This window comes from Polyodon spathula, chromosome 23 (genome assembly GCF_017654505.1).
Source record: "Polyodon spathula isolate WHYD16114869_AA chromosome 23, ASM1765450v1, whole genome shotgun sequence".
NCBI classification, from domain to species: Eukaryota; Metazoa; Chordata; class Actinopteri; order Acipenseriformes; family Polyodontidae; genus Polyodon; species Polyodon spathula.
In genome coordinates this window covers 21396266-21540444 of record NC_054556.1, presented here as the reverse complement: position 1 = coordinate 21540444, position 144179 = coordinate 21396266, and the positions used below count along the sequence as shown (strand labels likewise).

General features: G+C 36.5%; 1 protein-coding gene and 1 pseudogene across 3 annotated transcripts; one reads left to right on the top strand and one right to left on the bottom strand.

The window, feature by feature from the left end:
• The first annotated feature begins 6165 nt into the window (after positions 1 to 6165).
• On the top strand, positions 6166 to 13895 carry LOC121298438 (annotated as a pseudogene).
• A 16794-nt stretch (positions 13896 to 30689) lies between these two features.
• Positions 30690 to 123037, bottom strand: LOC121298214 (TOX high mobility group box family member 2-like). Of its 3 annotated transcripts, XM_041225182.1 has the most exons (10): positions 122872 to 123037; positions 82635 to 82730; positions 73983 to 74042; positions 64689 to 64922; positions 48576 to 48818; positions 42924 to 43151; positions 36477 to 36557; positions 32134 to 32526; positions 31808 to 31944; positions 30690 to 31652 (listed from the first exon to the last, which is right to left on the bottom strand). In XM_041225182.1, the coding sequence occupies exons 1-10, from the start codon at positions 122968 to 122970 to the stop codon at positions 31616 to 31618; spliced, it is 1608 nt and encodes a 535-aa protein (XP_041081116.1). In that variant the 5' UTR covers positions 122971 to 123037; the 3' UTR covers positions 30690 to 31615. The 3 variants fall into 3 exon arrangements, with proteins under 3 accessions (XP_041081116.1, XP_041081117.1, XP_041081118.1); XM_041225183.1 differs by lacking the exon at positions 82635 to 82730; XM_041225184.1 differs by lacking the exon at positions 48576 to 48818 and having other exon boundaries at positions 122872 to 123036.
• Between the last annotated feature and the right edge of the window lie 21142 nt (positions 123038 to 144179).

Here is a 144179-nt window from a genome sequence, read left to right as displayed (position 1 = left end):
ACAGTCAAAGGGACATACAATGAAAAGTTTCTGGAGCATATTCAGCTCTTGAACCAATACAAGCATCTTAAAACCAGTACAGCATCCCTTTTTACATTTTAACAAGCCTGTCATTGCATATACCTTTTGATAAACCATTTCAACGGAAAGTGTATTGGATTATGATATGTGTCCTGTCATGTAAGTCACCTTCAGTGCTGCTGACGAATTAGAAACTTCCAACCAGCTAATACAGTCATTTATCAGCTTTGCAGGGAAGAATTTTTTTTTATCTGCTTTCAAGGGCTATTTTTTAAATATTTTCAAAACCACTTAGCTGTTATTGGTGCATTATTGTATTTTGTAATAGGTCCTTAAGTGCCTTTTCACTATATCTGTTTGTTTGTTGGGTGGGGGAATTAATAAAGCACAGCCGAACCCAGTTCTAGGTGGTCCAGGTTTGAGTGGACAAGTAGAGTTGACTATAACTGTTGCCACCCATATTCCCTCTGATATATATGCACCCATAGTTTGTAGAAAATTAGAAAAACAAATGATAAATGTGTTGTCTGCCTATTACCGGTGGTGATTGTTCTTAGATGACTAAGGTTTTAAAGATGGACAGTCCAGTGATGACCAAAGCCACAGGGCTTGTATTTTCTGTGGACTAATCATGTATTACAATGGTGTATAAAGCTAATTTGAAACAAAAAAGGTTCACTACCATTCATTACAAAAGTGGCATAAATTCAGTCCAAACTCACCAGTGGGTCAGTGTTTTGGAATGGCCACTATATTAAAGAATCCTCATATAGACTTGGCTTTTACTCCCCAAAACTGCACAACAAGAAATGTATGTAGTCCACACTCACATATACAACCCTATACAATTTTGACTTCAGTGACGGTTGAACGTGTTTGAGGCATATCTGATTATTTCATTTTCTCCTGTTCCAACCCTTGTCTTTTTCAGGGAATGCAAAAAAAAAAGATACAATGTCAAAAATACACAGCTGAAAGGACTGTGCTTTAGCATAAGTAGGCTTGCATTTAGATGTACTGTAGTTGGTTTTGTTGGCACATTACCATATTCTCAACCTTTTAATTCAGAACGATATGATTCTCACAATATCACTTACCAAAAGAGACGGCACATGGACTGTAATATAGTACATACTTTTAAATCAGGTACGTATTGTAGCAGTATGTAAAATTCCCAGTGTAGCATAAGATTAAACAAACAAACAACCAAAAAAACAGTTTCCAGTATTAACAATATCCAAAGTCAATATTTAAAATTGTAGAATAGAGTGCTTGATAAGGCCCTAATGTCACAGTTCACTTGCAAATGAAAATGCACAAAAGCAACTAAAGAGCACAGATTTTTAAAAAAAAATAATACATCACAGTATCTAAAACTGTTTAATGATTAACTGTTACATTACCGCTTGGCTACAGTTTCGTCTGATTTGAGATTCAGAGAAAAACAAAACAAAATGTGGGCTTTGACGGATATGCAAATAAATTATAACATTGAAGAGGTGGGCTTTGTATCAGAAAACTTATGACAGACTTGTAAATCGTGTGTGATGGGTAAGTGTGTTAATTTGTTATATATATATATATATATATATATATATATATATATATATATATATATATATATATATAATAATGGGGTTGATTTTATTCTTAATACATGGGTGGTAAAACGCGACTGACGTGTATCTGTAACAGATATCAGAGTGCTGACTGTATACAGTATAAAACTTTAATTAAAGATGAAAAATTGTTGAAGAAGATGCAATCACCCTACGGGAAACTCTGGTTCTTACCTTTTTTTTGAAGCCGTCTGAAGTGTAATTAAAAAGCTCAAAAAGCAGTTTGAACCTGACTTTGTGTTCTGAAGCATGAAATAATAACAGAATGAAAAAGAACCTAAAAGACCGACCACTCGCTTCAAAGAAGAACGATTTCCCATTGAACTGTTAAACGCAGTTCCTAATGAAATGCTTGATTAGGTTCAGTCATCACCTACATCAAAATAGTTCAAGTTCATTTACAGAAACATGAAATGTTTGTATATTCTAATTTAAAACAAAGTGTGCCTTACAAGGTTGATTGTATATAAAAGTGTAATAAACATTGATTGTCTGTGTTATCCAGTTTATGGATCCAGGCTTTTAGCATTCTCATCCCTGATCTCTGAACTTAATAATTGACACAATTACAATTAACCCATACACCATTATTTGAACTATATTTGGGCATATGAATCTTGCACTGATGGAATCAAAATGTTCATATATCACAATTGACTCAGAGTGACAGAGTGACTATACAGAATGTTACATCTGACCCCACACCCTATTACAACTGACCCTGGCTATGGGGTCAATTGTGATATCGGACACCTTAGATTTCAAGCCCTCTTGCCATATGTATATCAATCAGATCTTAAAAAGGATAACTATGGGGATTGGTAGAGGACAGGGGTAAGTTGTTTGTATCAAAGTCTGGTCAATAGCTCAAATCATTTGTGTGTAATGGAGATAAAGGTAAAAAAAAATATTACAACTATCCCCGGTCTCCCCTACCTTTAACTTTTTTAAGACTTAAACTTTTTAAAATTAAGTCATATTGGCCATTTTACAGTGATACCTTGTACTATGTTATACTTTTTGGTCATAGGATTATAAGTAAAAACAAGGGGAATACGATTGTTGGTATTCTGTGTTTTGGTTTTGTACAAAGCATCCTTTCTGTTTTTTGTTGATACACTTAACTGCGCTTCTCTTAGTATCTGGAAACCCACAGTTTTTGAAAAATGTACACATGTCATTTGTTTTATTCAAAAAATAAAGTCATAGTAATTGGGAGTATGAGAATTTATAGAAATGATTCTACCTTTTTAAGTGCCTAAAATGACATTTTCTTTTTTTCTGTCAGAGGTTTTGCAGTCCCTTTTGACCTTTCCAAACTAAGATAGGAGCTCGGTCTCCAGTAACCATGGAAATATAGCTTTGATTGGGTGAACATGGTTCTCAGTGATAGCCCACAAACACAATTTCCATGGTTACTTGTTTATTCTTTCAGATTTACAATCCCACTGAAGAAATTTCAGCATAATATGAAGGGCAAAACAACTGTTTAAGATGATAGAGGCTTTACATTGAAAAACATATTAAAAAATAGGCTTGCCATTGCATTCAATTCTCACATGATAGAAAACGAGTGACAGTTGACAACATTTATCCAAGTTTACCTTCCATTCATCATCAGAACCCTGACCTTTTTAGATTGCTGGCACACAAGTCATTCTGTCACTGTAAAATAAACATGCATCCTCCTTCTCCAAACTGCAACAGCACAAGGTTATGAATGTCATTCATTAGCTCTGCTGCAGGTCAGGAAACAAAACAGTATTGTAAAAGGAAAAAAAAAAAAAAAAAAACAGGACCGCCTTTTTCACTTTCAGCATTACAGTAAATACAAATCTAATATTTGCAACTGCTGGGATCCACCACACCTTTAAATTACACATGTTGAAAGAGCAGGATGGACCCCACAGCACAAGTTGCAAAGATACAACACTAGAGGGCACCACATGATTTTAATACACTTTGGAAAGATGTTAAACAAACCAAACTACAGAAAATAAAGGTTATTCAATTCTCTTAATTCTACAAAATCAGGTATCTCCTTCCAGTGAGACCAGCCTGGAGATTGTAAAGTAAATAAAAGCAGTATCCATTGCCAGCGTGGTCTTCACATCTTCCAAGAACAGATTTTATATTTGGAGAAATGTTTTCCCAATAAATAGCTTTCATACAGTCATTGACCAAAAACTAAACTAAAACTAAAACTAAAAAATATAATAATAATAATAATAATAATAATAATAATATAATAATAATAATAATAATAATAATAATAATAATAATAATAATAATAATGAAATTGAATGGATTGGTATAGAAGGTTTAAATAAAGATGTAAGCAAAGTTATCACATATAGAAAGATCAGCAATGACATTCCTACTGTTATTCATTCTGTCAACATGCTGGGAAAGTGATATATTTTCTTTCTTTCCTTGAGAATAGTCTCATTGAAGTTTTATTGTAGCTCAGTGTTCCTTTTGCAGAACATGGCTCCCCTAAAATGATTCCTTCAATAAAAAAGTGTATTCTCAATACGGATATCTAATTGAAATATTAATTTCCCAACACATATAACGGATCAAATATAATTATGCTGTCTCTAATCAATTATCTCATGAATTAACATCAGGCTGTCTTATTCTAGGATTGTTCCTAGAGCCCCAGGACAGGGTAAGGACATAATTGAATTTTTAATGTAATTGTGGCACTGTCACTGAATGATATTTGTAAACCCATATCAAAGACAGATGAATAAACCAGCCTTTGACAACCACTATCGTTTGATATTCTAACCAAGAGCATTCACATTTATATATAGAATGTTTAAAATATTAATTTGCATCACATTGGCTATGAAGATTGCACAGATGCTATTTATGATTGCTATTTCTCTTTCAAGATGAAATTGAAATGTATTTGTGGTATAACTGCATTAAGAGATGTGGTGCCCATTTGCACTGCTTTATAGAGCCAATATGTATGTTCGATAGTTGTATTGAAAGCAATCAAAAACCTTTAACTCATATTCTTTACAGTCAGTACATTCAGTTTGCTTGATAGAGGATTAGGACTGAATGTACTGACTATACATTGACTGTGAAAGTAAGTGAAACCTCTGCTAGCTTTATAAACAGGTTATTTCTGTCCCATCAGCCATGTGCATACATTGGGACCTCATGAATCCTGCTGTGTTTTGCTTTGGGTGAAAAACCCTTGATGCATTCTTGATTGTGCAACACATATCACAGAAAAAAACCTAAATAAACTAACAATCTCCACAGCACAGAAGGGATATTGTGATATAGTTACAACGTGTTTTTTGTTAGTGTGACAGGATATCCGCTTGACACACAGCTTCTCATACAAACAACAGACTGACGTTACTCTAACACACAGCACTGTCATCACTCTCCCCCCACGTACACAGTGCAGATGCTGCATGAACAACTTTAAACCACATACAGCTATTGTTCACCACAAAGAACATTGAAAGCAAAGCCAAACCAGGACCATAAGCCAGAACTACACCATATTTGGAAAGCAACCTTTAGAACAGGAAAAAGTCAGGTTAAGGACTTATCTTTGAAACATAATACAAGGTTAAGATAATTGTTGATATCCAATACTTTTCTGCTATTAATTAAACCATCTCTGTGTCTTTTTTTTAGGTGTTCGTATCAAAAGACCTTGTCCTCCAAACTTAAATGATATTCACAAAAAGGAATTGTTCCCTCCGAGGTATTAAGTCATATGACTGTTACATTGTATTTTCTGAATTATTTCCCTAATATAAGAAATTGGAGTTGACGAGATGTAGTTTTTTTTGCTCTGTGTGTGTGTATTGCTGTATGCTCTTCTGACGAGGCAGTGCTATCTGTGTGCTGCACATTTATATAATTCTGCAATGAGTACAGAAGCTGCTCCAGTGTGAAGCTCTCTTAAGAACGAAGAGAAGTGTATGAGCTGATACAACCTTGAAGTTACTCATTTACAGTATCTACTCTTATTACAGAAATACTATATAGATATAGGACATAGCTTTCCTTTGTATGCTGGTGGTCTTTTTCAGTGCCTGTTTGAAGGTGATTTTTGAGATCTCTTGAAGGAATTGCTTGAGAAGCAACAGGATGTCGAAGCTGAAATCCAGAAGATCATCTTCCTGGTCTTCGCCATGTAAATCGTGAAGCCTTTCTTTCCTGTGTGCAATGTACCCAATAGTGCAACCAAACTCATCGCCTGTCTCTGTCTGAGTAAGTTGTTATCTGTAGGGATCTGTACCTGCTGTGAATATTTTTTTTGTGGCAGCGTTTAAAAACGCTGTGTATTTGTTATTGTCTGTTTGTTATTTCTGCAAGGGGTGTGGTGCTAAGAACTCCCTAGCTAAGTTATAATGAAGAAATCCAACATTTAGCATCATTATGTCTTGTTGTCAATAAAGAAACGTCATCTGATGACACTATAGCACCACTAGAAAAATTTAGATTTGGGTGCTTTTGTTTAATATTTAAACAGGGGTAACCCCTCATTCTCACACTTGTGAATGGCATCAGTGTGAAAGCTGCAGCAGAAGTCCAGGATTTTTTTACTGCAGTGAAGCTCCTCGCTCAAGCCATCATGATTGGCTTTGGCTTCGTGCAGGTCTCCCAAGGTAAACCATTGTTTCACCATGCAACGGACTGATCATGCACTTGAACCTCACATACTACATCCACTGCAGACTTTTAATTAACTCTGAAGCTGTTTGTCTCTCCTCTTGTAACAGTAACAACGAGGTTTCTTCTTTGGGAAAAAAGCAGGAGTCAGCACAAGACTATGGTCCATTGTATTTTACTCTACTTTGATCACAGGTGGCCTTGTAGTAGTTCTTAAATAAATAACAGACATACTATTGCTGTCATTGAAATGGAATGTGAGTCTCACACGCACACACACACACACACACACACACACACACACACACACACACACACACACACACACACACCTGCACATACTAATTTGTGCCTCAGTTCCAGAGAATATATCTGAATAGCATGGCGATATATAAATACCTTCTTTGTTTCAAGTGCTGCCACGGAACAAAACAGTTTTTTCCTTTATATCCTGGCATATAGTGTGATGTAGGATCAAACCAACTGGAAACAACTTAAAGAACATCTCTCTCTCTCTCTCTCTCTCTCTCTCTCTCTCTCTCTCTCTCTCTCTCTCTCTCTCTCTCTCTCTCTCTCTCTCTCTCTCTCTGATACAGCCCCCCTCTGTTATAATTGCATGTCAGATTCTGTTGATCCGAGCTCCATTAAAACATGAACTTCTGGGCGGCAATCAAAACAGTTGGTTCCCAATGGCACTGTAACAGCGAGTGGTTGAGTGTATTACACAGTAGAGTGGATTAAAGCACCAGCTTACAACAGGAAGGCAATATAATGAGAGGGAAGGAGAGCCTGTAGACGTGGAAGATGCATGTATGAGAATTACATGGGGGAACATTCTTCTAGCAATACCACCCGCAATCAATCTGAGAAGCTCATCAGACCCAAATTCCTTCCTCCTCAAATGTCTTTCATTTGTAATAAAATTCATTAAGTGAGCAGTTGTTTAAGGTTCAGCTGTTTTAAAGTTCTAACAAGTATCATTTTGCTCTATGGAAGGAAAGAAGCACAGAGAAAGCAAAGATTATTTACAAGTCCGGAATCCATAAACATGACTGAATCTTCATCAATTGATGAATCACCTGAATCGGGAGTTTTAAATGATTTATGGTGGATAATGATGAATATAGTAATAGTGTATGAGACAACTGAGGAGCAATGGCAGGTTACAGAGGAGATATTTGCACTGGAATGGCAAAGTAAACAAAAGTGGCGAATAATATGACCACATGAACAGCTTGGTGGTTCTGAGTTTGAAATGACTTTCATCTCATGACCGTGTCTATTTCACGCAATAATAACTCAATCAATTCAATTGAAGCTTTGTGAAGACTAGCTCTCTCAGGTTCAACTCTGAATGCTTGAACCTTCTCTTTTCCACTAGATACTCTGCAAAGTATGTATTCAACTTGCAAGCATCCTAATTTGAATACAAATCTACAAGCCTGACTGCTTTGTAACATATGATCAGTTTTAGTTTAATTAGCAGACTAGTAGCACAGATTTGTCCAGAACAATATTAGCAACAAGGCTTCTGTTCCATGCAATGCCATCAAACTCACATTGGGAAGTAATATAATTAGATGAATTTGTCATTTTAGGTGGGAGGCTACAGGGTTTGTAAATGAGAATTTTTGGGGGTTAGATATCTATTTGTGCTTTTGTACATAGAGTACTTTTTAAATAACCTACATTTACTATATAAGGTACCAAGGTTGCCTCGCCCTGTTGATGTCTGTGTTTGGAACACTGAGTCCTGAAGTATATCTAATAGCTATATCAGATACACTGCATTCTAGGAGTGAATACAACTGCTACATGACAGCGCTGTTTACAATAAATATATTATTAACGCAGAACATGTTTTGGCACAGCTATCTGCAACACTGATTGCTGTTATTTCTAGAAAAGTGCTTTTACCAGCCAATCTAACAGCTGGATTGCTGAAACATTGGCAGCTGATTCATAAACTGCATATGCACTGATAACACTATATAACACAATTTTTGTTCCTGGGTAGTAAGTGTTATTTCCTAATTGCTTATGCCTCAAAATTATAGAAAATGGCTATTATTCCCCACAGACTTTGCTTTTGTGACCAGGACAGTGATATTTCAAAATATCACTATTTCCAATGGGAAAACGGGCAAATGTGTGTCTTTTCGTTCAAATAAAGTCAGAAAAAAACAACATATGAATCCAAATCCACTTTAGTATAAATACATGTTAATTTGGATTCATATGTTGTTTTTTTCTGACTTTATGTGAACGAAACGACACAAAAGCTCTCGTTTTCTCACTGGAAATAGTGATATTTCAAAATATCACTGTCCTGGTCACAAAAGCAAAGTTTGTGGGGAATAATAGCCATTTTCTATACTTTTGAGGCATAAGCAATTAGGAAATAACACTTACTACCCAGGAACAAAAAAATAAAATAAATTGTTACACGGTGTAATAAAGCACAGACATGACCGGAATTTTCATATACTGTATATTATATCTTCTGTTTTTATAAACAATGCCTGTACCTGCCTCTCCTAGGCAAAGTAGAGCCTAATGCCTTCATCAGTGTTCCCACTTTAGAGTCTTTAATTTAAACTAAAACAACTGTTTAATTTTACAAAATTGGAACCAAGCAACTGAGTAATATAATTCAAGGTCTCTTGAGCAATTTCAAGTTGTTCGTCTCCCATTTTGTATCATCAACGCTGAATTTTCCTCTTTCAAAGTTTGAAAATACCATGTTCCCATTAGATCTGTACAGCCTCATTATTTATTTGAAATATGTATGCATTGTTGTTCCATTTGATCTCGTTAGAAGGTGTGTAATAAATATCAAAGAAGGACAAATGCAAACCCATTTGTCCTTGATAAATGTTTTTCTTGCTTCACAATTGCAAAGCTAGGTCAAGGATGGTTGATACCAGGGAACAGTACAGGAGCTGTACGTGGTGGTTTTTGCAAGCCCTTCAATAATAATAACAGGCAAGCCTTTTGTGCAAGAATTCTTTTCTAAGTTCGTTGTTATACATTGCTATGAATGAATGACCCTTCTCCACAGAGCACATCTTGTTCTATCTGTTTTGATTGCTTTGTGAGAATCAATCGCACTTGATAGATGAAACAGAGACTCTTTTATTACACAATAATGTATACTTTACAACTCCCAATTGTTTTGCTGGTGTTTTTTTTTTTAATGGTAATACATTAACCATAGAGGAAGCATGAGTTTTGAAAGTTGGTTCAAATAAAAAATAAAGTGGCTAAAGTGATAAAGTTTAACATATCTTATTTTCCTGAACTAGCTACCCTCAGCTAAGGTAACACGAGGTGATATTAACAAACCAACTGTCACTGTGTCTCTTGCATTATTTGTAACAGTATGATCATTGGATAGTTGCACCTGGGTAAAAACGCACTCAAATTAACAACCACTACAAAAACAAAAAAAATCTTTAAAAAAATAAAACAAACATGCAGCTAACAGCAGTAGGAAATTACTAGTTCAGTAAGTAACAGAAGAATCAGACAAAAATAATGGTGTTTATCGGCATACCCCATCTATACTTAGAGCATCCAAATCATCTCAGTGCACTTATCAGATGGGTTCCCATAGCAACCGAGCACAGAGCTTGTCAGAAGCAGAGGGCTATGTTGTATCCGTAAGCAGAAAATTGTCGATCAGCAGCTCAGATCCTGTTTTGACTGAATGATATTGTGCAAAATATTAGATTTGGAAATAGAAGAGCATTTACATCAGAAACAATCACAACTGTACACATCTATCAGGACATGCCAAGGGAGATTGCTTTTTTCTTTGTGTGATTGCACTTTCTTCCCTTAAAGGTTTCCTTTTGTGTTTGTGTGCACACAGAATCACATTCAAAACACTAAAAAGCAAAGGATTCTAAGTGTTTTTTTTTCTTCTTTCTCTTGAATAAGACAGTGAGGTAAATTACATCTGCTAGCACTAGATTGTGTCCTACTGCAGGCTGAGTTCTGGTGTTCCACAAGGATATTTAGTTAAATTGTGATTTAACATAAAACTGGTGTAACATTCATAGTAAATTACAGGTTGGAGTCGTCGGCTTTAAAAATCGACACCAAGATCTTCTGCAAGCCATGACTTTTCATTCAGAGAAAAATAAATGCTGTTACATTGTCTTTTACAAAGGAAAGAAAGAGCTGTTTTTATGTCTTGCTGGAATCTGTAGGGCTAACATCCTGCCTGCCAGCTGCAGGAATCCATTCCTGTCCCAGCAGTTTTCTAATGGGCCATATTTTGAATCAAGTGCAAAGGGAAAGGCAATTTTGTCTAAGTAATAAAACAATTGTAACAATATAAAATAGCAAGACACATCTTAGTTGCATGAAAGTGCAGTTACAAGCAATTCCTCAATTAAAAAATTGCCATTAACACTTTACTTGATTGGTAATGTTTATTACTGTAAAAAGTCTGCTATTACTATGTTAACAGATGTATGTTATGATGCATTTTAATGGTAACTTCAGATTTTATCAACTGTAAAAAGTAACTGTTGTCTTTAAAATGTCTTTCAACAAATTTAAGCTCAGTTCACTGACATTGACTAACCTGTAGCTAACTTTTTTAACATGTTGTTTTTTGCTAGTTTTGTAACCTTAACTGGTGTAACATTTTCTAGTGTAAGATAAAATTAATAAATTACAGGGTGGTGTAGTTGACTTTAAGAATCAATGCCTAATAATCCTCAATGGTAAATAACCCAGTGGCACCACCTTCATAATAGTTCTGTACTTGAGGGCAGTACAGCAGCAGTCCAATCCGCTGATAGAATGGTCACGCATGGCAGTGCAAGAGTACCTGTGTGAAACATTTCTAATGGCACCCCAATGTCTTTCACCTCTGTAAGAGGGCTGCCCTTGTAGTTTCTTTCAGTGGGTTTCATGCTGTTCTGGTGGAGGCTGCTCAGAGTTCTCTCTTTCTTCCTGTAGGAGATGTTTCTTACCTGCAGCTTGAGACTGTGTTTCAAGGGGTGGCTCACATTGTCCTCGCTTTGTACAGTGGACTGTTTGCCTATGGAGGCTGGTAAACCATTTTAATTCAGCAAAAAGCAACGACTCCATGCAATCATCTTGAAAGCAATTAGTTAAGGTAGGATTGATGTTTGCTTGTGCTCCAGTCCTGTTGTATTAGAGTAGAATAACTGGATTATATTGGAAACTACCAGCACCTGTTGCAAGTAAGTCAAGCTGGATGAACAAAGATATCTATAGATACAGATATTTCAAGATAAAGCAAAATAAAATTACTAAGAAATATACAACTATCTTTATTAAACTTCTCTTAATTGTTTTTAGGAATTCTTTAAACTACATAACAGAAGAAATGATCAATCTTGAATGTTTTTTCTTTTTTTTTCTTTTTTACTTTACTGTAAACACAGTGTTCAGTACCAGTTTAACCCCATATTACCCAATGTTGTTATCAGTCAACGTTTCCTTTTGGGCTTGGTGAAAAATGCTATTGTTGTCAGAACCGTTAGAACTTTAACACATTCACTGCAGATTGACAATAGTACAACACACTGTCTTGTATTTATTTTTTATTTTTTCAGAAACCTGCCCCTGGCTATCCTGATTTCCATGCCTGTAGTTCAGGGGTCTATGTACTGACCAACCTGGCTTACTTCACCACCATATCTCCTCAGGAGTCTGAGGCAATGGTCGTGGTAAGGCTTCAAAAGCACAAAACATGAGTTTCTACATTGTGAAAACAAACACCCACATGCAGATGTAAATGGTATACCTTCTTAAAAGTAAGATATTTTTAGCCCGGATTAAATAGAAAAGGGTAAGGACCTTTACCAAGGACTTCCTGCCTCTGCTTAGTACTAGGTGCAGATGTGTCCTGGTTATCTTCCTACACTGCTCAGGTTAATATGCCTGCTCACTGCCTGCACTCTTGTCTGTATTTATTCCATGCCATCCTCTGACACTTTTCATTTTTCCCCTATCAGTCAGTGGTCTTCTGAAATCACATGCTGTATTGCACTGTTGTTTTGTCCAATAGTTATTGCAGTCTAGGCTACACCTGCTAGGATTAGTCTGTTCACAGTCTCACGTCCCTTTCAAAAGGCTTACTGCTCAGACCTCATATACTTCCCAGTTGATCATGTGATACATCACATTGGTCACCTCCTTGGCGTAATATTACCTTGTGATAATCAAGCTTTATTGCTAAATAAAGCGTATACTTGTTTTATTGAGGGAGTTGTAGGCTTGCACGCATCTGTATGTTAATGAAGGTTGTGGTGTTTATTTGCATGTAAGTGTTTGGTCAATACCATTTAGGGGTGGTCTTGTGGCTCATTGTAGTATTTGTGGGCTTGTCTTGCTTTGGTGTTGTAAATGGATGCCTCTTTACATCTGCTCAGTGAGAAAGTGTTAGTATAAAGTGTTAGTATATGTATACTCATATACTCAACTTCAACTCATCACACTTTATTTAAAGATGGGTTTGATAATCATGAGACCTTGTCTGTTTATAAAGGTGGAAGTTTGGTGCATATTTGTGATTCAAAACACATTCTAGCCTTGCCTTCACAAATACGTTTGATAAATACCATCAGAATACATTATGAAACCAGTTTATTTCCCATTAGCAAAACCAGCAATGGCAACACAGTGGAATTGGAACAATATTAGTCTAAATTACCTTGCCAATGAAAACATTAAGGAAGGCCAGAAAGAAATACTGCCCATTGTTTTTATCAGACTGCAGGTCCATCACTTTGTCATTTTCTTCCTTGTTATTTTAAACATTTGACAGGCGATTACTGAAGTGGCACTATTACCAAGTATTACAACATACTTTAGTTTTGTGTCATTGTTTTTTGGTGGGTTATTTTTCGCTGGTGATCGAGAGAGTCACTTGCCCGCTGCATTGGGACTGTTTCAAAAAGATCTCTTCACCCCAGTGCCATTACTCATCTTTATGTAAGTAAGACTGTACTGGCTCTGTAAAGAAGCTTATCTAAGACAGTATGTTGGGAATGGCCATCGCTGGCATGCTGTGGCTGCGCTGGAGGGAGCCCACATTGAGACGGCCAGTCAGGGTAATGGAAAAGTGCTGGCTTATACAAACTAAAGATGAGAAGAAAAAAAAAGTGCTGTAAAGGATTTTAAAAATAGTGGATCATTAGACTAAAGTGTACCAGGGATGTGGTCTGTTAACTGCCCTGTTTGTTCCCAGATGAACTTTATGCTCCTTGTGCTGTTTTTGCTTGGCTGCATCTTCATGATTGTTGTGTCATTCTGGGCTGCTCTCGTCGAGTGTCTGATTGGAGGAGGGATCATTTTAACTAGGATTCCCTTTTACTTCCTGGGTTACAAGTGGAAGAAACCTCAATCTCTGGAAAAGGCCATCTGTAAGTATCAAATTCATTAGGGAAGTGTATCGTCTTGTAGTGTGTTGTCTTGTCTGCTTCAAATTTTAAAATCTTTTTAAAATAAACGAAGGATCGATGCAAACCTTATCTTTCCCATGTCACAGCTAAGTCTACAATCTTCTGTCAAAAGCTGTATATGTCTTTTCCTGAGGAGAAGACATCAGCCAACTAGAGAATATCAGACAAGGAAAAATAGACTGAAATTATGTTGAGTGTCTTAAATATTCTGATGATTGACTTTATTACAAATAATGCTGTAGTGTGTTATCTGTAGTACTGAATCTGTATTGAATCTGAAATGTGCCTATATTGCAGAAGTATTCATTTTGAAGACACACTATGTCTCTATTTCCTTAGATACCTAGAGAACTTCTTCTCCAGCGGCAAGCATACGTACATACTCATTTTGTCATAGCCATTTTGTTTTTTGGTGCCTTCAGAAGTTGACGTGATTCAGAACTTCTTTACTGCTTATTATTGTATTGTATGTTAAATAAAGAGAAACTGAACAAACCACACAGACCCAGTAACCCTTCTTGGGCCTAAAATGAATTAGGCCAGTTGAGCCTTCACTCTAGGCTCTTCTTTGCTCCTTTTAGACTTCAAATCATCATATCTTTCAGTGTCCCCGCAATAATTTTACAAATAAATTATAGATGCTTAATATATTATGTTAATAAGCCAAAGCAAGTCTTAATAAACAGCAGTGTTGTATTTCTGATGAGATTCAATCAAACTTACCATTAGGTAAAATCTCACATACATAATGACTGATCTAGACATCCTGTTCCATACACATTGTTAAGCTGACAGGACATATTGACTCACTTGGTAATAAGGTAATATTGAAAATGTTTATACTATAATGACTTGGTCTCATGTTATATGTTCTGGTGCTGTAACAGTTTTATTGAACTAAATTGGTTTATTATATTCTAAAGCAGCCATAGCGATCTTAGTGCCATCTTGGAACCTATCATTGCTCAGTCCTTGATAACCTAAATTGGTTACCATGATGTGGCAGGCATGAATTGTTATTGGCTTATGACTGTGGGTCACTCTGGTAGATTTGCTCTGTATCTACTTGTTATTGTCTTCTATTATGCTTCCTTGGATCAAATCTCAGCTTTAATTAATATATTGTTCTCTAAAACCACATCTGTTATATTATTATTATTATTTATTATTATTATTATTATTATTATTATTATTATTATTATTATTAATTAGTCATTTAGCAGACACTTTTATCCAAAGTGACTTACAGAGACTAGGGGGTGAACTATACTTCATCAGCAACTGCTGCTGCAGAGACACTTACAACAGGACCTCGTTTTTACGTCTCATCCAAAGGATGTGGTCTGATAACTGTACATTAATACCTCTTTTCAATATTCAACCCAATTCAGGTGCACTTAAGTACTCCCGGTTAGCACAGGGGTGCTTTAAAAAGACTCCAGGATGTGATGACTGAAAGAGAAAACTACACACAACGCAATTCGAACTAAAATAATTCCTGAATTGCTCTTTCAGGGAAGAACAGCTTATATGAAACAGTTCATAAAGCAACATGATTTAAAAAGATCTGCAAAAGCCTAATATAGATATCATAGGCTTTGCGACGGGTCTTTGCAAACTGCCCTTGAAATAACAGCCGCTCTAGGCTGCATTGCTACTGCCTGGATCTTCACAGTTGAAGTGCGTGTTAAGCCGCTATTTTACAGCTTGCTAGACCTCTCCCGTAGCTTTTCAATACATTTCATTAGGGACTTGAACTATTCACTGAGCTATGTAGGAATGGCACACAAGCACATGCTGCACAGCCAAGTGGATGCAGTTGTTTTACGACCCTATGCTACGCTTCAGCTGTTTGGCACCACCAAGAAGAGTAGGAGCTGAGGAGACTGTGCAGGGTCATGCCATCTAAAGCTCTTAACAGTGCTCGCTTCTGTGCCTTCCAAAGTGATCTAAAATCCATTGCTCTTTTCTTTTTTCTCCCAAGCGCAGGTGTCATCGTTCGAATCACTCTTACCAAAAAAGCTCCCACTGGGTGGCATCAGTTCTGTACATAAAGTTCAGTATACACATTCCTTTCAAGCTGCTCTTCAGCTTGAGATTCCATCTGTTCTCATGCCTCCTAGTCTGCAATATCAGCCTGCTCTGGAAAACCTGAAACAGTGAACAAGATAATGCAGCTGAGCAAATCGATATCGTTACAGAGCAAGGCTATTGTACTGCAGTAGCAAGTAGGGAATCTGGGTGAAGGGTCCTTTTTTCTGACATGCCTGGGATTCAACCTTGATGTGCTGTCAAAGGGTCCAGCCTGTTATCTTTACTTAAGAAAGCAAAGGGGGAAATACACATCGGGCGTGACCACCAGAACCTGCATGTGATATCTGAAACACTCACAAGGAGAACAAAGGGCTGTTATCATGATTGTACTTTTGGCATCCCCTGGTGCTGGTCTCCAAATATACCACCCTGACCTGAATATTGTGGCTGCTAGAGGTTCCTCACTTTTTAGAGACAGTTCCTCACTTTTTAGAGCTCCAGAAGAAATCATATCTACTAGCCTTCATATTGAATACAGTACACTGTTGGGCATTCTGTTTAAAAATGTTTTTTGGCTGTTTACTGTATTCATGTGTTCATACCACCTTTATTCTTATCTGCATTTCTATAAGTTTATTATTCTTGGAGTCCAGCATATTGCTCACATGACTACGTTATCTAAAACAAACAATAATATAATTTGTCAGAAAGATACAATAAACTCAACAACTTCCAACACCAAAAATGAAAAAGGTTTACATTATGAAAATGTTTGCGAATTCAAGCTCTCTAAAAAAAAAAAAAACACATGCTAAAAGTGTCCAACAGGTAGCGCTGTTGTATAACTCCAGAGAAGAGCGTGAAGTACATAGCAGTCACCACTTCTAAGTGAGCTTTATTGTTTTCCCAGCACAATCTGAATTTAATTTAAATGAGAGTACTGCTTTATCCAACCGCTGTGAGAAGTTCAGAGAATCTATTTTGCATTAGCATGCAAACCAATAATATTTAGAATATATTTGAATACAGAGGATAGAATGTGCATACTTTCCAGTGCAAATAAAAACAAAAACAGGTTTCAAGGGCCTTTATAGGATTGGCTACTCTAGAGCTATCTTGATCCATGCCTCAAATGTCTAGTTTACAGAAAATGGCAAATTTTCTAATTGACCTAGATATCCCTGACATTTAAATCTTTCCTGAGTTTTTCTTCTATCTTTACATACACACTGTTCATAAACTAAAACGACCAGCATGCACTCAGTGATCCTCTCCATCCTGCAGTGACCCCTACTGGCCAGCAACAAATGAGGCCAGGTGGAGAAAGCCAAGTTAAATTTGTCCTCCAAGATTCAGCAGCTGGCAACATTTCACGACACAGCTTCCACTTGTATCAAAAAAATAAAGTGTTCTTCTCCAGCGCTGAGAGATAGGGCTCTTTATTTATATGTAAACAGCAGCTGCTGTTGTGACACATACAGAAGTCTCATTCAAATGTTTGCTAAATGTTTGCTAAAGTCTGATTCAATGTTTACTAAATCTGTTCTGCTTCTCAGCCGATTCACGATCCTGTATATGTGAACAAAAATACCAAAAAGAGTTGTAATATGTTGAGATATTATAAAATTGCATGTAACATGTGAAGCAGCAATGGTAATTATTTTAATTTTTGTTAAGACTTTAAGATGGTTCTTTGATCATTACAAGTAGTTTCTGCATTTTCTCTGTATATTTGAAGTTTATGGGTGAGGTTATTAAATATGCCAATTTGAATTGTATTTTTGCTCAGCTTGCTTACTGGAAACATTTCATCAGTTCTGTACTGCAGTCATGAATTTTATAGTAGACACATATTACTGAAAGAAACTGCTGTGATTTAAATTTTGAGTGATGTCAGAAAATAATTCAGTCTCCTAAAATGTTCTGAAGGCTTGCTTTAGAAGAACATTAGAAGCAATTTGATGTGAAAACAATGCAGTGGATGTGATAGGGTTTATGGAGCTGAACATGAAACTATCAGATGATATCATTGTCAAATGAATAGAATAATTGATTCTCTTATTGAAACTTGCATGCAAACATTTCTATCCTGTTTGTTTATATGTCTGTGTTTTAAAAAAAAAAAAAAAAAAATATATATATATATATATATATATATATATATATATATATATATATATATTATATATATATGTATATGTGTGTTGTGTGTGTGTGTACATAATTATAAATGTACATGTAATGATTTTAAATTTAACATTCAGAATTCTGAGCAGATTTAATCTGAATTTTTTTAAATATATTTCTTTTTTTATTTTTTAACATTTAGTTTTTTCCCCCCATTTGATATAATAACATAAACACAATGTAAGTAAAAATTGTAAACCAAATATGTAAACATTCATTGGTTGATATGATTTTTTAAATATCACAAAACTAGACAGATAGACTGATATTGAAATGTATGACTCCTGTGAACGAACACAGAAAATGTCAAATAAAATAGACACGCACAGATACAAATAAAATTGATGTCAATATATGTGGAATTAGTTGCAACATTAAGTAGGAAAGATAGTATTCAAATAGGTCATTTCAAATTGGGTAAACAAACGATAATACGGCACACACACACACACACACACACACACACGTGCACACACACACACACATGCATGCACACACATACATATATATTGCTGAAAGGGGAAGTGTGTTTGAAAACAAACTGTGGAGGCTTTTGATGTGAGGGCAACTACACTTCGTTATTTTGATTTAAATCTATTAATGTGTTTGTGATCTCATTTACAGCGTAGTTAATGATGGAATGATCTACTATTGTTTTCCATTTAAACCTTCGGGCCTCATGGCACTGAATCTATTTATCCATTTGTTTTCTTTATCCTTCTATATTGTATATGTTCAATTTGTATTTGTGTTATGTTCATTTTTTGAAACTATATATATATATATATATATATATATATATATATATATATATATATATATATATATATATATATATATATATATATATATATATAGCACACACACACACACACACACACACACACACACACACAGTGACAGCTTCATTACTGAGGAAACATTGACTGAAAGTGATTTCTCTGGAAAGATGTTTTTCTCACACAATAAGTGTAAGAGCTAGCTATTTGCCCTTAAGCTTAGTTTTGATAGCCCATGAAACCCCTTTCTTTGGCTGTCATTGCAACTCGCATTTCTGCTAATCTTGCTAGGTTACAAAAATTATAAATGGTTAAGGTGAAAAGTAATTATGAAATTGCTTTAGGGAATGTGGTTAACAACCAAAATTACATTTTCACACTTGCATCTAACCCACATTATTACAGTTTGTCAAGGCACCCAAAGCTCAGCATTAGCTAAAACACAAAAGACACCTTTCAGGCAATATACTAACGGCATTCTTTAATTTGTTTTCCTTCAAGCTCTATACAGCGATCAAATAAATGGTCTGGTTAAAATAAAATACAAAGTAGTCCCCACACTGTAGTCACAGTACAGAATAACGTCTTGTATACTGAAGATTTAAATACATCTACGTTTATAAGCTCACATTTCACAATATCTTCTGAAAATATTCATTCGTCTTCTTCATCGTCTAATTTATAAAATGTACATATTCAAATTATGCAACTGAAGCAGGTGAAGAGCTGATACGTAGTGTGGCAGGAACATGCTTATTGTAAAAATGACATAAGCATCTCTTTAAAGTGCTCTGTGAATAAAAATGATGTTGCTACATGGCAAAATCCGTTTGCCAAGGTGTGTGTTGTTGTGAAGCTGCTGCACTGCTAGGTGCATTGTTAGTCAAGACGAAGCTGGGATCTGAAACCACCCATCTGAGCAGTATACTGCTAGATGCATTGTTAGGGTGAAGAAGAAGCTGGGATCTGAAACCACCTATCTGAGCAGTACACTACTAGGTGCATTGTTCGGGTCAAGACGAAGCTGGGATCTGAAACCACCCAAATGAGCAGTATTTTCACAACAACACATACCTTAAAGTGTGTTATTGCGACCATCAAATGGCCCAAACTAGACGAAAGCAGAGTCGAGCAAGAAAACAAAAGTGCTCCGTTCACCCAAACCATTTAATGATAGTGATTAGTCACTTTACATTAAGGGCCTTTGACAGAAATCGAACGATTCTTGGTGTTAGACCTGTGTGGGCGCTATGTAAAAGGAATGGAGTACCCTTCTAAATGGCACGACAATTTATTCCTTAGAGTAGGTGGAAGTTGGTCATTTAAGAAGGGGGCTGAGCTACAGCACCCAACCTCAATGACTCAATGATGTTAACCTAGCGGTCATGATCGAGGGTATAAATAAGGGGTGTAGTGTAAGTGATCCCTTCCTTGGTAAATGGTTAGTGTTTTAACCTACAAGGGGTCTGTGTTGCCGTATTGTGAACCGTGAGTTTTGTCTTGTGTGTGTTAGTGTTTTGTTAACTGTTGTCTGTTTGTTAATAGACTACGAGTAGCACGATCCGGAGCTGGAGCGAAAGCCAGCATAAACCAAGACATCTCATTATCCCATGCATTTCACAGAGAACTAACACACCCCTAGCATTTATTCACTGTCACTAGGAACTGTGTTTGTGTTTTGTGTTTAGTGTTGGTGTGTAAAAACTGGACTTTTGGGTTACGGGTCAAACCCGGGGATTTACAAATGCCGAGTGATTCAAGCCACTGTATCACTCCATCATTATTATTTACAGGTGTTCACCGTAAGGCTCTGGACATTGCTAATTATATTAAACACCGTTGCACCTGGAAATCATTGTCTGTCTGTTTTGTATCTGCTCTGCACTACACACATCTGTAATCACTACCACTTTGCCATAATGCCACATTTACTAAGCGGCAGTCATTTGGTCAGAATTGCAGGAGGAAAACTGAGATGGCTGTGCATGGTACTTCCCAAAGTGTCACGCCCTATTTACTAACTAATTAGAAGCAAAAGTACCGGTCGGAAAAATTCTAATTCTCATACAAATTGTGGATGGCAACAGGACTGAATTTGCGCACGGTATTTATTGTATTGACAGCAGCTGATGCAGCTTACTTACTGGCGGAGAGATACAAATATAAGAGCGAGATAAAAGAAAATACAACAATGTGGAGCCTGCAACGCATCAGCATGGTTTGTTTTGTATTGTGTTACATGTAGGATTGACTTAATAAAAAGCCTGCTTAGGTATTCATTTGATTTTACTACTATGCTGTTTAAGCCTATTGTACATATCTATATTTTTAAATAATGTAATGTGTACAGAGAACACATTAATGCTATTGTAATATGCCCTCATAATATATATACTTATATATATATATATATATATATATTATATATTATATATAGATATATATATCTGTATATATATGATATATATATATATATATATATATATATATATATATATATATATATATATATATATATATATAGGTACTAATCTATATTATATTTAATTATTGATAACTAAAATACAGATAAATACAGATTGTGTTCTGTTCAATGTAACACATCTGTTTTGCTTTTTTCCACCTTATACCTTTCAATCCCACCTGTTCTTTGATTGAATCCTGGAATGATGTAAACACTGTAATTTGCATCATTAACATATAGGTTTTTCATTTAAATACTGAATAGTTTTCCCGCCACTTTCATGTAAATTACACCCATCCCACCTGTCGGAAAACAGCACAGAAGGGTTTAATTTTATGATGGAAACAACGTTCGGCATAAGAGTCAATTTAAACCGGATGGAGACAACGAGTTTTGGACTGTCAGAAGGCACTGTTGATATTCAGAGATAATGTTACAAGAGTCATCAAGATTTTTTGTTAGAACTTAACTTCCCAACTTTGTTAAAGTCACAAAGAACCTACAGAAAAATGTAAATTGTAACTATGTTTAGTTACAGATGTAGTAACTATGTTTAATTACAGCTGATGAATCTTGTAACATTGTGTCAAACAGCTTAAATGTGCTTCTAACACTGTTAGCAAAGGTATTTAAAGGTCGATTTTTTTTGGTAGTATTATGTCATAGTCACATAATTCTATTACATGCATCATTTTCATCCCAAATGGAACTTCAGAACTGAGTGTTTTGAGTTTTTTTTTTTTTTTTTTTTTATGAATAAAGGTAAGTATAAATGTAAGGTATCCATACACTTAAAGGTCGAGCGGGTATTTCTTCACCAGAAGTCGTATTGGTGTAAATAATAATAATAATAATAATAATAATAATAATAATAATAATAATAATAATAATAATAATTTATTCGGCCAACACTTTTTTCAATTAATGTTCATTTTGTTTAGTAAAACAAAAAATATTAATAGCCTAATAAATACAAGCTCATTATCTGTGTTTAACATGCTGCTTTCATTAATTCAATGCAAATGAGGTGGTGCTGTTATTCTTCCCCTTTCATTTTGCAGCCTCTAAATCCTTGTTTTCTGCACGGAAATGGTAATAGTAAATAGGATGGGGACAGAACTGTGCATGTTAATCATGTTTTGCATACTGTAAACGCTTGATAAATGAGCATCTTTTTTCATGACATGTAAGTACACAATTGTGTTGGAAAAGGTTCAGGAATAAGGTTAGGGTTATATCTTGTAATTAATAACATTGTAATTACATGCATTTACTAAGTAACTATGTAAACCTAAATGTGATGTGCATGTGCAAAATGGCTATAGTTTTCCACCACAAAGATAGCTGCATTTTGCAGTTGCTTGGTGATATTATTGTGCAGTGTTTGAAAAGCATGCTGAGGTCATGTGTGTAATAAGCTATACATCCCTAAAAGTAATTTATAATCATTGTTAATGTTTTTTCTCAAAGCTTTTTTGCTCTCTCCCTCTCTTTCTCTCTCCTACTCATTGTGGAGCCCTCCAGCCCCTGGCTGTTTCTGTAGTCTGGGTACTGGCTCAGGTTTCAAGAGCACACAGTTTTATTTAGTAACGTTTTTAAGAACTGAAGTGCAGCATATTGAGTCTAGTGCTCTCTAAAACTAGTATCACAGCATCGTGGGTTGCTTTAGAGAGACAGAAGCAATCAAAAGCATAAATGTTGAAAGGACTATTGTACAGTAAAAAAAAATAATAATAAAAAAATAACAACTATATGAGGAAGTAGTTATTTACTGTTGTTAAATGAATGCACTGTACATCCCCTGTCAATTTACCATAAAGTCAGTTTACCATAAAGTTCAAAGTTTAGCCATAGTTAAATTAATTTCTGATTTGAAATGCCTGATTGTAGCTGAAACCATGCATTTTATTGGTTAGCCCAAATTAACATTATTAATTGCTGCATACAAAAAAGCAAAATCAATCTTGAGTGATATTATACAGCATTTCCCTGTTTAATAATCTAAACATAGTAAGGGGGTTGTTCAGATTTTTTTTTTTTTAAATACTAAGACAGTTTAGACTAGAATGATGTCCATAAGTGTTATGAGCCCTAACCATGGTTCTCTTTTGTGGGGTTAGTTAAGGCAATCTATATCCTATTGTGACCCAAAAGATTTATGTTCAAATTGAGTTTCATTCCTCTTTGAACTATTGATAATTGAGAGTCGCAGAAATCAAAGTAATTTTAGGAAGCAGTAATAACTGATAGAAAACAATGTACATTATAATGCACACATGATCACATAATAATATCTTGAAAATTGCTGATTCAAAAGGTATCAAAATATTGGTCATGGTCATGTTTGTTGCCTGTGAATGTGCTGGTAGGGCATTGTAAGGGATTGGGTCTATAAAAAGGAAATATATTCTTACTTTTTAAAATCTGATTGAGCCAACTCAGAGCGGCGTCTGTATTGTTATAATGCAAAAATTATAAAAACTAAAATATTTGGGCAAACACACATTTATTATAAAAAATGGAATACAAAAGTATAAAAGACATTTGAAATTATGACATAATTCTTTTTTTTTTAATAAAGGAAACTTTGAAGGTTTTAAAAACATGATTGTTAAAATCCATTCTCAACCAACATGCATGATACACAAAATGTTAATTTAGGAGAGAGAAGTTTCCATCACAAACATTGTCAGACGTTTGATGTTGTGGCCTCAGATACCGATGAGAAAAAACGATACTTTGGTAACCCGAACATGAAACCTTTTTTCTTGTCAAAACCACCTACAGATTTCCTGTTCTGCTCCTGCCGCAGAGCTAAATTTGCAACTGACAAAGTTACTTTTCAAAGCACTGTGCAGATAACACTTTGCCTATGGCTTGAATCACCAGTGACCCCAGTGTACAAAAGTGGGCCGTAGGTTGACCTTCACACTTCACGTGAATGTAACCTAGTAACCAGCAACAGAAGGTTGCATAACCACAAGCCAGCAAGAGTAGGGACACAAATAAATAGATTACTGTAAATGCGTAGATTGTTGCACGTTACACCACAAGTTGTGACTGTGAAACTCTTCAAGTGTGTGCATACGCACACAGTTTGGGTTGCAACATTGAGCTTAGCAGTTAGAACCAGCTAGTTAGCCCTCAAGTTGTTCATTCTTGGTATTAAGGTGGTGCAAAGTGCCTTAGTTTCAATGAATCTTTCTCAGAATGCAAGGATGGCTTACCCATAAATGAAAGAAGCCTAATATCTTTAGTTGTTAAGTTAACTCTCTTTAATTTAATGTATAGCATAGCCAAAGCCCTTTAATTTTGCATTTTCTTATATGTAACATTGATCAAATAGAAAAGTATAAGAGTGTAAAGGATGCTTGACCGTAGCTGGAGAAGGAACAAATGCTAAGGCATCTAAGGTGTACACATTTTATATCAATTTCTTTTTAGTGTAAACGGAAATTAAATAAGGTTCAAACAGTTCTCACGGTGAGCTAGTCAGTCAGTTTTATGACGTGGTTCACATTTTCTTTTAAAATATTTTTGTAGCAAATAAGTTAGAAAGCAACATGTGTTATAAAACCTTTTGTCCGATGGGTGTAAGTGCATGTATAATCTAGGGCTCATTCACTCTTAACCCACAGCTCTTAAACATCAAGAACAGATCCTTCTTGTGAGGAGTTTACAGTCAAAGCAAACCCTTATTATTGTGTGCATTCTGAAGACTGTTAATGCATTATTAACATTGTAGAACCAGAATTCAGTCTGACTTGTTGTTCAGTCACTTCAAAGGTAAATACCTCAAGCTTGCAAATTCTTTACGGTGATCTGTCTGTCAACACTGTCTGTCAAGCCTCACCTCCAATTGCTTCTCAAACCTTCTAGTACAAAACTTTAAGGGTCTTTATAGGTTATAATGATGGGGATTTTCGTGTGATGTGTGTCAAATTGTGGAAGCACATTTGGCATTCCAATTGTTAAATAATGATCTGTTTGCTGATTTTTATACAGAAACAGACACCAGCTACTCATGAATAAAACAAGTCAAAAAGAAGAGTCAGTACATTTCACTCCATGTGCAAATAAAAAATACTTGACTCTAACATAATGCATTAGTGTGAAAGAGACACAGTGCAAAGTAATCATAGCTACCACAAAAATGAAGCTGCATCACTCTGTGCACAGCCTGACCCAGGGAAAATAGGCCACAGGTTTACTTAAAGATATGCAATTCCCAATTTTGCATGCACACCAGTTAATGCAGGTTTTGATCTGGAGCTATTTCACAAGGTCAACATTATTAAATAGGCCAGTTCCAACAACACATCATAACCCCATAACCTCACACAACATAACACAACCATAGAAAAGCACAGAGAAAGAACACTCGGTGATAAACAAATGCAAATCCAACATCTGTTGGATTAAACAAACGTAAATAATATTGGGAGGATTTTTCATCTTCTCAAAAACAATATGTGTAGTTTAAATGCCCAATTACCGTTCCCATATAATTGCCTGCAGTTATATCTCATAAATAGTCATAATTGTTAATAAAAATAAATTAAATTATGATTGAGAAATGATAATAAAATGAAATAATACAAAAAGACGTGTCTTATCTTTTAAGAATCAGCCTTGCATATGCCAGGACGCTGTCAATGCACAGCCTGGAATTTCTGGAATCTAAATGGCTCCATTGCTATACAGATATAGTAAGAGGAGTGGGGTAGCTATATTGTAACACAATTAACAGCTGGTGGAATTGGTTTAAGGGAACACAAAATAAGTAATAGGAGTTCTTATCAGATTTGTCTAGAAACCAAAGATCTATAGCTCTAAGAAAAATAACAAAAAAAATAACCAACTCAACAAAATATATTATGAATATTGGAGATTAGCATACCTGTAACTTAGTGAACTGGAATTGAGAACTCATACAATTATTCCAGAGGGCTGCCTTCATCAAACTACAAAGTTCATTGTTCTCCCATGGCCCTTACTTCTGATAATCTCTGTTTAAAGGCAGTTAGGCAAGCATTATAGTACGATGACTTTAACCAAAATATTTCTAAATTATTAGGCTTGATCAGAATGTGCCTGGCTAAAATAGCTAAAAATAAGATCAAAATTTTCAGACTGTTTGAAAATCAGTGGAAAAAATAGAAGTGGAAAAAATGTCAAAGCGAAACTCATTATTAGCGCACATAATTTATTGCAAATCGTTTCATGTTTTGGCCCCTGCATAATTTACATTATGTAACCATAGTTTGGTAAAATAGGTCATTAATCTAACTAAATGAGAAAGCTGGCAGCTTAAAGTATGTGTCATCATAGGATTTTTCTTTAATGGTTTGCATACTTTATAAATCTATACTTTTTTTTTTTTTTTTTTAAGGATACATGCAAGTAAAATATGACTTTTTTTTTTTGGTTTAAATGTCTAATTAGTGTCTAAATAAATAAGGGGTCATCCATTTTATTTCATAGATCTGCATTCCCTTATGAAAAAAAAAAAAAAAATCAAATCTGTATATATAGTTTCCAGTGCCTGAATCTAATAACGGGTTGGGACACCAGTTCCCCCTGATTACAGAATTGGTGTGGCGTGGTGTGGCATAGGCTCCACAATGTGCTGGACTGTGTGTCTCGAGGGATATTGATCCATTCAATATTTGATGCAATTGGTGCAGAGAAATGGAAAATGTATTGTTCAAGTTCATCCCAAACAAGCTCCAATGGATTGAGATCCGGGAGTTATAATGGCCATGGAAGATGCCTGAAGTCTCTAGTCTCTGTCAGAGTTCCCTTACAATTTTGAAAATAGCCATAACCATCACAGTACAAATTGTCAATTTGACCTATTTACGTCTAACAGTTGTAATGTGTTTAGTATCTAGCAAGTAGGGTTGACGTATTAAATACGAAATAGGGACATGGAGAAGTCCAAAAACTGATTAGTATCTGTGGCACTGATTAAAAAGGAGTGATGGTGTCTAATATTGAACTTCACATTAAAATGGAACAAAACCTGCTATTTTAGACTTGATAATATAGACGGCTCAATTACTTGGGTTTCTTGGCTGTGCTTGATGTTGACACAGGTGATTAGTTGAAAGTGTTTTCAGTTACCGTTGCTTCCTAATTGAAGCAGAATGAAGATGCGGCAGGATTTTAAAGTGGTAATTCTAGCTGCTTTCATGGTTAATAATGCGCCAGAATCAAGCTTTTGAAATATAGCTGATCTTAATATTGATCTAATATTACACAACCTCAACTCACAGCGCAATCTTCATCCATCATCTAGCAGCACCACTCTAAATGACATCAATACCTGTCACTACGGTATACCTAGAGTAAATATACGGCTCTTGCACACTCTAGTTAATTACCATGCAATTCATTGTATACTAAAAGACAAGTATATTCAAAATAAAAGTATAGAACATACCTACAAATACAATAAAAACACAGGTTGTTTCCCAATTTGGCTTATTTATGGCATGTTGGCAGTAAACGACACTTCACAGTGGAAGTTCACTTCAATTAGAAATATTTACATCTCCTCAAGCAGGTGAAGAGCCAACACAGCAAAGAGGGTACCAGTAATAATGTTAATGAAGCTTGTAAGAGCTAAGAAAATGGATGTTAAAGCATTGGTGAAAGGTTCTTTTACTTTGCTCTTTCTGAGGCAAAACCGCTGTGGCTGGAGCTATTGGAATCACACGATGCAGAAATAGACACAAAAGGAATTAACTAGATGGGAGACCAGTTAAGTATGTCTGAGCTTTTGGCAGGTCTATTCTGACAATGCCACCACACCTTAAAACCATCCGGAACCATTGGACCTTGGTCTGTGGGGGTAGACACTATTAATATTGAATTAAGTACAGAGCTATTTAGATCTACCACCATAAGAATCAGCTGGAAGGTAAAAAATGTGACAGTTGAATGGCTTTAAATACCTTTTAGATGATGTAGGGACCATTACTAACAAAAGGATTTATTTTAATAAACACATTATTTCCACTTTTTGTTACTGTAGCTGTGAATATATTTTTTCAATGGCACAGCTATCTTTGAAGGTACAGACCTAAAAAAAAAAAAACACTAGTTATCTGGTCCTTATTAAAAGCTGATATGAGGATAGCAGTGTTAAACTTAAAATGTAATCTCAAGTTGAACTGTTAATATTAAATATGGTTGACAGATATCCACACACATCACACACATATATATATATATATATATATATATATATATATATATATATATATATATATAATATATATATATATATATATATATATATATTTCAATTTAAACTATATACCAAAAAGTATCAATAGTGTATAAGTAGTTTTTTTTTACCAGTACATGAACTATGTGTTTGCTTTTCCAAGCAGAGCCACTGAGTATTTAATCTTACATTACTGAACTACTGCTTCCTTAAATGAAAGGAGATAGGAACTGAACTGCGATCACACATTTGAAATAAAGATACCATGCCCAGGGACCTGGAATTAATGAACATTCTGTCAGAGCCTGGATGTTCTCAGATTAATAGGTTTCTTGTGCATCATGCAAGTGTGTTAATAATGCAGTAATCATGGGACATTTGAGACCTGGTGTGTGCTGCTGTTTTCTTTAGTCCTGATCTGATGCGACTGAACACAATTGCCACCTGGTAACTGGTCCAGATTATCTAGTAAAGTTCTGCTGGTCTTAGACCAATTCCTAGTGGGTCAGTGCCCTAGTTAGAATGGAAAGGGTTTAAAAAAATATTCCTTCAACCATGTGTCATTCATGCTATTTTACTTCAGAGAAATGCTATTATATTTATATAGTATTGAATTGCAAATATATTTATAAATGCATTTCCTTGTAAACCAATGGAGAAACATCAGGTATGTTGCTATTGTAGCACACTGTACCTGTGTGTAGTACAAAAGGTGTCTAAAAAACTACTTTTACAGAATGCCAGCAAACTGAAAATGCAACAGCATGTGCATATTTTTTTCTTTTGGAAAACTGAATTTGTTTCTGATAATTGTGCTTACATGACTTTTGAAATGAAAATGCTTTTTTTGTGTGTGCATGTAACTGCATGTAAACAAGGTAGAGTACACAGAAAAGTAAACTATGGAAGCATACACAGCTGTCACCAAGGAATCAAAAAATTCAGGACACCGCTGCAATAAATACTGAACAACAATTAAACTCAGCTTTTCTGTTTGTTTCTATGTCAACCTTTTAAAATATGTGTCAACAGGAAGCAGGTGCCAGCAATCAGTCTATTCCTTAATCTTCAAGTTCCTCTGTAAATCTTTAATTGATTACCTTCTGGAAGCGATCCAGGCATCTATTGATGGGACCCAGTTGAATTTAAATTGTTTCCCAGAATAAGCATGCCTGATTAATTGCACCTGGTAATTTTAGTAAAAGGAAAAGTGTGACATGTTGTAGGGGGCTGTGTGGTCCAGTGATTAAAGCAAAGGTCTTGTAACCAGGAGGTCCCTGGTTCAAATCCTGCCACACTCAATGACTCATTGTGTGACCCTGAGCTAGTCACTTAACCTCCTTGTGCTCCACCTTTCAGGTGAGATGTTGTTGTAAGTGACTCTGTAGCTGATGCATAGTTCACACACTGTCTCTGTAAGTCACCTTAGATAAAGGTGTCTGCTAAATAAATCATGGCAAAGGGTTTTTGCCCATGACTGTAATAGCTGAAGGTCTTCCTGTTTTTCCAAGGTCATAAAAGAATCAATACAGACATGTTTTTTTCACAGAACATTACTTAGCTTGAAAACTGTCAAACTTAAGTCTTTTATTGCTTTTAGTTCATCATTAAAATAAATGCTGCCATAAAATGTATCTGGTGACGCCATCTTTGTTTAAAACTGGGTCTGTGGTTGTCTAGTCTGTTGCTATGGAAATGTCATGTTGGCTTCCCAAGGGCATTCCAATCAGAATATACATCAAACGTGATAAATAACCAATCTCCCCTCAATCAGTAACAATAAAAAAGCAAACAAACACGTGAATTCCACTTTAAACATTTTATTACAGACAAATGAAAAAAAAGAAGCATTGTGACACAAAATGAATGTGGCGATGCTGTTAGAAAGCACCGTAGCACAAGAAATGTAAAAAATAAAACAAACAATAACAAAATGCACCTTCTGAAAAATCAAACGAAAAAACTAAAACATGTTACTTCATATCGTTCATAAATAGATAGAAACCAGTCATTAAAATTAAATAGAAGATGGGCAAGCGGCAGTAAAATGAATAGTATAATGCCATACAACACAGATATAAAATTGTCCTTGTCACTGGCTTTACAAATAAAAGAAGTACATTTGGCAGGTTTATACACAAATAATATAGCCTCCCCCTTAATCAATTTCTAAAAATTTAAAAGTGTGCTACAGTGAATATAAAATGAATGCCCTAAAAAGTAAAATGTATTTATTAATTTATTTTTTTAAAATGTTTTCACAAAAAAGAAAGATGAATTCAACACAATTCTAAAACACTTAGTAAAACTACTTGAAAACTATAAACCCACTGTTATGTTTATCTTTAGTAACATTTCACATTTATCATTTTCACCTGTACAAGCCGTGCTGGGGACAGAAGTCTGTTAGGCTGGGATAGTAACTATAGTAACGATAGTAAGTCATGATGTCAGACAGACAACGTGACAAAGAATTCCTTCAAACTGTTAATCTTATTTCAGCCTTTACTGGGAGAAGCGCAGTTTTAACACGATATTTACTGTGTGAAACCCTCCATTACAATGACATTCTTCTGACTTACAAAACATAAAATTCAAAAGCGAAATGGTAAATCCGAGTTATTAAGACAAATGGATTTCTGGATTTCAATCCCCAATTTCATCCCTAAAAGTGATATTTACAATCACACTGTGACAGATCAACCAACCTTGACAGGTCTGTTATGATACATAAAAAGTTTGCTTATTTAATTTTTTTTTTTTTTTTCTCTGCACAGACTTAGTGCTCTCAGCAACTTTACACAATGTACTTCTATGGATCCAGCCTAATTTAGCCAACTAGACCAAGGCCTGTCTTGAATCTACAAGCATTTACTTCCCTATAGGAATAGTCCATGACAAAGCTGGTGGCAAGCAAAAAAATAAACATTAAAATAAAATAACAACCAAAAAACAAGTTTCTGTCTTCATATATTAAAGCTGAATGACCCAAAAAAGTAGGCCCATGGTTTAAAAATAACAGGAGTGCTCTCACAGGCTTCAGTTGAGGCCTGTGAATCTAAGTGCTTGGCAAGAGGCTTACTAGTAGTCTTTAGGACTTGCTTGAAATCCTTCTAAAAAAAAAATATATAATACGGGGGTTCCCAGATGTCCCTTTTTGTCAACGTGTCCCAGCTTCAAGTGAGGTAGAGTGGCTTATCCCTTGGTAACATGCTGTTGGAAGAAAGGAAAGAGAAAAGTACGCATAAAAAACAAAACAAAAAAAATAGGTTGTGTGTTTTATTAAACCATAAGCCAACCGTGTTAATTCCAACAAGAGAAAGTCAATCCCTTGCACACCCAATCAGCTGCATGCTGCTTGTGTTTACCTGCAGTGGTTGACCCCACACTCCCGATTGCAGAACTCGCTGTCCCATTCCTGGTTCTGTCCCCCAGCAGGGTTGGATGATCCTGGAGACTGGGAGCCAACGTTGTTCTGATACTCTGACTGAATGTGAGGAAAACCCTGGGAGGAAAAAGACTTCAGTCAGGAACAAACCATTGGGTTGGAAGCATGCTGAAGCCGAACATTCAGCAATGTGCTGCCATGCATCTGCCCTGGTAGACTGTCATGTTTGTCACTATTTTACCACACTAAACATTTAAGCATAAAGCTGTCATCCAGAAGAATAAAAGGTAACAGGAAGCAACCAACCTCCTGGCCTGGAGGGGGAGAATGGAGTGAAGCCTGTAGCCCCATCTGATGGGAGATGATTGGCTGTGACTGGACCTGCTGCATGCGGATTGGCTGGTTGAGGATGGAGCTCTGGTGCAGGGAGAGCTGCTGGTGCAGGGGTGGGCTGATCTGAAATGTGGTGGGTGGCGAGGCACTAATGCTGGGCAACATCTGCGACTGGTTCAGTGGCCTGGAGAGGCTGTGGCGCTGGGGGCCCGCGTAGCTCTGAAGGTCAGACAGGGGGAAAGAGCCAGGGCCCAGGTAGCTCGAGGAGGCCTGTGGTGGCACGCTGTACAGTGGCTGTTTTGGTGGCATCATGTGTGAAGGCTGGCTTGTTTGGGGGCTTTTTGCCTCCACCTGGTCATTATAACTCTGTGGGAACAGACACAAGAAAACAGGCTGTAGTGTGGATCTGACTGGAATCAAAGAAGTAATGGCTGAGCAGCCCCCCCCCCCACCCTCATGGAAAAGACATGTGATATATTTAGGATTCATATGCATTTCTATAATGCATGAAGCTGTCATATATGGTTCATATATCAACTAAGAAGTGGCCAACTATTTATATCACTCACATACTGTATATAAAATAAATTATGAATATCATATGATTTTATATCCAGAATATGGCTGAAATATGAGTTGAAAGAAGGACTCAATATAGCCTTGTTGGTCAAAGCTGATGACAAGTACACATATTCCAGTTGTCTTTAACAGCTATCCTTTAAGCCAGCAAATGCTGCTAAACAAGGAGTTAGCAGTGACATGCAGCTCAGGAGAGATCCTTTTCATTTGAAAAGTTTCATTTGCATGTTTATTTTGCAGTTCACCCTTATTTTCTTCCCATGCTTGTACAGTGCATTAGCCACCGCTTTTAATACTATTTACCATGGTATATTGCAGTAAGAAACAGCTCTGGAAGTCTTGCTATACTGTAGCAATAGGTGAATACCACATACGTGGACTTGGCATTAAATATGGAAACGAGGTTAAGAATGTAGTGCAATCTGAATCTACTGTACTGTGCTTGCTTAGCTGAACTGTCAGTGACATGAGGCAGATGGCAAAAGATCATTATTTTATCCATCACACAATGGCGCTATCTTCGTTAATGGGTTGCTAAAAGTAACACATCACAAGCAGAGATACGGCACAGGTATTGAAGCTGTTATATGTGAGATGTCACACACATTACAAAGCATGGTCTGGATTAGACATGTAGCACTGGTAGGCAGGGACCATATGCTAGACTTAATTATTTCATTAATATATTTTCCAGTGTCATGCCATTGGGAGCGCCTATATTTTAAATACAGGTGTGCAGTATTTATTACCTGTCACAACTGCTAAAATGATCTATCAGTGTTGGTTATTCGGTAATGGCCCTCATTTGTATGAATTGCACAAAGCCACCTCTATGATCGATGGATAGCTGGGCAGATGGATAAATGTATGAGTGCATATTTGCGGGTTCAAGAGGGAAATTATTTGGGATGAAAATAAATTGTATGCCAAAAGAAATCACTGTGACAATAACTTGAAAAGATGAATGTAACCTAGCAGTGTAAACAAAATGGTTTTCAACCCTTACATTTTCTTTGGTGAGGGAATAGCGTTAACACACATATAGCAAACATATCTTTGCAAGTGTGCACATACACACACACATTGTATAATTCTAAGACATGCATTCACATTTGCATTCATGTTACATACAGGTTGCAGGTTTTATACAATGTATGCAGTACACTCCATGGTGGGATGACATACAAGGGGTGTGTGCTGCACAATAGGTGCAACCCAAGGCAGCTCAATCCAAGTACTTTACAAACAGGGTGCATGTTATTTTCGCAAATGGTTCTCCTAACATGTATTTTTGTAATATACGTTATATAGCTGCATCTATCAGTTGGACGTTTCAGTTACACAATGGGTTTCTCAAATGTAAAGATTATATGGACTGTCTTCAATCCAGTAATGAAATAGTGACTGGGTTTAGGGGTATCCTTCAACGCATTTCCTCTAGTTTTTAAATCCTTTTTTGTTGAAAGGAAAAATCTCTGTTAATGTTACTGAATCCGAAACAAGAGACTTCTAATTAGTGCTTGATTTTTTGGAGCATTTTACAGCACTGGCGCATCCTCTTAAATTTCATTAACTAGCCAGTTTATCCCACCAAGGTAACTGACATGTTTTTTCTTCCTTTCAAGCAATCACACTTGTGTGTCTTACAATCTCCTTTGCTTCGCAAGAGTTCAGCTGATTTGAATGCTTGTCACCTCGGTTTTATTAAAAGAAAGAAAAATGGTTTTCCCCATAACATCTGTTTTTCAGAAATTTTAATTAATTGTGCCGAGTCCTAAAGGTCTACCTATTTCACAGTTCTCTCTCTTTACTCCACAAGACTCAATGCCCGACGATTTGCAGAAACATCAATCATCCATTAAAATTACAGATTTGACAGAATATTTAATTACACAAAATGACAGATGAGATTCATGCCTAATAAATCCTGCCATGGGAACGGTCTGATGAATAAACCATTCTGTCTGCAATCATGCCTCTTGTTTTTGGGATGTAGTAAATTTAAGTGAGCTATGTTGTGCCGTAAAACATTTTGGCTTATTAAAACACAGGATGACTGACGGCAAGAAAAATAGAATGCTTAAAAATATTACAGTCATAAAAAAAGAGGGCTGTTTGTCTGCAGGTGTGATTAACTTGACTTGCCAAGATATTTTTTCTATTTTTGACGGGGAACAATGTAAGATTTTTTATTATTTAACTGTTATGTTAAATGAACAAAGTGTGGTTTCTGGAATACAGACTCAAAATTGTAGAAAGGCAAACCAATAAGAACAAAGCATGCTTAAAATACAGATTAAATCTTGATCAAATAGTCTCTGCAGTTTTAACTACAGTTATTGCAACAGTACAAACAGTGTGCATTTGAAACATCAGCTGCATTCTGAACATGTCATGTTTTCTGCACATTAACTTCTTTGAACTTTTCTTAAAACCAAGCGTTTGATGAAATGAAAATGCTGATGAAAAGGTTGATCAAACCAACACTTTAGGTGTGTTGTACAGGTTTGTGTCCCTTATGAAATAAACAACACTGTATCTAACACAGCCTACTGTATTAAATAATAAAAAAACAAAACAATAACGACTGTGAGAGGTAAACAACATATAATCAAGTTATTTCCTAGAACACAGTGAAAATGTAACCCCACAACAATTGTATACCGGGAAACAGTGATACAAGCCTTTGTCTCGTTGGCACTAGAAACTGCCGTCTCGTGTCTCCGTTTAATATTTATGTTTGAGTAAAACCTAAACAATGAATCCAGAAATGGACGATTGAAAATATTGTTCCCCCCAGTCCTGGTTTAGTAGAGCCAAGACCTGTTCTTGCCAACAGTCTGTTATACCTCTTTCTGTGCTCTGCCACATTTACTGGTGAAACATCATATTAAAGCTGACCTGCTAGATTTCAACTCAGCTGAATAAATAGGAAAATAGTTTTTGTTATTCCACCTATGACAGAGGAAAAAGCAACTTCATATTTTGTGAAATGGAAAGGATATGACTATAAATCATATTCTTGTAACTTGGGGAACAACCTACCAAATAGGTCAATACTGTATAAAGTCTATGTTGCTATCTTCATGTTCTTATCCTTAGCTGCAAAAAGAATAGGAATAAGAATAGGGTTCATTTAAAACAGACAGGGCTTTCACTAGTATGTGTCTATCAATATACCTCTATAGCACTTTGTTTTTGAACCCATGTAAATTTGTAACAAGCCGAGCTGCAATACAGTGTATTTCTACTCCAATGTACCCCGTAAATGCCTAGCAGCACTGCTAGTATTATGTCTACAATTTAACTGGCTTGTACTAGTTGTATTGGGGACCATTCTAATACAAAGTGTTATTGGTGGTATACTTTGTACTATCTTAGCATATAGCAATACTGCTGGTGACACAACTTATAAATTCAGCTATGAGCCAAATTATTACCTTGATACTCTGTAATCAAACACACCACATCAGCAAGTAACCCCCAGTTGTTAACAGTACTATCTTTTTTTTTTCCTCATGTGAAAGTAGCCTAAAATCTACCACATACAGGTTAATGTCTATTTGTTACCAAGTATTCTCTTCTCCCTGGCCAGGAGATTCTGATTCTATATGGTCTTGTTGAAGCATATTTCTTATTGGGCTGGACCTCCCCCTGAGATCGGTTGGAATTCTTGATTCAATTTATCATAGCCATATCCTCACTGGCCCTTGTATATCAAAGACATAGCCCGTTACCTTGGAAACCAGGCTGGCTCTGTACGCGGCAAGTGCCTTCAGGTACTCCTTCTTGGCGGCCTCTGTTTTTCTCTTGTATGCCTGTGAAATAGAAGGAAGCAGTAATGGTAAATATCGAGTCACAGCCATTGTAGTCTGGACTAAACTGGGGAGCTGGCAGATATTCTGCAAGTACAAATGCTTGTCTAATCATATTCTCTACATTAGGTTTTTAAATAACTTTAACAAAAACAAAGGAAAAGGACATTTGAAATCTGAATGATAATCATATAGCAATTATATAAGTGACATGAGTGGCAATCATTAAGTAATGTAAGCATTTAGGACAGGAGTCACATAACTAACTAGAAACATCAGAGATTTTGTAAAGGACCATTCTCAATTTTCAGATAGTAATCCCAATGGAGCATGAGTCAGTATACATTTGCTCATTATCCAGTTTGCAATGTATAAGACTTTGTTACTGGTCAGCTGTCCACTTCTAATTAGGACCATCCAGTTAATCATTTTATTTTTTTATTTTAAAAAAAGCAAAAATAGAAAATTAACTAAAACTATCCCTTGCAAATGATAAATAAAGATTAAATGCATTCATGTTTTTATGCAGGTCAAATACATTATTGAATACAATACTACACCTGCCCTTTAATTGAAACCATATCGTTTAACATTCTCTGCACACAACCATAAAACCCTCAGTGAAAACGCCTTGACTGAAGAGAATGGTGAATGTATCGATATCTTCAGTGTCTGGGGGACTCTAGAAGATTTGTTATCTTTGTCATGTCCTTTTGCCATTTAATTTCTCTAGTGCCAACTTAAAACAAAGTATTAATATTTTCAAATCAAACTTGTGACCTTAAATCTCTCCACTTAAATATTGATAGAAGTGTGCTGCTTTTTAATGAACTCCAAAGAACTCCCAGCAGTTTTAATTTCAAATTCATTTAACACAGCTAATGATTCATGGAACGACAGATATTTTTTAATAAATGACCATGCCTAAGGATGTCTAATTATTCCAAAGTTATTAGATTCATTAGCAATTGGAGACGTCGGAGTCTAGGGGTCTGGATGTATTAAAAATAACTGTGCTGTAAGGAGCATATGTTGTGGTCATAATCCTGACATCGGGTGTCCCAGCTGAATTAGCTGGTAATTGTACCTTAATGAAATGTTCTTGTTTGATAACCAGTTAATTAAAGTAGACAATAACTCTAAACCCTGCTGACATGCGCTGAACAATTACACAGGCTTGTGAAAAATGACAGAGGGGTGCTGGGTTACAGGTGCTCTTGAAGGAAGTATGTTCGAAGAATTAGAACGGTCCTGCCCTTAGGGGCTCCAAGATACGATAATAATGAGAGAGAATAGGGGATTATGTGTGACTAGAAAATGGAGCTCTTTAAATGCTGCATTTTTGCTCCCTTTCACTGACAAAGGGTGTCTAATCTAACAGTATAATACGCAGTAGGCCTGATACTGATGTGATATAGCCACCTGACCTCTTGTAAAATGGTTATTGTATTGATTGTATTGTAAAGCACACTATAGCGTATTCTTTGTATTATATATAGACCTTGATTGACCCTGTCGTGACATGGTGGTTCCTTGTGTACTAGACAGACAGGCTTATCTCCATTACCTCTTTTCCGAGCTGTGGCTAAGCCGCATCAAGCTAGTCTGACGTGCTCAGGAGGAGCCTGGCTGTGTTGCCACTACAGAGCCCGAGTCGTGCTACTGAAGTCACGTGCAATGAATGTGTCACACATAGATGATGCGGTCGTAGGCGCTGTATTTGAGTTGAAAATGGCAGGTCCAGTGTTTGTGTTTTTCTTTGATTTTGTGCTTCCAGTGTAGCGACTAATACAACGTAATGGTGGAAATCATTATCCCCGCCCCTGGCCCTGCTCGGCAAACACACAGGATGCCTTCATGTACCCCTATATTCTGACACTCTCAATAACATGGCCTTAGCAAGTTTTAACACACATGAATAAGAGGTTGTCTATATAGAAGTACAACTTTACGGTGGCGTACATATCCTCAGTCTATTGTCTGCGGGGAGTAATTCAATTCACTGCATTTATGCATGGCTTTTTAAAGACTTAATTCACTTGAGTTATCTTAATTAATAAGATATCATTGTAGAATACTTTCACACTGATTCCTGACAAAATTGTCCTCAGGCTATATAGATATGATGCCTCTGGGCAAATATGTTTCAATGCAACTCTAGACAAGAACTCTGTTGCTAACACTTCAGAATAAGCTCACACCAAGAAGATAAAGACAAATATAGACAGGCAGATTTAAGCTACAGCATTACAGTATGCTATAATGTACCATTAAATATAAGATTGACATCCTTCTAAATTATTTAAATAAAAATCTTAATTCTGTTGACATTCCCATAGTTTTCAAAGCCTTCTTTTTTATCGGGTTAAATGCAAAATAGTGATGTAGTTTCAGGCAGTTCGTGCTCTGTGTAATTGTCGTGCTGTGAATGCTGAGGGAAACATGTCAGAGCTGTGGTCTGCTCTGTAAGTACATCTTTATTCTCAGCTCTGGATAGGAATTACAAAAGAGCAGTGAAAAAGTACCCTATATTAAACAAAATAGTTTCCAACATATTTAGAAACTATGACAACTGGAATAAAACAGCTAAGTTTGAAATAAGTATAGTAATCCCTTGCCAACCGCTGGGGTTACGTTCTTGAAAACCCCCGTGGTTGGCAAAACCGCGGTTGGTAAATACTAGAGTGTATGGGAAATAGGGGGTTAGGCTCTCCACGGCCGCGGTTACACTTATCAAAGCCTGTCTAAGTTGCATTTTCCTTCACTAAATACAAATGAAAAACACAGTAACATAAAAACAATTACGCTAAGTTAACACGGAGCAATGAGACCGCATGCGCATACTACTATGACTAGTAAACGAGACTAAGTGAGAGATGATGCTACTGGCGTGATGGCAGCATGGAAGAATACACAAGATGCTGCGGAAGCAAATGTAGATGCGTCATATGTTTCCGTGCAAAAACGCTTATACACAAATCTATATGCTACTGTTGGCAAATTGGTATACAAGAGGAAAACCGTGTGTACTTGAATTCTGCAGTTGGCAAATTCATGGTTGGCGAGGGATTACTGTAATTCAATAGAGTTCAAAACACTTGGAAACCTGGAGTTTGGAAACAATAGCTACGTACGATAGCTGTGTATTTGTATTTTAAAATAAATCATTTAGCAGAGAGTTTATCTTTGAACTGCACATGTTTTTTTCTTCCTCTTTTAAAGTACACTAAAATTAGGAACTTGAGTAAAATGGATTATTTTAAAGCACAGTGTAGATGCATTCTGACCAAATGAGCTTGACATATTTTCACTCTTAGAAGCAAATCCATATCGAAAATTAAGCTCAAGAATATAAAGACATTTTTGTAGGTTATATTTTATTAACTGCCATTAAAATTAAGTTATCCTCCCTAAAGAACTATGACCATCCCTTTTGAGCAGGACAGTGGAGTAGCTCCCTGAGCTCCTCCTGTAGAGATGATGAATCTCCACTTTCTGTACAAAAAGAATAGGCACTCTTCCAATAATATTGTCACAGTAAGATATAGGGGTTTAGATCATTTTCATTCTTAGACATGCATGATATTAGCGTGTAGCTATTAGTGCCAATTTTAGCTAATTAACAGTTGCAGATATTATTGGTTCAATAGTGAATTCTAGACAGAAAAAAACTGACAGTAAGTTCAAACTTTATGAAGTGCTACCGTTACAGGTATTGAGAATGTGTGCAGAGGGTACCTACCAGAGGCTAAAAAAACAAACCAAACTCAGAGAAAGAGAGGATGACAATGAACGACCTAAACAACAGTTGAATTAAATACCATTGTCTTTAAAATATACAGTTTTTATACCATAGGATACGTGATCTTCTATTTTATAAAGCTGGAGTGAGAAGAGTTAACAGAGGACAGGTTTTAAGGTCTGAATTCCTTCAGTACGATGTTGGTGCTGCTCATCTCAATAGGACATCCGTCACTAATCATTTCCATTTCATACCACTTGAAGAAACGAGCTACAGACCTCTTTAAGTAAATATGACAAAGTCTGCATGACCCATCAAGCCAGCCCCGGAAGAATATCATTAATTATGAAGATCTACATGGGAAATTAACTGTTCTCTTTAGCCCTGGAATGAATGAATGAATAAGAATATTAGCTGACCTGAGCACTCCTGGGCAGTCCATTTTTTCTGTTCTTTTTTTTGTTTAAGCTTGAGTTTAGAATCAGTTTAGTGATGCGCTTTTCCTCTCAAGCAGTTTTAGAGAAAATGTGCTTGTATCTTCTTTAGAACTACAGCTCCCATCATGTACCAGCCACTTTATTATTGACTATTAGTATTGCTTAATTCAATAGCCTGGAATTTGTGGCTAATTTGAAGACTGGTCAATTATGTGGATTCTCCCTTTTTCAAAATAAAAAATGTAGCATTGGGTGATGTAAGATAGAAATATATTTTTATGCCATATTGTAAAGCACCTAACTGGATATTCTATATATATTATTGTATGCATTATGTAATTTAACATTAAACTTTTCAATTTTTTAATGGATTTGGATTTAATTGGTCGTCATTCCAAAGCCCTTTTTTTATAGGGAAAAATTTATTCAGATTAATTCCAATTAAAAGAGAGAAATCTTGATTAAGATGGAAATAAAATACAGTATGTTACTGCTGTAACAGAGCTTCCTGGCAGTTTAGTGGTTAAGACATAAAAACAATAACAGCACTTCCTGAACAGGTGTCCTTGAGACGAATCCAAGGACATGGAGATTGCTAATCTTGTATTCCTCAGCATGATCAAATCACCAGGCAACAGATAGAAATAAAGAGACAGGAAATGAAGAATTCACATGCAAGGGTGTCAGGAACAAAATGAAGATTCATTGTGAGGAGCAAAATTAACTGCAAAACACACAGCCGAGACCGAGCAATACAGCCAATTGGAAAAGCTCACTTTGAAAAATTAAGCCCAGGATTCAGTTTTGTATTTATTTATTTATTTATATTTTATTTACAGTATTATTAGTGGTGGGAAACAATCGAATAACAGTATAGAAACAAGAGAAAATGTACTCGGTGTGTCTTTTTATAACCCTTAAACAACTACAAATCTTAAGCTTGTTTATTTTCAATATGGAATTCAACTGTTTTTTTCCGCTCTCCTTTCTGAAGGAAGTATTTTAACAACTTAAACCACTTTTAACGTGTCATCAGTATGCAAAACTTTGTCCATCTAGCGTGCCGAATTAAAAAACAGTTGTAGTTAAGCATTATTTACAGCGGTTTTGCAAGCACCAGTGTTCACTGGTGAAACAGGCAATTCTAGTGGTTAGATATTTACATAATAATTAGGTATCTATCTGGTATAACATGACTCAGATTCATAGTTGGGGCCTTGGGCTTGCACAGCTTGATGGAATCAATTGGGTAAAAGAAGCGCAAGGGAATTGCCCCAGTGCTCAGTAGCTATGCAAGGATACATAACCAACACCTGCACTAGTAGCTCGTAGCATATCCATTCTGCACACAACAGCTAGCAAGTTACACATGCAAAGGTCGACTCTAGCATTAGAACTACACAATTACTGGTAGTGTCAGCTGGGGATTTCAATCTCAGGCAACTAATACGAAGAGGAGGAGGAGCAGCTGAGATGATACAGTATTTCTTTACAACCCCACCCCCCCCAAAAAACAACCCTATTAATGCATATCATTGTGCCTGGTAGATATAATGCAACACCCTCTGAATTCTGTTATTGGCGATGCTGTTGTTTGGTTCTGTAACAATCAGAGCAGTGCAGGATCTATACAACTGATTCCCTACAAGGTTATTAAGATAGGAAGAGGCCACCACTGCAAGCTCAGAACACATACCTGACTGATAAGTAGTGACCCTAATAATTGACTAAATACATGTTGATTTTAGTAAAAATGTATTCAGTATGGGGGAGGAGGTAGGGATATTATCTGCATTCAAATACGTTTCTCAAGGGTCTGAAACTTACTTGTTACACCTATTCAACCTGTATGGATCCAGTAAAAAAGAAAAATTACTTGTATGTTCTTTGGCAAAAAAATCAAAATAAAACTTGATGTGCTTGGCTAGCTGTCTTTTCAGGCACGGTCGTCGTGGTCTCTTCCTATAGGAATGGGCCCCAAGTGACTGTTACTGTATTAAAATAAATAAAACGAATTGTGTGTGCCTTTTCCAAATCCACTTGGCAGTTCTGCACGATATTCAAGAAGGTCTTGAAAAGGTCACACACGCAAATCTCATGTTTCGAGGTTTGAGGTGTGTTTGGGAGCGTGACAACTAAAGAGTTGTATTCCATTTATCTTTCCCAGACATCAAAAAAATAGTTTCTTACCTGCTTTTGTTCCTCCCCTAGGGTGTCCCACATGGAGGCCACTATTTTGGAGACGTCCCCGAAGGTTGCATTAGGGTTCTGGCCCTTGATGGCTGCCTGGGTGTCCCTGAAGAAGAGAGCGTAGGCCGAGACCGGCTTCTGTGGCTCGTTGGGGTCCTTCTTCTTCTTCTTTTTCTGGGGCTTTGGTTTCTTCGCCATGTCTGAGGAGGGTCTCTTCTCGCCAGTCACCTACAAAAAAGGAAAGGAAATAGTGTTTTTATCAGAAAGAAACTTAAGGTAAAAACTATAGATCCTAAATCAAGAAGACAAACATTTTGGATAATTCACTAGTTTATCTGTTATTATTATTATTTTTTTTATTAATGTTTTGAGGTTCTGGATAAAAGTAAATAAACAGACAGCTCATCATAATGATGTTTTATTTTATTATAATTGTGTACTTCATGATTATGTTCTTTAAAAAAATAAAACAGGAAATGTCAGTTAGTTTATTGAACAGCTGGGTGATTTATAAAGTTACTGGTAAATGTATAAAGAAAATAAAGCAGCAGGAAGGTTTGATTAGATTAAAAAGTTACATTATGTTTCTGCTCATATTAAAGTGTGACAAAATATAAACATGTCTCCAAATATAAACACAAAATATTGTATAACTGTTTAGTGTCTTATGCATGGATACACAATCAGAAGAAATGCACATATTTCAGGATTTATTTACCATAATATTAATCAATCCTATCATTACTATTATGACAATTATTTTTTTATTATTTACCAAGTTTATTCATTTTATATCAATAAACAATTAAGATAAAATCAAAAAGTTGGATCAATATAAAACAGAAAATTACACCGAAAATTGATATCTGGAAAGAAAACAGTTTGATCTGTGTAAATGTGAGTGAATTGTAGCTGGCAGCTGCCTCAGGGAGATTATTCCACAAGGAAGCCAGCTAGGCATTGAAACAACAGTGAGGCTGTGCTAATGCTCAACTATTAGTTCCTCTGATGGCGGATTCAGGATGTGGGGAGATAATTGACTGTTGAGCAACGGGAACGCTGGGTTTGAGAAGTCTGATGGAGTCTGACCAGCGGTTTATATTCACTCCATTTAACACTTCGGAGGCTGTGATCCTTGATGGACTCAATCCACTGTGGGGTTCAACTTTACACAGGCAGTGACACTTTCATAAGAGCTTAACCCTATGTCCCTCGGGAACAGTGGCAACACAATGGGACTCAATGGAGGTCTCCGTGCAACCACATTTCACTTGTTTACATCAAATAAACAAGGAAATCAGATACAGTAAACCCTGAATAAACTCAAAGGAGCCAAACATTTGTGCCTGCTTAAGACTGGGACCTGCCTATTGAAGGTGTCGATGGCTGGCAAGACAATAGACAACACATGGTTGGCCACCATGAACTGTCCACTGTTATAATCCCAGCTTGCCGATGACAGTCACTGATGGTCCCGTTGATACCATGTTTTTCGATTATGTGAGGTCTTGTCATGTCTTCTACAAGGACAAAACTGAACTAAAACAGGAGCACTGTAAACAACTTAATGACGGTAACCCCAATTGTGCACTGGAGGTCGCGCAGGATCAGTGTTCTATATTAGACAGCCCCTTGCCTGAGTGCCATCGATGGGTAGACAGGGGCTTCCTTCAGCTTAATAAACATTCATTTTGTGTTCTGCACAACAAAGCACGGAGGGAACTTAAGACTCTGACCCTGAGCAGTGTATGCATTCAGTTTGTGCTTTTCACGTGAAGTTATTTTAAATATTAAACACAATATAATGTTAAGAACAAGACCCTTTTTTTTCTTGGACTTGATTAGATGGATGGAAATCAAATGAGGACGACAGCAATTTAATGTAATCTAATGCCTTTTATCTGCCCCGCCACTCCTCCCTAGGGAGCCCAATGTGAAAGGATATTGTATCTCACTGGGCTTGTGCTGTGAAGTGGGATTTCAACAAATACATCTCTTAAAGCTACAACAAAACGCATTTGCCATGCTCTATCATACATGGTCTTTATAAGGCTTACAGAATAAAAAAAATGCATACATTTATTTTTTATTGCATTTTGTCTTAGTATGGAAATTGTATCAGTAGTTTAAATACAATTAGGTATGGACTTGATTTAACTAATCAACATTAATTCCTCACTACAAGCATATTTAAAACAAGATTCAATATAGATTTTGTATGATTTGTATTGCTTGGCAGACATTATTTTGAATGTGGTTGTTCTTTCAGTCAGGACCATAAGACAGTCATATTGTACAGTGCTGTTCTGTACAAATGTACTATTGTAGACTGTGAGGTGCAGTGCATGTTTTTTTTAGTGAATTGTATGCAGGGGTGAGTTTTGTTATTTCTTATTGGGCGATGCTGATCTAAACTAGCACGCAATCCATTCCCAGAAAAATAAAATCAAATATTTACTGTAAAATCGACTGCTTAATGCAATTTGGATTTTGCTCACTTTTACTTTCCATTAAAATCAGTGCTACATGAGTTGCTATGCGCTTTTAAATCTGTTTCAATTCTCAAGTCCCACTAGATTATAAAAAGAAAAAAAACATTCCATTATTTAAGAGGGTAAAAGAAAATACCCTGTAGTTCAGGTACATCCCAGAGGTGAGCCTGTCAAAGCGCACACATGTAGAAAGAAGGCTGTTTGGCCAATTTCCAAATTAGCTCCAAAAAAAACCTTGTGTCTTAGATTTTTAATGTGCATTCACATCTATTAGCTGTACAACAGAACTAATGGCTGACAGCATGCCATGAATATTTTGGAAAAAAAAATTACATAAATCCTGTAACACAAAGAGTGTTGAGACAGACAGCATTGCTTCTTCTACCCATAGTGACAACCCAGTACGAAGGTTACAAAGTATCTTAAATTTTAAGGCTGTGCATCACTATTGGGAGTGACAGCCTTTCCAGTTTGTGTGCTTAATTGTGATTCCCCATGTCTCTCACCAAAAAACACCTCATCTGTAACATGGTTTAATGGGGCATACAGCTGGCATCTCCTTTACAGCGTCACTCATCAAAAATAGATATTGTTTTGCCCTCATACTTACAATGCATTCTCTTTCCACCAAGACACCAATTTGCAGTTTACAATGCCACGCCAACTCATGCAAAGTTCTGAAGCCACCGGGATTCACTCTGACAGCCATGCACCACATTACCATTAAGCAGAAGGTAAACCTCCTCTTTATAGGGGAAAATAACATTGTTGACAGAAAACGTCACACTGCGTACAATGCAATGCAGCAGCTTTTACCACAAAAAAGGATTTTGATAATACAAATTGGCCTACACTATAGATTGAAAGCGACTTGCGATTATGTCTTTAAGAGGAGTGGCTGAGAAGAGAATAATATCTTAGGCTTTAAAATGATTTTTCACCTTGAAGCATAACGACATTCTGACAAACTCTGTTTGTCAGTCGTCTTTTTGTGTTCAAGTCTTTGCAAGCAGGTGAAGATCGTTTATCCTGTCTCAACACGGTGATGATTTCACTGGGGTTCCTGCCTGTGGAACCCCTCCTGGCCCCATTCCTATCCATTGTCCAACTGCACAGAGAACATGTGCATTTTTGAGTAATTGTAAAGCTAAGTTGTATAAACATACATTCTCAATATAAAATATTTAAAGACAGGGTGGTTTGTTTTCTAGCATAATGGATTGAGTTTTCAAGCCTAATTGTATTAATTAACATAAAAATGTATTTAAATTAACGATCAATGCGAATGCGTCCTTCTCATACTGATGATTATTATTTTACGTAATTAAAGTTCATGTTGAAACACTTCTACATTATATGTTAAAAAACAAAACAAACAAACAAAAAATAAAAAACAAACAACCTACTGCACTGATTCTGGTCAAACTGAAAATAACAAAGTCTGGAAAATAGCTTTATTCACTGTAAAACAGTAAGTGGCTAATGAGAGGTAAGGATGCTTTCCTATGACCTTTCATTTAATACAGCTGAACAACAAGAAAAACAGCAGTTTCAAAAAAACAGCTCTGACACAGACTGAACACTAGGTGTCAGTATACACATAGCACTATCCAGTGTTTAAGGGAAGGAATAGAGGCTTTAGCTCACCGCATTGCAGGTACTTAAATAAGGATCCTTTACAATCAGCTAGGACCAGATGTGGAGGTGGAATATTTTGCAAACTGATCATTATTATGTAATGCTATGGCGAGATTTATACAAAATTTAAATCATACAGGACATAACATACATTAGAGCAAATTCACTGTTTTGTACACTGAAGTTCATTTCTTATTTTGGGCAATGCTTAGAAACAGATTGCCTTCATAAAACGCAAGCCTGACCGATGGGAGGGACTTTAATTAGTTGACAAGCAGTCACAGCATGCAAACAGAAGGTAATAATGTAGCTAAATGTGCAATTAGGTTGTTATTTACATGCGATGGCAAAGCTTATTTATGTCTCTCATACAAAGGCTGCCGTTTATATAACTCATGGAGACATTTACAACAGTGGTGAATGATTTTAAGACGGTGTTAACTTCATAATGATGTATTCATTATTTCTTTAGGTGGTCTTATTATTTTGAAGACTTCCTTGGTTGGTGAATTATAATACAAACCAGGATCAGGCAATTTTATTCTGTTTAAAAAAGGATGGTGCTTATATCAAGTTTAAGAGGGTTTAAATATTTAAAATCCTATTTAAAACTGCTTGAATTAAAAGCCCATGATATTAGCATCTTTATTTGCTAAATTATTATTAATATTTTGCCATTTAAAAGCACTGTGTTCACAGCAGTTACAGAGAAATAAAATGTACTCATGATAGCTGAACTGACAAAACAATCATACAGTAACCCGTAGCTTCTATTCCCAGTTATGCCATATATTCCTTTCTCACCTCGCTATGTAATAAAATAGTTATTAATAAATAAATATTAACTGTTTTTTATATTGTCAACAATTGTATGTTATTTGAAAGGTAACAGTTATAACTATAAAACAAGCACAAACTCGACTTTTTCAAGTAAACACAAATCCTAAGGCATTTAAAACAAATGGCTTGATTTCAAAGCAATGCACACAATCAAGCCCATTGTGTTTGGATTGGGTGAACACATTGTTTTAAAAAAACAAGTTCAAAATGTCCCTATCACAAAAGAGAATACATTTTTAGATCTGTTTTCGATATTTTGCAGAGAGCAGATGGATTTGCACTTTTTAATATTCACAATTGCACATTGTGAATATTAAAAAAAAAAGCAAAAATCTGAATGCATAGCCTCTGATCAACAGATTTAATGTATTTTTACTGGCCTATTTGCAGATATATAAGTACAAATATACATATACATATATATCTGTATGTCCATTAAAGAATCAATACAGATTGTGGTCTTTAAAATATGGTACACCTTACAGTTTACGATAGCAATAGTACTCTCCTCAGTGGGCATTCAATACAATAGACCTTTTGTTATGCAATGTTGCTATTGCCTTGGGTCGCTAAACTATCCTACTGCTGCAGGTAGAATTGCTTAGTTTTGCTCTGAGAGTGTCTAATTATCTTGCTACAGTATTTTCCCATCGTCAAATATAAGTGAAGGTTCCACCAGTACCTTGGAATGGGAATCTGCTTCCTCTTCCTGGGCGGAGCTGGAAGGGGAGGGCGTGGCCGATTTACTTCCTGGAGGTGAGGGGGAACCGTGGCCAACAGAATTTCGCATGCCAACCTGAGAGTTCAGCTGGGATTGGCACAGAGCGGTCATGTGATGTGACAGTGTCCTAGGTGATCTGTTTATCAGAGGGATGTGGTGACTGGAGTCATAATGAGAGCCGCATTGGTGAGCCATCTCCTGGATCTGGGTGAGAAAAGAAGACGCACTTTTTAAATTTTTTATTCCCAAATAGTTTTTTTGTTTTTTGTTTTATCTCCTTTCCTCACCCTGTCACCAGGAGGGTGGGCAGACAGAGTTGAAGACTCCCCTACAAATCCAGTCCCTTAGAATTTGGCACAGTTTCCCCACCTCTTACCAAGTACAGCTAATTAATATTCCCCCTCATAACTGGCCACCATGAACTCCACACCACACAAGAGAGTCATCACAGAATGTGTGACATAGAGCTGGAGGACAACAGGGGACCTTCAAGCACCACCATGCAAGAATATCTCCTCATTATGTTCATTGTAAATCAGCAAAACAGTCTTTTTCTGACACAAGCAACAACATATAGAGATGTTATTCTACCAGGGAAAAGGGGACTGGGGATGAAACAAAATCTATATTGTCAACAAACACTTGCATGTTTTCGTTCTCAATTTAAGAAGTATTTTACACTGAGATCTCTAGTCTGGCTCACTCACAAGAGTTTTATACCTGAAGAGATAACTATACAGTACGTAGTATTTGATATTCAATTGATTCTTGGCTTGTGTACAGCTGCATATCACATTCCCACTAAAATTGGTAGGCTATCTGCTCGGTCATGGAATTTTTGGTGGAACTGTTGGCTACATTTGTGGACGAACAACCTGGTAACGTCTGTGACTAAAGTGAGGCTCTAACATGAGATTCTAAATTCAAAAAGCCTGCTCACAATCATCACATCCACGAAAGCAAGCCTAACCTGCCTCTTCAGCATGTATCACAAGGTTTGTCTGTCCCAGACTCATTACTCTAGTGAAACATTAATAAGTAAAAACTCTAATTAAATTAACATTGTGCTAACAAGATCAAGTCAGAAAGGTCCCAGCAGATCAGATCTTAATAAACAGTAGTAAAACATCTGTAATGCAGCCCTGCCAGTAAAACCATTTTAATTGGCCCCAGTGGGTTGCCTGGGTAAAATATAGTATATCATATGTAAGCTGAATGCTGTTTTTATTCCTAGTACACCTAGAGTTTAGTCTTTTTTCTAAGGTTGAGAACAAAGGTTTTTTTTTTTCACAAAGGCATTCCTTCTGCATTTCAAATCGCCAATCATGGAAAAAACAAAACAAATAAAAAGAAACAAAGAACCAGTAAGCTAAAATAAAATAAAAAAAATTAAAATGATGACAGCATTTACATATTAGTGAAAAATAAAACTGCTCAAACCATTTTGAAGGGGCTGAAGAACATTTCCATACAATCTTCCATTTTGTGTGGAGTTTGGCCTTTAAGAGACTCCCCAGCCCAAGAAGCATTGAAAAACCAATTAATCAAAATGGGCTATCATTGCAAGAGCTAGGCTATTTCCATAGCAACAGCCTCAGGGTGGAACATTCGCCCTTTATTATGAGCTCACTATGTTTTTCATAAACAACACAAATAGAGAAGAGAGAGAAACTGCTTTAAAAATAGGAGACCAGGTAGAACTGAAAAGGGACATTTTTCAAATAATTAGCTGTTTTCAGGGATTTCAGGGTAGCTGGTCTTTCTGACTGAAAGAAATCGGGAATGGAAGAATAACTTATTGTCCTTATTGTGAGGTCATTGTCCACGAAGACTGTTCCCTTTCTTCTGCTGTTAAGCAGTGCCTCACATTCCTTACCACTTTCTATAATATATGCATGTCACACATTCTTTGAAATGGTTTTCAATTAGCCTATTTATTTTGTATTTAGCGTCACATTTTTTTATTCAGAGGCATTACTTTTATAAAAGTATAAGCTATTTTCCTCTATTTAGTTGTTCTAATGTCGCCAGCTAAAATATAATAGGACATAAACTCACAAAAGCTATCAGACATTCCTTAGATGGGATGCATACATTTATATACATGTGGTAGTTGTTTTATATTTAAGAATACCATGTGTTTTGCTGTTAAATAAAGGGAAGTAATGTTAAAACTGTACAATGCATTAGTAAGACCTCATCTAGAATATTGTGTTCAGTTCTGGTCACCTTGCTGCAAAAAGGATATTGCTGCTCTAGAAAGAGTGCAAAGAAGAGCGGTCAGAATTATTCAGGGTTTAAAAGGCATGTCATATGCAGACAGGGTAAAATTATTGAATCTATTCAGTCTTGGACAAAGACAACAACGTGGCAAACCTGATTCAAGCATTCAGATTCTAAAAGGTATTGACAATGTTGACCCAAGGGACTTTTTGACCTAAAAAAAAGAAACAAGGACCAGGTTTCACAAATGGAGACTAGACAAAGGGGCATTTAGAACAGAAAATAGGAGGCACTTTTTTACACAGAGAATTGTGAGGGTCTGGAACCAACTCCCCTGTAATGTTTGTGAAGCTAACACCCTGGGAGCTACTAACAACCAAACAAGCAAGATGGGCCGAATGGCCTCCTCTCGTTTGTAAACTTTCTTATGCTTTCCATTAAACATACAAATGGCATTGTGGCTTTTCTGAGATGAGAAGAATCAGGTACCTAAAGAAAAAAAGAATACAAAAAGCAAACCCTCGTTCTGAAAGGGTATGTGCTAATTGTTTAATGTTGTCATCATGGGACTGGAAGCGCTTGTCTGGGCAACTTGGTTTAGTTGTGCTGCTAAAGCTACACTTTCATGCACCATGACGTCACAAAGGTGTATATTGAAGAAAGCTTATTCTCAACCTCCTGCAATGCCAGCATCTGTTACTCAGATTATATTTCATTTTATAATACTTATACAAAAGTTTTTTTTGTTAAATGAATTCCCATAATATATTACAAAATACAAACGTTTTAAAAATGTGTCAATAGGAGCGGTTAATAGAGCTGTCTATCACTCTGTGCTATAGCTATAGCTATATCACTATAGCTGTTCTGTAATTTCTATTAAATTTATTAAAGCTTTACGGTTTGGCCACACAATAAGCATGGTATGAAGATTGCAGTAGTTGTGAAGCAGTATTGTCATATGTAGCCTGTGCACCATACTTCATTCAGTTAATATACAGTACGTCATTGATCAGTTTTAATTAACAAGGTCCGATAAAACTGGAGAAACAGCGGAACTAGCCAAAACATTATTGTCCTTGGTTTGTGATTTTTTTTCTTTCTTTTAAATAAAAAAAAAAACAGGTCTAACATATTGAAGCCGTCTCTTTTCTATACAGTTCTAGGGCTCTTGCACGTCTGACTTCCATTTCTAGGGTTCCACGTTTTTCACCTCAGTTACAATAGCTTGGAGCACTTCACACACTGCTACTGACAGCTTTACAATGATGGTTATAATGCTTTGCTATGATGGATAGATTATTTTCCAGTTACTAACATTAAAATAATGGTCACATCACTCTGAACTATTCCATTGATATTTAATAGCAAAAAAGACTAATAATAATATTGTACAGCCAGATTGAGGAAACAAAAATTGCTCCAATCACAGCTTTTCTCATCAGTATTTACACAATGCACATGCAAAATATGATCACCGCTATTGATAAGTCTGCCCTCCCATACACCTGTTACCACATTTGCAATTCAAATGAGCTAGACCCTTTCAAGTAAAACATGTAGATTTGCCACATGCCAGCCTGATCCAGTTGCATACCAGTATATTCACTAAATGCATTCAAAACATCTTTTTTTGTCTGAACCAGTTTCCACAGTCCACAGAAGCGCAATAAAACAGAGGTATTTACTTTTCTAACTGTAGACATCTTGTTGAGAGTAACAGCTTACTCACACAGGTTCATAGTTGCTATTGTAAGATCACAGAGCGTTTAATTGAAACAAATGACTATAATAATAGAACATTATCCCTGCAGGCTCCCAGGCATGACAGCTTTAATTATTGCTGTGTGTAGGACTCAGAATGTTGATCCCTCAAAGGAACAGCAAACATGTTTTAGGTAGACATACAGTGCCTCCTCCAGAGAAAAATCCTGAACTCAGCTTCTTCAGCCCTTGTAACTGATAAAGAAAACCTTCTGATAGGAGAATATGTTGCTATTCCAAAAAAGACAGTGTGATTAAATATATAACAGTCTGACTCTACAACCACTGTATATTCACATGAACTATGTGTAAAACTGAGATTTGAGACATCTTTCAAATTACTACATTTGAATGCTACATCAACTTCCCCCCAAGTGTAAAGACCCATTTGGAACGTATATGTCGATTACTTTAAGACATTTATATTGAAAATATGTTGTATTTTAACATGGCTTGTGATATTGTAAAACAATTGCTCTTACAAGTGAATTACAGGTGAGAATTTGAGGCCTATAAGTATTGACACGCTCTATGAATTCCAGTGTTATGTTCCTATTGCATTTTAACACCAGGGTGAAAACATCATAAAATCCACCAATGTAATTTGCAATAATTCCCCCAGGAGACCAGGAGCACAAGAACGTGAATAGTAATGCATTATTCTTATTAAAACGCTGCAACAACGCTCTGCCACCAAGCAGCACCACTTAATTAGCGGGCCCTTGAATGGTCAGGTCAGGCTGTATCTCACACACAATGGTTGTGTAAGCTGGTATGTTGATGATTTTATGTGTCAGTGTGTGTTGAGTTTGGCAGATCTTGATGTGGTTTTTAGTATCTGTTTATGATTGTAATAAGACAGGATTTGTTGAATAAGATTTTGACCTACAAACAGTCCCTTTGACCGAAAACATAATCTGTACATACAACACAGCTTTATATCCTGGACAACTTGTTTTTTTTCCACATAACTTTATTGTCATACCGCTTCCTGTTATGTAGCAGTCAATTAAGTTCAGAGTGGGTCATTCATTACCTTACACTCACTGATTTAAAGCTGTAGTTTCCCACAAGTTCATTTACAATGTGAACTGGAACTGAATTTCACTGTGTCTGCTTAGTACATTTGTCCTACGTTGAGCTATCAGAACCCTTGTTCAATTGACAGTTCAGTTTGTTTACATTTTAAAGTGTAAGGCAAGGGCCTTTAGTTGTTATGCGCCTTACCTTTGGAGCTACATCCCGAATCAATTAAATCCAATTAAAGTAAATATGTGTTTGTGTTATCTTGTTTTTGAGCTGGACTGATTGACCAATGGCCTTTTGTTTATACTGTAAAGGGTCCTGGGATGCTCTGCATGAAGAATGCTACATAAAAGCAAATTGTATTGTATTGCATTGTATTGTAAAACATAGTTTAAGTTTTGTCCTGATGGGGCATTAAATACGACCCAACCTCACTCATCATACCCTTACTTCCCATCCTGTACAGTATTTGGCTGACTGCCACCTTTTATAACCAATAGTTAATTTCATAATTGATCGAATTGTTGACTGGCAAATCAATCATTTCCCAGTTTACACCACATTCTCACATGTCTCGAATGGAGAAAATCAGAGAGAGTATTTCCCTGCAAGGATAGGGGTTTAACCCTATCTCTGCCAAAACACACACCATATACACCAATGTCAGGGGACTCCTCACTCTGTCACACACAGAGAGTAAATATATCTGCTTTGATTTCAATATAACAATATAAATATTGTTACAGCAAACAAGTGTGAAACTAAAGGCAAATCCCTCAACAGCTACACAAGACATACAGTAGGTAAATGCTAACTGGTTACAAAGGATAGCCACAGCAACCAGGCCTTTCCCTTTTGTGTTGTAAACATTATTGTGAGGAAGCTGTGTGTAGACATCCAGAGGACTAATCTAATCAAAACACGGAATGTGAAATATATACACTCATGTATTAAATATTATACACCCTACTTTGTATTAATTAGCACGGATCAGCTAAAGTTTTAGCATTTTTTGTATTATTCACCGTTAAGAATAGCCAGTTATCCAGATTTAATTGTTTATTCTCTGCTTCTAATCCCTGGCAACCAGCAAATACAGTGTTCAAATCTCTTCGGCCATGTTGTTTTAAATTATTCATTAGTCTTAACAACAGTTGCCAAAGGTAATTTAAATGAGCATGTCATGAATATTCATTAAAAGTAATGAATACTGATTTGTTTTTAATGTTCATGCCTTAAATATTCCAATTCGCTGCCTTCTATTTATACTAACCTATTAACCTTCACAGAAATAAAGCAAGATGGTTTTCGCCTTTGTAAATGGGAAAATATGTCCCATCGTTCATTTACAATAAAAAGGTGTCCCATTATTCTCTGAAGTCGAAAATGCCATTGCCAAGCATACAGTTTATTCCTGTTAGATCAAAAATCCCATTTAAAAAATAACACTTTACCTACACCATATTTCTGATTTATATGGAACCAGTACAATTTTCCTTAATGCCTATTTTGTTCAAGGGCAGGTGTGCAATTAAAATCTAGTAGTGCTTAAGGCAACAGAAGATGGATTTGGCAGCTTGTTTTTGACATTAAGATTATTCTGTTCTAGTAAATACTTCTTTGTGAGTTAATATTTCATTATACTGACAAGTACAGTAGCCAACTGTGGTGGGACCAGAGTAAGGGCGGATATGTAATAAGCTAGATTAATGGATCCTGTTTTAAATACCATTCCACACAACTGTGACAATTACTATATTCACACAATTACTGTTTGAGATTCAGCTTTTATTAGGGAGCTCCCTTAAATCCCTTGTTTAGAAAGATGCAGGGTATTAATGCTTGTGACAGGGTAGCTGTCTGCCATGTGGGTGCGTGCATTCACTGCTGAGTGACAGACAGGAGAGCGAGATGGTTGATACGCTCCCTAGCAGACAAACAGGAATTATTTACATATCGACACATTGAACATCTCACGTGACATGACCAGCAATGGCAGCGCACGGAGCACATACAACACAGTGTACGAAAACTTTGGCAGTAATCTTCTCTGTTCAATAATAAAGTAACATTGCTTGACAATAAACATTTTGCAAGATTCCTGCATTGTGACAGCTAATCAGCGGATACGCCTGATATTCGTTTCTTGTACAAAATCATTTCTGTCGTGATCTTTTGGCAGGTTATTTCAAAAACTATTTTAGATCAAGATAGCATATCAATTTTCATATTTCAAGACTCATATCTGCATCCCTGTGTTTCTTATTACTGTTATTATCACTGATTTCCTTCTTTAAAGCGCTACACCATATGCTGCTTAGGCTATTATAGTAGATATGATGTAAGGCTTGTCTACCATGACATGAACAAACACATCTGTCAGCAGGGAATGTTATTCTTAAACAATAAAGGTCTTCTACCCACAACTACTCTCAGTAGGTGACAAGAATTAACTCATTTGTACACTTTCAAAGTATTCCTTTGACCTTTTTTTCTGTATATATATTATATATATATATATATATATATATATATATATATATATAGTAATAAAGTCAGTCAGGGCTACTATGTAATCCTTATATCCTGTACTTTCACCTTCCTTCCTGTAGAGGGGTCAGTCTGACTACAGGGGAGTCCATGGGTCATGGGTTTCGCGTCCAGCTTATATGGCCTAATTGTTTTGACAGGTGACAAGACTACAGGCTTTCCATTTAAACAGACTAAAATCAATCAGCTGGCCAAGCTTAGTAAAACCTGCTTGATAAAACACTGAAGACATATGTGCAGAATTAGTCCGACTACAGGGGAGTCAGAAAGAAAACTCCATTGCCCAGAAGGCCATGGGTTTCGTGTCCAGCTTATATGGCCTAATTGTTTTGACAATGTGTTTGCAATGGTGGTGAATGTGAGACGTTTAAAACGGGTCAGGGTGAACCCATCTGGGAGGGGTATAGAAGGAGAGAGAGAGAGAGAGAGAGAGGAGAGAGAGAGGGAGAGAGAGAGAGAGAGAGAGAGAGAGAGAGAGAGAGAGAGAGAGAGAGAGAGAGAGAGAGAGAGTTTTGAGTTTTAAAATCCCTTTATTATATCCAAGCCACCTCTGCCACTTTCTTCAACAGCAGTATTTTGCCAGGTGATTCCTCCTCCTCTGGCACTGAGGAGGAGAGTAGCACTGTGGGGAATAGGGGCTTCTGCTCTGGAACCAAGCGCTCTGATAAGAGACTAGGATTGGGATATAGCTGGAATAAGAGAGGCCTGTAAATCACTCAGGATCTTTTCTACAAACCGCACTGATTTGATCTGTAGTGATATAGCTAACTCCCTACAGGCTCTCCATTTAAACAGACTAAAATCAATCAGCTGGCCAAGCTTAGTAAAACCTGCTTGATAAAACACTGAAGACATACGTGCAGAATTAAAACTTTCACATTTAATAATGGGATTAAAAAACTGAGGCTGTTCAAAAACCCATTTAGTGCACAGCGACTCTTCTGATCTAGTGTTTTTTAAAATCCTCCATGCGTTAAGCAGGTTTTTATAAAAACTAACCAGCCCACTATCATTGAGCTGTTCCACACACAGGGTTCAGACATACCAGCCTATGCCAAAGCATAGATGCCACCAGATTGTTAATAACGAGGACCTTCCCCCTAAATGAGTCGTGAAAGGAGCCACTGACAGCCCTGCAGCCTCCTTTCACTTTATCCAGCAATCCCTCCCAGTTCTGTTGAATGAATGCTTCTTTCCCAAAAAACACTCCCAATATCTTAACCCCAGTGTTTTCCCAGGTCAGCGCTGGGAGCAGTGATGGGGGAGTTACTCCCTCCCAGCTACCAGACAGAAAAGCTGCACTTTTTGCCCAATTGACCCGAGCTGAGGTGGCCTTTTCATAATTCTTAATGCAGGATTTCAGCACAGTGACGTCCCTGTCATTAGTAATGAAAACATTAGGGTCATCAGCATACACAGATAGCCTGATGGGGGCGCTGTTGGGTGCAGCTGGCAAAGCCAGCCTGGCTAGCTTCTCCCTCAGGCGACAGTGAGCTCCTGGAAGGTCAGCGGGGTGTCCAGCCTGTGCCACTCCTCCTCACTCAGACTGGGGAGCCCCTGATGCAGTCGCTCCATCTCTCCCAGGTCACAGTTCTCAGCCTTAAAGAGACCACTGTAGAAATCCACTGCCGCATGCCTGAGCTCCACAGGGCAGTTAACATCTCCACCCAGTATGAGGACGTGACCAGTGTCACATTGTCCTAAAACCTGACTCAACTTTAAAAAAAATAAAATTCGCTCCCCCCCCCCCAACACAATAAAACGAAAAAAAAAACACCATTTTCTCCATTGGTAAAAATAGATTGCTCAACAATAAAATGAATAAAGACATAAAAGTATAAATAATCCAGGTAAAATTAGCCATTAAAATTGATTAGAAGATCTCAACATTTTCCTCACTGAACTCATGCTTTTTCAGTCTGAATCTTTTTTTTTTTTTTGATTGAATTCAGCTAAAGTTGCTTTTCTGAGTACAACATTTGCAGAGTATAGAAAACGTTTCTGGTCTGGAAAAAATGATTTTACCTCTACTCACCTCTTACCCTTTGTTCTATCAAGAAAAGTTCTGATTTCTTTAATAGTATATAATTGGCCCTTACTGGTTTGGCTGGCCGAAGTGTCAGAGAACTGTGAGGTATCGGAGAAACTTCCATCATCCTCTTCACCCTCCTCATACAGCGACATCACCTCCTCGTCCGCCGATTCCTCTGCCTCTGCCACCACTGGCTCCTCCGCCACCGCCGACTCCCCGGGCCGAGAGGAGCCACCCGGGACAGGATCCCCATCAGAGCCGGCTTGAACTCCGGCACCGCGGACTTCCTCCTCACAGCCAAGTACCGCCATTGGGGCCGACAGAGATTCACCTCCGCTAACCCCACCCGATATCTGAACCTGAGAAGCGGGATCAATGGGCCGGGAATCACCATCCACACCCTCCTCCGTCCGACTACTCTGTTCCACTGCAGCGCAGGGCTCAGACCCTCCGCCACTGCCGTGAGAAACCATAGGTCCCCAAATTCCCCCACCCACCGCACAGGCAGCACCAGAGGACGCCTTCCCCTCTTTCAGCCGCTGTTTCTTCCCCACCACCTTGAACTCACTCTCCTGGTCAGCATTAGCTGATGTTGTAGCAGCCTCTGGCTCGGCTGTAGACTCGCTGCTGGCAGGCTGTTGCTGGGCTGAGTCGTCTGGTTCCAGTCGCTCTGTCTCTTCCACCTGTGATCACTGAACCACTTCGGCCCCCTCTCCGGTAGCATTACTATTACCACTCGGACCTGCTTCTGCATTTGACCGTGGGCATGAGTGTTTGAGATGCCCCTGTTCCCCACAACGAAAACATTTCATTACGTCTGTGCTTGCAAACACTTCATAGTCCCTACCTTCAATATTAAAACGCCACGCAACATTTAAAACAAAATCAGGGTCGTTCAGAAGCACAAAAACCTGCCTTCTGAAAGACGTTACATGTTTAATTTCTGGTGCCTTGCAACTGAGTGGAATTTGTTTAAAAGGCAACATTATTTTGCCGTATTGAGAAAGCTCTCTTGCAACTAATGTGTTATCAATAAACGGGGGGATATTTGAAAGAATAACTTTAGTCAAAGGTGTAGATAGGGGCATGACTGAAAAAAATGAACCATTTATAACAAACCCTTCTTCCACAAGTTTACTGACCAGAATTTCTTGACTCAGGAAAACAACTATTGCTTTGTTCATTCGTGAGGCAGATTTAATATTTCCAAACCCGACTGACTTTCCCACCGCCAACACCACATCCTCCATGGAGACATCGGGGTCAGGTATACACCTGAACCTATAAAATGTCCCTATAAAACTGTGACCCAGAAACTGAGATTTATTTGCACACTTTTATTTTAAACCCCAAAATAATCAAAAACAAACAAAACAAAATAAACACAGTCGGGCTCTCCACACGGTAGCAGCCCAGAATGAACTAACTCTGGGGTTTATATGCTCCAGAGAAACCGGTATAGGCAGCTGGCTCTAATTTATACTATATATTTTTTAGACACTTGCAGTGTTGTCAGTGGATTGACAATCCAGTACAGAGAGGGGTTTATCGAGTGATAAGCAGAAAAAAAGCCTTTGGCAAAATGTAGTATACAATCCTCTATCATCATAACATTGTCCCTGGGAACCACACATCTTGTCTCCGGCTTGTATTTGAATTTTCCTGGGATTTAATCTTGTTGGGATCTAACACACAGTGCCAGGAACACAGATATAATATAGATTGGAGAGGTTTCCCAGTACAGTTCATACAAGGATATATCAATCCTTACTTAAAAAAAAAAAAAAAAAAAATACTGCAGATCTACACAGCCACATGAAATGGTTGCTGCTAACAGCAATGGATCTGTGTTCTGCTAACCCATGAAAAAAAATTCTAGTTTCCTATAACATATACAGTAAATACTACAGTACATTACAGGATATACATTTTATGAATGATACTACTATTTTTTGGATTTGAAAGCTATTAATGGGTTGCTACAGTACCTGATAATGTTACTAATGGTACTATGAATGGCGTTATATCACAAATAAAATAAAGATATTATTACATATTATTTTGAGGGGTTGTCCTTTTTTTGTTATCTACCTCAAACAATACAAACACTATCGATGCTATACATTTGCCAAAGTTATTTCATAAGAATCACCCTGTAACTACATAAATCTTACAAAATATACAAAATGCAGCCATAAAAAACATGAAAGTCATGAAGTCTATTGGTAAACACGGGATGGATCGTTGACTGCCATCACCGTAAAATACTTACAACAATACACACTTTCTCTCCAATCACGCAACGTTTTGATCTCATCAGCTTACATGTTATTGCCTTCCACCGACTGCCGTACATGATTAAAAAATGTTTTTCTCCAATACCTCCTTTTATTAGGCTAATCTTAAAACTAATTGACGGTATTAAAGAAGAAGATGGATTCTAGAAAAGGAATGAAAAGTCCCTTTGGCATAATGAAATCGAAAACAACTTCCATTTCTTTAAAATATTTTCTCAATATCCAGCTACACATTTTTATACCATATTGTGGGAGAAAAAAGGCCCCCTTTCCCTAGAGATAATAAAAGAATTGAATTTTTCCTTATCGGTCATCTATTTTTCCAGAGAAAGCTATTACACGCTGCCTCTGGTTGCTAAGCAACAAGAAATATTAATAGCAGCTTTTATTAGCCTGGCTTTACCAGAGGAGTACTAAAATGAGAAAGTGGAAAACATGAATGTGTTACATAAATCTTTAGACCATTCAAGGTTTGTGCAAGTCTCTGTTTGTGTTATGATTTATAGCGATGCCGGTTCATTTATGAGAAAAGGGGGTGTGAAATAAGAAAATGGAACATTACCCTGAAGGACTATTTGAAAATAAATAATTGCAAAGGTGAAAAGAAAGCTGTTTAAAAAACAGAGTTCTCTTTCGGAGAGAGATTTTACTGGCCTATTACACAAAGTAAAAAAAAAACACTCTTGTATTAGCAAAATATATTCATTTGTTATGAAGTCCCCCCCCAATATAAAATTCCCCCTCCTTCATCAAGCATCAGAACAATTATAATTTTAACATCAGTTTTAGCTTTTAACAAACAAATATGCTGCGTTTTTGTCATTTTCCACAATCCTTAACTCAATTTCAAATAAAATGTTTAAATCTACAACCACATGGGCTATAAATCACAGCCTTCTCTTAACAGCACTACATTAGCAACTGTGTATTTCTGTGCAGTTACATCGCTGATGTAGAGGAGGGACTGCACTAGAAATAATGAAATCCGGCACAAGAAAGGCCGACATGGATTCTACCTCTTACAGCCCCCATGCTTGTGAGGTTATTTATTTTAAAATCAGAATGGGGTATTTAGCTTGAGCTGTTATTAATTTACTATGTCATATGTAGGCTGTCCCTTTATATAACAGATCTGTAATCTTAATGTAATCTTGTGCAGTCTGGGTGAAAGGATGGAGAAGCCAAGATGAGCAATTTAAATAACAGGTTTGTACATATGTAAGCTTAATGTCTTTGCAGCTCTTTTAATATAGGTATTTTCTGTTTGCCATCATGTATCTTCTTTACAGAAGAGAGCATATATGGATAGCTTCCTCCAGTATTGTTCTTAATATTTAACTGTAGAACAACCGCGTAACACACTCTGCCAGTACAAATAGTGTTGCCGGGTACCAGATAGGGTTACGATTATAAGTTAAGGTTAAAGCATGTGCTTTAATCAATTTAAAATATTCTTCTTGATTGTGCATATGCAATATCAAATGCCTTCAAACCCCCAGGGATATGTCACGACATTTAGGAATGTAGCATAGGGAACAGAAGAAAGACTGATGAACAGGTTCCATGGCAAGCTGTGTACATTAGAGCAGTCAGGTATCATGTTTATCCCAGAAGAGATGAAAACCACAAAACAGTAAGTGCAACAGGCCCTAATGGATTCGAAATGGCCTTCTATTAGGAACAGGCTGGTAATTATGTGTTTCAATTTAAATAGTCACATGTCTGAAAAATAAAGGCAATTTCCTTTGCATTAGTGGAGTCCTTGCGGAGCTGAAGGGACACATTTTCTGCCTGTTTTTTTTTTTTTTTTTAATTTATATAACTAAGCAGGTCGAAAAACACGGCAAACAGGAAACTATACGACAATTTTGTGAAAACGGTGGCCTTTTAATAATTAGTTTTAATGTAAATACTCTGCTAATGCATTTAATTGTGTGCTTTTAGTTTTGATCCAGGCAGGACATTTCCAAAACACATCTGTTTGCAACAGAATTGTTTTTTTAATCTTCCTTAATGGATGCCTACTGTACATCCTGAGTTTTTTTTAATGTATTTTTTTTCCATCACTAACTGTTTGAGAGACATTTTACCAACACAAAATCCACTGTTCTTCCAGTGATAAACATTTACCTCAACCAAAAGTTGTGCACCAACAATTGTGATTCACTGATTTGAGATTTATACTATAACATTATATTCGCATGGATGTCTACACCCCATTTACAAGGGAAACTGTGCTGATGCTACTGGAACAAACAATTGGTTTTTACATGTTCAAATATTCTTTCAAAATGTAAACAAATATTTATTTCGTTTGGAATTAGCTGGAAAACAATAGTATAATTTGTACTACAGTAAAGTAAATCTTTCAGCAGTAAAATACACTCCCCCATCAAATGAACTATGAAAGAAAGGATAGAATTTGTTATTTATATCATACCTCATTGATGAACTGCTTTCCTCTGCATGATATATTTTTGATTTTTGTTTGGAGTATCAGCCCCGGTTTTTTTTCTTAACCTGTATAAGCGAGGCAGTACAGAGCTTCCTGGCTTTTATTTCCTGATCTTTAATTTACACAGCTCGCCCAGACCCTGGGAAAGGTTACCTCTACAATGAATGAATTTTGTAATGAAAAAGAAAACCGATGTAATGTTTTTATAGCTGCACATGTATGGAAATGCACTGCCAATAATACTCAATGTTGGTCAAACAAAGTCAGAGTACACTGGCTCTACTGTCTTTTCAAATTAAAATTTAGCCTTGGTCTGAATCAATTCTACTGCTGGATAGTCAAACATGGAATTGAACTGTGCCTACACGGACTAAGTCAATAAAGATGAGCCCCTGACTCAACCCACTCACCTCCAAGAAAAGACACAAATCTATACTTAAAGTTTCCCTTAAAATTGATATTTTCTTTCATCACTTTGAGCCTTCCCAGGCTCTTTCACTTGCAGGGCATGTACGAAGTACCAGCCTGATAAAAACAAAGCTCATCGCAGCAGTGTCCTGGGCGCAGGGCAGATGGCACCTAATGGATTGTTGTTTTTTTTTAATGTTAAATATTATGCATAACTATGGCAAAACGTTTTGCATCACCCTATAGAATTAACTAATTTTGCTTCATAAAATCGAATTAAACCTGCTTAATAATGTCATGTTAACATATTGAATTACGGTGTTGTAGTTTTCCATATGCTTAACAGAAAACTGATAAAAATTTAACAATGTGACATTTCGATATCTGACATGAAATGCTGTACTATTACGGCTTCTGGGAGACTTTTCCAATATCATTTTATAGTTTGTTTGATTACATAATCAAAATTATGTTGATATAGATTTTTCTTATGTCTCAATTCTAAAATTCGAGATGATGCCAAACTTTTGGCCCTACTCTGTGTTTCGACTTCAATAAATATAAAGGATTAAACTTGGTGCAGGGTTCTGCTGTGTATCTGGGGAAGTTTACAGAAAAACACACATATCACTCTCTTACTGTATTAGGGCCAGGTCTAAACAGATTTGTTTTTGGTATTCTTACATTGCTTTGAAATAACTGAAAAAGTGATTGCTTCCTCAGACTGGTAATGAAAAAGACAAATGTAATGCAGGAACAAAACAAGTAATCTGTATATAGTAAGAATACTACAATAAGGTCACATATAAAGACATGGAACAATTATTGCACACCTCAATTATGTTTTTAGCAAAGGCTGAAAACATAATTCTCCAAGTGGATTCATGGCCTTTGTAAAGGTTACCGTAATTTAATATGCATAATACGTTCTTTTTACAGATTTGGGAGTTTCTGCATGTTGTATGTAGGATCGTTGCATACGAGTTGTGCAGCATACTAATATTCTACAGCTATGGCAAAAAGCTTTGCATCACCTAGAATTTTAGGATTGAGACATCAATATGTTAACGTAACGTTATTCAGCAGGTTTCATTCGACTTTATAAAGCAAAATTAATTAAGTCTATCAGGTGATGCAAAACTTTAGGTCATTGCTGTACTTATTATACTATGGTGTTTTTGACAGGTTAGCATATTTGAAACAGCTCAGTCACGTGAGTGAGATCAGGAATGGATGAGATAAGGCTTCATGTATATGCGAAAAGGGTTACAGGCACTACACTGTATGTGTACATAAACAGAAAACAGATTGTGACTTACAGAGGGCATTTGGTTGGAGAGCAGATGTCCGTCCTGCCCCAGCCCCATCATGATGGCTGGCAACTCTGGGTAGGAGTAGGGGTTCAGCAAGCCGTTGGGTGGGAGGGAGTGACACAGGGAGTGGTAGCCAGACTCAGGGTCCATCAAGTGGAGCAGAGAGTGCTCTGGAAGGTTGGGAGGGGTTATAGGAGGGATTTCATAGTCTTCATCACCTCCTCCCTGGCCAGAGTAGTTCTAAGACACAGAGAAGACAGCAATTCTCAATTACACCACTACTGGCAGATGCAATAAACAGATGCAAAGTACAGAGAACAGTGCTTCCTTATTCAATATCTGAAATATTAAAAAAAGTGTATTCATGAAAGACACTTTTCTCATAAAGTATGGTATAGTTAGTCTTCAACGTGTCCTCTGACTGCTTATTTTCCTCCATTTTTTCTCATAAATAATAACTTAATTTATTTAAACTTCACTGGAACACATTTTTTTTAACTGCTTTTATTACACCTAAAAGTAACCGAATCAGCTTTTAAAGGTTTTCAGAGATACAACTGTTTGAGAAATTAAAAAAAAAAAAAAATGTTGATTAGAGAAAGAAAGAAAGAAAGAAGTATGACAGGATAAATATCATGAGGAATTTGTATACAGTTTTTCTTTTGCACCCCAAGATAAAGGTGTGTAGAGAAATATGATTTTGCACTCTCAAAATGCATACTGGAGGTATTCAATGGGGAATGAAAAGCAATTTTGTCAGAAGCAATCTGACTTGACTCCGTTCATAATGACTGAGTCAAATTAATCATCACAAATAATATTCTGGTGTCAGCCATTCAAGAGGTTTTTAATAGAATTTTTATGATTCATGTCTTGCGATATATATCAAACAGTCAGTTCTGCAACATTTCAGAAATCAATTCAATATCATCTTCGTGTAGCCTGTCATCTTCTTCACCAGAACAGCCATTTATCTTGCAAAAAATAAAACACCTTTAACAAATAAACTGCAAAAAAGGTCTTTCAATTTGTTCATTTTTAATAGTGCCAACAGAATGCATTTGCACAGAGCTGTACCATCTTCACATTTCATTTTGTTAGTTCTTAAACCTTCCCCTTACCTTTTTATGGCATCTGCAATCATACTCATTACTACAAATACTAACAAATACATGAATACATATGTCTATGGCAGGCTCTTTATCCATGATCTGCTCCTGCTGCTGTTTCTCTCAAAGGTAATTTATTGATCCTCTTATTTTGACTAAATGGTTAATAATATGGTCTATGAGAGATCAATGGAATTGAGATCTGCTGCTATTTAGATTAGCATTGTAATGACACCCTGTAGAAAGTTAGTGAGCTCCAAATCAATTGCATACATTTAAATTGTAGCCTATGTGATACCCTTTATCATACTTTAACCCATGCTGTTTCAACACCAAATATGCTGCAAGTTTATACAAATCTTTTGACTTCCCAAGCACCCTCACTAACTATGTAATATAGTTGATAAAATTATCACAAGGTTAAAAAAATATATTTTTAAATCTTTAATTTAAAATGAAAAATGAAACACTCCTTTAAAATTCAGTTTCGAAAAAAAAACAAAAAAAAAAAACCCAGGAGTTGAAACTCGATTGGCTGTAGTTTGATTTACTGTGCCTCAGCATTGTCAGAGGTAGGGGAGATTCATTTTCGGGATTGTTCTTTGAAGACAGATGTTTTTGTAAACCTTCAAGGATACTGTTATTGTTTGGTCTAATAGACGATAACACGAACATTTCCTGAGATTCAATTTCCCTCATAATTGTTGGAAGGAAACTAATTTGTCTGTTGTAAACATTTGGAGTATTGTGTGAAGTGGCTCCTTGTCCATCTCCATTGGGAATGGAGCTACTACACAGAGCTTACAATACAATTGCATTATTACATTTATTATTTTCCTTGCAGTCTGTTAATGTGAGCCAGGATTTGACTTGTTACGATAGAAGCTTGTGCTAGATCATGATTTGTCTAAATTAATGACATGGCCAAGACCCTGTGTTAATTGCGATTTCACAGGCTGTGTGGAAATCGTGAAATTAGCCCAATATCACGATTTTTACAATATTCTTAAGAAATAAAAATGTATTATTTCATAATTATTATTTGTATTTCATACAAAAAAAAATCACATTAACGAAACTGTACAGCTCTGCTGTGTGCCTGCGTGTCCTATTCACCATGCATATAGTGCTGTGTAGTGATTATGCCATGTGACTACATGCAATCTAGGCAGGAAATTAAAATACTACACACTGTAAACAAGAAAAAAGGCTAAAATTAGATCATTAGATCACGTATCCAGCAGGAGTTTACACAGCAATGGAGGTAACCTCTTCTATACGTCCTGCAACGTTACTGTAGATCACTACCGAATCGTCTGTTGACAGGCATTTAGATTCAAATATTCACTAAAAGAGAAAGGCGGAACCCCAAAGCAGTATGCGACTGCTTTACTTGCAAAGAAACAAAAAAAAGGTGACTTCCATGTTCCAAAACCCAAAGCACGAAAGATATAAAAATTTGACCTTACAGAAGTGTTTGTTTGTACAAATATCCCTCTTGAAAAATTGGACAACCAAAAGAGCCACGAGTATCACAAGCAGGGGATTATGGGATTGGTAAAACAGTCTGGTTGCTTGTCAGTGGTCACTGACGAGTCGTCTGATGCCCAGGATCAGTATAGGTTACATATTGTATTTGTTTTGTAAGCCCTAAAAGGTGAACATGCATCTGACGTACTAGAACTGAAAGCTGTCCTTGCAGATACACTTCACCTACAGGCTGATAATTACAACATCGTTTCACAAGCTATTGCAAAGTGCTTGATGTTGATTTTGATTATGTCAGTGCATTTATCTCTATATTTGATGTTTAAAAAAAAAAAAATCTTTACACATAATTTATAAAATATTCCGCGAAATACGATACTTTACCCATGACACTGTTGTGAATTTTAAAGAAAGTTTCCGTGATTTTTAACAGGGCTTTATATATGGCTGCCAAAATAACAGATTCTCACACCAAATCTTAGTACCTAAAAAATTGCTAAAACAACTGTACTTTCACTACGTTAAACTAAAATTAAATTCTGCATCAGCATAGTGTTGTAGGAAACTAAAAGACTAACCTTCACATAGTTTATTATAGCACTGGAGACAAGTGAGTGGGCAGTTGCCTATGTACAGTATGCAATAAAGTACTGTTGGCAAAGCTTATTAAGCAAGACCTAGTGGTATTGGCATTATTTGCGAGTAAAATAACAACATTTATATAGCCTGAATGCTCTCTTTATATGTTATACTGTATGCGTTTTATTACAATGCAACTGCTGCTATCTTCCAGGATGCCCTTGAAGATGAGATGTAAATCTCAAGGACTTTCTCTGGTTAAATATTTCTAAATAAGTAAATAATTCATATGCTTCATTGCACGATGCTATTATAAGAACAAAGCAAGTACATTCCAGTTAACACTGTCTTTTCAATAAATAGTTTTTCTCTTTAGTTAAGAGGAGAAAAAATATATATGACCCTTTCTAGTCAAAAGCTACTGCTATGGCTTCACTGCATGTTCTTGAACTTCATCTCCTGTGGACTGACCTCAGCTTGTGTTTACTGCACAAAAATACAGATGTGACGAGCAGCATTCTAAAGAACGGGTTCTTGAATGACCAAGACTCATGGTAAATTTTGTACAAGTGAAGGTTTGTACAAGAAAACATTTTGGAGGCAAGATACAGTTGGAGAAATTCAGACCAAGCAACCTGAATTGGAATGCCAGCATAATCAGCATAATGCTCAGTTGGAACTCTGTGACTGCAGGCATTGACTTAGTGAAATGGACTTGTGCAGCTCGAGATATATTTTCTCTTTAAGATTCAGTTTTTGTGTGAAACATCACAATATCATACAGTAGACATTTTGTCTGTCGCTAAAAACATAAAATATAATATCAAACACATATACATCTTGGGGTTTGCTAAGACAATTAAAAGCGTCTTTCAGTTCGCTATTAAAGAATGATTTGCTGGAACAGACAAATTATTATTGGACAACAGCAGTGTCCACCATTTTAAAGCTAGCGTAGATAATCAGCTTCCACTCTACCACTCACTTCCCGTTTGGCACTAGTGCTAGCGATAGAAGATGATTGCTTTAAATATCAAATTCAGATTGATACCAGTCTCTCGGGCAACAACACTAGAACAGCATGCACTACATTTTCTTGTTCAGTAACAAGATTTCATTAAAGGAATACTGAATACTAAATAACCCTATATATATATATATATATATATATATATATATATATATATATATATATATATATATATATATGATATATCATCTCGATAGGGAGTTTTTGTTAAATTTTTTCTATTGCAGATCATGAACAAACTCTCTGTTTCAGGAGGGAAGAAATTGCTGGTTCTCACGCCTAAGTGCAGCCCTAATAATTATTTTTACCGGCTTCGTTACAATCCAAAATATAAGACAGTCCCAAAGATAAAATATGCTGTTGAGTTTAAATATTATGCAAATACGAAGCTATAAGCTATTAATTTTAAAATAAAAGTATTCACATTTTATACAAATGACTACAGCATGTATGTATTACGTGTAAAAATCTAATAGTGGTAAACTGAACTTTATGTTGTACTGTAATGCATTATGCACTTTATAATACCAGGAAATGCAATAACCAGAAAGCAGTACCATATTTGAAATGTGTTTGAAATAGAATCCTAGCTGCACTAATGTAGCCAAGTGAGACGAGTTCAAGTAGCTGTCTTAACAGCATCTGAGTTTAAAGAGTTGCTGTAGAGCCGCACAGAAAGAAAACACTGCAGAAAACCCATGCATTCAAATATCCGTTTAAGGGAGAGCAACTCATTTGTTTTGTAACTAATACGCACTTATCTGTCTCTCTGAGCAGTTGACATATTATGATTTATAGTCACACCCTGACTTGAATCTAAGTCAAAGTTAGTTATCTGTAATTTCCACACTCAATGTTATGGATGATTCAAACATGAGTTTATCTTACATGGCTTCTGGTCCTTCATCTGTTTTCATTTGCTTGACGTTTGCCACAAAGAATAGAAGCTCCCATAATTTATCTTACAGGCCAGACATAAAGCATTAAAGATCTCATGTTAATTATGAGGATGGGGGCAAATATTGACCAATAAGCTCAGACTCTTCCTCCCACACGAGCACAGGGCAGGACTTCATTGGACATGCTTGCTTAACAAGCCCTTTCTGTCAACTGTATTAATACATTATTTATCTATCCTAGTAGGGTATTGTGGATCTCGTGTGAGGATTGAATGTGAGGTCTCATACGCGAACTCATCTGCAGAAATACAGTAGACCACCACTTTTCATAAACATTTTTAGTCTTTCATGTCCAAGGTTGTGTTTTTATGGTTCATGACATGACAAAGCCATACACAATAAATGTCAGTCTTTATTATTTCCGGGGATTCTGTCCATCGCTACAATACTCTCTAGCATAAACATTTTAATTTTGATATCGGAGACATTTTTTTCTCCTTTTTTGCAACAAGAAATCTGAAAAGTCCCAACATTTGTAAATAATTACACCGTGTAACAAATTATTATTTTTTTTTTTGTTCCTGGATAGTAAGTGTTATTTCCTAATTGCTTATGCCTCAAAAGTATAGAAAATGGCTATTATTCCCCACAAACTTTGCTTTTGTGACCAGGACAGTGATATTTCAAAATATCACTATTTCCAATGGGCAAACGGGCAAATGTGTGTCTTTTCGTTCACATAAAGTCAGAAAAAAACAACATATGAATCCAAATTAACATGTATTTATACTAAAGTAATACAAAAATGACTACAAAAGATTTAGAAGCGAGTAGTTTTTTGAGATTTACGATTATACTGTAAATATAATTTGTGGGGAATAATAGCATTTTCTATACTTTTGAGGCATAAGCAATTAGGAAATAACACTTACTACCCATGAACAAAAATTGTGTTACATAGTGTTATAAAACCACTGCAGACTATAAGACTCTGCTTAAAAAAATCTGGTATCTATTGAAATGCTCACTCCTAAGCACGCCATTAATTACATCAAAAGACTGAATAAACACATTGGCAAGGTCCCAGGAAGACTGGCTAAGTATCTGAATCCGAAGAACTTAATAAATTGACAAGGTCAATGTCGACATCCTTTTCAGAGTATAAATAAAGCTTAAGCAATAAAAAAAATACTAAGGTTTTATACAGTAGTGGCCAAAATGCTATAGAGTATACATAATACAATTTCAATAACAATATATAAATAATAACATTTAAATAACAATTTGGAAAAAAAAAAAAAAAAAAAAAAAAAAAAAAAGTATATGAACAAAAGGGTACGAGACTGAATAAACTTGGGGGTTAATAACCCTGTTGGTGAGACCAGCTTCCCAGGTCTGAACCGGGGTGGAACCCCTGATACATTGATATCCAGGGTAACACACGAGTAACATTTGTACCAAAGGAAGTCCTACAGTAGAATGCCGGTTCAACAGATTTCAGTTCAGTTCTGGTGTCAGTTTTTTCAAAACACATTTGTAAAAAATCTTCTACAAACAAGTCCATCTTACGGTTCAGTCCAAGGGATCTGCCTCTGTGTCGCTTTATAAATATTAGATGGATTTCAAAACTGCATCATCAGCCACCAGTCAAAATGTCACACACTTTACCCATTCCCATTTTCCTAAAAGCTTTTTACTTCCAACAAGAGCTTTTCTTCCAGCAGATAAAACAACAATAGCCCTGTGACAGGCTGGCGAGTGTATAGAGGCCCAGAGACAGACTGCAGTTCAAAAAAAATAATGTTTTTATTACAAAAATACAAAATAAAAAGGCACAAGGGCAAAAATAAAGATTTTCAGGCTGGGCAATGCCTTCACTGGATTAAAAAAAACACCAACACCAACACCAACACCAACACCAACACCAACACCAACACCAACACGCTTCCTCAGCTCCCTCCTCCTAATGGGAAACAGAGGCCTCCTTTTATGTCAGGTGGCTGGGCGCTGATTGATCGTTAATTAAGTTAATCATCTAATCAACTAATCAACCCCAGCCACCTGAACATAACAAACCCAGGCAGGTAGGGGAAATTAACCCCATCCCTGCCACAAGCCCCTCTGAACAACATCCCACTGTGATCTGTCTATCTCGCTCAGCCACTGTACACACTTCACTCATCTCCAAGGTCAAAAGGTCACCTTCATTTGATCAGATACCAGCTCAGATTAAAATCAGGGTCTTTGTGAGATGTCATATTTCATTACACATTTGACTCATTTCTGGGGTCAAAGGGTGACTGATTTGATTGGATGACAGAAACGATATCATTTGTGTTTAACCACAGATGCTGTGAGTTCTGAGTGGTGTACTAATGTATTTTGTAAAGACACAGCTGTCCTTTGTGACTAATTTGAAATGGCACCACTGCAGTGCCACACAAGCCCTCTATTGTACACCATACTGGGTTACAAGGAAGCTTTATCAAATAATAAATACAACCTTCCCAGCCGAATGACACTTGGGTTCAACTTAAAAAAAGGATGTGCCTGCAGTACAACTGCCTGTGCTTACTGGTCATTATTGCTGCACACTGGAGTGGAACAAAATGCAGTCAAAATGTTTGAAAGATTTTGTAATGTTTTTAATGAATTTTATGTCTGACCTGAACTTTGACATATAATGCAAATCAATAAGTATTATTCTAAGTTATTACTGAATTCTAACATTTTTGAGATAAAGCAAGGTCTTTTTTTGTTGCTTTTGGTCACGCATAACTATACAAAACATGCCTGGACTGCATTATTTAGAGTGATATTACCCTCTCCAATGTGTCAGGACTTAAACTTCATCTATCACTGATGCAGCAGAAATAAAAAATAAAAAAACACACACTAACAACAACTTTCCCCCCACATGTTCAAACTGAGGTACACTTAATTCAACCTTGTTTGTACTTATTTAGTAATTATTTCCCTGTGAAGTGTAGTAAACAAGTCTATTGGTATCCTACTTTGGCAGTTGTCTTGTCAGTCTGGCAGCACAAGGGTAATCACGAGTAGCTTTACAACTTTATCAGTGTGTAATTAAAAGGATGATTTATTATGCACATTTTAAGATGCCAATGACCATTGATTTAGGTGATACCCATATTGCTCTCCATTCAAGTACAGCAGAGGGATGCATTTCCATATGTTCACGTGTTGCAGTGGCACCTAGTCTCAAGTCAGTCTTTGCACTAATAAACTAGCCTTTTTTGCTTCAAGTATACACTTCCTTTGTGATCTCAGATCGGTTTACATATTAAGCAAGTGCTGACACTTAAATAAATCACATCGGTTGTCACTCAGGCCAGCTCCTCTTCCTCATTTGTACCGTTTCACTTTAACGCATACCTTGAGTCATACCTCGCATACATTCAGTCACTATGACGTGACAGAGCAAGATGCTTTTGAACTCCCTAGATCAGAAACAGGGGCATTATAGGCTTATAACCATCGGAATGGACAGAGAGACATAGGATTCTTTATAAATACACTAACATTCACTCCTATCCAGGCTGAACAAACACATTGGCAAGGTTTCAAATTTTGCCTAAATGTTCTAATATATGTATATATATATATATATATATATATATATATATATATATATATATATATATATATTATATATATATATGCGGCCGGTTTTTGTCCATATAGCACTTGTGTTTAGACAGTAGTAAAATAGTAGTCTTTTCCAATTAATAGTCATACATGGTCATACACATGTAATTTATGAAAATGTGATGGATGGCTTCTTATGGTCTATTTTCCTAACTGGATAAAAACATTCCAGTTATTTTTAATCATCTAAATGTGACACATCCTAAAGTTTTAACCTTTAAGCAAATTAAATGTAAACTAACACCCCTGTTTCTGTTGCAGGTCAGTTTCAGTCATGATAGGCAAGACAGCGGATATGATAATTACATCTGATAATTATATGTATAATTACAAATTACTACTGTCTCAAAAGAAATGACGTTGTGGACTTTTGTATCCTCACAGAATAATTTCAACACCTTGTATACTAACCTGACCTGTAGCACTGGTTTATACTATGTAATACAGCAAATGATTTGGTGTTACTATTCCACAACACTGTTAACGAAACTGTTCTAAAAGACTGTTTGGAAGGTATATCACTCACCTGATTGGGAGAAAGAAACTCCTGGTTATTTTCATTCAAGTACATGTTGTCACCATCAAACTGAAAATAGAAAAAAAAAAAACAGAAATGACACTCAGTGGATACAGTAAAAAAAAAAAAAAAAAGAAAAAAAAAAAACTAAGCATGAACCCAATTACTTTAGCCTCATCATTTCAACCTCAAATGCTCTTATAGATGTCAGTAATTACAGTTCATTAGAATGAGATCTAATTAGGTTGGTCAGGTCAGATAATGAACATTAGTTTTCCCAACAGGGGCGCGCTATGGTACCATGTCTTTCACATGAGCAGGCGCTACGGCTAGCTAAGCTGGAGCATTAATCATGCCAGGGTCTGCTTTACAGCCCCTGAAGGTGGAATCAGGCAAGAGGACTGAGCAGTTATAACACTTTCACACACTGACAAACAGAACAGCAGTGACTAAACTTACAGCCTGGGGTGAGAAAACATGAGGGACAATCAGTTTTGGTGTATGTGTGACAGAGAGTGCAGCATGTAGGTGTTTGAGGGCCGCTGTGACATTCTGGGCTCAATTCTAGTGAGGCTTCCCAATTCCAGAAGCCCCTGCATGTTTTAGTCTGCACAACATAATTTACTGTATAAACAAGTGCACCAAATAAGTATCGTTCAAAGAAAACAACAATGTAAAGTCTAAATATGTGAACTAAACTAAAGCGACCACACTACAATGCACTTCACTGCCACAGGACACAGAAATGTGAGGTATTTCTTGGGATAATTACGCTCAAGCTGTAATACTGAACTTGAAATGTTTAATACTCCTGGGTGACAGCGGAACGGGTGCAGTTTGATTCCATTTACTATTGAAGTGATTCATTGCGATAGGCGGTTTTGTAATGTGGACAAACAACGGGAGGAGATCAACATAATTCAATTCAAAGAAGCTAGCTTGTGAGCTAGGCAGCACATCAGAATAATTCATGCCATTCACCTATGGTGGTCTTGGGTTGGAAGCAATGCAGCCCCAAATAATGTGAACCTTACAAAACCTCCACATAATGTAGCTCAGTTGCCAGTATTGACTCTGATTGAGAAAGCACAGAGTAACTGCTGAGGTCCCTCAAGGACACTAAGATCACAAGCACCTAAATAGAAAGCATTGGCACGATTTGGACAATAGGCAAGGGGTTGAAATTGTTTCATAGAAAAGGACAGTGACAGTAGCCTCTAGTGGTGTGCAGGAGTTATTACAAGTCAGGGTTCATTTTAATGAGAAACGCTTTGATTAATATATTCACTTCAGAAGCGGTTTACTTTGTTTGTGCTTTCATTCTTATAGGCATGTTGGTTCCTAGGAATTTACTGCACAATATCCTAACTGGGATGGGCTCTAATTGGTTCACTCTAGGAGAATACAAGTTAATACACAAGGAATAAGCAGTGAAAATAAAGTATGTACATGCAAATTAATATGCAAAATGTAAGCTATAAATACATCTGATTTGTATACATCTAAATGAAGAGTTGTATTCCTTTTTAATTTTTACGATCTATATACTAATATAATATACTATATACTTGAGGAAACTCCTAAAGATGCACCAGTTAAAACATCGCTCTAGAACATTGCTGGGACATTTACAGAACATATCTCTAACAAAGTGAGAAAGGTATTTGTGCCCCTTTTCCATTGTACAACCAAACTGTGCAACCAAACACATGGTGTTCAAAAATGAATAGACCAATGGTACAGCTGTATCTTGTATCACTATGTTTTGTAAATATATTTAGGAATTTCTTTATAATCCACACATTTTACTGAGTGCATTGACTTACTAAAGTTCAATTACTTATACTGAAGGGGAAAAAATAAGGTTTCAAAAACATGATTTGCCAAAGATATTCTGTTTAAGGACAGTTGATGTTTTTTCTAGTTGTTTTTTGTTTGGGTGCTTAAAAAAAAAAAAAAAAGAAGCAATGAGAGCCGTAGTTGTACATATGGTACACCTGTACAGAATTTTGTTTGAATATATTTTTGTAAATAACTTCAGAATTGTTTTATTTTCTGCTTTTTTCTTCTTCTTTATATTAATATAATAAAGGTCAAGGATGAGAAATTTGGTAGAATTCTGTGTTTTTGAGTGTGTGAGTTAAGTGTACTGTACCCACGGTTTATGTCCATTTGTTTAAAATCATCAGAAATTCCCTCACGGTCGGATTTGCCAGTGGAGAAGGGGTATCAGACGGTCTAAGGATGAACAGCATACACTGTGAAATAGCCTCATTTGCATAGGGAATTTAGAAAACAGCTTTATTCACACATTGCATGCATCTGTTAAGCGTTCTAATTAAGGCACACCAGTAGCTCCAATCTTTTAAACAGATGAAAAGGGGTGTAGTTGGCTACATCACACTAATGCCTGATTGTAATTCATTTTTATTTTCACATGAACAAAACAAACAAAAAAAAGTTTTAACACTATTTTGTCGACAGGCTATAAAAAATATACCTTCTAACGCTTTTGCTTTTACAAAAAACTTTGAAATAACCCTACCCAACACGTTAAGACACTTCTGAATACACTGTCATTCCGTTACTGTTTAACTGTATTAAACTGCATTTCTTTATTCTCTGTGTCAGCCGAGGTCTCAGTAGATCATTTTGTAAAGAGTTGGGCTTGTGTTTGTTAAATGCTATTTTGTTCTCAGCAACCTCTGTTTTGCAAAACCCGTATGTCAAAGAAAAGATTGAGATAAATATTTAACAGTAACACATCGCTCAAACCTTTTTACAGCCATTACATCAACACAGTTACACTAATTGGATCTGTAGGTCTACCAGTTGCTTCTGCAAAAGAGACATATTCATATAATTATTGGTGCCACCTTGAGACTTGCTGTCCGTCAGTGACTCAGCCAATTAGAAGCCTCTCACTTCCAGGCATGCAGTGTGGTCATGTCCACAGTAGTGATTTACACTAAATGATGCAACCCGAATGAAAACCAGAAGCTACAGCATTGCAAGTCGTGTCCCCCATGTGATCTATCACTAAAAATTTCAAGGGTGACGCCTTAATTAAAATTAACACAATTCCCTATTGTAGTAAAATAAGTGCAAAGGGAAATTCGTGAAATGTACAGTGTAAAGAGCTAACAGCCTTTTTATGTAGTGAGAAGTCTTTGTTAAGTGTGTGTTGCTGTCACTTGAGTCCAGGAGCTGCTCTTCAGTTGCCTACCATAGATATATATTACCTAAGCTAGATCAGCCAAGGTTCTTTATAGAAGTAAGTCAGTTCCATCGGACACAATCTATGATGAGGGCTTTCTGACTTCCCAACACACAGACAGGTTAGAGAAATGAGATACTAAAGGATTGAAGACCTACTGTACTGTACCTTTCAGAAGAGTGGAACGTGAAAGATCTAACAATAATCAGGCATGTCAAATCCCTGCTCGGCTGTTCAAAAGATTTAAAGGATTTGGGTTTGAGAGCTAGAAACAGAACACATGAGCATTAACCATTTAGAGCCCGGGGTTCTTCATCTCTGAACGACCAAGGTATTTTTTTGTCCTATATTTATAAAGCATGTTTATTGTTTTACACACCTACAGTGCAGGTCTGTTTAAAAATATAGACTTGGCTAACCAAAATGCACTCTGTTAAACATGGGAAAGTCTTGTTCTTCAGTTCCTTCAGTCACAGATATGCACTGGACATGCAGTATTTGCATTTAGCCTCATCTTAATAAAACACTGTTTTTAACTGAAAGTCAAACACCCGATAAATGCACTTTTGGTATCTACTATAGAAAGCAAGCACATATTAAACCGAAATAACTATAATGCAAGTCGATGTAAATTAAAAGTATGAATAAAAACTGCAGAGAGGAACACAGGGGGGCAGTTGACATGTTTAATAGGAATCATATCTAATTTTAATAGGAATCATATCTATATTCTGTGAAAATAGAAAAAGAAAGAAAAGCATTGCAGTGATAAAAAAGAGCCGTTTGTTCGCAACTGACGCACATTTGACATCAGAGCACACTTGGTTTTTGCAAAAATAAAAGCAGAGAGCTAAAGATATAAATAAACTCCGTTTGCATAAAGCTGAAGCCACGACAAGGGTGGTTTCACTGTGGCATGCTCACATTGAGATTCTAGTTTCAGATACACAAACAGCTCACTCCCAGCACTGTAACACCATACACTACTGAAGCCTAGCCTTTAAGCTTTCCTTTGAAGCATAAACCATGCATCGAGTTCCTGCTCAGGAAAAATTGGAATTGCTGTGGTGATGGAACATCACTGGGGAGATAATCAGGGGCTAACAAACAAACAAACAAACAAACAAACAAATACAATTGACTTACTTTGCATGAACTTTTCTGGTGAAAAAAAAAAATGTTTATGCAAAACGTAATGGACACTTTTACTCACAAAAAACAATTTATTTATAGAACTATGTCTGTAAATGTTTTTAAGCTTAGCGAATAAACTCCAAAACATGTTTAAAACTTGCAAACTTTTAAATAAAAATTCTAATTAAAGTGAAGAATATTGCACATTGCTGATAAAAGCTGATACAAAATATATGTGATGCCTTCTTTTGATGTTCTTACAAAATCATTAATAATATTCATAAGTACATTTTTTATTAGTTGCGGGTGATTAGAAAGATTTCGGTAAAGTGTTAGTTTCAGATCAAACTATCCTCAGTAAGAATGTTTCAGACCACGTCACATCAGACTGCATCAAACAAGACATTTATTTTAGCACCACCTGACACAGTATAACCTGCCTGTCACAAAATGGCCTCTTGACAGGCCACCACTATATCCTGGCTCCGAATTCCATGAAATTGATTAAAATCTCCTTAACTTTGTGTTTTTTAATAGTGGTCAGTGTTAAGCTGGAAACGATCCTATGCATATCTAAGGAACACAGACGAACACAGTCTACAGGTTCATGTTTAATAAAGTAGCTTTTGTTGTGTTTTTTTTTTTTTTACCTTTCAGATTCAAAGTCACTGGTAGTTCTATTCCATCTTTATATGTGGGCAGACACCTGTTGCTACTTTTGAGGTAAGAAAGTGTGAAGAAGTTGTTCAACGGAAGAGGAAAGAATGAGAGACCACACCAACTCAAAAAGCAAAGACATTTAATACAGTACTACTTTTATAAATGAAAGAATTTAGCAGGGGTAAACCTTTTTCAACTTTTTATCGACCCACATGGGTTACTGTTTTTAATGAGAAGTACTTACTCAGAGTTGCTGTTGAGTTGAGCATTAGTGACTGAGAAGGCTGTAGATAACGGTTTACAGCCTACAAACATATTAGGAGATCCTTGGTTTCGAACACAGGTGCTTTAGAGAAGCAAGAAACAGGCCTGGCAACCCCAATCACATTTACCCCCCTATCCCCACCTCCTACCCAGGCCTGTGCACTATTACCATTCCCAGTATTCTGTATTCACAGCAACAGTATCTTTTATCCACGTTCCTTTTAAGCATCCCTGGCACGCAAGCAGCCTTTTTCTATTCCAAATCTAATTGCACATTCCTCACAGAGAAGGGCTCATTAGGTCTTAATTACACACATGTTGTTTTCTACAAACATCTCCATTTGGATTGCTCTGCATTGTAATTGTTCAGAGGGGACTTCAGTTTGAGATTACACACATTGTTGTGATGGCAGAAGCTGGCAAGAACTAGGTCATGCCTTGTGATAAACAAGCCACATTTTTGCAATAATATACCCACAGAGTGGAAGCAATACTAACTACTAAGCGAATCTGGGACTCATGCAATATTTAAGGGGTGTCTTAAGGGGTGTCTTTCAGAGCCATTTCCTTGCCAGCTTTGCATTTGTTGGCATAAAAAGTAAAAATAAAAACCACAGATAAAATGACTGGGCACGGTTTAAAAGGACAGTCACGTGGCTCGATCTCCACAACACATAGTTACCTATGGGTTGTGCCAAATCTTTTTCCTCACTTCAGTGCGCCGTAAACAAGAGGGGAATAAGGCTCCAACCTTCAAGAAGGTGCCAATTTTCTTCTGAGATAGTGGTTTGAACGTTTAGCCTTGTTGCAGGGCAGCCCAAAAGCAGTACAGGGTCTGCAGTATATTACAACAGACATAAATACACAACTTGCAGTGTGAGGGTTAAGGTGATTTCTGTACTATCATTTCTACATCATCTTTTTGGGAGCCAATATACTGTTTCCATTAATTCCCTTTGATTGAACTGACACAGAATCCCAATACTCTTTTTATAAAATATTGTGCTTTTTTATGTTTTTTTATTTTTTATTCTGCACTCTCAGCCTATTAACATAGCATGACAAATGTCTTTAGTAAACTGGAGAGCTAGCAACAATATTCTTTTTGTCTGGCTCAGATTTTGCCTGTAATGTATGCATTAGATATATGAATTAATTATTTCCTTATGACTTTAAAAGCTACTACCTCTGTTTTATAAAAAATAATCTCATGTAGCAGAAGTAATAGTCACTCCTCAGTGGTTCTATGAAAAATGGTAATCATGAAATATTTATGTCATATAAATAGATGGCAGTTTTTTTTCCCTTGTTTCTTTATTTCTTCAGTTTTGACCTGAAATAATCAAAGCTCTTCATCATACAAGAACAGTGCATTTCTAAGCTGTTAGAACTGAGGTTTTAAAGGTGCATTTTGCAGTTTGAGCTGTTCACTGGAAAAACATGCTAACACCCCCATAGACCACAATAGAATAGTTGTTGAGCAGTTCCTATGTTAAAGTATGTCAGTCTGGAGATCATCAAAAAAAAAAAAAAAAAGTGAATTTAATGACTGGTTTCTACTAGTTTATTGTTGCTGAACTATTTGTATGTCATTTGTCATTTTCTGTGCTCCTAAAAGCATATCACTTCCTTGTCACCCCCTGTATGATAGAGTCTATTCTTTCTAAATAATAATAATACTGATCAGAATTAAGTTTAAAAAGAAATAGTAGCAGTGATGTGTGAAGAATGCAGCAATAGCTAATATTGAAAATGCTGTAAAAATTACAGCACAAAACAGTGTGAATGGGCTGAGGTGACTCCCCCATATTAAGTCACACCTTCTGCGCAAACTGCCAGCCACAAGGTACAAGAACGTGCCTCTAAACCATACTGAGAAGACACTTCCTATTAAATATCAGGCTGGGCACCCAGCATATTTGCATGTCTCAAACTACTTTGTCAGGTTTGCTGGGAAGAAAATATGTGGAAAACTGCAAATAGACATAGGCACAGTCTATTTATAATTAACCCCCTTGATTCCTATACGGCAGCCATTCAAGCAGCAACTGTGAACACCTTTGCAAAGCTGCATGATTCGAGTGAGGTTATTCTGGCAGGAGAGCGGATGCAGAAAATAACTCACTTTTAACTGAATATGGTAAACACAGATAAAGCGATAAGAGCCAGAGAGAATGTAATAGGGCTACGAGTTACTGTGCATTGCCTCTGCTCACCACAGCATCTGATAACAGCAATGGAAAAAAAGGTCTGGTTTCCTCTAGCATATAATTGGTTATCTTAATGCAATCTACAGTTCTCTTTCTTTCTTCACAGAATAAAAAAAAGTATGCAGTTCAGTTATATGAAACCGTGTCAAATATAAATCATTACAGTAAAGGTAGCAGACATGTTTATTGTTATCTTTTTTTAGAAAGCTTTGTGTTTCTGGTATGTGATTATAAAACAGTTCAACAGCTGTGTAACATTACAGCCAAAAAACAAGCTAAAAATGAAAGAAGATACAGAGGTGTCGTGTTTTTGTAGCTTGCAATTATACAAAATAAACAACTTTTCAACAGGTTGTCAGGTAAATAATTGTGTTAAACAGTACTGTTTGTTTCCATTTTACTTTTCAATTCGCAATTCAATGAAATCTTGGGTTTGAAGTTATAAACAATAATGAAAAAGCAGGTTCTGGCTGGAGTTTTACTGTCTACAGTAATTTTACAAACCCATGTTGGATTTCACTGTATATTCGGGGAAATATATTGATCTGTTCTGAAGTGACAGTTGAAGCCTCTCTAGAATATTCCCCTGAATTTAACTAAAAAAAAAGGTTCAATGGGAGGGCATATTCTAGCTGGTATGTCAGTGTAATCTTGCTGAAGCAACTTAAATAATACAACTAAAAATGTCGAAAAAGGTATAAAATCAGTTCTGTGTGGGACTCAACCCTAGAAAGTAATTCATAAAACAATGTCTTCAATGGTTCTTACCCAAGCCCTTACCTTGTCCCTTGCTGTCTAGCCCTTGTTTGTTTTTACATGACAGATCTAGAGATACGTGCTTAAAGATATTACAGATAATAAACCAAGCAACCAGACAGGAGGTGGGATTTCCAGAACCTATGTGATGTCACCAGTGTTGGTTTATGTGGGTAAGAAGATATTAAAAAATGAAACAATTAACATTAGACTCTTGGTGGGAAGTTGCCTGGAGCAGCATTGTTAAGGGGAACTCTATCTAAGATTGAGATCAGCATTTAGATTGGGGGTAGAGCTGGAGTGCACTAAGCTTGGCAGTCTCAGGCTAGTTCACAACCACAAAACCACCAGTATAGCACAATCCAGTGGTGCTTTAAGGCTCCATGGCCAATAGGCATGGAAACTTAACTACTTTCTCACCCTGGTAGAGGGCAGTCTTTTCCCGCCAGGGTTGGGGCACATTGGCAGCGTGCCGTGGAGGAGCCTAACACCGCGCTCACCTGTGCTGTATCTGTTCTGTGGAAAGAGAAAAAGAAAGAGAGGGCTTCAGTCTCCAGTTCTTACGGGCGCTTGGTTTTCATGAACACCAAATGTGTCGCCAGAGATCAAGAAAAAAATATGAGACTGGGGTCTTGACTTAATAGTCAGAGGATTCCATGCTTGTACGATCCGATAATGCCTAATCATAAAGAATATCCTTCTGAGTTTTCAGCTAATGTCTAAGGAGTAAGTTGACCGATTCTTGTATCTGCCTGTCCAAAGTCTGTCTTGGCCTTTGCTTATATTATACACCAGCAAGTTCATCTCAGCTAATCAAATATCTGATTCGTGAATATATTTATATACTTATTTACTTACATTCTAAAAAACATTTCACACTGGTGGTTACAGTAAAATTATGTTACAGAATTTTCTCCTCTAATTTAACCGAAACATGATTTATATTATGTTAATACTGTCTACAACTGATCCATTCATCACCTTCTGTATAAGATCTTATGAAATACTTTTGGAAACAGCTGGTGCGGTGTGGTCCTCTTGACCACTGAAAGCTACTAAAATGTGTGTCTTCTTTGAAAGTCCAATAGAATAAGCTTTTAAACTAAAGTGCATGGAACGAGACAGCTGAAATACACTAGGGTAGATATTCAAATACAAGAAACATCTTGCACTTGTTTTTGAAGAGTGTGCTATATAGGGGGTCCCATTCGAGGTGAGAAAGTTTCACCTATCCAATAAATTCTCTCTACTGCTTGGTTCTAGTCAGTCACATGCTTGTGGTAATTAGCACTAATGACATGGCGTATTTTGGTTCTTCCAGGAAATGCATAAGAACAACAACCAATACCCATAAAACACCACGATTGCATCAAGAAAGCAGGTGATAATGCAAGGATGATACAAGGATAAGGAGACATGCCTTGCGCAAAACATCCTTGCATTGATTTTTACATTCAATTTTCCGAAGTTCCTAGCGTGGTTTACTACACCACACAGGCTCTCATTCAAAAGTGTTGATTCATTGTAGAATATCCATTTAAAACTCACTACAATCTTCACACTAGGTTTGCCACAGTAAGTGGTACATGGGAACCATGATACATTAGCCTGACTAGGTAAACAAGCTCTCCACAGCACTATATTTAATAGCCCTTGCACTTAGTGCTGGCACTGACAGTAAGACACCCCTGGGGTGCTGACACTCTGGCTGTGGACTGGCCATTTTCTGCATGTGATCCGTCACTGGTATTTTGTTACTTTCACGGGTTAACCAAAATGGCTCCTTTATCATTTCAGAAAATAATGCCCCCTTTATTATAATGTAGAACACTCGTCTCTTCTTACTGTTAAATAGAAATGAAGCCTTTCTTTGTTTGAATGGCTTTTGACACTGTCACTTAGCCTCTCAAAGTGTACAATGTATAGGAAGAGTAGATAACTCTTAAAAGCAGCTGGCTACAGTTTCTAAATGGTTCAGGCTTATAACGTTTAGCTATAATTCTGATAATTTCTTAAGATATTTAATACATACCAACTGTCCCTTTTTAGGAGATACTGTCCTTCATTTGGACATTCTGTTGCTTAAGTAGAGAGAAAGGAGCTCTCAAGCACACATATTTCTATGATCATAAAATAAAGAAAGCTTTAAACACGTTTTCCAACAAAAGCGCCACAGCAGTCTGTTGACAGCGCTGCTCACTTATGCTGTGCTTGTACATACTCAACATTTTATTTATTTTTTCCTGAAGGGCTTCTGCGTTACGATCAACCAATTCAATATCTGCACTTTCTCTGCGGTAGCCCAATCATAAGTTAGCTGGATGGGACATAAACTGTGTCTGTTTCATTTAGAGCTACTGACCGTAAGTTTAACCAGTAGGAGAGTCTATCATAGCCAAGTTTTATACAGCTGTCCAATCATACGCAAGCTGAGGCCGTTCACGACATTCTGCATTAAAATTTAAGGCGAGTGAGTAGCCAATGGGAAAGTGAAAGATCTGACAGCTGTCTAATCATTTGTGATCAGAGGCGGGTGTTAATATGCTGGGTTAGCACTGAATTTCATTGACTGTTATTGAGAAAAATAATACATTTCAGTATTTAGAATTTAATTTTCTATCTCTATATTTTTTTATTTCACTAGACAAGGGAAACACTGTAGTATATTTAGTTACGAATCCACTCCTTTTCTGAATAATTGTACTGGAGATGAATGATCTTTAAAACAGAGTAGTGTTGACAAATTTGTCAAATTGAAACAAAGCGAGACGCTATCTTATTTTAGTTTATTCACAGTTATCTGTGTAAACATGCTATTTTAAAATATTTGTATTGCATATTTTATGTAAATTAAATGACTTGGCTTTATCAGTGAGCCAAGAATACCTCCCACTAAACCTCTTAAAAAAAAAGAATATTTATATATACACACACACTGTGTATGGCTCGAGAAGGCAGTGCAAAAGTCAGCGTGTCCGCAAACAGCCAAGTAAGATCAATTTTTGCCAGTGCCAAAATTACTTTGAGGACCACTGTACTAGCAGGATCTCCTCAGGCGTTGCAGGATTGCCGCTCAGCTAACACATGTAAGACACCTGTAATTCCATCCAGCACTGTCTGCCAGCCCTTCTCACTATCACTCAGGCTTAGACCAATACACAACACTTGCCATTTAATAACTCAATGCAAACACACTCACACATATCCACAACGGGAATCTGCACCTCAATAACAATTCTAAAGAGAATGTCTGCTTGGGTTATATGCAGGGCACATACATTGTAAGAGGTGAATGCTCTACAAAAGCAACACGTAACCCAAGCTGCTCAGTCATTGCGTGTTATACACAAAGTGGGGGTTATATTACCATAAAGGTTACCGGGGGAGATGGACCAAACATTTTGAGGTCATTATACAGTACATCTGTGGTGCAAGCTATTGGAGAGCAGTGGGAACAGCCAGGCATCCTACTACTGTAGGTGTTTCTAAATGTGCTCCTCTGTGACAGCTCCCTATGGAGACAATTGTTTATTTTCTCCCTGGTAGTTATATATTTTCAAAAGCTAAAAAATGTACAGCTATGGCCAAAAGTTTTGCATTACCCTATAGAATGAACTCATTTTGCTCCATGAAGTCGAACAAAAGCTGCAGAATAATGTTAACATATTGAATTACATACCACTTTGGAGTTTTCCATATACGTAACGAAAAACTGACAAAAATGGAACATGAAATACTATTGTACCACTATTATGGCTTCCAGTTGACTTTTGCAATATCATTTTGTAATGTATTTGATTACACAATGTTAAATAAAAGATCTAGATTATGTTCATATAGTTTACAAAAAAATAAAAAATTCTCAATCCTAAAATTCTCAGAGATGGTTAACCTTAGACCATACCTGTACAATCCCCAGCTCCAGTTGTTTTTACAGGTAAAGACAGATTTGCTTACAGCTAGGTCAGGGGGCCACCCTGCTTCACAGGACCCGTTTCAAACCAAATGTTGAATTCAATTCAAAGCCTCACAACACTAACACAGTTTGTGTGTTAGAATAAGCCTCTGATATGTCCCCAGATGTAAATGTATTCCCTTTGCTGCTGTAACGAATGATATTTTGGAGCTGTCACTCGATTTAAAAGGGCTTTGGGTTCATTTACAAAGAAGCTGCAGGGCCTAATCAAGGCCCAAAGGCTGCTTGTTGGGAAGCAGTTCAGCTTTCCTCCTGCTTTCACTCTGATGTCAGCTTGCTCTTCGGCTTCTGGGTGCGAGGCAGAGTAATTGTACTGCCTGAATTCAGTTATAGCTTAAAATAAGCTAGTAGTTTTTATGTTACTTGTCTTAATACAATACAATCTTTTACTGTGTGCTTTGATCCGAAAAGAACATTTAGTTTATTTCTTAAAGAATACATAACAGTAATCCTGTTTATTACAGACTCACAGATAATTGCTCTACACTTGCATGATATCCCTCTCTGTTTCCCTTCCTGATATTCCACGTGTCTTTCTCTTATCACATGCAGTATCGGAATCTTTTATTTTTATAAATCTGTTTCATTTTGTTTTCTTACTGTCTGTCTATCAATGATATCAATCTGTCATCTCGTGCGCAATTTAAAATTAATGTTGTTGTTCACCAACATCAGAAGCACTATGGCTGTGAATAAGATGGCCGAATCACAAGTCGGAAAGTGACAGCTAAGCTTTTAGAGCAATTTACCCCCCCCCCCCCCCTTTATTTAATTCCAGGCGGCTGTGAAACCCGTCCTCTGTTAGTTGAAACAATAAAGGATATTGAATTCTGCTTACAGACAAAAGCAGTTTGCAGGCAAGGTTTTACCTGTCTTGCTGCCCATGTGTTATGCAGCTCTACAGTGGAGATGGGTGTTCTAACATGCCAGAAGGAGGTAGGCTGTCAAGGGATCTGGTAGTATTTGAAAGATCTCATAACACCAGTGTTTGGCACAGCAGAAATGATTTCCCACAAAAAGTACACTGGCTGATCAATACATCAAGTATACAGCCCCACAGTGGCAGCCATTGGCAGCTACATCATGCACTGTGCTGAGCACGCCTTTAGGATTAGCAGAGGGGAACATGGACATTGAAATAGAGACAGTAACACAAACACCCTCCCTGGCTGTCACTAACACACACACACACACACACACACACAGACGTTCTGAGCTACAGTACGGGAGGCACTGCTATCTCACAGAGTGGGGAATTAGAACAGTGTGAGCAATAATAGCTTAACATGGCTACAATTCACCGCTCATATTAATGAGGTTGCATGGAAACTACCAATTTACTCAGAAAGTGCAGCTGTGATGAAATTGCAGAAATCTTCGCTTGATGAGTGGATCTTGTGATGCCGTAAGATCCACTCTGAATCCATAACCTTACGCACACAAGCATACATGTTCATTGGCTTAAAACAACAGTATCTTGCAGCTGTAACAGCAATACAGCATTTAAAGGGTGTTCCTGCCTGGCTGTAACATGGGATTTCTAAGCAGATATTTTGTGTTGTATGACACTGTAATTTATTATTGTTGTTGACTTGAACATCAACAAAGACTGAAGCTATGGAAAATGTGTAAACAGAGGACAGAATTATCTACAATGGACTAGTGATTTATGAGGCTGCATACCTTCCCGGTTGCTAAAAGTAGCCTGTGTATCAATGCATGATAACCCCCCCACACACCCCCAAACACACACTCTCCCACACACCATTCTTTGAGTGGATGCCCGTAGCATTACATCCTAAGATGAAGTAAGCGTGCCCAATATAAATTGTCAATGACAATTCCACTGTGGAGCCAGCCCATAAACAGTCATCCACTAAACAGCACTGGAGAAACGAGTACAGCCCAGGCAGCATGGTATTGACAGCTGAAGCAGGAACACTGTGACTGAACAGACAACAACCCTTACTTAATGAAGCCTCTCCTGTGCTCTGCTTAATACATAAGGCTGCGGATTCAAGTAATACATAAAGAGCAGTTGTTCTTGATTTACTATGAGTGAGTGCATTTACTACGAAGGAGTATGATCTGAGTAGGAGATGTAGTGCTTTGCCTGGGAGGTATCTCCTGCAAAGAACTATTCATCACCTCTAAATATAGTCCTTACAGACTCAGCCAGTTGCCCAGAGAATCTACCATTTGTTGGCCTGTCTAATGAGTAAGTGCATTACATAACATGAACACTGAGATTGTAAAGCCCCAGTAAGCATCCCCGTTTTTAACTGTATAAACAGGAACTGGTGAGAGTGCTCAGTTGCATTGCAAACCACTTTAACTGATTCATATTTTCACTTGCGTAACTCTCAGAAGAAGTATAAAAGCCTTTGTAAAGACAGCTCTTTAATACATTTACACAAAGCAGCCAGGTTCAAAACACAACAGGAGTGAGATGTCAGGGATCAGTGTGAGCTTGCTGGTATATTTTACAAAGACACGTGAATAAGGACTTGCCCATGCATTTTAAGTTTCTGTGACGGAATGGAGTTTGGAATGGCCATATCATGAAAAAAAAAAAAGAAGAAGAAGAAGAAGAAGAAGAAGAAGAAGAAGAAGAAGAAGAAGAAGAAGAAGAAGAAGAAGAAGAAGAAGAATCAGTTATACCTAATTGTTATATTACATATTATTTAGCTTGGTGTAAAGTATCTTGAAACCAAACTTAAAACTGCTATCATGGATTCGATTAAGTGAAATTGTGAACCTTCATTGTTATTTCGTGTTTTTTTTTTTTTTTTAACCAAAGAATGGAGCCCACCACTCACCCAACCCACAATGTTACTCTTTTCTTTCTTCTCTTCAACACACAGTGCCACTTTCAGATTGAAAAGAAACACTACCGGTAATGTATTGTTTGCTTTAGTGTCTGTTGGGGGAGCCCCACTGAAAACAAACAACCAGTCTGCACACATTATCTTTGTAAAGCACACAATTAGAATTTCCTGTGGCTATAAGCTTGCTGTCAGTTCTGATCTTGTGTGTAAAGTACCATTGATAGCCTTAAACTTTAAAGAGCCAGTAGCGCTTGCCTGAGTAGAGCAGGAATAACCCTAACCTTACTTTCACACTACATTTCTTATTTACTTACACTAACCCACTGCAGTTGTGCTGTAACTTGACTGCGGGTGTTGTACAAGCAATTTATAGTTATTTGTAGAAGAAAAAAAAAATCAGCTGCACACCAAGAGAGCATGCGAAAACAAAACCTGAGTATCAAACAAACCACAAAGCTATGTGGACAATGTACCAAATGATAGAAATACCTCTATTTTGTCAGTTTATTAAAAGTACACCAGACATAATTTGGTTCATTACGCGTAGATTTAAAAGCATAATGTACAGCCCAAATACTGGTCTTTAAAAATTATAAGGGGAGCTCATCTCAAATCACTTTACAAAGCAGGTGAATGGCAAGATGCAGTGGCAGCAGTAGACCAGTACGTCAGCCATTCTCCAAAATACTAAATTAGAATTTTGTGCTGTGGACCAATATCTACTCAATGCCAAGATGAAACCGCTAGAACTGCCTTCTAAGAACTATGTTCATTCCAGGGTTTTCTGTGAGGCCGTTTCCACTGACATTTTCAGCTGACTTTTGGGGATTCTAAAACCTCACTCAGGGAGCATCTGTGTGAGTTTAAAAGGGCTACCTTGTTTTAAATATCTTCAAAGCAATACGTTTTATGTTTTCATCACGGGGATGGGCCTCTTCCATATTCCAGATGACACGATTTCATGGAAATACATCTCCATCACTTTTTTTTTTTTTTTTTAATTGCCTTCCCACGTGTGTGATAGCCGGGGTCAGTGGCAGTCTTGTTTCACACTTAAAGAGAAGCGGGAGTGCCTGCACAGCGCAGCTCGATGCCAGCTCCCTAATGAGTCTGTCAGGGTCAGTTAAAGCCTGGGCCTCCATTTCCGAATACTGCCTGTAGACAGTTCTTATTAGCTGGGTAATGGCATGCCACAGGGGCAGATTAACCAGGCATTGTATAAATCCCTCTATCATCTTTTCATTTATCTGCTTTGATGTAATAAAAGCTGCTTTCCTGTAGCTGGTAATAGTGATATCATCACAGGAGGCAGGGGTAAATGAAATTAACACAAGGCTCTAGATAAGGGTTAGGAAAGGCCAGTCACTCAAACACTGGGAGAGCTCATCTTAGTCAGCTAGTCAGCTTCAATTACAGCACAGTATACAGAGGAAAGAGTTTTTACAATATTTCTTAGATTTCAGAAGGGTCAGAATGTTACTGTGTTGGGCTCTATTAGTTATTTTCTTCTTTGGGTTAGCATTATTGAAAACATACGAAATAACTACTAGTGCTTATTAATCTTAATCAAACATATTAAGTGTGTGTTGATTGTGCTTTGCACACAGGTTCAGTGATCTCTATTATGTAGTACACTACACAGGGAACCAACTATTGCTAGCAGGGGCCAACAAAACACATATTAACATCATGTAATATAGAGAGTAAGTAAAAATATAGAGAGTGAGTATGGAACAAACAGATAGCGTAGTGCCGAGAGGAATGTGGAATTCTCTTCATAGAATATTCTATTACTTTGTCTTAGCTGAAACAAATAAACAAACTAATTCAACACTGCATTGACAGACTGACAGATAGAAACCAGCACTTGTGGATTTTGAGATTCCTTTTGCATGTAGCATGTATTTTAAATCAACGACTGTGGCAAGGGCATTGTCTCCTCAAGGCATTAATCATGCTGACCTTAGAGCAATGTGGGCTGCACTGGCTTGGTAAATACATAAAAAAAACACCAGCAAAGTGGAGAGAGGAAAGAGTTAAATCTCTTATCTCTGGCCTCCAGAAGTCGAAGCCACAGTCCACTGACTTCCTGCTGGCTTGCCCAAAACCCTATTTTTACTCTCCTCTCTAGAACACCACTGGCAGCTTTTTCCTTGTCACTGACACATTTCCTGCCATTTTAACTTTGACATTTATGTTCTGGGCTAGTTCTATAGCATTTCAAACAGCTCCCTTTCTCTGTAAACCTCAGTTAAACTGATCTCACCAAGACACACAGCTTTGCCCCAGCCCCTCTTTCTTGTTTTATAAAACGCCCAGCTTTAGAGCATTCGGGAGCTTGTTTTAATGTATCAAAAAGATACCACAGGCTTAATCCAGGGTTAAGTTCATATTATGTCAAAATCTTTGCACAACTTCATAATTGTAATGTAGCACTTTGAAAGGCGCGTGGCAGAGACATGAATCATGAGTTGTTTGTGTGTAACAAACGCAGCCAGAAAGCCTGGTAGGTTTCATGTGCAAGGTTAATATCAATCAGGAATACTATTTTGAAGTGAAGTTTAATAGAGCAGCAAAATCTAGTGAATGGGCTGTTTCTACTTTTTATGTTAACTGTGTTTCAGTAAGTGTTTCCATTCTAACTGAAACTCAGATGAGAAAAGAAATAGGTGCTAAATTTCACTTTGATTCTCTGACACCCGACCAATAGCACCGCATTCTCACACTGACCACATTCCATTTGCCTTTCAATGCAATAAACAACACATAAGCACACAAACTTCTACCTAATAACTCAGTGCTAAATCGGCTTGCATAAACACCCTTCATCAGGACTTTGGCAAACTGAAACAGATACAGTTGCCATGTTTTACAGCTTCCTGTGCTGATTACTATGGGCTCAGCATATAAAACGTTTGCTGGAGTTTTATTGACTGCATTTCTAAACCCCCATTAGAAAAAGGTTTCATTACGATTAAGTGAGTTTGAAAATGTGCCCCTTAATGTCTCAATAGTTTTTTGTGTACATTCAAACTTTAATATCACCTACAGTACAGTACCTGTGTGTGTTCATTGATGGTTTAATCGGGGCGAATGGGTTAAGTTGATATTACCCCTATAAAAGTTTCCTATAGTAACAGCATAGCAAAGTGTAATAAAGCACTGGGAGGCATGGTAAAGCATGATTAAAAAAAACATGGCAAACCAGGGTAAACTATGGTAAATTTATAGTATAACCATGGGAAAAGCATGGTAAAACTACAATGCAAAAATACCATAGCAAACTTTTATGAGGGTAATTCAAAAGGAAATCAAGTTTAAGTCTTGCATTTCAGTATTTACCATTCAGGCAATAAATGTTGCCAAAGTTAAAATGCCTTTGGAAATGGGAAAATCCACCTGCATGCCTTAGGAAGACATGGGTCCCTATTTTAAAGTAAACACAAAGACAATGTCCACTGTATAATAGCAAGAAACAACTTATTTGCAGGAAGGAGAAGTTCATTTTTATACTGTTAACATTTATTTCTATCAGAAAATGTTAGGCCATTAAGGGCACAATAATTTTATGCTGATCTGTTGTTTTTGCTGGTGGTTGTTATTGAAATGCAAGTAGGGCATATAGTTTTTGCACTATGTGATTCAACACAAGATAAACAGCTGGTGGTTTCCCAGGTGAGAAAATTACAGTACAAGCCAGCAATATGAAGCCATTTTATAAAGACTTTAAACAAGAACATGAAATTATCTTAAAAAAAGAATAAATAATGTAATGCTTAAGATACAAGATACAGCGGGCCAAAATTGACAGCATACATCATAGCATATCTTTTAATCCTTAGGTCTCAGTACCAACACCTACACTCACTATATGTGGACAAAGTACTGTAACTGATGGTGGCTATACAAAGCTTCATGACGTTTTGGAGAGCAGTCCTGAAGATTAATCGGTCATAAGCCATAACTGGACACAGAGTTTTCAAGAAATTAACACAAGAAAGATTTCTAGTAAAAACATTGGTCTGTTTACATTTTTTTTCAGCTGCCTTTAAATACTACTGTTAGAATTGAGTGTTCAAAGTTCTGGACATGACCTACACGATCCACTTCATAAAAGTTAGAAACAATGCACTCAATGGATCTCTCTCTCTCTCTCTCTCTCTCTCTCTCTCTCTCTCTCTCTCTCTCTCTCTCTCTCTCTCTCTCTCTCTCTCTCTCTATATATATATATATATATATATAAAATGACCAGCATGTCCTCTGATCTTTAAATGTGACAGTTTCATACTGTACAGGAAACTTGCTTTTAATATTTATTGCCACCTCAATTTTATCCACCCAATATGCAATTGTATTGGTATGCAATACAACTTTTTTTAAAAAACTGTCTTGTACAACTAACATTTCACAATAATTGGATACAATAGAGTCAATTATCTGATCTTTGATCAATCGCACTGTCTAATCAACCGAACGCAGCTGTAATCACGTGATGAATTACATGTGGTGTATTACACAGAGCTTCTGCAGCTATGCCAAAAACAGGACCAGCAGACTGAGACAAATGTAAGTTACATAATTATTCAGACCACCTAAACCTTAGAAGGAGCACTGCTGCATTTAAATAGTTGCTATTAAGCAAATGAAAACAGTGACCTCGTTCTTGATTTTTCTTCTATTTCATCAGCAAGGGCTCGAGATCCTATCTATGTTACTGAGAAGTTTTATTTCATTAATTTCAATTGCATGTTATTACAATGCTTTAACAGCAAGTATCAAAGTACAGACACATTTCACTGAATTCTTGAAGTTTAAGGATTCCTAAAGTTCTGTAATGTGTCAGAGTTATGCTGTATTGCATTCTTTGATGATTTTCAAAGTTTGGTATATGGTACGCTTAATTACAGTATTTCATTACCTTAACTGTAGGTGTTGAAGTTTTACTGAATTTTATTAAGTTAATGATTTGTAAAGCTTTGTAATGTTGTATGCTTAATGTGATGGACTAGGTTACTAGCTATATATCATCAGTAGGTACTCGTGTACTAAGTACTTGCGTGTGTTAACTTTATTCTATACATTATTAAAGGTACAATAACTGTTATTAATACCTGTTCGATTATCCATACAAATCGATTATGCAAACTAGCTTGGATAATTGACTCTACTGTATTTTGTGGCCGAAACACATGTGAAAACATGTTTAATAACAATGATATCAAGGTACACAAATGAATGGTGCAGTTTCACATTTTTTAATTACAGCATGACAGGATTTCTTTGGAAAACAGCTAGTGTTTGGGTGGCTGTTACTGAAATGCATTATTGTGGCTGACAGTATTTTGAAAATGAACCAATTCCTCACTATGTTGCACAAAGGCAGTGTGTGAATCCGACTAAATAAGCAAATGCTCAAGCAAATGTTTCTTCCCTACTTTTTAATACAAAGAAAACTACTGACCCCGAGTGTTGCAAGTCCACATCTGGAATTAGCATTTGAAGAACCCAATACTCCAATGTAATATTGAAAAGAATCAGCCCTGCTATTCACATGTGGGTTTTATTTGTTAAAAAATATCTCACCGAGAAACCACCTGGTGTGATTTATAATATACTGACAAGGTCCTTTTATGTCTGGCAAAAAAAATACTGGGCCTGGGTCTGTAATAGACTGACAGACTATACCTGAACTGCAGTGAATAGCATAGAGCATATACTCATAAAACATGCAGATTGCTTATGACCTCTGTGTGGTAACCGCTGCATTTTATCAAAGTGAAATAACGTTGTCTTAATCTGTTGTGATTTTTTTTGCAAACAGTCCATGTGGTTCCTCATATCTCATAACTTGGATCGAGTGAGATATATGAAAACATAAGATTTAAAGATATCTGCTTAGCCACTAGCAGCTATGTTTAGAATAGTGGCAGTAGGGCTGATTCAGACAATAAATGTTCAGACAGGAAAACAATTGTATAATCCTTACTGAATGATCTTCAATGACAATGAGTCTACGCTAACCGCTAAGGGGTTTTGGCAGCAACTAATATAAGCCATTGGTAGAATGGTACCACACTGGTAACATTTTACCAATGGTATCACAATGGTGGGAATCAATATTTAAGAAATAGAACCTAATTAGAGGGCATAACCATCTGGTAGCTGACCCTTCGAGAAGGTAAGAGCCTGAACTGTACAGACAAGGCAATGTCTTGTAAGGATATCTACTGTATACTGGATCTTATAAGGATATGTGCTGCATACTGGATTCCTAATAAACAAATTGCCCATTTTATGAATTCGTAAATACTAGAAAGACTAATTAAATTGTTTGAGAAAACAGACATTAACACTGAAAAGGTGTATCTCCAAAAAAAAAAAAAAAAAAAAAAGAACTGTTGGCGATGCACATTTAATTATAAATATACAGTACCTACATCTTCTTTCCAAATGTATGGGTCCCATATCATTTATTTATTCTGTCTCTCTGACATTTATGTACGAACAATACTATAGCTACATATTCTATGATCAGCGGTACATAACAAACAGTATTCACTGTACTTGGTGCTCATTTAGATTCAGTGCGTGCTGCATGATCTACTGTTAGTTCTAGGAGTCCTGTGGAGTGATGCAGACATAACTGGGGCATCTGGACCAGGCCTGCCCTCCTCATGAGACCGAAGTTCATTGCTCACATCAACACAAGGATTGCACCAGCCTTAAAAGCACCTCTGTTCTTTATACGCTGGAAATGATCTATCCATACCGCTGCAGCGTACGACTATGATGAATTCCAAATGTGGTTCAAAGTCTGGTTTCTTGATTTTGCCTAGCAGTTTCTTCAAATGAACACAATCTAATTGCCTTCCCTAGCTGCTTGGAATCCATTTGTGTTCATTAAAGTGTGGCAATCGGCAAAAAAAAAAAAAAAAAAAAAAAAAAAAAAAAATTTAAAATCGTTCACAGGTCCTTGCTTCATTTTCCTCGTAATTAAATCAGTTAAAATAAAAACATGTAAACTCACAAATGATTCTGAGAAATTAGCATTTTTAATCACAGCAGATTAGATTAATAACTCAATCAATGTGTGACAGTTAGAAAGCCCGTTGCATGTTGTCACGGCTCTTTAGTTCTGCAATTTCAACCAATATCCTATTATGTAAATGAGGCAAGGACAGTCCCAGGCGGGGTTTATCCTTTGATAAACCACCAGCCAACATCATTAACTGATAATCCTCAATTAAAGCACTGTTCACCTTAAAACGCCTAAAGCATATTTAGAGTTTCCTTTGAGACTCAGTTCAGTACTGGGGAATGCTAGCACTGGTTATTGCATTTTGTGTCCCCATAGCTGCTGAGTTTGAATGCGTCAATAAGCTTTTCATTTTACATACGTTGGCAGAAGGTCAGTTCCAGCTTCCTATAAGTCTACCGTGTTTCTTAGGTTGAATAAATGCTCATAATATGAATGTCCATGTTGAAATATTGTTGCTTAGAGATTGGGAATTCACACACTGCTAACCTGCATAAAACTCCTCAGCATGCAAACCAGTAGTGAGATAACAGTGGTTATACAGAATCACCTACTACCAAATGCTCAATGTTAACATATATATCAGTACCTTTTGTCTAATGGTAATGTGTTAAACGGGAACCCATGTGTATTTTTCAAGTGTTCTGTAAGAGAACCCTGAAACTTTACAGTACCACAATGATAAAGATTTCAGATACAGATCTAACTACCATGAGAGGCTATTTCTTTTTTCTTTCTAAAAGCTCAAGGGGCTTTCCCCTTACCCTGCGTCTTCTCAAGGCTAGATAGCGTCTGTGACTAAGAAATACAGCCATAGGGTACATTAACATCTTACACAGATATACATTAATAACCTTTATTGAATACATAGATCTAGAAGTGACACAAGTTTAGACAAGTCTTAAACAGTGTCTACATTGAAAGACTTATTTTCACAAAATGTTTGTTGAATAATTGAGTTTCAGGACTTTGTATCTTGCTGTAGTAATCTGTCACAAGTGTAAAAGTGTTCATAGCTGAGTGGATATGCAGAAAGCAATAGATTAAATGAAACACCATCTGATGTTTACTCAGTTTTACAGCAGGGTAAGGTGAAGTGATATGCCCTTGATGTCAGTGAGTCAGGAAGTATTGGTACAGGTGCAGTCATTATAGGGCCAGGATCTCCTGTTTCCCAGTCCTCGAGCCCAACCACTAGACCACACCCTCGTAAAAAGGTTTGTGCTTCTTACAAAGGCTCGCAATAATATCAGTAACACATTGCTGGCGATCGATCCATTAAAAGTTGGTATAGTAGGCCCAAAGGCTGTAAATCTGGGTTTAATCTTTCTTTATAAACAGTTGTTTACTGTTTAAACTGTCATATACATTCTCCAAAAAAAATGGTTTATAGTCATCTCTGTATTTTACTTTTGAATTTATTTAAATTTATACACTGATTTTTCACACACAGTATTAATTGACAGCAGTTTACGATGCATCAAGATTGAACATTTTTAAGAAATGTGAAAAACAATGCAAAATCCTAATGAATCAGGACATTTTTTGTTAAGCCTTTAGTAAATGACCGTGCTGTTTAGGATATGTTTCTATTCTGTTTACCACTTATATGTTTAAGTAGAAAAAAGTTTTTGTTTTTCAGGTTTAGGGAGTGCAGTGATATATCCCCAGAGTGGTCAAATACCACGCTCGTGTGACTCACAAGCCAATGGACACAAATGCCAGGCAGGGACTTGTGGCTTTCATTATGCAATAGCTGCCCAGATCCCCACAATGCTACCAGATTAAAAAACAGGTCAAATCTTATGAGCGATTGAACAATGTAACATATATTACAAACATCTATGTTACATTGTTCATTTACTAAAAAAAATACAACATGTGGATATTATCCAATATTTAACAGCAGTTTTATTTCCTCCAGTGATCTACTGAATCGTAATAAAGGCAGCTGTTTGCAGTGCTTGGAGCAATCCATAAGTGTGTAGCAAGTATAAGATTAAAAGGTCTTATTAGAGGATAAAAACACAATTATGAGTAGAGGGTATAACAATAAAGAACATTTTAGCAAGCAGTCAATACAGGGCTCTGTGCACCCCAGTGAACATGCATGAGAGTTTACTGTAGCACACTGCAGCAGGAATGGTTTTTATCAGTTAACTATCTCCCTTAAGAATCATTGCTATTTCTTCAAAGGACTAATGGCTTCATGTAAATTCATTCTGAGAAATATTGTCTTAATGCGGTATGAAAAAGTTAACGGATTGATTTTCTTCTGAAGCATGAAAGGAGCTGGTGAAGTTCCAATGCTTTTCTTCTACTGAGATTTGTTTTTAGACTGTAGCTCTCCTACATTTGAAGTGCATTTTGTTTGCTGTGCTGTATTCGTACTGCCAAACTGACATTCTGTGTCAATAAGCAAGGGAAAGAAAATACTGTAACAAAATAAATAAAGGCTAACAGAAGCCAAAGGCTATACAGGAGAGTGGGAGGCCCTGATATTGATGTGATACAGCCATCGGTTTCGTAATTTAACTATACTGTATACTATAAAAAGTATACAAGGATGTGATACAAGATACAAGCAGATTTTTACCCACTCAAGATTACACTGTCCAGTAAACCCAAGGCCGGTGAGACCTCTCATACAGCACTCTACACAATATTATGTACATATATTATAAACGTCATTGCATTACAGACAGGTTAATCCAGAAAGTGGCTGCCAGCTGGACTGCTGTCATAATGGAGCTGCACTACCTATTTATCCAGATAGGCCATCACATTATCTTCCTTTTGGTGAAAAATAAATGTCACCAAATGAAGCTCAAGAGGTCATTAATAATATATTTCTAATAGGCAGTTAGCATGTTCAGGGTTAAATCATTTCCTAGTCATTCCTTGCCAAGAGGAAAAGGGTTCTGCCACCCAGTCCTCACAGCATGTCCTGCCCTTGTTCTGGAAAGGAAGTGACTGAGGGGCCGGGACAAGGTGCATGGGGTCTTCAGCTATTAAAAAAAAAAAAAAAGCAAAGACAAGAAAAAAAAAAAAAAAAAAAAACTTTTGCACAGGAGTAATGGAGAGTATATTTGCTTTTACATCACCTGTTTGGTCACATTGGCTGAAGGTTATGGTAGCCAAAATGTATCAGGGTAACCACATTTCTAGTGCAGTGCGTTTGTAATGGTCTTTCTTACATTTGGAATTTAGGATTTACTATCAGTGATGCAGTATAGCTTTGAACTAGTGGAAATACTTGACTTCAGCAATTAGGTGTACCCTGTAAAGACACACACGACTATTTTACACACTTTAAGTTATTATACCGTGTGTACTTCACCCTGTGTGTATCCTGTGTTGGGAATGGTTTTGCAAAGTGCTTTCAAAGTTGATTTTCAATACAGTGAGGCACCTCTGGGTTTATGGTAAGGTTTAAGAGCCAAGCAGTTATGAACTAGAATTATAGCAAAGTGTATTACAGCTTTGCATCAGAGCTATCATTAAAAGGAATTATAATCTTGAGCAGTACAAGATGTTGCCCCCTTAAATGAGTGCAACGGCAATTAAATAAACACAATAAATATTCAAAGCTAATGCCTGTGGCTCATTATTTGCTCAATCCTCAGGGAAGCTGACAAAGAAACCATCACGGTTTCACATCTTCAAAAATAAACCTATAAGAAGAGAGATGTATTATTACAGAATGCGCTGTGGGTGGATTAAAGGGTTGGATGCAGGGGACCTATTTTCCATCAGTAAGGGTGGCACATTTTGCACTTTAATCAATGTATTACCACACACATTTGAGAGTACAGCCTCCTTTTGAAAAAGGGCATTTGTTTAGTTAAACTGCTTATTACAAACATTAAATAATAAACACTAATTATTAGAACTGATTTTATTTCGTATGATGGTACAGATTTAATACTGATAATAAACTTCTCAAACCTATAATTACTGGGGTCAACGTAACTGATCCGAGCAGCTGCAGCATTTTACAAAAGAAAAATAGACACTAACATGCAGCACTGGTGATGTAGACTTGGTTAGGCTGCTCTGTCCACTGGAAAGAAATTGAGACTTAAAAACTGTGGAAAAAATCATTTTAGAGCACAGGGAGTGGCTCACAGCTAGTGGTGTTAACAGTTAAAACACAAATATTATATTCATATTGTTTTTACTTTAACACATTAGAGCGTTAGTCATGATGGTTTTCTGGTTAGTTCCAAACATTCCAAACATATCAATAAAGTTTCCACATTAAAATAGGTTTAAAAAGTATGTAGATTCAAATGACATTGTCATCATATTTGTTACTCTCCCCTTTTTTTATGATGATTAGAATCATTATGTAATTCTTATACAGTTCAGTTATTATTGCCAGCCATATAAGTAACACAAGCTAGTTCAGCCAATGTGCCTTTATGTTAGCTAGCAGGACCACCATCTACTGCTATCAACAGAAATGGAAACTCAATCCACTGCTGGTGGTCACTAGATGATGCTGGCAGCTACTAACATAAACACACTCTGGCTGATCTAACTGAACTGTACTGCAGCCAACTGCAACCGAAGAGAAGCTTCTGCATTCAGGCCAAAGCTCAATGAAAAACGTATTTAACCATTGCAATCAGAACCACTCACAGGAAGAGTGCAAACACCATGTACATGTAGGGGGCAGCAGTGTAGACATTATGAAAATGTAACTTGAAGCGGCTTCGTCTGAAATTTGAACTGTCAGGAAATGAAACAGAATCTAATGCCCTTAATCACAACCAGAGCCTGTTGAATGCTGAGCTGATCCAGGAAAGTTGAAGTTCAGGGGCAGGCAAGGGTTACACTTTGACATCTCTGTCATTAACTTCTGATGGGCCAGCTGTCTTTGCCCTTGCCAAACAAACAGCGCCATTAACTGAACTGCTGTTTGTTTTGGTGTTTGATAATAAACCTTGAGCAAATACGGTCATATCTCCATGACACAAAGCATCTACACATTTTACATTATATTGGTGCTTTGCAATATGGCTTGGTTAATGATATACTTTACTGAATCAAGTGTTGAATTTAATTAAAAAAAAAAAAAAAAAAAAAAAAAAAGACATTAGAATGACAAACATAAAACAACCATGAATTTGAGATGTAAATCGCAGCCCTATAAAATATGTGTTCAACTGTGGTGCGCAGACATCACTGTACAGCACATATATCATACATCACAAAGAAGAAATCAACCTGTCACAGTTATGGGTTTGTCCAAATTCCTTTTGACTAAATTACATTTCTTATTTTTTGAGACAGCCTACACACAACTTATTTACTTATAATAGAGCTGTTCTATATAGTTTGGCCACCACATAAAGTAAAAATATCATATGCAAACATTTAACCCCAGTGTGTTACCACCCTGAGGACTCTACCAGAACCATTAGCAGACCACAGCAATGTCGACAAAAAATATACCAAAACCGGTGCTGATACGGCACTGTGGTACTGCAATGAACCGGTATAGTATTCAAGAAATGTAAATGCTACCACTGGTTCCATTCTTCTACTAATTCATACTGTGCCTCTATAGCTGTGCTTGTGCCTCTTCATTGCCTTTGATGATCTCAGGGCGATGGAATTGGAATGCATGCTGTCAATTTAAACAAATTAAACCAATACAATGGAATTGTTATGCTGGACTGATTCTTTACAATTATTTCAGGAACATGTTTTAATGTTCTAAAAACCCTGTATTGCCATTGGTGAGCTACATGTATAGAACAGTCTGAAGTATCCAGATCTTTATATCCAAAAGTAATGTACTCATTGTCTTTGCTATGCTATAGCATGGACTTTGGAATGACTTTGGTTTGTAGCTAAATATATACACTGAATATAAATGTATCCCTTTTTCCCGCATTACCTAATTGGTTCAAATATAGCCCTGCAGAGTGAAAATGGAGTCTGCCTCATTTACAACATATACTTTATACATCACCCACACACATAATCAATAGTAGAAAGAAAGGATTACAGTAAGTCAGTGGTGTAGGAGCATGGCCAATAGGGGAATCCCAGAGGATAAGATTGGCTTTTTAATTTTCTTTTTTTATCAGTATGCAATATTTGTTATAGTAGCAGTAATTGTGTATAGGCTACAGTACGTCTCAGAGGGAAATCATAGTCCAATTATGCACACAAAAAAATGCCTTATGCTAAACAAAACGCATTATTGTGTCTGATATTGGGGCCAATTCGATTACGTTTTTAAGCTGGGAAATAAGCTTGTCAGTGAAATAGGGAAACCATTATTTGGATGTATTAAATACTTTGGATACCAATTAGTTCTGTGAAATTAATATCAAAACCAGATTTTGCTCAATTGTTTCTGGGCAAAAAAGTTTTTGTAGGTCCTGGTGTAAGGCCCCAATCAAGTGGTTGGATCATACCTAGGTCTGGCTATACTCTTCAGACCATTAAAGATCATGCATTACAATCAGCGTGCACTTATATTCATATCAGCAAGGCTGTAAAGTGAGAAATAAAAGTAAACTCTGTTTCCCTAAAGGCAAACAACACAGTTAGACCTCAAGGAGCATTCCCAGTGAATAACTCTTAGAGCTCTTCTTTGTTATTTTGTAGCAGCAACAATCCTGGTCATCAGCACTTATTATTCTACATGATAAAGGTCAGAAAATGTTTTAAAAATAAATAAATAAAAACAACCATTGGTTCACTATAGTCAATTCAAACCGTTTCCAAGGCTGCCGGAACCTGTTGCTATACAACCACCTTTACTTTCAATTTTAATGTTACAGGGCCAATAAATAAATAGACTGATTAAATCTTTGAAAGCAATTCTCAGGCACAAAATGGGGCATTTAAATGGGCCCAGGGCATAGCTAGCAATAAAAAAAAAAAATTAGGCTTCACAAAAAACAGGAACATTATTATTAAATAGTTTCGATAGGGTGCGTACTAAACAAAATATATGAACATTTACAGGATATGATAGCATAATGCAACTTATATATATATATATATATATATATATATATATATATATATATATATATATATATATATATATATATATATATATATATATATATCCTTAGCTTTATTAAAGCCTATTTATCCATAGTTTTGTTACAGACATGTAGAGCAAATGAAATAAAGAATTCCAGAAAACCTAAAAGTTTCTCAAAACCCTTAAATATGCTAATTCTGGAGCTGCTTGGTAGTGTCTATGTCTGGCCACTCTGGTTACTGCATTGCCAACAGACTTGTATACCGTATAACTTCGGTTCTAGATGCTACATTGGATTTAACTCTTGTTTTGTAAGGCGTTTATTTTTCTTTCCCTCTTAATGTGTTTTGATGGCCTAGGTGACAATTGACCATTCAGTCAACCTCCAAATGTCAAAGCAATGACAGCTATTGATGGCTCTTTGTTGCTAATAACCAGTGCACGGCATAGATTGGTACACTCCAGTGGCATAGCAGTTTCCAATACACTTGCCTATGCACACACATAAACACAAGGACAGTTTACTTGTTTGTTGATGAGAAATCTATGGTTAAGCCAACTCACTTTTAACAATACTGACTAACACCAATATGGGTTCCCTGCCAGAATCATTTTCTACTTGATTCTCAATTCACAAATTTGTTATTTCACTGTGGGGAAGTGTGGTGTTTGTTTGCAAATCAGGCTCTTATCTCAGTAACGCCGTCTGTGAAGATATTGGTCCATGGAGGCTTCTCGGCCTTGGTTTGTAAGTGGGATTGGCAGATTTCAATTGCAATTTTTTTTTTAAGGATTCCTTTAGAAATCAAGGCAAAAGTGTTACAGCAAATGGGGGAAAAAAAAAACAATCTTGTTATGACAGAGTGAGAACATGTAAATGTATCTGCGTCAATCTGTTCAGGTGCTGTTTTATAGAATGGGGGTACAGGTTGCTTGAACTGTACATTAGTTTACAACGTGCTACTGTAGGGTAGATATCATATTGTGCTTCAGAACAAAATGAGTAAAACTGATATTCCAATTAGCTCCTTTCCAAATACATTTGTTTGATTTCTTTAAACATAACTAGGTCAGTATATTTATTGAACAAAAAAGCTGCAATGAGGAAGAATAAAAAGCAATGTAACCCACACTGTATAGCACAACCACTAACGCTATTTTAAGTGATAATTATTGCGACATTTTCCTTTCACGCAGGAAACATTTTGCTATTTCAAATATTTTAATCACAATGTCCTTAATAAGACACTTGTACTTCCCATATTGATCTTAAAAACTTTTTGCATAGTACTTGTCTTGAATATTGGCTTCCAGTGTCTCTGCGCTGTTATTTTACTGCCTCCCCTACACCTCCTCTGCAATGGTGCTGCCCTCTAGTGGGTGGGGGTAGTGTCCCATCCTCTCACAAGGGAGTGGGACCTTAAGCCAAATCACACCCCCTCTCACTCGCCCTGCCCAGTGTAATATTGTTTACATCTAACTTGTCGAAATTCTAGACGGTTATTAAATAAACAATTTTGCGCCGATAAAACTGACATCCAAACAGACTTAAAAAAATAATGTCAAAGCTTTGTGAATAGGGTTCAATACTGTACTTTATGCATTTCACTTAAAGCATGTACTGTTCTTTCTCCTTTTCAATGCATTTCACACTGTTCAGAATTTTTTCTGTTGAGTAAGAAGTTGGCAGGCAGAGATGCAGGATTGTTATCCAGCATTCTGTTAAGAAAACAAATGAGAGCATCTCATCTGTTATAACCACTCAGTGTTGGCATGAATGTTGTGTGTACTTTTTGCCTAATTGCACTAATTCGTTTTCACAAAATCTAATTAAAAACCTATTGAAGTGTACATGCCTGCCAATATTGCTTAATTAAATAAGACTGCTACCAACAAAAGTTGGTTGCAATCTGTAGCTAAGGCATTATCACTGTTATGCTATGAAAATATTTTTCCAATGAGGTCAAATGTGTGGAGAGCACAGTACAGTACATTGTAAAACAGAGTCTTCTGCAATATTACTAATATGAAGAAATACTCTAATGCTTTACAGTATATGATGTTTAAAAATTATTATTATTATTATTATTATTATTATTATTATTATTATTATTATTATTATTATTATTATTATTATTATTATGGGTTCAGAATGGGTTGGCTAATCCAATCCAAATATGTACTTGAGCCAAATTTGTATCATAAAATAGTTTGTTCACATGATGAAATGTGCCCTGAGCAAACTGGCATGTTTGGGGCTAGTTAGTGGACTGCAAGTCACCACATAGAGAAAAGCTTTGGCACCATAACTGTAGTTGTAAAAGAGGACCCTGAGATGCTGCCTAATAAAGCTGGCTGTGTTTCAGTGAACCTGAACTGACGAGTTATTCCTCCCCCCCACCTCCTGACTCGCTACTAGATGAATGGGACTCTTGGGTGTGTTATATGTTCACTACAATGACATGCCAATTAACAAGATGCTGTTTAGTATCATTCTGCTTAGTTTAGGTCATTAATATGTGACTGTAGGCTAGCAATCAAATTAAAGATAGCAGGATGGAGCTGTCTAAAAACCACACAGATCTGCTGGCGGCCTGTTGCATTTGGATCTAAAACCATCTGGCTCTTACAATTGGATTAGGAAATCTCAATAGGATTTTGCTCGCTAAACTTTTCAATACCATACCACCAGATAGGCTCATGTGGTCAGTGTAAGTAAGTCCTGCCCCAGGCTGTAGGAGTGTTTTTCCACTAGTTTGTGCTTTGTTATTAGCAATTCTACAAAACTGAGTTGCCTGGACAGGATAGAAAGTGCTGTTTTCAAATAATGATTGTTTCTGAAGCACCTGCAATAAAACAGTAGTATCAGAGGCATGAAGGCAGCAGGTAAATATAATGTTTCTCAACAGGATAGCAAGTACCAAAAGCTCTTTGCAGTTTTATTTAAATCTAACATTTTCCTGGAATTTTTTGTGTTTATTTCTGGGTATTTTCTTACATGTGTAGGAGTGAAATTCTGTGTGGAAATGAGTAAAAATGTCTTTACATATTACCACATAGCTTGCGCAAGTGTTTAGTGTCTTCGTGTTTTCTAGTGGAATATTTCCACGCATCTATGGGACTGATTAAGATTTAAAAAGACAGGATTTTGAATCTGTCATTGAGTCTGTTCATGGAAGGTTGACTCAGTGACAAACTGGTGGTGACACACTTACACATTTTGCTGTTCTGAAATCCAAAAGCAGAGGACTCCCAACATACACAGTCAAGCCTTCTCTTAAGACCGTACTGCTAGAATGAATTGTATAGTGAACTGAATTCCTGCATATACTACTTGCTCTGTGTGTATTGAGACTAGGAGTTGTGAAGTCTTGCAGAGGATGTAGGTGTTAAGTTAATGGTCTGTGAAGTAAACATTCTTTTTAAAGTGGACGTGTATCATTAAATAATGCCCACAAAAAAACATTTAGAGGTCGTTTAGTTTTCTCTGTCGGCTGTAAAAAGAATCACCACCTAAACCTGATCACAAGAGACTCCTGTCAATAGCACAAACCTTTTCAAAAGCTTAAGCACTTTGTAGATTTGTGTATCTAGATAGGGTGCTAAGAAGTGGTGCAACTATGCAATGCATTTTCTTAAGATTCTTTACCGCAGCAGCATCACTGTAACCCTTATCCCCAATGGCAATGGTAAGAAGTGTACAATCTGGGATGGTCTCTTTATTAAAAGTTCTTTATCAGCCCATTGTAACCGATAACTTGTGTAATTGCATCTTGTCTTCCTACATCTTGCAGGCATACAATATATGACAAAAATAAAGAAAACTTCGATAGACACTAATGGCAAAGTGCCCCGCCCCTGGGCTATTTATTTGTGTATATGTTACTTGTGGAGTGTTAATGTTGATTTATAGTCATTGGTACATGGGATATAACACAAGTGTTTAAAATGTATATTTGTATTTAGGCACGAGGATTGCACAGCACTTCACGTGCAGGTAAAATAATATGTGAGCACGGGGAATTGCACTTTATTAATTCACATGCAGCTGTACCGCGACTCCAATTGAATGATTGATTAGCAATCGAGTCTTGGTACAGCTGCATAAAAGCCGCATGTTTTCACTCACTCGGGGTTGTGTGTTCGGGAGTGGAGAACGGGACAGAGAGAGAGAGAGAGGAGAAGCGTAATTATAAATATCAATTGCTACGAGTGCTGGAAGCACCAGCACCATACTTGTTTTGTGTAGCGTTCATCCACCCTGTTTTGTTAGTGTTTGTTTGTCTATTTATTTTGGCCTTACGTGCCGTGTGCTGTTTTTGTTACAAACCTTTTATTTTCTGTCTGTTTAATTAAAAACTACGCATCAGCGCCTTCACCATTCCAAAACCTGTGTTCCGAGTCGGTTCCTGTTTCTGGTCTGACGTCACCCACTGCAGCCGTCTTTGTGACAACACACAGAGGGGAAATACAATACAAACTTTGGTATATTTCTATTATATCTGAGTTTGTAACTGAGACCAGGGGTGAGTATACAAAAAATTGGCTTCAACTTTAAAAACAGCTTAGTTCCAGTATTGTTAGAATTAAAAGTAACACCTTAAAGGGGAATTATTTGAAGCACCTGTTTTTTGCACTACTCTAGGAATCTGTGGGCCCTTGATGTGGACAATATAACAGCATTTTACTGTTTCTTAAATACGAGCTAAAAAATGTCCCACAGACGAGATACAGCATCCTGTCCTACACTGTATGCAGGAGTGTGGAGGAATCTCTGGTGAGAACAGGTTCAACTTTGTTTCAAAACTCTGATGAGATTTTGTCTGTGGGCAGACATTATAAATTTCTCTCTTCATTTCCTTGCAAACACGGAGTCCATGGCAGTGATCTCTGCAAACTGAGCCGTGAAAGCTCCTCTGTGTTCAGAATGAGGCTCCTAAGCCAGCACTGGAGCCTGCCATCTCCATTTGTATTTGCACAGGACATGCCTCATGAAGCTAAGACAACTGTTCGTGTTTGCCCAGGCTTGCAGTCTCTTTTCCTTGTAATACACACACTAGCTGGACTTTTCCTATGTATTTTGTACTTTTTCTTAGTAGGACTGTTTATTTATCACCTTTCTCAAAGACCACAGGTGCAATAACAGCAATGCAGCTCCAACACAACCAGAACAAATGATCATAATAGACAGACAGCAATGAAACAAGATTAGGGAGCAGTGTCGTTGGTTTCAATCTGAGTTCTCATCTTTTGAACATTTATACAACCCAGGCCGCAGGATAGGAAAACTAGGTTGATTGCATCAGGTGAATGTGCTGAACTCGGAGCTATCAGTCCCTGTAAACAACAGCACTCCACAACAGTTTTAAAGATCAAGAGATAGCTAATGGTTCCACTTTTTTTTATGTGTTGCTTTCCTTGGTTTTGTGTTAAGTACAGAAAATCCTTGTATTTTGTATCTTTTGCAGTAGACACTTATAACCCCACCTGGGATGAAATTTTAATTATGGCACCAATATCCTTAAATCCCTAAATCTTTAAAGAAGTGCCAAAAAAATTAAAACTAGGATAAATACACTAGGCTCATTTTTCTACTGTGGCCAAATGGTATCTGTTGGCTGTGAAATAAGAAGTAAGTGGAATTTTTCATGAAAAGTTTCATTTACTCCTCAGTCTCAAATATTTATAACACTCCCATTCCATATTGGGTAATTTATAAACCAAAGCAAGTGATAATTCGTCTCACTAATAGAGCTATTTCTATATAAGCTATATATATTCATATATATATATTATATATATATATATATATATATATAATATATATATATATATATATATATATATATATAATATATATATATATATATTCAAAGAACATTATTATAAATAACATATATTACCTGAACTTTAAACAGCCATTTCTTTCACAAAGCCTCTTCCTTCTTGCTCTGCCACACAGTGATTTGCAGTACCATTTATCTTGTTGGGTTCATGTTTACAGAATCTTTATTTCAGTCTATGAGTCATTCCACATGGAAGTGTTTAAATACCAGCTTAGTACTGTATTTAATAGTAAATGAGAAACCAAGCTGGATTGTTTATACAGACGTCTAACTGAGCTGTATTTTTTAATACAACCACAGGATGCATACTTTTTTTTGGTCCGAGTACTGCAACTTCAGAATATTACACATTTTGTTAAATTTTAGTTAACATTTTCATACCTGTGGCTTTATATTAAGCCAAAACCCTTCATTTTATAAAGACCTCTTACAGTGACACCCTTTTCAAAGTAATAAACACGTATATAATTGAAGGTCTCGGTGTAAAAACATACCAAGTACACTTCCTGAAAGAAAAAAAAACATTGCACTTCTTAGTTTTCTGAAGTTTTTTTGAGTCAGTAATCTATCTGAAAATTTAACACCTGAAGTTAAATTAATATTGAAAATGATAACAAAGCAACAATTACATTCCCCACTCCATTTCTTCATTTACATGCAGTTCCAGTTATACCCTTAACATTGGACAAGGTCTTGCCCTTTGGAAATGGGACCTGCATCTTAAAGGATTCTGTATAAACCATGGGAAAACAAAAGTGCTAGACTGAATCTGCCAGATCTAAACATCCTCATCTCTCTGACCTACTTCAGTGGTGCTTACAAGCTGACTCAATAACAAGCCAGCCCATTTCTCTTCATTGTATTGTTTATACTTGGGCAGAGCCAGGACCATTTGTATCAGATTGACATGATAGTTAGTTTATGATGAAACTTGTAAAAGTCAGAATAATCCATTATAGGGAGGTTATAAGGAGGTGCTCATTTTAAACATCATATACTGGAGTAACATCACTGGCATTTTAATGCAGAGGAATAATACAGTACTTTTTATGCATAATACATAGTATAATAGTATTGTCTTAAAAGACAAAGAGATGCTAGTTGACCGAACCAAGTTCAAAAGATAGGACTTGACCCTGAAGAGTTTTATACAGTAGGTTAGCAAAAGAATCTTTCAACTGTACAACTGGGTCAGTGTGGTTTGTATGCAAGGTACTGGAATAAATATACTAGTGTCAATCTGTAATTCAGTAACTTTACAGAAGAACTGTACACTGTCCATAAAAAAAAAAAAAAAAAAAAAAAAAAAAAAAAAAAAAACATGACTGTGTAGGATGTTTTTTTTGTTTAGTACTCATTTGAAACAGAAATTAAAAATGACTCTACAGACATTTATGGCTTTTTGAATTTACACCACATTTATTTTAATGTAAATGGATAATCGCTTCCTGGCAATGCTCAAAAGCCACTCCTGTAACAATTATTGTGCCATATATATAATATACATATATATATATATATATATATATATATATATATATATATATATTATATATATATATATATATATATATATATATATATAATATTCTATTGCCAATTATGTGACTTATGCAATAATGATATTCAAATCCTGAGTAATATTGTCAGGTCTTGAACAATACAGCAATGCATCTAGTATTCTGGTATGCCAATTAAGTTGAACGTGGAAGAGAAGAAACTGAGAAACTGTACTGATGTATATATTTTAAAACAGTCTGCCAAAAGTAATTTCTGTTGAAACGTCTTCCTTAGGTACCTTTGGGGGGGGGGGTTGAGCTGCAGTGAATGAGAAGGTGGGTGATGTTTATCTTTGTTCTGCCCTGTCTGAGTCAGTTTTGTCCCATTTTAATTTAAACAATCCTAAGTGTGCTAAAACAAAATAAACGGCTGTCTTTGATGTGCTTATTTCAGCTAGAATTAGAAAACACCTGGTCTCATTGCTTTCCACCTGCACTGGAGAATATTCGAGTTTATACAGTGGTCAGATGGAGTACTTCAAGTTCACTCTGGATTTTGGTTTACTTCTAATCCAATCAAGATTGGACATTTGTGACAGCCTGTGTTATGGGGAACATTAAACCACTGTTGAAACTCCATGTGGACCATCCTTCACGGCTAAATATACTGAACATCAACATGTCTGGACGAGATGGTATTTTGATGGATTTTTATAAACAGACAGTCGTATTGTATCAGTATTTTGCACCAAGCACCTCATGAGCTCTATGCATAGCCCCTATGCCCCTTCTTATGAACTACACGAAGATTAATCTAAATCCCATATGAATAACTAACAAACATAACAACATACACTTTGTTGTCTTTGGGTGTGAAATGATAGCTCCCTGGGGTTGGTTTGTTTTAAACTGCAATTGCAAGTAAGGCAGGTTAGCCGTAGATACTGTGGTCACCATTTGGGCACTACATGTACTGCTACCGTAACAAATAAGTTTTGTGGAAGCCCAAGGAACAGATCAGTGGACAAAGGCTGATCCATAACTGCACAGACAATTCATTTGTAAAGGAATTAAAGTGGTCAGGGTCAGGTATTGAATTAGCAATGCAGTATTTTGAAGCAAGGGTATGTTTTTCTGACAGATGAATACATTCCATCTCCAATCACTATCATTAATTTAACTGATATTTTTCATTTACCAATATGAACACCTATGCCAATACAACAGAGGCAATACTATTCAGGACAACAAGGAAAACAGCTTTACCTGACACCAAAGGAGTGCAAGAGTGCAAAGCTGGTGTTCTGAGACACACTGAAGAAGTGAGAAATGAGCCGCCACGGGTATCACTGCTGTTATACTGTAACTGACATGATCAAAAAAACATGCGGTTATAAATGAAGGAAATGCATTAATTAAAACTGATAAAAAGCAGTTTAAAAACAAGCAGCAAATCAAGGATATATAATGGGTGTATGGTATATAGGTGGTTCAGTGTTACAAAGTAGGCATTGTAATAAATTACAAAGATATGTACCTGCAACTCTTTAACAATGATGGAACTTGTTAGAAATGCCTGGTGAATTCATACAATAAAAATGGTAAACTGCAATATTACCCTATAGAGCATATTCCAAAATAAATTAGTATTGTGCTGTTAAATTGGATAACTACACCATTGGCTAACTGCAATGAATACATTATTTTACCAACTCAAATTGTTAATAAATATAAACAACTGTTAACATAATACCCATAATACCTGTGGGTAATGAGCACAGCAGGCAGCGTCAGGTTTTGTGAAACATTTGCTGCAGGTTATACTGGAGACCAAGCAGCACCCCACAGGAATCCCACTCTTATTAAGTAAAGCCCTACTGGAACGGAATTCCATTCTTAATTATACCAACAGCAAGGCGGAGCGCTGCCTACTCATGCCAACAGGCAGCAACTTCCCTCTGCCACTCTCTCTAATTAGTGCACAGCTTTCCTTATTGCATTGTAAAGAGATGTAATCTTCATATCACATCCTACTAAACTGGAAACCACAGCTTCACTTAGACCAATGGCGTGATTGTGCTTTTCAGTTTGGCTATGCTGATTAATACAAAAGAAGGCAAATTCATTCCACACAACAACTACAAAACAACCTGTCCCTTTTACAGCACTCAGCTCTTCAGTCACGTGTTATCCTATAGTCTACTTCACACTATGAATGTATTTTTTATGTTTTTTTTTTTTTTTTTTTATTGCCGACTTAACAAAGCCCTATCCATTGGTTTGCATGAATTCAGAACAGTGGTGCACATGTACTGTATGAGTACATAATCATGGACCATCTACACTTGGATGCACTTCTTGTGCACTACTGAAATACTGATTCATCTGATATACTGTATTATATGCAGCCAATTCATATGTTGATTTCCCTATTGACAACTACTGTAGCACACAATGTATTTCCCCTGATCAACTGAGTAAACCAGGCTTTACTGAGAGATGGCGAACCTCATATTGTATGTAGCTCATGTCAGGAGACCATGGTTTTGCTCTTGGTCTCTAGTTCTGTTACTGTCTACAGAACCCACACTAGAATATCCAGCCTTGGGCACATTCTGGCATGCCGACAGTATGTGTCAGTTATATTTCTTTAACCTTTTGGCATCTGGTGGAAAACATGACTTCAACAGATTACATACAATTTATACTGTATTGTCTATACTGTAGAATGTGACATCTGATTGCCAAGAGAGTGCTGCACAGCAAGATTAACTCATTTAAAGTTATCTTCTGCAGTAGGCAATGTCATCGGACCCCTATGATCCTTTGGCATTTCAACTTCAGAACTGAGGAGATGATGATGATCCATATACAGTAGATCAGGGGTTTCCAATCCCTTTCCTGAAGAGCCCCAATCCTGCAGGCTTTACAGGTGTCTGTGTCATCCCTGGCTAAAGATCTGGAACACATGTTAACCTTGACTAATTACGCCACTAATTGTTCAATTAAGTAATGAGAGCTCGGTTGAAACAAAAACCAGAAGATCCTGTAGCCATCCAGGACCAGGGTTGGAGACCCCAGCAATAGATCAACAGCTAAATTATAACAGGGATACTGAATGCTTGTCAGTCTCACAGAAATACATGTTTTTGACCACTGAAGAAAAGCCTATTTCAGATATTATACCAAAGCAACCACTCTGCAAAAGGATCGTATCCATATAAATGCACAGCACTCATATTGCATTCAAGTATTTCACCAGCAGAGTTCAGCAGCACTTGTAACAGATAATCACATACACCTGACCTGTCTGGTTTTCAGTGCATACAACATGCCTTCCTTCTGGACAATCTCTTCCTTAGATAACAAAAGGCATAATGGATCACTGACTCTGGAGCATGATTATTTCCATTTAAATATTTTTTTAACATTGGACTGCACAAACCTCAGCCGAGTAAGAACAGCCTAAGTATACCAAAGGAAATATCTTTCTAAATCCACATCTTGGTGATGCAGAAGTATCCCTCCATTGAAATCAAACTCCAAAGATTTAGGGTGCTCTTCACAGAACTCACTGGGATATTTAAGATGGGCTCCAATGGTACTTAGATGGTGCTGACTTAATTGCATAGCCACAAAAATAAGGCTACTGCAGATGGCCTTTTCAACAAGCTCCTTTAATTACCATAAGGGCCCGGTACATTTGAGACCATCTCTAAATAAACTTGCTAAAACATCATTTCATTTTTAATTACCATCTAACCCACCCACGATGCAAACATGAGTCAAGGGCCATCATTTTAGATTATGTGTAGGTCTTTTGCATCAACCAAAGTCTTGAACCATCAGTGTCACTTTTGTTCAACAGTACACACTTCTTGTTCGCTTTTGGTACTCAGAATCCACAAAGGTGTTTTTTTTTTTTTTGGTATAAATCTGATTAATTATTTAAATGTAGGAAAGTGTTACAATTCATGTGGGTTCTTTTCAGTTTCACCCTTTCACTATTCCTCACACATCAATAACCAACATTTGTATTTTACCAGCAAACTGAAACTTATCTTCTTACTGACAGTTAAACAAAACTAATAGGCATTTTAGTGGTAGGAGTTTAAATATGTTGGTTACTTTAGGACCCATTAATAGCACAGCAGAAAGTATGTAATTAAAAGCTTTTACGGTAAATAACAAGGGATAAAACTTCATTACAAAACCTTTAATGACACATAACCAGAGTATAGTTAGTGTGATGTTACAGTGTGAAAGTAATTACGATTTCTTATGCCTTAGTCATGTACTAATAAAACTGTATTACTATAACATGGTATAATTGTTTATGGTATGCTTTATAACATATTTATAGATTATTCCTAAAGGAGCTTTTAATTTAGATTGAACCAACAGTTATTGTTTTTTAAGGCCAGCAACTAAGAGAGCAATATTGCTTAATAGTATATATCTGTATGGAGATGAGATCATCTAAGGTCTGTTTTAACAACATCCAAGTTACCATGGAAACGTAACCATCATTAACGATCATTCCATCCTATTACATGTCATACAACGTATCCCATCTGTCAGCTCATATTGTGATATGTATCGTATCATGGTGTTAGTGTATCGTTACCTCTCTACTGCCAAGTTCAGGACAGAGCTTTATTGGAGCTGTAACATGAGCCTGTGCTTTCTTACTCTTCACCAGGAAATAAGAGGGAGATGAAAGAAGTGTTAATCTCTGTTTTCAATGTGTAATAAACTAAGCTCTCAATGTTTAACCAAAATGTAATCTCATCAGTTGCAAGGAAAGGAAAGGTCTAATCATTACATGTGTTTATTTAATATCCTCAAGAAACAAAACAAACATGCCAAGCAATAAGAATATATATATATATATATATATATATATATATATATATATATATATATATATATATATATATATATATATATATATATATATATATATAATGTGTGTGTAATGTTTTATATTGCTTGTATGAAAAGGGCATGGGGGCAGCAAACTTGTCAACTCCCACTCAGCATACACAGAACTGGAACTAGTGTAGAAAGCTGACTGCAGTTTCTCGGCTAACAAATTAGCATGGATAAAAACAGCACTAAAATTAAATTAGTCATTTGTGCGGCATCCTAACAGCACAGAAATAGAAATAACACTATTCATGACTTTACAGATGGCTGGTAGTACGGCATTTTGAAATAAGACTGATAATTAAAGCACTAGTGTCACTGTATCACAATGTTGTCCAGTCATCCACTAAAATAAAATCTGTTTACTACGTATCTCTCTGCTGTTTATGCAGTTTTGTCCACTCTATCACAAAACAGTGCTGTTTAGTCTCTTTACATTCACCATGTGTAGTTTTAACTGCTTGACCCTTTGTCACTCCCTCAGTCTAATAGGCATTCCCCTGTTAACATGAGTAGTTTATAAATAATCTCTTTTAACTTCAAGACATACTTTATACATTTCTGCAATAGCTAATGCCTTGCTTGTTTAACATCCTATTCTGTGTTTTGTATAATTCTATTGACTGTATTTCTTCCTAGATTCCATCTAACGCTGAATTTCACTTAAAAATGACCACCATTGCTGTGGAACTGGAATATCTGCCATCGCTACCACTGTGTCAATTGTGAGTCAGTAAATGGAAAGCAGTGTTAGAGGGGACACAAATTACCACTGCGTACCTGTAGTGGCCCTTTTGCAAACCAGAAATTCAGTTGGTTGCAAGGGTACCAAGCTCTTCTATGGACATGTTTTTACCCAGTCTGAAGCTACTGTTTCATGAGCTTTTCCCATTCTTTCAATCTGTGTTTGATGCTAAAGTCTGCTTGTCACTGCAAAGCTTCTACTGCTGACTAAACAAAAAACAGAATCTAAACACAATACTTGGATAAATCAAATCTCAGCAGCAATAGATGCCTATTGTTCTATTATAGCTGTGTAAGCTGTATTCAGTTGTGTTGTTAGAGTGGCTGTCTGGGTCCAAACATGTAGAATGGAATAAACCATTAATAATAGCACATTTAGTTAAGGGTGCTTTTTTAAAACATCAACATGTGTTAATAAAATAATGATTATTAACAGGGAAAACTCTTTATTATTGTTATATTTAAATGACTCATTACTAAAGTAAACCTAATGCCTAGATGCCATTTTCCTAAAACTCTGTCTCACTAAAACCTTTGTTACAAACTGTGATAACCATAACACATTTATAAATGTATTATCACTTAATCAGAATCTTAAATGTGACCAAAATAACTACATAAATAATGTTGGTTACTCAAGGTCTAGCACAAAGACCCTTTAATAAAAGATGATATTTATTTTTTCTATGGGTGCAGAAAGTGCAGCTTTTGTGGCGACAGTAATGCAGAAAATGTCTCAGATATGTTGCTCAAGCTGATGGTTGCATGTGATTCCAGGCAAACCTTTTTGGAAAGCACGCCTGCAAGCCAAGCCTGTCCAGATATGGGTAGTGAGAGTGCAGGTGCAGTCCCCCCGAAGGGTAGCTCCATCCTATAAAGGTGTGAAGGTTGCTGAAGAAAAATGCTTTTAAATCTGAATGAACGAACTGAATCAATTGGTAGTATAAGAACTCTGGAATAAGTACCTTAAAGAAGTGATTACAATAAAGCAATGCCTAGTTATACAGTAAATACACACTCAAGAATTGGAACACATCGCTGCCAGAAAACTTTGTTTACCTCACAGTTCATGGGGCGACTAAAATTAAACCTCAAAATGCCTTCACATATAGTGTTTTGGTATCTGACTTAATTTAACTAATGTGATGCAGCCCTGGGATATACACCAGCCATTGTGCACACTGTAAACTCCCATTACTAAAGAAATGGCCCTAGCACAGACATTCACACAACGTATGCTAGACGCGCAGAAGGCTCGCTCATTAACACAAGACATATGGGGGCTGGGAAGAGAGTTGGCTAAAGATGCAGAATACTCTTTGATGTACAGTGTCAAATAGTGATGCCTTGACATAAACAAATCTATGTATGTCCAATGTAGTGTTGTTGTTCTCTTCGCGCCCGATATTGAAGGGTTGAAAGTGTTTAATTAGTTTTCCTTGTAAAAGCAACATGAATTGTGCACCTCTAAATAAATGCTTCACCTTTACAAAACTACCACTGAAAAGATTAACTCAGCAGTTTTATTGCATTCAGTTAATGCACAATCTCCAGCTTAGGCAATTTAAAAAGAGGAACTCCTGATTATATGAACCTGCTTAAAGGTCCCACTGGAAATGAAAATGAGCTCAACACATCTCGTTAATATGAACCGGGGGGTATAGGTTTTATATATCCATTGCTTACTAAATATCATTATTATTATTACTTGTAGTTTTAACTACACTACTGGGTATTGTAGCTGGATTGTGTATATGATAACATTTGACATTGTTCATATTTATTATTGCTAACTATATCTCAACAAAATGGAAATAGCAAATGTTGCAATCCTACAAAAGGGATTTAAAATCCCTTTTCATGCATCAATATTAAAATGTGACCATACAACTAGTCTATGCACTAATACTCTGACAAATGGACTACTATAGATTATTACCCTTGCTCTCTTAGGCTTTCTGTTCTCATGTCATCGCTAGTGCTGTATAAGACTAGCACTCACTTTCCACTCTTTGCAATTCTCCCTGATCTACTGTAATAGCAACCCTGGCAAAAGGAAGACATAAAGTGCTAACACCATCACTTTAAAAAGGTTGATGATAAGTATGAATTCCACAAAGGGATGCTCTCTGACACTAATCATTATCATTGCAGAACCAGGCATTAGCAAAAGTTCACTTGAACAATTGCAGCATTAGTAAGGAGCAAAACCAGAAATGAAACCCATACATGTAAAATGCAAAACACTGAAGTTTTAATGCTAGTTTATTTTATACATTAGCAATGCAGATTCAACACAGATTAAATTTGACTTCATTTGCATAGTGCAAGCTTGTCTGTAGTACAAAACAGGCTTGCAAAAAGAAGCATGGCTTTTTTTTGTTATTCTATTGTATTTTATCTTACACCCGTACCTTTACCCTTTGTCTTTTTGTTAATGCCACTGTATTACCACCCAAGCATCTTTCTAAATCATCTGTCCATAATGGTTACACAGGTTCCACTCTATTTGTAAACTACTCCTACCTAAGCTGTGACCTACAAATAGGATACCTACAAAAATGTAAGTGACAGATTCATTCCCACGTGAAAAACAAAACATTTTGTATATGTAATGTAATATAAAATGCATGCATAACAGAAACATGCAGTACACTACAATATGTTTATTGTATTAAAATGCAGCTAACACAGTACTATAGGCACCATCGTTGTTTGTGTGCTCACATTAAGACCTGTTTGTCAAACTCTTGATGATATTCTATACTATCACATCTATCTATATGCATACATATAATATACATCATATGTTATATTTATTTATTATGCAAAACTGGGTAAAGCCTTCTGTTTGTCTGTCATTTTTTGTTTGTTTGTTTGTTGATTACAATGTGTATTTAACTTTAAAAACAATGGCAAGGGAATTCTTAAAAAGGAAAACAGCCAAGATACTTACATAAATATTACAGTTGGACTAAAGCATTTGTTTCCCTTAACATTTAAACATTTATATTCACTTCAAGACATCCTCTGCCCACCCACGCCGTTTTGAATATCACAGTAATTACGGGTTTGAATTCATGATTACCACAGCGCACTGATGTAAGAAAGCACATTTGGATGCATTCTATTTGAAAACAATTTTACAAAAAGGGCAATTGTAATTCTTCAACGAACAGCCGCTTTGAGTGGAATCATAGCACATTGCTACATTACGCATTTGACAGACATGTAATACAGGTTTTTAAAGATATCAAGTTTTTTAATCAAGTGTTCATAAGAAAAGCCTTCCCTTTAAAATGGATGTATTAAATACCATGTTGAAATGCTAAACTGCAACCTAATACTTTTTAAATGACTAGAGTATTGCGCCGCCTCAGTCAAGGTATTCATTTAAACATAAGATGTGATTTTCATTTACAAATCAGTCGTTATCTTGGTGCTAGGACATAGTGTAATGTATACAGAAAAATATAAAAAACCTGCTATATATGACTTATAAATCACAACATACCGTACATTTAAATAATTACAGGGACTGTGCAGAGTACTGTTTGGTGGCCTTTACTGAGCGTTACGTTTTATAGGTTGTTACAGTTCAATGCATTGTTATAAAAAGCCACCCAAAAACAGGAATTTTTCAAATAATTGCGTCTTTTACTAAGGCCATTTCTTTAAAGTAAAAGCAAAACCAGCTGGTGGGAACCTTCTGCACTGATCCATCTATCAATCACAAGTTTCACAATTGATATTTATTTGTGTTGCTAAATATGTATACATGTTAAGGGAAATGTAAAGGATTACTTTAAACTTACTAGGCCTTCCTGATCAGTGGCAATATTGTACTTGGCTTAAATTAAAAATAAATAAATAACACATTTAAAAAAAAAAAGTTTAAGCATTTCTGTAACATGTTCAGTTTGAAATGAATAATATATCAGAGACTATCCAAATTAAATGCAACATGCAGTATTCATTTTTAATTGAAACATCACAGAATCGTTACTGTTTGAACATTATGGAGCAGTTCAGTGCAAGTGATCAATAATTATTGCATGATTATGCAATCTATTACTCTCAAGCCCATTCGTATAAAATGCAGACTGCATATACAGAGAGCAATATAAATGACACAACTGACGGATTAAACAAGAAACCTGTCCTTAAATGTATTTAATGAACAAGAAAAGTGACAATTATACAGTAATTAATAAATCTATTTGGGGTTTTGAGTCTATTAAACTTGCAGTAAGCACAGCATGAAGAGTGCAATTCTAAATTAAATCCCTTTTTTTCGTATATCTCTGACATTTGACTCCTTTTGGGATTATAATAAACCTATAGTAATCTTGATAGGAAAATGTATACAAAACACACACACATTATGAAAAACTGACTGGATTTTTGTGATGGTAACCCTTTAATGACACAAGAAAATGATAGTTGCCATTTGCAAATAGCAGTTTGGTAGCAACTAAGTTACATGGTAAATGCTTTTGAACTTTCAATCATTTAATCCAATGACTGACCTTACCCATGTACAGACCTTTAATTAACTTGCAATTGTCATTCTCAATTGAAATTAATTCAATGTTAATTTGAAGTATTACTGTAAATTCTGCTTACAGGATTACCCCAATTTGCACAGTAAAACTAACCCTTATTAAAACAGAACAAACAGGACTTCTGTAGAAAAAGCAACTGCATTTAATTTCAAGATAATATCAAGCAACAGTGATTTCGCCCTGGCACTAGCTTGGACGTCATTGTTACCATGTTTCGCATATAACAATGTATTTAATACAGCACTATATTGAAGAATAGCTTATCATTTATTTAAGTTGTATATTGTATTTTGACTGTGCAATAACAAGAAGACGTATATAGTAACACAGTCAGCAATACTGAACACATCCCCAGTGGAATCAAATCCAATTTACAGAGCGAGAACTCCGGCAGAAGCATTCTGTAGAGAAATCGAGGTTCCACAATGTCCCTGCCAAGTTCTCAGGTGCATGGACGAATCTGAGATCCCCAATGACACATCATAACGCCACCAAAAAAACAAAAACAAAAAAAAAACATAACGTGACCCTGCAGCTTACTCTCGTCTGGACTGTTACCAAAACTAACTAGAGAGGGCGATAGGCAGCCTACGACACTAAACACTGCTTCTGTCACACAAGTAGATTCAGGCAGGTGCTCTGTATTGTACGCCGCGCGCTGTTGCTTAGACCACAATGCAAAAGCCCCATAAACCCCGTCGGCTATCCCTTTCCCGCACCTACGCACTTCACACACACACACACACACACACATTGCTGTGATACATTATAAGTTGTAAAACAATTATTATTTGCATATACCGTGCATATGCTATAGTACATATACGCATTAATTACTTAGTTGAAATGACATCAACAGCTTTTCCTTTGTGTATATGACAAGGGTGGTCTACGTTAATTTTTGTTTTATATTAGAATTTATATATTACCTATATATATATATATATATATATATATATATATATATATATATATATATATATATATATATATATATATATATATATATATATATATTTCCTTACAGCCGCAACATACAAAAGGACGGATTAGGGAAGGGATAAAGTCCTTTATGATCATTACTGTCTGTCTTTGAAACTCTCTTAATCATTGTTGAGAAAGCAACAGATCGAATCATGTTAAAAAAGCAACAGTGCTGGATTCCGAACTTACAGCGAGATCCTGAAAAAAAAAAAAAGAACTGGTGTTTAGCTAAAATGTGCTAAACTGTCTTAAAACTGGAAACATGCTAATGATCACAATGCAAGTTTGAAATAGAACGAGCATGGGTTTCTTCCAACGAATCCACTACTTCAGTATGCTAAAGCTGGTAAATAATAATAAAAAAGAAAACATAAATAGGAACCGTTTTTTTTTTCTGTAAGAAGCGAGTGGAATTGTTAGGGAAATCAATAGAAATGCCTCTCTGAGTTAGCGCGTCTCCAAATAGTAACACTCAGCTACATTGTTCTGCGTAGTCTTTTTTAAATGAGTATTTATGTGTTTATTTATTTGTTTTAATTTGGAACTGTATTACGAACTAAGAATATATTAAATAAACAATACACTATGCCGGTACTTTGAAGTTTTTCATCAACCGCCCGGTACTGTGAGCTGTTCTTTTTTCAAACATATCATAGCCTAATTTGTATTTCATTACAGGCAACCCGTAGTGGACACTCTATTATTTATGATGGTTTCAAATTAACATCCGCCTGCACACGAGAATGACTTTGTTTGTGAGAGCTGCCCTTTCTTCTCCTCGTTGCAGGACTTTTTTTTTTTTTTTTTTTTTTTTTATTTATTTTTTTACTATTCAGTTTGCATTTATGCGATTATGTTCCACCTACAAACTGATCCTCGTTTTGGAGGTGGTTACAACTTAGCAGGGGTTGCTGTTGAGCCATTGGTTGTGCCCTTTTGATTTGAGAAATTCCGCGGAGATGTAACAAAGTTTTGGAATTCTAGTACGACTAATTTCAGAAGCAGCACATCAATCTCTGTAGGGTATGAGTTGTTGCTTAGCGTTCCGACATACTTAATACATACAGTACATCATTTACATATTTTTTTAAACGACATTGCATGAAAAAAAAAAAAAAAAGCTGCATTTCCCTCCCAACAAATACAATACAAATATGACATATAGCCAAAGGGGGTGAAACAGGTGAAATGTGAGACTAAGCAATTCAAACGCAAACGCATTATTTTCAAATTACCTTATTGCAGTGGTAATAGTCCAAAGAGCTCAAGCAAGTTGGATCGGTTGGTAACGAACCCACGTTAGCAGGGGTTGCTGGATAAAATCTTACGTCCATTTCAGTCCGCTAGACTGACGACATGAAAGCAGGTTCTGTGTCTGTGACTCTCTCTCTCTCTCTCTCTCTCTCTCTCTCTCTCTCTCTCTCTCTCTCTCTCTCTCTCTCTCTCTCTCTCTCTCTCTCTCTCTCTCTCTCTCTCTCTCTCTCTCTCTCTCTCTCTCTCTCTCTCTCTCTCTCTTTTAGCCGAACAAAAAAGAAACAGGGAGAGAAAGAAAAAAAGGGGTTGAGTCTGTCAACACACCCTTTCCTCGCATCCGTTCGTGGTATAACTTGAACACCAACAAGCATACAGCAGAGTGATGCTTTTTTCTATTTTATTTCTACTGCTAGTTCTGTTGACGAAGGTATGCTGTAGGAAAAGAAAAAGTACTCCAGTGTTTCAAAAGCGCCTTAACAAAGTAGCAATAGCCAACCGTGTAGTTGTTGTAGTTCCACGTACTGCACAGTCCAGTAAGATGCTGCTTCTGTGGTTATTGCTTTAAAAAATAAAAAAAAATAAAAACCTTGTCTGTATTTCTATTTTCCCGTTGCGAAAACTCTCCCTCTCAGCTTTGTCATAAGCGTTTGACCATGTGTTCAGTTTAGGGGAGTGTATAAATGTACTGTTTCTCTCCATGCTAAATGTCATGCGACCTCTGCCGATAATAAAAGGAATATGGGGGACAGGGATTGGGGGGTGGGGGGGCTGCCTTGACAACTGCTGCAGTTTCTTTTATTATGAGATTCACATTAGCAGCGGCCAATGCTGTAGTGTATATACAGCTGTGCATAATAAACCTGGGGCAGCTTTGTGTATTTAGAGAGCCTTTAGCTTGATAGTTTAATTACTATATGGGGTTGTTAGTTTGCTTTTGCCTCCACACACTGCCTAACCTTTTCGGTAGAGTGAGTGACTGGAAAAGAAGGGAAAACATTGTTCATTGCTATCACCAGGTTAGTTTGGAACAAAGGCCTTTGCAAAGTTGAAACCTGATTACTTAGTGGTGCTCGTTGGGTTTCATCAGAGGAAACACCTCATGCTGGGTTCATTTTATATACAGTATATTTACCACAAGAATGTAAAACATGACTTCTGATACACATTTAATGAACAAAGCACAGATACAACAACATGTCACACGCGAATAATACAATAATGAAACCCCAAAACAACACCACACAAACACAACTATTTAACAAAATGAGTAAACTTGTGATTGAATACTGTATCCTCAAGAAAAATCCACAGCTTTCTTTTACAGCTTTCTTCCCCTGTCAATCCTTGCATTGTAATGTACTGTATCCGGCACAAATAACAAAGCAATAATTAAACAATGTAACAGGATGTGTGTGTGTGTGTGTGTGTGTGTGTGTGGCAAAGTGGTTAGTAGTGTGTAGGTGTAGAGGTGATGGTGCAGTAGCTGTAATCCGGGTTTTAATGCTGGCTTGACAGTGACAGCTACCGGGTGTTCAGCCATCTAATAATTACAAATGAACAGTTATAAGTACAAACAAAATACATCAGTCAGGGTTATCTTATCTCTGTACTCCTTTTACAGGTCCTTCTGTAAACATAACAAAGGAGGAGAGTATTCGGTCACACACCCTGATATACCCTTTGGTAGCAAGTGCAATCACATCTCATCCAATCCATGACTGACACATTGTCTACCGCAATAAGACATTGACTTCTAGTATGTGGCTTCTCCCCTTTTTTGGATGGCCAACTTTCGGATGACCCTGGCATGAACTGTCAAACCCTCCAATCCGAGGCACACTGTTCCTGCTATACCATGCCCTCACAGGTCAGGAGGGATTAATTCGTTCTCTGTCGGATTGTGTCATGTAGAGTGTGGAAACACTGGTTCTGAGGCAAAAGTACTGGTGAATGAATTGGGTGTTTTTATTCACAATCCGTTTCAGTTCGTGCCGTGTTTCGTATACACACAGTGAGTTAAACAGTGTCCAAAATTTTCCTCACAGTGATACAAATGTGGTGCACAATATATACAGTGAAGTAGAAAAATCAAAACACTTTTCCCTATTAAATGAAAACAAAAACCTAGCTCTTATTTGAGCACTAACTAAACTTATAAATGTCCCTTAACTAACAACAGGGCAGCTAAATTCCCTGTAAACCTGAAAAACTTATATTAAATAAACAGAGCAGAGTTTTTATACACAGTATTTCTTCTTGGCAGATACTACTTACAAAATTTACAGCCACTTGTACGTTGATGTTTTGGGTTGAAAATCCTTGATCCATTCAGATGATAGAACAGTTAAGCAAAGGATACCGACGTTCTCGTTTATTGGAAAAATCTGTCGTTTTGCACCCGAACATATGGCCTGATACTCCGACCATACAATGATTGAGTTTTTATGATGGTCCCTTTTGGTATGTTGCCTGAAGAGAGCATGCATATCCTTCCACTTAGAAAAGCAATAAACAGCATCTTCTTTGATAGAATATTCGATGCACCCGTGCACATGGTAGAAAGGCAGCGAGAATTGACATCCATTTTTGCCTACAGAAAAGCTCTGTAGTCTTGAGACATGTGCTCGCTTCTCCTTGATGGCTTACTGGAAAGGCCTCTGTCAGCATTGCTCTCATTTTCAGATTTTTCCATTCTACTTTTCTTCTTCTTTTCATGGTGAAACACTTTTATATATATATATATATATATATATATATATATATATATATATATATATATATTTACCTTTGCTCTATATGTAGTACTGAATCATTATTGATGACATTGCACACTTTAGCCAAACTGACAAACTGAGCCCGAGGACCATGTTATGCATCGTTGGGAGTGGAAAAAAAAAAAAAAAGTTTTGTATATTAATTAAAGAAAGTTAAAACCTGGGGTGGGCTGGGGGGCAGTCTTGGGGTGGAGGGGGGCATCGTCCCCCCTCCAATTGGTGCCACTGATTCGGAAATCGCATGTGATGGGTAAGTGTGTTAATTTGTTACAAATATATAATGGGGATTTATTTTACTCTTAATAAAAGGACGGTAAAACACAAGTGATGTGTATCTGGGTAACAGATATCCAAGTGCTGAATGTAATCAGTTAAGGGCAAATGTAACCATGCTAGTAATGTACAGTATACAGTGCTGTCTAACACCATGCTAGGGCAGTGGTAGATCTCAAGCTCATTGAAAAGAGCACCCCATACTGAGCCACAACTTCATGCGCTTCAAAACCAGAATTTATGTGAGGGTCTCCCATTTATGTACTGATCAAGAGCAATCTCGCTTAGTTTCTGTGAGATAACAACATGACTTTAATGTTTGTTGGAATATCCCTGTCTAGAAAGGTACTTGAATAATATGGAAATGTGTTCAATTGACATCATATATCTGGAAGGTAAGCACAAGTCAAGTTTAAATCAATTGCACCGTGTCAAGAAGTTTTCTTTAAAGGCCATAATGAGCACAGTAAGGTACTGAAATCGTGTTTGTTTTATTAAGTTGTGCTGCAAGAAGAAAGTCTTACCTCAGTGTTTGATGAAGGTGTGGTGGAACTAAAACAACACAAAGCTACCTCAGAACAGAAAGCAATTGGTAATAAATTGACAAAACATCCTATTGTTGCAAGAAGATTAATTAAAAGAACAGTAATTCTAAGATAATGTGAAACCACTGCATTAGCATAATTTGTATGCATAGCATTAGAGATAATAAAATGTCAAATTGATTTGGCTAAAAAACAATAAGTCATCTCCATGAAGCCTCACTAGAAACTAATACTAAAGTCATTATAACACAATATTTCCATCACTCCTATATGTTTCCCATTCCCAGTAGCTACAGTTTTAAAAGAAAACCATGCTAACACAAACATGTATTTTCATAGGTTCTACAGAAAGTTCTCAGTTTCCATGGTATATGCTCAGGAGATCTGCCACACTTGCACTTCCTTGGTCGTTTCACCTCAGCAATGTCTTTTGAGTCAGAGGATGATACTGTCTGGAAGTGTATCGGTCGACAGGGGAAGAAGCTGGTTAGTTTATGACTGGAAAAAGGCTGTAGGGGTTGTGAACAATTTCACCATCCTAGTGAAATTACTAAGCAAGAGCAACACCATCTGAAAACATAACTTGCAAACAGATTTCTTAGCCTAGTTCAGTACAACATACCAGGAAACAATGTATATGTGTTTCTTTCAAAACTGCATATTGGAGACGTAGATAACAAATTCACAATAGGTAAGATAATTATTGAACTATTTTTTTTTTTAATTACAATCACTTTAATGAACTACACCTTCCAACAATGAAGAATATAAAAGCATCCAAAAGTAGGGTTAAGCAGAAAATGCACATTTCCTTTATTTGAATTACCAGTATTTATTAAATCATCCTCCATTCCCAGAAACAGATTGTAATTATAGGTAATTAAAAAGGGGTTCTTTCTTATACAGTAGATCCACATTCACACTGAGCCTTGACAGATCTACTAACAGTTTTTAAAACCAGTGCTAGAAATGAGTGATGAAAACAGTACCCTGCACAGAATCATTTTCAATTTCAAATGCCAGCCAACGGTGGTATAAATTAATTCTGGCTAGTTGATTTTCAAATTAAGACTGGCCTTATTTTATACCAACAATCTTTAATTACTTAATCTAAAACAGCTGCACAGTCATCATAGAGGGAGACAGAAACTGACTTGGCGCTATGTGGGAAAGGCTGTTCATCTGATAGCTCAGCTGTTGGGCACTTGCACATAAAACCAGAAGAAAAACAAAACAATAATCCAGCATAATGCTGGGGGGGGGGGGGCTGTGCTGTATTGGAGAAGTTAACTGGGGGTCCTATCTACTTTGTGAAAATGTGCAGTGTATTATGTAAACACATTAAGGTTGTTCTTTTTACAGTACATGTTTACAGTTGTATGCTACAGTAAAAGCATAGTTAACCATAAACTACAGTAAAAGCATGGTAAAGCAGACAAAAGCATGTAAAGCACAGATATTTATAGTGAAACGATTGTAAAAACAACAATAACCATGGCAACCAACAAATGCATAGTAAATGAAAGAAATATGGTGAATTGCAAAAATGGCCACGCATAACCTTTTAATGGGCACTAGAATATAAATTGATATATGGTTATATGTGATATATGGCATTATCGCTCAACAAAAAACAGATCAGTGCCTCTGACAATACTAAAGAGGACGTGAATGGCATTCGCAGTTTAAAACCACTCCACGATGATGCGAACAGTATAGATGCCATTGCTCTCCAGGAGGCATACCAGTGCATCCTCCCAGCAGAGAAACGGAGCTGCTCAGTGATATGTGGGCAAAGCTGAAGCAGATGGAAGCACTGTTTTACTTATCCCATATATGTTGTTTGGGATTAATGCTGAAACATGGGGATGGGGCGGGGGGGAGAGCATGGGAAATTGTTTGTGGTTCCTGTTTTGACATTTAAAGTTCAACCCAGCTGGGTTCTAACTGTCATTCCCATTTTGAGGTCTGATCTGCGGACCACAGTTGCATGTAATGGTGCCCATAAGTATTGATACACATCATTTAGCTGTGTACTGCTACTGGGTTCCCAATAAGTATTTATCATTCATCCAAACAATTTAAAAAAATATATTTTGCTTATATTCAGCTTTGGATTTATCACAGCTTCTAGGTGTCTAGTCATAGCATTTATCTTTTACCACTCTCACCAGCATCTGTGTTTCTGTTCTATTGACTCTATTGATCCTGTTGACTCAACTCTACTATTTTACAATGTTACACTGCGGTAAACTCCTTATGAGCATGTTCCTGCTTTGCACAAATATGCTTTGCACGGATATGCAATACATTTGTCTACTAATCTAACTAGAAGGGTGTTGTCCTAACACTGCAAGTACCATCCAGGTGCAATCACACAATGTTATGCTCATGCAATAGATCTCTAAACAGACAGTGGACAGACTTTTTGGGTGTTTTGAGTGAATGGTTTGTTATATTAAAAAAAAAAGTATCTCTACCTGTTTTTTACCATGATGAAGCCAAATACACATTTTCAGATAATTCCAGCAAGGTGTTTAAAGGTTTTAAGAATCAAGAGCTTTCATAGAAACCTATAGAAACAGGTTCTAAGTTTCTGCATGATTTATTTTTAAAGTAAGTAAACAGTAGAGATCATTGTCTGGGGTTTAATACTAAAAGATATAGGGATCCAATCAATAAGACAGAGGTTATCCAGGTGCAGCAAAGTAGTGTCTGACCGATGATTTTCAAAATGCTCCTGAGTCCATTTGATCAGATCTTCCTTTACAAGTGTTGAAGACGCATCTTTTATTTAATAAGAAGCCCCCACTGGATTAGGAACAAGCAAAACATTTAGCCAGGGCTACTTAACCCTTTCCCCTGTTATTGACTGTATTGGTTCACAACAATACTGTAGGGTGATCCAATAATGATGGCTGTTGCCACAATGAAGCCCTTTGCAGTTACAATATTATAACCAGTGTAAGTGTTAGGCTGAAGCAATCAGGCAAAAAGGCAGGAAATCAGGCATCTGTTAAATAGCGACAAATAAAACGAACATATTATATATATATATATATATATATATATATATATATATATATATATATATATATATATATATATATATATATATATATACAGTCATACTCTTTTTCTACAACCTTTTTGCACTCCTTCTTAAACACCAGCCTCTACCAGACGTAACACCATTTTATACACACCTGCCTCATTTAAACTAAATTAAATAATTAGACCTCCAATCATGGCCCACAGTTTTCTCCATTATATCTACATTCTGACACAGAAAATGAAGGCTCTAAATTAACCCTTTCTTGGGTTCATTTAATATACGCAACTGTAATAAAAACATAATTAAACATGTATACCAAAAATAAAGTAAACAAATATGAAAATTAAGATAATATCATTTTTGACGTAACTGGTGGAATTATGCACATTTATAATGTAGAATGTGAAAGTACTGGTAGAAAACAAGTTATTTCCATCCACTATGACAGTTTAATTTCCCTTTTTACAGGACTACCTAAGATATCCTCAACTGGGAAATACTTTGGTGAGTGTACATCTTCTACCCAGGTTTGAGTTACACATCGCACTGCCACCAAGTGAAATGGATCAATTTATGTACCCTTGCACAGTGCTTTTTGGAATCCTTATGAGCGTCTCCTTCTTCCTGCTCCCCATTACATGGATCTGTGCCTCATTCATTAGATATATCAGTGTTGGCCTTTAAATCTGTCTGAGCGCTGAAATGACAAATTAACAAATGCCAACAGACAGGAAGTCTCGCATACAAGGCTGGCTTCAAGTGTGAGGAGAGTGGATAAGAGAAACAGTAAACATTTATAATAACCAGGGATTTATTTGCAGTAAAACTACAATGATAAGTGTCTCCTTTTAGGAAACAACTTCAGTTTTCTATTAATTGCATTTTGTTTTTTATAACAATCCTAGTACAGCTCATCTATTCACATCCATCCGGTCTGCACTGGCCTAAAATAGAAGTGGATAGAAGTGCTCTACAGCTGACAAACAAAAGGTTTTACAATGGTGGTTATTGCCCAGGACAATCACCCTGGAGTGTCAACATGTTATAAAGATATTAGCAGGGCTTTGAAAAACATGTTTTATCTCTAGCAGTCTTCAACATCTTAAAAGGAGCTGAAGAAATGATCCCTGATCAATACTTGAGGCATATATTCACAGATTTGTCTTACCATCACCCTTTCTGTTCATTTCCTGTGTTACAAAGTAGAACCGCATATGTGCTGCATAGATCACAAGTGTAACACTCAGGTTGGGTTCTATTGTATGCATCAGGTAGGTGTCAAATGAAAATAATGTTTGTCAAATAAAACTTGTACTTAAGATCATGAAAGGTAAGAATTTGTTTTTGTTTTTTAAAGCATCAGTTATATTAATGCTTTAATAACAGTTACAATCGCAGTGCACAGTGATGAATGTGACTAGAACTCCAAAGTGTTCAATGACTGTCAGAAAGTGCAGGGTTAACAGTTTTGCTAGCTGCAGTGTCTTCATGGGAATGGAATGTGTAGTGCATGTGTAGTGGTCCTGTCCCAGCATCCCCCTGGAATTAAACTGCCTACTGAATGCTAATGATCAGTTTTATTAAAGAACAATTGATGGACTGCGACCAAACAACAGAAACTAATTACTACTAAAGCTTTATTATCCTTTAATTACTGAACCTCTTTGGCAATTAATAGAACAAATGCACTCATTTCATTGCCACAAGAAAAAAGATGCAGCTGGTTAAGGAATATTACATTTGCAAAAATATACCATAATAAAACAATGTTTTGTTTATGCCATGATATATATATTCCATGCCATCATTGATAATTATGTCTATCACATATTTGATAACAATTAAAAAGAACACCTCAAATCCATAAGAATTATAATGAAATACTTCCTAAGATATTCCTTTTGAATTAATTATGAATGATTTTGTTAGTAGAATTGCTGGTCCAGTGGAAAGTTAACTTTGTTTTTTTTGTTTTTTTTACAAAGATAAAGATGAAGATTACATTTTATGTTTTTATAGAAACAATATGCAAATTGCAAAATGGCTTTCAAAACATTGTAGGCCGCCCTCATTAGGTACACAAGGTTTAAACATATTGGCCCAGTAATAAAAAGTATCAAAATATACTTTTATATTATTTCGTTTCTTTTCATCTGTAGACAAATACAATTGCTATTTTTGGTTTACAGTGGAAAATGGTTATAAATGTGTATTTCTGAGTAGAGCACACATTTGAATGACTCCAAGAAAGAAGCTCTTTCTTGTCCTTGTTGTTGCCTTTGCGTGTTTAATACAACTGTACAAATAAAACTAAAGCACGTTCAGTGAGGGAATAATGAATCTCTCTATTGATCGAGCTTCCATATCTATACTCTGTCCTTGCTCTCTCCTTTGCTCTCTCTCATTATAATATTTCCAGCTGATCTGAAATCATTTTATTTGATGAGATTATTCCCTTTAACAGCCTGTGATACTTAACGTGGGTTTCCATTGGCAAAACAAACTGGGAACACACAGAGACTGTAACAACGGTGCAGTACAATATACCCTATAGTGAGATAATAACCCAATAATCCATTTGATACTGACTAAAGTCTTGCTTTCTTAGCTATACAACGTCACAGAAGCAAAGACTTACCTTTCTGGGGATAGATCACTTGTACATCGAGTCATAAAGTACATCCCTTTGAGATATGAAGTGATATGCTCTCTTCATACTGGTTTGTAGACTGAATCAAAGATTCCAGTGGTACCTATAACATTGTGGTCTAGATTGCTTAAAGCTTGTCGCTGATGAAATCCACAACTACAAGCTTGACCAGATGGATGTGTGTAATCACTTGTGGGCATTTGTATTCATAGCCATTCTATTTAACAAGTCTTCAGACAAGTTGTTTTGTCAAGCTACCACCTCTACAATGTATTTTTCCCTCTGAAGGTCCATGACTGGTGAAGCATATGGAAAAGCAATTATATTTGCTTGCAATCCAATTGATTCTTCCTGGTCTGAGTTCCGAAGTGATCCAGTTATAGAAATAGTGGAGTGCTTGGAAAAGATATATTTTTTATATAAAAAATATTACTGAGCACCTGATTGTGCATTGTTTAAACATTTTAAATGAAGTGGAGAAGTTGGGAATGGTGATTATCTCAGAAATTGCTCAAAGTCTTTATTGAATTGTTAGATTATGTTAGTTTTGGAGAAAAAAACCCTGTTGGTCTGTGGATCCAATTGCTTTTATATATATATATATATATATATATATATATATATATATATATATATATATATATATATATATATATCTTTTATATTTTTTCACCCATTTTTAACTGAATGAGGATTTCCTCACTGGACATCTTCTGAGTCAAACCAATACATGCAGCTTTAATCTTGAATTTTAAGTATTTACTTAAAGGATTTACAAAGGGAAGAAAGACTCCACAGAGACTGAAGTTTTGTTTCCATGGGTGTCCTGGAAACATGCAGCCCAGTTAAAATTCATAAGGACATGTTTCATTGTTTGACACAAACTTCTTTCAAGAACATTGCCTAGGCTTTTTTTTTTTTTAACTCTTAAGTTACAATTTGCAATTGCTCTCTTAAAGGGATACCATGCATATTTCCAACCAAAAAAGATGGTCTTTGGATATTAGTTTAGGCGCCTGACGTTGGGGTTTTCATAACCAGATTTGTATTAAGAGTTAGTGAGTTCAGTCCTCTGGTTAGGATTGACTCGCAGACCAGACCTAACATAAGTGCCTCAAGCTGCTGTACCAATTGAATTTAAACCCCTTAAACATGTTCACTAAATTTACAGGTTCAGTTAATGTATAGCATGGTTAAATGGAGAAAGGAAGGATTCTCATTTGGGTTGCAGAGATTCACAATAGATATGTTGCTATTATAAACAGAGACACACATGGAAGCTGAGAGGAGGCAGATTCAGGACAGAGGGTGGGAGGTAACTTTTCACACAGAGTGGTGGGTGTAAGGGTGGGCTGCTACTACTGATTCAATGGTATTCTTCACAAGATTTGTCTCGATGCGGTTCTGATATCAGTTAGCTATTAGGAAATAGGACAATAAGTTTGTATGTTCCTATGGCTGTACTTTAATGAGATTCGCTAGAGCAGATCATGGAATAGATACGTGAACAAGGTATGTAATGCCCATTAGTAAAGTCTTTAACTGTACAGCAGTATTTGTACCATTAACAATCACATATTCCCATACTCAATCACTGCTCTTTGGATATTATGTAATTTATATTTATAATAATATATTTATATTTGGCCATACTGGTGGCATTATGCTCCATGGTGTTGAATATACATAATGTATTAGAGGACAATAAAAGGTTGTCAGGACAACCACAAAAATGTGAGTAAGTACTGCTGATGAAAGCAAAACAGGCTGTGACTTCATCAATACATTTACCCCCAGGACTAAATTGAAACAAATTGTAGCTGGGCGGTAGGAAAGCCCTGTGATTTAATGCATTTTGTTTATTTTTTTAGAAGGGGGTCTCCCCCTCTGCCCCTGTGTTATTTATGTATTATGATTTATTGTATTTGTTTATTGTGTTTATTTTGTGTATTTATAGATGACGACGAACCGTGCATTTTGTTTATTGTTTTGTATTTGTATATATGACGGCGTGGCTGTGCGTTTTGTTTTGTTCTGTATTTTATTTAAAAACCTTGTGTTAATGTGTGGCTGTTGGCTAGTGCATTGGTAAACTAGCTGGCAGTCACACGTATTAATAAACGTGCAGATTGTCCTCTGTATTTAAGCCTGCAGCTCTTCGTGCTCTGGGTGGGGTGTTCGGAGGAGGAACTGGAGAGCGAGGGGAGAAAGAGATATTTAAAAACAAAGTAGATCAGTGGAGGCGATCGCTCAGCCTCACCTTAGTGTTTTGTATTCGTGTTTTTGTTTCTGTTTAAATTATTTATTTTCGCTCTGTGAGCAAGTGATTATTTTTGTTCAACTATTTTATTTTTTTTTTGTTCTTGGGCCATCGCACCGTACCCGTCTGTGTTCAGTTCCTTCTTCTGCTCTGACGTCACCGCAACGCCATTTCTTGCCACACAAATATTTAAAGAATACAAGAGGATTGTACACCACTACCAGCAAAGGAAACCAGTAGAAGAAACGGACTGAAAAAAGAAAAAAATTACAAGACAAGAAGACACCCTTTGCATTGTTATTTTTTTTACTTATTTATAGAACCCAATGTTTGTAAAATTCAGTAGTGATTCTTATCAACCAAAAAAACAAGCTGATTTTTCAGAGTCTTCTTTTTGTCACTAAGATTTTCTGAAAAACTAAAGGTTGCTGTAGTAAAAGATGACTTATAGAACCTACTTTAATATATATATATTTAGAAAATCTATTAAGCATGAATTTGATAGGCTCTTGGTGAACACACACACGCTCACTCACATCCACACAAGCACACACACACACACACACACACACACCAGCTTAACTGAAGAAATCAATAGTTATATCACTGTAATCTCTCAAACCTGGCTGTGCACAGCTACACATACTCACTACAGTATATACATGCATGCATGTGGGCTGTGTCTGTAAAACATATTGGGAGATTATTGAACTATAGGGTACAGTTCAAGAAGGGTTGGGGCATCAAACTGAGAGAGGAGCCTACAGCAAATTTTAACTGTATAAAACCAACAAGAAACAGCAAATATTGTATTCTTCTTAAGAATATTAGGCTATTCAAATATTTTAATCCTATAGGAAAATGTGGCTTTGCTTTAAAATATGATGCCATTAAAATAAAATAGGACTATCAAGAGCTATGAATTATAACTGGAAGATAAGTCAGTTGGCACAGCACCAAAACTCACGTAAGTTAGGACAACTTAAAACCAAGAAAGCATGCCACACAAATGTTTATCCATTACTTTAAAACACTAGTAGATTACTAGGTGAAACATTTACTAAGGGGAGTAAAGTAGACAAACGTTTCATCCAGGGTCTTGTTGAGTTTCGCCCCCTAAAAAGGTTTATTAAATGTAGCTACTTCTATTAAAGTGATTCTGTCATTGTGAGCAAATCTGACACAGACCCCCAAACTAACAAGTCTGTCCTTTATGTCCTCTGAGCTATTTTCAAACCCAAAACTCTGCTTTGATATGATGCGTTTATACAGTGTGTCAGCTTTGAAATTAAATGCTTTTTTTATTTCAGGAATAAAAATGTCATTTCGAAGCTTGTACTGCCAGTCAGATCAAAGCAAGTCCAGCAGGTCACTGTATCTATCTTATTTAAGTTTCTCTAATCAAATTAAGTTTTCCCCCAAAATAATAAAGGATCACATTTACTGAACTGTGGCCTTGTCTTCTCTTGGTCTCAGCAGACATTAAACAGATGAAATAAGATGTGAAAAAGGACATTGCTGAATATTTACAAAACATTCATGTTTGTTTTCAAAGAGGCCCTCATCTCATGCTGCTCTAGTTTGAGGTTAGGAAAACGTATTTGGAAGATTTCAGTGACTACTTGTAAGCAAGTATTCTGATGCTGTATGTGGTATGACACTAGGATAATAATTTGAGAAGGCAGTGTGGTCCAGTGGTTAAAGTCCAGGGTTTATAACCAGAAGGTCACCAGTTTAAATCCCACCTCTGTCTCTGATGGTCACCGATGCAAATGCAGCTTGATTGCAGCTTATGTGACAACAGCAGCCCAAGTCTAAATTAATTTAATTGGTATATGAGTTGTATACCAATGTCCTTATGTTTGCTTGTGACTGATGCTATCGGTTTATGTTGTCTTGTCAGGACCCACATGAGGATTTGGTCCTACAGTAGCTAAATAATTAAATACTAGGGGAGTACCGAGTGCTTGGATCATACAAGTATCTGTTATGACAAAATGATAACTAAACATCAGAGTATGATCTGACTACCCATATAGTGTTTTTGAGTATGAGCATGAATAGGGATACAAGGGAAAGTAATATTTCCTCTGTACACCCCTAATAAATACATAAACAAGAAGACTAATTAAAAAAAAAAATATTTAGAATGTAATTACCATTTCTTTATGGACATAAAGCACATGTGCGACTGGGATGGTATCATCTCGAATGTGTGCTCCCTGTTGTTCACATATTCAGTTCACATATTAACAAGCTATTATTTCTACTCAATAGCACAAACCCTTAAACTGTGTATAATGCCCCCTTCCACTATCCTGGAGTGCTACTAGTTGGACTATAATTTAAAAATCTCAGGGCAGCCTTCATCCTGTCTTTAACTATTATATCACAGCTTATGAACTGCTTGTCTAGCGATTATCATAACGTATGTAAGGAGTGCTAGGGGCGCTGAGCCTCTCCATCAGTGTGCTGTAGGGTTAGATTGCAGTGTTGACTCAGATCAGGAACCTGAACTAACCTCATGGTTGAAGCAGGTTCTGTATCATGATCACATGTGACTGGTGGGTAACTCTTCTGGGTAATGTGTGTACTGGTTTCCCTTTAAGGGAATGCATTGTGCTACTGTACAGTGCAGAGATGCTGTTACTGCAGGCAGTTCACTGCTAGCTAAGATTCATGGTTATCTGATGACCCTGCAGAGATGCCTCTCCTAGCAGTAGAAGTCACTGGAGAATGCTATCAAGCTTAACCTTTTATTGTCTGAACCCAGATATACAGTATAATGAACACAACCTGTCCATTTACAGAAATATTTACTAGGTACAACCATTGTTACTTTAACCAATGCAGAGGGCGTTTTTTTTAAAGCAAAGGCAATGGTACATATATGAACACAATTTAGATAGTTTACTTGCCATCATCTAATCAAAGAAACTACAAAATCATATCGCAAAAGTCTATCGGAAGCCATAATAGTGTACAGTATTTCGTGTTACATTTCAAAATGTCACATTTTCAAAATGTGTCAGTCTTTCGTTAAGTATATGGGAAACTACAAAGGGGTATGTAATTCAATATGTTAACATTATTCAGCAGGTTTCATTCAACTTTATGAAGCAAAATGAGTAGGTTGATGCTGAACTTTTGGCCATAGTTGTATGTATTACATCGACACTGATATTGCATTAAGGTTATAAAGTTTTATATAGCATTTCCAGGAATGTGCAGGACATAAACACTTGGCATTTTATGACCAGAGTAAGTAATAAAGAATAATAAATAAATAAATAAATAAATAAATAAATAAAACACTTAATCTAATCAGGGGCTATTGCATTAACAGATTGAAATCTGAGCAGGACAGCAATACAATAGCATATTACATTTTAAAGACAGAGTGCATTAGATGAAATATTTAAACACACACACACACACACCTAATGGCGTGTGTGTGTATGTGTAATTAATAGGTTCTCACCCATGACATCTTAGAACAACACGTGCACGTCATTCGGATTCGTCCCTGATATATATATATATATATATAATATATATATATTATATATATATATATATAATCTATTATTTATCCGTGTCCTCTAAATACATAATTTGTTTTCACCTTCCAAAACAGAAATACTCAATTTTTTTTATGAAAAATTCCTATATTGAATTATGTCATGCTGTGCATTCTTGGTTAAGCTACCTTAATAGTAGAAGTAATTTTATTCATGGACTGCAATTTTAAAGCAGTGAAGGAGCATTCAATGTAACTGCAGTTTAGAGATGTACATTGTAACTACCGGTACATTTTGACTGCATTGTAAGGTCCATATGACAACCAATATAGTTTAACAACAATACAGCTGTGTTATTCACTACTTGTACTACTCTTAACTAACAGACAATATGTCTGTGCTGTGAGAGAAAATGTCCAAAATACATGCTAATATCTGACCTTTAAACCAGATCACTGTGTTTAAGCGCCTAAAATAAAACTCCCTGGTATAAGTTTACCGCATTCTTCCACAGTTGATCCTGCTATGCACTCTAGCGTAGTGGATGTGCTGATTTGCATTCCTCAGTAATAATTTAAGCTGCAGATAGTACTTACAAGTAGTTAGATGTTATGAATGACAGCTGTGTTACTGAACAGAAAGCAAAACAGATATTAATGAGGAGGCATTTGTATAATAATATAACAACAATCTCGTACATATGTAAAAAGTTTAAACCAAGCGGGGTGTTGCTGTGCCATTTTGTTTAATCACCACGTACCTTGAACCTGTAGGCACATCTAATCATTTCCAACCACTTTATATGATAGATAATTGTAGAACTGTGCTTCCACAAATAATCATTGTGCATCCACTGTATCTTATATCAGATGTTGGAAAAACCACGCAGGTAGTACAGGCAACAACTGTAGTAGGACCTCAAAGTTACGATCACCAAACTAGCATACTGACAACCAGACACATTGCCTGATGCTTCCTGGCTCCTGTAAATGACATGCAGATCAGACTATGGCTTATTTGTCGTTTCCTTATTGTTATTCCTTAGATTAAATGCGACCGTTCATGGGTTCAGCACACATGCATTAAATCACTGGGAATAGTTTTACATTTACAGACATTTCAGACTTATGAACACCCTTCATTTCCAATGCAGTTGGTTACTTTGAGATTCAACTGCACTTACTCTTCTGCAGGTCTCTGAATTAGTTATGAGATCACCCAGAAGACAGAACCTGTTTTGATGGATATTTGGGTATCCCATTTAGCTTTTCCGTGTTAACAAATGAACAATTCCTGTTATGAAGAGCACTACATGGGAGGATTGATCCATATTGATCATTCAAAATAAAATAAAAAAGATGTAGTTTGTGTTTGGTGAGCCAGGCACACTGGAAGCAGTGGTTCTTTACTGTCCAATAAAACATACACCTAAGTAAAGTTAATCTCTTTAGGGGTGAAAATAAATCCTATAGCTTCCTACAACTAACTGCAGTCATTAAAGCACTGTAACCACATGGGAAGTGCAGTGTCACAGTGCACAGATCAGTGTTCTCATATTTAACACTTGCTGCTTCAAAGTAGTGCTTTTTTTTCCCCCAAGGGAATTGTGGGTGATGAGCCACTGAGCAAAATAATAGTGTGCGGTTATTCCGCTCAAATAAACAGCCATTGAAATGAGATGCTTCAGGAAGAATGGGGAAAAAAACTATCAGCACAATGGGGTGAGGCCCAAAGCTAAGGGGGCAGTAGTGACCCATTCATAGTTTTCATTAATTACAGCCGCTTGCATGTTGCAGCTGGGGGGTTGCTATTCAGTCTATAGCTGATACTATTAGGTGGGGGGGTGGGGGAGGGGAGTTCATTATGCAGAATGCAAAAATGACTGGAATTGACATGGGGGTTGGGGGTGTTGGTTTCTCTTATCAACGATTAAAAGCACAATAAAGCCAGTGCTGGATTATGAGTATATGTAAAACCTCAATTTGAAGGAAGATTTGCTCCTTTGCCCAGTTACTGTATTATATTGACATGCAGAGCTGAGGATTTCAATTAAACAGAAGCAAGGTTTAGTATATACATTCTTCTACAAATTGGGGTGACCTCAATGAACTAAGACTTATTTGTATTTAGTAGCTACTTGAAAAAGCTGTTGCAATGGTTTGTGCTTAATTGGTAGTTAAGGGTTAATGGAATGTACATATTGCATAACCTCCTGCAGTAACCAAAAACATTAATATACATGTGTTTATTAAAATATACATTAATATTTATGTGTCTTCTCTATCAGTCTCTATTGCAGTTTTTGCTTAGGTGATTATTTACCTTATTAATATGGCAAAAATGTCCTTTATCAATCTCTAGGTTGTCTTCTAACATTGAATGATTTACGTTCTCTCATTTTGTGGCTGGTCAGTGTATACGCAAGTTCAGTTAGTTACAGTTTAATGACACAATAGAAGCTGTCTGCTCATGGAGGTTCTTCAAATGTGCAACAGAATTAACATGTCAAGCCAACATTTCAATACATGTCAAAGTAACTTATTTAATTAATCAGAGAATGTGCAAGATAGCTCAATCTTCATTTGGCTTAATAGTTTTTTTTACTCTTAAACTAGCATAGATTCTGTACAGTTCATCTCTTTGAATGTCCCATGAATGACTTCAAGAATCACCCAGGGTGGCTCAGTGGGGTCCATCCACACTTGTTACTAAACCAAAGGACAAAAGTTAAAACCCTGCCTGTAGACAAGCTGGACCTACTCCATCTCTTGATAGCTCAGTGTTTCACGGAGCTCTGTATTGAATGACTTGAAACTGAAGACCTCTTTGCAGCATGATCCCTCACTGCTTTTGTTGAAGAAGGACCCCAATAAATGACCTGGTTAAATTCTCCCTGAAGGATATTTCAATTCCCAATCAATATTAATGCAAGGGGCATTGTAAATAGTGACAAATTTGCATACCAGCACTGTTTAGATGAAATAGGTTAGGAAAGCTTATGAAAACAACATATTTTACATGGCACGCATAGCAAGTCTTTCTTTTATTAAATGTGCTGTTGCTTAAAATATATGAATTATTGAAACAGAAGCACCCCCATTCATTGAATAGACCCAAGGATCTCTTTACATTTAACATTTGTTAATTTATTTTTTTACCCCCCCCCCCCCCCCCCCCCCCCAACATACAGAGTTAAAACAATTTAACCGATGGTTCCTCCAGCCCCTTAATCTTTAATTAAACAAAAGCGACAGAGAACATTTTGAGCTATTCTATCCTGATGCATGCTGTTTTCTTTCAGGTTCTTTTGTATTTTCTCTTTATCCTTTGATCCACCAATAAAACCAATTACCATACATTACAGCAGGACCTCATTGTTCTAACAACTAAAAAATATATATATATATATATATATATATATATATATATATATATATATATATATATATATATATATATATATATATATATATCTATATATACTACATGTGTTAAACAAGATTTACAGTACCCACTCTTGGATAATTAATGAGCCCATTAAACACACTGGCATGGTTCCTGTTTCTGCAACAATGTAAACCCCATGCCACATTGCAAAGCCAGCTCCGGCTACTATAATGTAGACAAAGATAATTTTTTAAGACATGTTAAGACTCTTCCCCAGGAGTAAAACGATTCTGAATAAATTAGCAGCTGCTGTGCAATATCAGCAAGCTCAGTAGTCTTCAGTTTGATCCTGAACCAACCTTGTCTAGCCAGTGACCTTTAATAATGAGAATATGTTGCTTTCTGTTCCTTAGACAATCGGCCATTGAAACAACCGCCAATCATGAAGTTGACTACAACCCTTTGGCTGAAATCTGTTCAAAGTATAATTAGCTGGAGTTAGAGCTATCCAGCTCTATAGATCACGCATACAACACTGCCGGTATAACAACATGAGAGTTATGAATTTGAGCTCTCTGTCTGCTACTATTTCTTAAAGGGGCGCTCAGCATCTTGAAAATCCTTATTTAAAGGGATACTTTAAAGGGATAAATGTGTTCACTGGGAAAACTAATCCTTTTTGCCAGGCAAATAAAAATATAAAACCTTGTGGTCATAAAAAACTATCTCTGTGATTGACTAGCCATTTAACATCAAGGCACAGGAAATGATCATTTTTGTCCCTATGTGCATTAGTTATATCTAGTGAAACCTGTTTAAAGACATATCCATAGGCTAGTGTTTTATAATACACAGTGCAAAAGTAGAAGTTCAGTGTGTTTGCATTAATTCTGAAGAACTATATTATGTTGTGTAAAAGGGGGCACATAAACAGATGTGTTTATCATTCCTGTCTCAAAGCTTGTAGTTTATGGCATATACATTATTAATTGTACATGTGGGGAGGATGTAGGTCTATGCAGTAGGTCTATGGAGTGTGGGGGGAGGGGGGTGGATGCAATTGTATCTATCATACAGTAATTGGATCATATTTGGTCTTCTGTTGGGTTCTGTAATCAGTCTGGAAAAAAAAAAAACTGGAGAGTTTTACATAAGGGTAATAAAAAACATGAAAGACACAAGAAATGCTTTTAGAGAATTTTAATAGTTAAAAACTATGGCTGATTCATTGGATTTTTTTGTCTAAGTATATGTTAAGCTTTTAGCTTCCATATTCTTGTTGTTTTCCTTTTTCTATTCAGACCAGAGATAACTGGAATGCCCTAACCTTTCACATAATTTAGTATACTAGCACTGCTCTGTTATACTCATACATGCTAAATAAATGTTGTCAGTCAGAGTAGAATCATACAATTATTCTGCTGCTTGTGGCTTAAGGGGACCCCAAGGCCTCTGCTTTTTTCTGCCTCCTCATTTTTTTGACCACCAGCCGCCATTGAGAGAGAGACAGTATATCCCAGTAGTAAAGAACAACAACATGGACTCCTCAACGTTCTTACACTTCAGATTAAAAATACTGTTTGTTACAAGTCTTGACACTAATGCCTTGTTTCTACTGCCTGGTTCCACAGGTTTCAACTGCACATCGCTAGCTGCTGAAATCAAAATAACTCCTCAGTGCTTTTTAACAAACCTGGCCAACCTCAGAAACGGGATTGTGGGATGGTATTGTGTTTTGTTTTAAACAAAACAGGCAGTAACAAATACATTTAACCATAGGCTCATTACAAATAAAAAGGAGAGCACAGCCAAACAAACAGACAGATGTTATCGTTGTGTTTATCATGAATTAAAAAAAAAGCAATGCTACTTCAGACTTTTTGTTTGTGTGCCGAAACAGGATGAACACTGCTCAGTTTAACAAAGCTGTCTGCTTTCGGTGAATACAATAAAGCTTCAAGAAAAACAATAAAGAAAATGTCATGCTTTGCCTATCTTCTCTGCGAGTTGATCCTGGCTATGTCATGACACACTTCCTTTGTAGCCAGTTTGGCTACATCGAGAATGACCAGATAGCCGCACTCATCTGCCTGGTAGAGCAGGGGAGACACCCTGTTTTGTTGCCGTGGGCAGCCATAGCTGGGAGCACCAGGCAGTAGCAACAGGGTATAAGTCTCCAGTCAAAACCATGTTATTTAGATTTACAACAACATTAATTTCCTATAAAGGAAATATCCACAGTGCCATTTATGCCCCATTGATGCAAACAATTAAGACTAATCTTGAGATGCAAAGAGCAGTACAATTTTCACTCTGGGAGGAAACACAGCAATTTAAATAAACACAACTTCAGAAAACAATCTGTTCAGGGTAATTTCACATGGAGTGTACTCAGTTGTATTTACAGTCTGGAAGCAGCCCTTCATGGTTTTGTTTGAAAGGAAGAGAGAAAAGTTCTGAAGAAAGAAAAACAGGCAGTGCTGGGTGACTTAGAGGCAACATTTGAAGCTAGCCTATTCTAGAGAGCCAGTTTGAAACCAATCAGGGTTCGTAAAAGATCGAAAGTCATTTAAATCTGGTGGTTGTCAAAGCCCTAAGTGAGCTCAGATTCAAGGTACCTTGTATTGTTTCCTCGGCAGACCAAGAGTAAAAGAGACGTGTTTTTTTAGGTTTTAGTTTCCCAAGCACCAGACAGTTTTTTTAAATTTTATTCTAGAATCTTCAGTAAACTTAATTACCCACCCTTGTAAATGCATTACCTTAGTTCACACTTAGTTTGTTAGAGTTACACATGCATGACAAACAGTAATGACATTTTCTATTA

Bases quoted from the DNA above. Each gene is read 5' to 3' on its own strand.
- LOC121298214 (XM_041225182.1), bottom strand. From the start codon at position 122,970: ATGGACGTAAGATTTTATCCAGCAACCCCTGCTAACGTGGGTTCGTTA. The intron at 74,043-82,634 runs GTGAGAAAGTAG...TTCTATTTTCAG, and splicing joins AAAGACTGCCCTCTACCAGG to TTTGATGGTGACAACATGTA. The intron at 64,923-73,982 runs GTGAGTGATATA...TCTGTGTCTTAG, and splicing joins AGTTTCTTTCTCCCAATCAG to AACTACTCTGGCCAGGGAGG.